Below are 140881 nucleotides of genomic sequence, written 5' to 3'. Positions count from 1 at the left end.
GCTTCCTCTGGGACACACCTGCCACCTGTAGCCAACACGTGGGGATGGCTGGTCTGGTGGGGCGGGGGGGTGGGGGGCCAGCGGCAGGTGGGCACCTGGCTCCGTTCGTGCCCGCTGCCACTGGACTGCCCTGTGCGTTGTCTCTCGGGAGGGCCGGGGGGCTGGAACAACTTGTATAGCAGGGGGGCTGAGAGCCATTGAACCAAACTGTAAACCCTGGACATAATGGAAACCACTTCAAGCCAGGGGGTGCTGCAGAACCCCCCGCACCCCTAGTTCCAGCACCTATGCTGTAGGGCCTGGCATGGTCGCAGACCTGGGGTAGGCTTCTTGGCTTCCCATTGATCAGGAGGGGATTGGCGTTCTTCCTCCTGGCCTGGGAGTGCCTGGAGCAGGCCCCTCCTTGCACCAGCAGTCAAAGGGGGGGCAGTCATCTGGGTGCCCCACGTAACGCCCTGACCTTGCCCGTAGCGCAGGGCTGGCTACATCTTGTGTGCTGTGCTCTGCGGTGTGTGCTCGTTGGAAGGGCCCAGCCTGGAGCCTGAGCTCGCGCTCTGTCGGACAGGTCCTGCAGGGGCAGCCGCAGTGCAAGCTCTCCCCAGCCAGCCTCCGCCTGGAGATCCCATCTCCCTAGCTGCGAGGGGAGCGCCGTCATTTCCCAGCTTTCGGCAGTGACCCAAACAGCGGGGTCTCTTGTCCCCAGCTAGGAACCAACATGAGAGCCACCGAGCTCATTTTCCTTGGACCCCAAGCAGCCAGCGGTGACCCCAAGTGAGAGGTGTTTCAGTCACGGCTGCCCTGAGCTGATCTGGGCCTGGTGAAAGCCCCTGTCTCCTACGAGCAACCCTCTGAGCCGTCAGGTCCGCCAGCATCTTCTGTGCCGATTGGGTCCCTGGAGAGGCGTGTGCCCATGCCCTTGTGTTTGATGACAGATGCTGGTCTGACTCAGGGATGGCCTGTCCCTGAGTTGCCCCTGCTAGGGGGCTATTCCCCTGCAGCAGGGAGATGTGCGGGCGAGCATGAGGTTGGAATCTTAGCTGCCCCACTAAGCAGCTTCTCCCAGCCCCTGAAATGCAACCCAGGGTTTGCAGAAAGTTGCTGAAAACCCTGGACGCACGTTACACAAGGGAGCTGCAAAGGCTCTTCCCTGCGTGATCCGTGTCACCCCAGCGCCACCCGCACGTTGAGATACCCGCCCGGACGCTGAGTTCATCCAACTGACAACATCTGTGGGCAGCAGGCAGCCCCGAGCCGCTCCCACAACACAAACACCAGCCAGCCATCCGACCTGGCACCCTCTCCGATGAAAAGTGCCAGGCTTTCATCCGCTTCCCTTCCCGGACTCCCTTTGCTGGGCTGCCCCAGCCAGCCTCCTGCCCCGCCAAGGGACCTAAGCGCCATCCAGCAGGGAAGGGCCAACGCCGCAAAGTCCAGTTTTGGATTTAGTCCCAGTGTTTCAGGGAAGTTTGTTTGGGCCAATCAGGGTCAAGATGGAGACTGTGGTGTATGTAGCCACTATTCTCTGTTCTCTACGCCTTGACATTTCTAAGAACTCTGCAGAGTTCATTTGCCATTTTCTCGGCAGAGTTGCTGCAGTGTGTTACAAAGCAGACCGCTGCCTTGGGCTCTGCGCTTCCAGCTAGTTGCCCGGCCGAGGACCAGGTGCGTTTCACTGTCAGGCGCTGAGAGGCAAGGGGGGAGCTGAGATCTTTTATTGGACCCACTGCTGTTGGTGAGAGAGACAAGTTTTCGAGCTACACCAAGCTTGACCTGAAGAAGAGCTCTGTGTCCCCTCGAAAACTTATTTCTCTCACCAACAGAAGCGGGTCCAATAAGAGATGTTACCTCCCCCACCTTGTCTCTCTAAAATCCTGGGATTGACATGCCTGCATTTTCAATCACTAGCCCAGGGGAGAAGAGAAAGGTGAGTGCAGGGAGCTGGGGACAGGAGCTGTTTGAGAGGGCGAGTGCATTTCCAACCTCAGCTGGGGTGCAAATATTGTTTCTCAATGCCACGGACGGGCTGGGCTGGGTTCTAAAGTACCAGGGTGCTCGGGTGCACACAGGCATGGCTCAGGTTTTGGCTGCAGATTTTGCACATGCCAGCTGCCCGCTGGGGAAGGGACACTCTCTGCTGCTGTTGAACAAGACTTAAATCCCCTGCCCTGGCACAGAGGACCGAGGAGTGCCTGGATGGGAGACAAAAAGCCAGGTTTATTGGGATGGAGGAGAGACAATTTGCACTTCCCCTATTAAGTGGCTGTTGGCACTGATTCAGACCCCGGCACATACCAGCTGTGCCCCGTTTCAATAGCCCCTGGGGGCTTTGCATGGACACAGAGGGTGAAGGTCCACCCCAGGTATGTCCTGTCTCTACTGGTGCGGCTGTGCCCCCTCTCTGCCCCATGCCTGTCCAAGACCATTCCCGACTCCCGGGTTCTTGTGGAAGTGGTGCAGGACTGGAGGATCCTGTGCCGGGGGTATTCCCGAGGGCCCTTATGCCTGCTCAGCAGCCCCTTTGCACCAGCCTCGCTGGCATAAAGGGGCCACGGGGCAAGGGTGAACGTAGCCCAACGCAGAGGAAGGCCTTGGGAAAGTGGGGCTGATGGTGGAGCTAAACCCCTGGCAATCAGGCCTGCCTCTTTATGGACTGCTTATGGCTTTCGTTTGCTTCCTTTTTAGGAACAGGGTCCCATTCCTGGAGGAAAAACCCTGCAGTATTTGTTCTGTATTCCTGCGCCGGGCTCTGAAAATCTAGCAGTTCCTGGCTGAGAAGTTCCACCCGGTGCTGTCGGACTCGCTGATGCCCACGATGGGCCTGGAACAAAGCCCTGGACCTGCCCCCCTCTGGACTTGGGGAAAGTTTGGACCCAAGTCTGAACTCTGCAGCCCAGCTAGGTAACTGCTCTCTGCAGGTTCTTCAGCCTCCGGCAGTGAAGAGCTCACTGTGTTCCAGGCTATTTCTGCCCCGCGGTTTGCAGCCTAGCAAACACCTCAATTTACTCTCAGGGTTGCTTCCTCCCAATCAGCCCCTTCATGCAGCAAATAGACGTGTTTGCAAAGTGTGGGTTTTCTGAGCGGGATGGAACTTAGCGAAAAATAGAAACCCCCCAAACCACCCCCGCATCTCAAATGAGAGGAAGAAAATGCACCATACAGAAAATGAAGGGCAAAAACACCCCTCCAGGCAACGTGCATATTCCTGTGTCCCAGCAGCAGCAATCAAATCCCAGCCACTCGGCCAGGCCTCGTTCCATCCAGCCTGCGCGTCAGTCCCTGAGGGACTGATCCTGTTACCACGCAGGGTCCGGACCACACACAGCGCCTTCGGCATAACACACGCGGAACCATCAGGCTTTCTCCAGTTACACACGCAGCTTGCTGCAGAGCCTCCCTCTGCCCCCGGGATCCCCAGATCGGGGCGCGCGATGGGGCGCGGGGGAAGGAGGGCTACGCTGGGGCCGAGCAGGAGTATTTGAAATGGCTTTGTTTGCTTTACTGAAATGAAAGCGACCGGTGCCGTGCTAAAGCTGCCTGTGTCCCCAGCTCCAGCCAAAGCGCCCAACCCGGGAATCTCATCGGCGTGTCCCCCTGGCTGTGGGTCATTCAAATGTTCCCCCGGGATTGCCCTGTCCTGTGGAACTACCTGTCACTGTCTCCGAGCAGCAGACAGGACCGTCCACGGGGCTGGGGGGCGTCCACTGAGGGCCAGCTTGGCAGCATAGGCAGGTGAAAGCGGAGACCCCTGATTAATCTGGCTCCGTGGACTGATTGTATTTCCATCTGCCTTCCCTGCTGTGCTGTCGCCAGCCTGGCTGGGTGGTGTTCGTGCGCTCAAAGCAGCCAGGGGCACAGCCAAGCAGAGGAGCTGCTACCCTGAGAGTGGAGCCTGCAGATCCCCTCCTGTGCCCTGTCAGAATCGGAGGCAAAGGCCTCCAGTGGCTGGGCGCAGTGGGGTGTGTGGCTGGCTGTGCGGGGAGGTTGTGGGCTGGCTGTGCCGGGGAGCTGGCTGTGGGCTGGCTGTGAGTGGAAGGGGGGTTGTGTGTTGGCTGTGTGTGTTGGGGGGTGGTGTGCTGGCTGTGCACAGTGGAGTGTGTGGCTGGCTGTGCCGGGGGGCTGGCTGTGGGCTGGCTGTGTGTGTTGGGGGGTGGTGTGTTGGCTCTGCGCAGTGGGGTGCGTGGCTGGCTGTGCGGGGAGGTTGTGGGCTGGCTGTGTGGGGGGGTGGTGTGTTGGCTGGCTGTGTTGGGGGGTTGTGTGTTGGCTGTGTGTGTTGGGGGGTTGTGTGTTGGCTCTGCGCAGTGGAGTGTGTGGCTGGCTGTGCGGGGGGGTTGTGTACTGGCTGGCTGTGCGGGGGGGCTGGCTGTGGGCTGGCTGTGTGGGGGGGGTGGTGGTGTGTTGGCTGTGTGTGTTGGGGGGTGGTGTGTTGGCTGTGCACAGTGGAGTGTGTGGCTGGCTGTGCGGGGGGGTTGTGGGCTGGCTGTGAGTGGGAGGGTAGTGTGTTGGCTGAGTGTGTTGGGGGGTTGTGTGTTGGTTGTGCACAGTGGGGTGCGTGGCTGGCTGTGCGGGGGGCTTGTGTACTGGCTGGCTGTGAGTGGGGGGGTTGTGGGCTGGCTGTGAGTGGGGTGGTGGTGTGTTGGCTGTGTGTGTTGGGGCGTGGTGTGTTGGCTGTGCGCAGTGGGGTGCGTGGCTGGCTGTGTGGGGGGGTTGTGTGTTGGCTGTGCACAGTGGGGTGCGTGGCTGGCTGTGCGGGGGGGTTGTGTACTGGCTGTGCGGGGGCGGGGGTGCGTGTGTGCACGCTGGGGGAGGGAGGGCATCAGCTGACTGGATGTTACTCTTCGTTTTTCCAACCCCGAGTAAATAGACGGGCTGGTTTCTAACGAGACGTCGCCTCGTGGGCTTGCAACTGACCCTTACAAACAAATGGGGGACGCCTGGTGCCAGAGCCCTGCTGTGCGGCTGCCTGGCGCTGGGATCCCCCCGCCCCTCCGAGTCCCAGCGACCCTGGGTGCCCTGTGGAGGGCGGCCCCGGGCCCCACCCCTCCCAGAGGCTCGGGCAGAGGGCGAGGCTCACTGACCCCGCTTCAGGCTCCGGGAGCCGAGGGAGAAGCAGGCTCGGGAAGTGAGGGGAAGGGGAAGGACTGGCAAGACTATAGGTGAGCACAGCTGGTAAATATTGCCCCAGTAGCCAAGCCCTCACACCGCTCTAGCTTATCCCCTTCCCAGGCGGTTCAGCTAGACCCACATAAAGCACCATTGTACCAGCCGGAGTGTGTCCACCCCAGGGTGCTGTCACCGCCCAGACACAGTTACAGAGCTGCAGCTTTCTAGTGGAGACAAGGCCTAACATTTACATGTGGGTGGGGTCAGGGGAAGCAGGTTTAAATGACCTCAGCTTAGATGCCCTTAGGACCTACTCGGGCCTGGTCGAGGGACAGCTTTGGTACCAGTTTCATTATTTTGGATATGGGGGTGATTTGTTTGCCCCACAATAATTCAATAATTCAACAACCCCTAGTGAGGACACTGTTTTACCCGCACAAATGTGCCTTGTGCCAGTAGAGCGAATTTAGGTAGCCCAGTGACAACCGATCTAATGGGCTCAAACGTACATAGCTAAAGCCGTCCCAAAGCAGGGTGTAGACCAGCCCTTAGCCTCCTGCCCGCTGATTTTGGCCTGTTGTCTGTTACTCAGGTCAGAGCAAAGCCGTTTGTTGCTTTAAAACCCGCCAAGGACATGAACTCGCTGCTGAAGCTAGCAGGAAGCCGGTGGTGTTGCCAGAGGATTCGCTGTCCTGCCCTCATTCAGAGGCATTGCTGTCTGGACGGTGTCTTCACACGCTTCATTTCATGCTCCCATTTATTGGTTAGGGGAAAAACACTGCAGCCTTTTCCTTGTTTAAAATACGCTATTTTTAGTGGGAATAAAATCCCCCTGTAATTATGTAAATGTCAACCTGGGAAAATGTTTCACTGTTTTATTCTTTCTGGAAGGAACAGCTTGTTCCAAAGCAGCAAAGAGCCGGGAGGGCTCCTCACTGGATGACACAGGCGCTGCGTGTGTGACGGCTCATCAGCAGGCTCCGGCCCAGCCCTGTGTGTTTGGAGAGACGCAGAGCGTTTCCTGCATGCTCCCCACTCACTTGGCAGCTGCACGCCCACCCTTCCCACCTCAGAGAGCCGGGGCCCACATGGCGCGTGAGCTCATGGATCAGCTCAAGGATCGGCTCCCTCAGTGGGGCCGAGTGAGGCGCAGTTTAAGGCCGCGCTCTTCTGGGAAAACCATCTGGCTGCCCCACCGGCGGAGAGCAGAATCGTTGGTCTTTGAGAGGACTCCAGCATGCAGCAGGAAATACATCCCTACGCCCAGCCGGGACAGAGCTGCGTCCCCGGTGCGCCTGCCTTCTCCACCACGTTGTGGCAAGGTGAGCTTAGTAGAGCCCCATTGCGGCCTGCCGTGGCACTATCCGTCCTTCTGGGAGCTCTCCCAGGCAAGTCTCCATCAGAGCCGCCCAAACTTAGACAAAAGCCCCATGTGCAATGTTAACAAACGGATCTTCCACCCCTCCTGGGCTCAGCTCTCGGTTCTTCTCTGCTCTCCTACAGAGCACCGGCTCTGAGGCACAGAGAACAAGAACCAGCGGCTGGAAGCTGCAGCCAGACAAGTTCCAATGAGAAATAAGGCCCAGGTTTTTAACAGCGTGCGTGATTAACCGCTGGAACAAACTCCCAGGGAAGGGGTACATGCTCTGTCTCTTGATGTCTTCAGATCGAGGCCAGGTCTACACTACACACCTGTGTGAAAAATCCAGCCCCCGAGCGATGAGTTATACCGACCTAGCCCCCAGTGTAGACAGCGCTACGTCGACGGGAGAGCTTCTCCCGCCAACTCAGCTACCGCCTCTCGGGGAGACGGGTTAACTACGCCGACAGGAGACACTCTTCTGTCAGTGTAGTAGCGTCTTCACTAAAACGCTCCAGCAGCACGGCTGTGCCGCTCCAGCCCTGTACATGAGGACAAGCCCAAGACTGGAGCCTTTCTGGAGGTTGGTTTAGCAAGCGTTAAGGCTGTACTTGGATTGTGGCTTTCTGCTACCATGTTGGCCCAGCCCCTCTTTACCACTCTCCCACTCACGGACCACCCTCTTTGTAGGAGCTGGATTATTATAAAATGACTCACACTGGCTGCTTTTTACATTTGTCATCCTGATTTATTAGCAGGTTTTGTTTGCGAAGGAGTAACTGCAGCAGACACATAGTGCTTTAGCTAGGGATAAGTGTCGGTATCCCTCCAATCAGGTCTTCAATTTGGGGCTAACAATATTTTAAACATCCCTGCCTATTATCAGAGAACCTGTTAATTCTCCAAATTCTCCAGCATTAGTGTATGCTTCCAGCTCTGCCACATCCTGTCCTCAACCTTGTCTACACTAGCATGTTTCTTCGCCTGTCCTACCACTGCCCAGGTGGTCGTGCCAATATAGACCATTCCCTGGTTCCCTGCAGACTGCTGGAGTTTTACCCATCGTGCTCTCGAGGTGCAGAGCCAGCACCCTGGTTCAAAGACTCCTCTTTGTGAGCGCTACCCAATGTGGGGCTGCCCCAGTAGGAAATGTTAAGACAAATGTTAGTACAGACAGCACCTTGCTGCTTAACTAGCTATTGGACACAATTGAGAATTGATGCATTCATACGTCAGTACAAATTGACATGATTCACACCGAATGCAGGACACACAGTCACACAGTGGGTTAGGTCTAAGCTTTCCCCCTTGCCTTACAGACGTAACACGTGGCCTCAGCTGGCTGTTCCTGAGGTTTCTCCTTGCAAGACCTTTTGTCCTTCCCTAAAGCTCTGTCTTGCCCTAGGGACTTGCGTGGCCAGATATTCAGAACAGCTCAGCACAGCAGTGCACCCAGGAAGCTGAGGTCTTCTGAATACCTGGCGCTTAGTCTTTCATGCTCCTGAGTTGGAGCTAATGAGACCCACATACTCTGTCTGTCCGGGTGAGTCAGCAGAATAACTCTGCTCTGCCACCAAACCCAGTTACAGTGATACTCTCTCCCGAGGCAAAGAGTCAGACTCCTTTGAACATCCAGATTATTCCCATGAAATTCACCTGAACGATGTGGGCCTAGATTCAGTTTGAAGCATCGACACCCCGTGAGAAAATGGTTTCTCGCCGGTGGGAGGTGATGCTTTCAGTTTCAAACTCTTTGGAAAGGCAAGGGGTTTGTTTTCCGCCTTGGGGAAAACACTTGGGTTCTGGCAATGGGGACGTGTAATCCCAGATTCCTACCGAAACCCTTCCTACCTCAGATCCTGATGCCTTGGGGAAGTTTGGTCAGGTGCAGTCCACGTGGTCAGCCTTTTTAGCCTGCCCCCTCTAATCCCACCAGCCTGGTTGCATTCGAGACCGACATCCAGCGCCTTTGACGTCTCTCTCCCCGAAAGTGATAGAGATAGAGTGGGGCTGGAGCCAGCACCCCTCAATGTGTCCGCCCCATCTCCCCTCCCCACTTTGATGTGGTTCCTTGGACAGCTGGGGGAAAGTGTGAAGCCCAGCCTACCCGCTGGCTTGTAAGGACAACATGTGGCTGCAGCTGAGACTTTAACTCCCCCTGTGTAATGGGAATACCAGCCTGGTCTAGCTCTGACATGGCTCTAATGATATACAATGGGGCCTCCTGGGTTTTCTTCATACTCGGAGACGCTCTGTTACCCCACAGCTAGCTGCAAAAAGAGAGCAAGGCCAAGCCAAGTCGTGCCGGCTCTGAATCAGTTCGCAGCTTATAAGGAAAGATAATTAATTCCGATGGGAAGATCCTTCCTTTGATCAGCGGGGCTGTACTGTGAGATTAACGCTCTCTTTGCAGCCTGCTGGGAGCGGAGCGAGGGCGAAGTGCAGCCACGAGGGATGGGAACTGGCAACCTAAGGAATGAACCCAGGCTGCATCAATGACTTCCCCAGCTGTCGGAGGGGGGCCGAGGCTGTATTAACTAGAGCAGTGACCGAGATGTCTGTTCTCTTCCCTGGGGTAGAGAGATGAGAATGGCACTGCTGACCTGAGGAAGGCACCTTGTTTTTCCAATTCGAAAAATCCACTCAGAGTCATCAGCTCTGGGAAATTACCTCCCTCCCACCCATAAAAGGCTTGTAAATATCATAGCAGATGCAGGCATCCAAATATAGCAGTGCCTCTAGCTGATAGGCAGTACACAAGGACCATATCTCCCCTCTGCTGACATGCAGCCACTTCTAGGGTGGAGCACAGCAGCTCTTCAACAGCTCACAGCAACCCTACACCACCGGTTAAGAGGGGAAGAGTTATGTTACGGCCAGTTGAAACAGCAGAGGGATTTAAGGGCAAAATGTAATTCCCAGCCAGGATGCTGTGGTGAACGTTCCTTGTATGAAAATTGCTGTGGGATAATTAATATTAGGGCCTTGGTTTTACAGCTCATCCACAGAGACGAAAGCAGCGTTCTCTGCCTTTGTGCTTCACGGTTACTGGATGAGCAAACAGCAGGGTTTAGAGAGATCAAAGATGCACAATGGGAATTACCACGTGTAGTAAAATTCTAGTCACTAGCAATGTGGTTCTCTCGAGCTTGGGGATTCTGCAACTGTAACTAATCTGCCTCCTGGATGCCGAACCATCCAGCGGCCTCCCCCTCCTTCCCAAGAGCCCCTTCCCTAGTGCCAAAACTCAGCCTCACCTGACAAGCCCGAGGATCAAAATCTGAGGCAGGGGAAAGTCACTGGAATTTGATCCAATCCAAACGGTTTGTGTAAGGATTCCCTCTTCTTGGGGCTGGGAGGGGTGGAAGGTTCTTGCCAGTGGAGCTGGATGAAATTTTTGAACCAAATTTGTTTCAGCAGAAAATGCAGATTTGGTGACACCAAAATGTTGCTGGCACTGGCGTCAGTTTGGCTGAATTGTTCTCGTTAAAAAAACAATCCAGAAAAAGCGAAACCGGTTTGAGTTTTCGAATCAAAATGATGTTTTGTTTCACTTTTTTTCAGATTTATTTTGAAAGAATTAACCACATGAAAACCCCGCTCGGCATCAACACGGAATATTTCATTCCACCCGGAACAACTTTTGTTCCAATTTTTCGGACTGGCCAGCAAAGCAAAAAAACCCACGATTCACCCAGCCAGTGTTAGCTCCTACGCTGGCGACAAGAAGGAGTTCATTGTAAGGGGCCACATCCTGCTCACCTTGTAGATAGACGTCAATGGGGCTGCCAACACAAGGCAGGAGAACAAGGAGTGACATCACTGCACTCACCCGGTGGTGAATTCACTGCCTGGACTCCAGGAGACAAACGTGCCCTACACATCTGCCTTACAGGGTGGGTCAGCGCCTGTCCCACCGCAGCTCTGCCCTGGCCACCCGGTGACGATTTCAGATGCTTTGCTGGTGGCGTGGTCTCTGGTGTGGCAGGTCCCCATGCCAGCAGGGGCAGGGATGGGGAGTGCATTATGGGTTCAGGGGCTGTCCCCCCCAAAAAGAAGAGCTCTGATTTGAAGCACCTGGAACAATTTCCCTGAGCCGTCTGCAAGGGATTGTCACATGTCAGTAACTGGTGTTGTTATCCCCGCCTGCTGGGGTCACTGTGGGACTCCAGACTGTCTCACATACGAGTGCAGAGGCCAGGGCTGCAGGCCCTTTGGACACTGGCCCCAAGCACCCCGTGAATGCGCAAATGAAAGGATCCTGTCCTGTGGCTGGCAGGATGCAAAGGGGCAAATTCCCTCAGCCCAGCAGGTCCCAACACAGCCCCTCAGGGACAGACCAGCAGAGGGGTGACTAGGGTATCCAGCCCTAGGCAGCTCCTCCAGCCTAGTTCCTGGGCTGCCCCTTCTAGTCTTTCTTCCCCTTGGGCCATACCTCCCACTGGCCTGAGCTCAGCCCCGGTGTCAGCGCTCTCTCTGCGCTGCCGTCCAGCCTCCCGCCCCTGCTGGTCAGACACAACTTACTTGGCAATCTTAAGAAACAAACGCTCCACTCCAAACTCTGGCGCATAGGTAATGCCATGGCTGGGATGGCGCCTAGGCTGAAACCCGGGATTGTGAGCAGAGGACATCGGTGTCTCGGCGTGGGCAGAGCCAGGCACGTGTCTGAGGCAGCTCAGCAGAGCTTGGCGTCACAGCCAGGGCTCATTACCAGCGTCAGGAGAGGGCACGTTCGTGACTGTGGCAGAGGCTGTTAAACGGGGAGGAACTGCACATGTATTGACCCTGGCCCAGCACTGGTACCTGCTGCAGCAGACTGCTGCCCTGGGGGGAGAGACAGACAAGGAGAGGGCAGCTCCAGCTGGGGCAGGGGGCCCGGGATCTGCCCAAAGGTGGTCAGAGAAGAAGGAGGTGAAAAGAGACGGCACTGGGGTGAAAAGGGGATTTGGAGAGGAAACTGGACCGTGAAGGGCTGTGTGCACAGCCCCCGGGCACGAGGGGCACAGAGCTGGTGAGGTTGGCTGTTGGGAACCTGCCAGAGTGATACAGTTCGGGCATCTGGGGAATGCGTGTGGCCCTCCACGGGAGGAGCGAGGAGCTGTCGTTTGTGGGAGGGCCTGCTGGAAGGAAGCGAGGTCACGGCACCGTTGAAGCAAAGGAGGGAATGGCAGGACAGCGGGGGTGACACTGGACTGTGCAGTCCGGGAAAATCAAGGAAAGTGTGGGCCCCTTACTGAATGCGGGAGACAACCTAGTGACAGAGGATGTGGAAAAAGCTAATGTACTCAATGCTTTTTTTGCCTCTGTCTTCACGAATAAGGTCAGCTCACAGACTACTGCACTGGGCAGCACAGCATGGGGAGGAGGTGACCAGCCCTCTGTGGAGAAAGAAGTGGTTTGGGACTATTTAGAAAAGCTGGACGAGCACAAGTCCATGGGGCCGGACGCGTTGCATCCGAGAGTGCTAAAGGAGTTGGTGGATGTGATTGCAGAGCCATTGGCCATTATCTTTGAAAACTCATGGTGATCGGGGGAGGTCTCGGATGCCTGGAAAAAGGCTAATGTAGGGCCCATCTTTAAAAAAGGGAAGGAGGAGAATCTGGGGAACTACAGGCCTTCAGCCTCACTTCAGTCCCTGGAAAAATCATGGAGCATGTCCTCAAGGAATCAGTTCTGAAGCACTTAGAGGAGAGGAAACAAGGACAGAACAAGGAGTAATGGTCTCAAGTTGCAAGGGGGGAGGTTTAGGTTGGATATTAGGAAAAACTTTTTCACTAGGAGGGTGGTGAAACACTGGAATGCGTTACCTAGGGAGGTGGTAGAACCTCCTTCCTTAGAAGTTTTTAAGGTCAGGCTTGACAAAGCCCTGGCTGGGATGATTTAGTTGGGGTTGGTCCTGCTTTGAGCAGGAGGTTGGACTAGATGACCTCCCGAGGTCTCTTCCAACCCTGATATTCTATGATTCTATGAAATGCTTTTAAATCCCTCGGCTGGGAAGCGCTCCCTGCAATGCCGAACGCCACTCATTGCGCTACAGTGTATTTGGCGGGTGGGATTAGCGCTGTAGTTCCTTCCTGTCCCCTTACGCCCTGAAGCATGAGTTTTGGTGGCCCTTGGAGCGCCATCACCCAGAGCCCAAGAGCTGCTTTTCCCTGACTGAGTCCCCAGAGGCCTTTGGGGAGTTGGCAGCCACACAGCCAAGCTGAGAACAGGTGAGAGGCACCATGTAAAATACATGACACTGATCAGTTTGTGAGTGGCAAAGTCTGGGCCTGGACAGGGATTTCAGTGGGATGCAGGCACCCAACTCCCTGGGGCTCCTTTGAAACCCCCAGCTGAAAGCATCAGCTCCTGCTGCCAGCGGGGGGGAGGGGTGTCACACAGCGGCTCTGGGTGGGGAAAGCTTCAGCTCTTTCATTCTCCACCTTGCCGGCTGCTGGCTTGCATTCAAGGAGGGCCTTTGTGCACTGCTGGGTTTGATATTTCATCCCTTAGTCTCCCCTTAGCCCAGGGCCATTAAATATACATGGGTGTTTGTAATGTAACCGCAGTGCCATTGCGCAGGAGCCAGGGCAGCTGTAAAGTTAGAGGGGCTGGATGAGCCTCAGTGTTGCCACTGGGTATCATTGACATGTGGGGGGATGGGCAAAGAGCTCACCCTGTGGGGGGCGGGGGGAAGCGGCTCGCTCAGACAAAATAAACAGGGTGCACAATGAATCATAGAATCATAGAATCATAGAATATCAGGGTCGGAAGGGACCCCAGAAGGTCATCTAGTCCAACCCCCTGCTTGAAGCAGGACCAATTCCCAGTTAAATCATCCCAGCCAGGGCTTTGTCAAGCCTGACCTTAAAAACCTCTAAGGAAGGAGATTCTACCACCTCCCTAGGTAACGCATTCCAGTGTTTCACCACCCTCTTAGTGAAAAAGTTTTTCCTAATATCCAATCTAAACCTCCCCCATTGCAACTTGAGACCATTACTCCTCGTTCTGTCATCTGCTACCATTGAGAACAGTCTAGAGCCATCCTCTTTGGAACCCCCTTTCAGGTAGTTGAAAGCAGCTATCAAATCCCCCCTCATTCTTCTCTTCTGCAGACTAAACAATCCCAGCTCCCTCAGCCTCTCCTCATAAGTCATGTGCTCTAGACCCCTAATCATTTTTGTTGCCCTTCGCTGGACTCTCTCCAATTTATCCACATCCTTCTTGTAGTGTGGGGCCCAAAACTGGACACAGTACTCCAGATGAGGCCTCACCAGTGTCGAATAGAGGGGAACGATCACGTCCCTCGATCTGCTCGCTATGCCCCTACTTATACATCCCAAAATGCCATTGGCCTTCTTGGCAACAAGGGCACACTGTTGACTCATATCCAGCTTCTCGTCCACTGTCACCCCTAGGTCCTTTTCCGCAGAACTGCTGCCTAGCCATTCGGTCCCTAGTCTGTAGCGGTGCATTGGATTCTTCCATCCTAAGTGCAGGACCCTGCACTTATCCTTATTGAACCTCATCAGATTTCTTTTGGCCCAATCCTCCAATTTGTCTAGGTCCTTCTGTATCCTATCCCTCCCCTCCAGCGTATCTACCACTCCTCCCAGTTTAGTATCATCTGCAAATTTGCTGAGAGTGCAATCCACACCATCCTCCAGATCATTTATGAAGATATTGAACAAAACCGGCCCCAGGACCGACCCCTGGGGCACTCCACTTGACACCGGCTGCCAACTAGACATGGAGCCATTGATCACTACCCGTTGAGCCCGACAATCTAGCCAGCTTTCTACCCACCTTATAGTGCATTCATCCAGCCCATACTTCCTTAACTTGCTGACAAGAATACTGTGGGAGACCGTGTCAAAAGCTTTGCTAAAGTCAAGAAACAATACATCCACTGCTTTCCCTTCATCCACAGAACCAGTAATCTCATCATAAAAGGCAATTAGATTAGTCAGGCATGACCTTCCCTTGGTGAATCCATGCTGACTGTTCCTGATCACTTTCCTCTCATGTAAGTGCTTCAGGATTGATTCTTTGAGGACCTGCTCCATGATTTTTCCAGGGACTGAGGTGAGGCTGACTGGCCTGTAGTTCCCAGGATCCTCCTGGGAATGAACAGTGAAATGGGAGCAGCCAGCGGCTGGAGCTGAGAATTTCCCTGTCTGCTTCTGGCATGCAGCTTCTCTTGCTTGGCATGGCTGCCCCAGATGCCCGGGCACTCTGCTGCCCCTCAATACACGGGTGTGATGAGTCATATTTTACTTGCACGATTGCACCACATCAGGGCTTCATGACGGCCAGGAAGACAGCTCTCCGTGTCCATAAGTCACCCTGGGACGCAGGAGGAAAGCAGGCCCCTGCAGATCCAGCATGTCCTCTGGGGGACCTGGGCCTAGGACCCTGGACTGTCAACACCAAAACCACCAAAGCCTGGAGCCAAAGGAGCCCTGCAGTGGCAGAGGCTAGTAACAAGTCCCTTAGTCTCACCGTCAGCTCACACAAAGCCAGTTCTTCCAGCACCCCCAGAAAGACGTCCCAGGACACCTCCTGAGAGACCGGCTAGCAGCCCCACGCTGGGCGGGTGGGACCCCAAGTCCAGGCTGTTAGGCACAGTGCCAGCGCCCCACACCCATGGCAGCCCTGGAGCTTGCGACTAACCCTCCCTGCAAGGAGCAAACCGTCCACAGCCGCTTTCCGGGGAAAACCAGAATGAGCAAAAGGGAAGTCTCCGGGAGAGAGCACGGGATGTACGCGTCAGGTCTGCAACATGTGGTGCCAATGCTGCCCCACAGCAGAGCAGCTCCCTCTGCGGGCAGGGCACAAAGCGAAACCAGCTGCCTCCACCACAGCCCCCCCGGTCAGGGCTTTGAGAAAGACCCCGGGGAAAAGAGAGGAAAAGGACCCTCACAGCTACGAGGGATGCTCCAAGTCCCATGGGAGGAGCCAGCAGAAGAGCTGGTTCCCACCTTCAGGGGCGCTCTTGTCCCTCATGTTCTGGGCCGTCTCGATCGCTGCTGGAACCCCCTAAGTGGGCCTGGGAGTGGCTTACAGCCCCACTAAGTGCCCCAGGGTGGCAGCACTGCAGTGTCCATTACATTTATGTTGGTCATGAGCAACGTCCGGGCCTCTGGTTTTCTACGGCCTCGCTTGCAAGCACTGAGCTGCTGGTACTGATTACAGACTAGCTCTGCTGATTGGTGCTATGCTCCAGAGCCTCTCCCCTTGACCTTAGGTTCCTGGTTCAAATCCAGCCCCAGCTGCTAATGACTGAAATATACCAGCTAGCTAGCTGAGGACTGACTGCACATGGTCTCACCTATGCGAGGTCAAGAGCATTTCCATCTGGTGTCTGCCACCAGCCCCTAATTCACTTAATATATTGAAATGAAGGGCGGGGGGGGGGGGGGTTGGAGAAATCACACACCTTAGTGTTACCTGGTCTTTGCAAATTGTTCTGCAGGGGGAGGGAGTAAATCAAGATTTTGGGCTGTGGCTCCTTTGTTATAAAAGCAATACTTCAAAGCCCAACAAACTGCATCCTGACCAATGTGCTGGCCCTGCAATATGACTCCATGCAGGCAACGTACAATTTTGTGAGATCGGTTGCAGGGTTTATCTCAAATGCCGTCACCATCAGGATGAATATGTACAGGCTGGGTGCCTGTTTCTCTCTGTCATGTCTCATGTTACCTTAGAATTTGCTTTGCTGAATCACTAGCCGCTGGGACAGGGAAGCATGGGAACAGGACAGGGCCCCTTGCACTGGTTTCTAAGCAACCAGTGAGGGCAGAGGCCTCATTGGACATGCTGCAATCTTAAGAAGGTGGTCTTAAAAGAGGCAAACATCTTGGGTCCAGTCAACGTAATCTCCCCGCTCTTAAACGCCCCAGAGAGGCTACGTCAAATGGAATGACTCAGAAGAAAGGGACTGAAACAACAGACAAAGCAGCTGATTTAGGGGGCAGAAATGTAGCAGGAGGTTTATATAGTCCACAAGGAGCAATGAGGGGCAGGAACAGTTACAGAAAGTAAAAAACCGTAGATCCAATGTTACATTCTCAGCATTCACACAGAGAAGTTAGATAAAGACACAAATACTCTTGCTGGAAGGCGGCAGCATAAAACTGCTTTATTTGTCAGAATCGGAATGATCACACCCAAGAACCTAAAAACAGAGAGAGACAAAGCAGGCTGCTCCCTAAGGCAGCGAGGCACAAGTCACCCCATCTTATTCTAGGCCAGCTTACTCCTGCACACTTCCCTACAGAGCCCCCTAACCAGCAAGCAGGGCTAGGAAATGCCCCTGCTCCCCGAAATTTTAAGTGACAGCCTACAACTTAAAAAACAGTTTTCAGTGGACCCTTCCACCCACCCCCATACTGACCCCCAGCAACTTTACAGTCAAAGACCTGGCTGAGGTGTGAGTGAGAGCAGAGTTCCGTCCTGTGTGTCTCACTAGCTCATTTCTCTGCCATGGTGGGGAGCAGATGTGGGAGAGGGGTTTTCCAAAGGAAATGGAAGAAGAGACACAGGCTAGGAAGTTGTGGGTGCTCAGCTGTTCCAGGATCAGGCCCTACAGGATGCTATTCCCCTTTAAGTAAAAGGGAGCTGTGCCTAGGAAGAACTGAGCTCCCAGGAAAATGGGGTAGGGGTCAAGACAGAGAGGGGAGTTCGTAGCCGGACACTTCCAGTCACTGGCTGGAGTCTGGCCCATCTCATCTCTGTCTGATGTTGCTGCAGTGACTATATGAACCCAGCACAGGTCACAATGAACTGGCACCTTGCAGTGGTCCCACCAAATCGGAAGGGGTCGTGCAGAATCTCACCCCAGAGGTGGGGTCCTCCAGGTCAAGACTAATGTGTGTTGGCTGTGGAAGCCTTGCCCTGCTGCCCACGCTGCCCCAGTCTGCAGGGAGCTGAGGGGGTGTCAGGCTGCATGGCTCGTGATGGCCATTTGCGGCTGAAATGAGAGAAGGAATGAGAAGCAAACCCAGCTCTAGCCAACGAGAGCCCTGCACTGGCTGAGCAGCTGTTCGACAGCATGGAATGGTCTTGCCACGCCCAAGCATCTGGGGTAGAGAGTCTGAACCAGGGACCAAAAGCTCAGGTCATTTCCTTCCCTCCAGTGATGTTCTAGCACCATTCGTTCTCCAGTTGCCCCGACTCTCCCAGGAAATAGAAGGGAAGTGAAAGCCGAATTCCTCAGGAGAAAAGCTGAAATAAACAGTCTTTTCCGGTCTTCTTTGTCTGTCAGATAGAGGCGAAAAAAGGAGCCACCCCCTTTATTTTTCCTTGGCAGGTCACCTCTGGATGGGAACTGAGCAGCCAGCAAGTGGGCCACGGACAATGCTCGTAGAGGGAGTGTTTGATTGCAGATGAGTGCAGAGAATGACTTTTGCATGTGCCTTTCCGGCAGCCATTTGTCCAAATCAGGGATCAGGTTTCTGGAGACAGCAGATGAGGAATTAGGAAATGTGCAGATAACACAGGAAACAGTGATTCAAAGGTCAGAGGCTCTTAAAACTGACATGGCACCAGGGCCAGGAACATATATTCAATTGCACACAAGAAGAATAGGGTGGAAACTGGAGAGGTTTGCCAAGGTCTGGCTTCATTATGGAGAAATCCCTGAGGATAGAGGAGTAGTGAACTCAACTCTTTTACTGTATAAAACGATGTCTGGGGATGTGGGAGGAAATTGCTAACCAGTTGGTTTGACAGGGGCTGTGGAAAGACCGTAGGAGTTATTTTAATGTACAGAGTGGGGAAACACTTGGGAAAACCCAGCAGGATTTCGGGAAGGGGAGACTGCATTTAAGGAGTGGATTAGATACCTAGTGTCTCTAATTGCCCTAAGTCCTCACGGAGGGTGTGCAAGGCATTCTGACAGCCCACGGCCTAGCTGGGCATGTTCAAGCTTTAATCCAGTTTGTGGAGAAGCTCTGCCGTCGGTGTGTCCAGAGGTTAGGCTAGATGGTCTTGGTGATCCTTGGACTCTTAGATTCCCCTGTTCATCTTCCTTCATGGGCCTTGGGGAGTTCCGGGTAGCCCAACATGCGCATAACAGCTGGAACTCTGTATTTGATAGTGATTATAATCTACTGTCATGCTTCAGGGCTTCAGTCAGTCACCTGCAAGGTCAGGAAGGACATTTTCCGCCCATGCCCAGTTGTAATCTGGGTTTGCCTTGAAGCATCAAAGTTCTGCCCCAGCTAGAGACAGAAGGACACTGTTTGGATGGACCAGTGCTCTGAGCTCGTACAGAAAATCCTGTCAGATGACTGGTTCGTGTCTTGTTCACATGCTCTGGGCATTGTTCCCGGCCTGGGGCACACACCTGTGTAGTGTCCGAAGGACGGAAATCCTTTGGTTTAACTGAAGGTGTTGGACTTGGAGTAGGGGTGTTTGGAGGGAAGGTGATGGCCTGCGATGTGCAGGAGGAGGCCAGAGCCCACGGATCCCTCTATGACACTATAAGAGGTTAGTTATGGCGGCTGTGCAGAGCTGGGAAGCTGGAGTGTGGGACAGGCGGTAAGGAGAACCACACAAATGGGATGTTTGGAGGTGGAAAGCAGTAGCTGGTGGTTGGCCAATGAGCAGCTCCACTCTGCCTGCTGCCACCCCAGAGCTTCGTCATTGTGTGTACCTGACATGCTCACCAGGACAGACAGCACAAGTGTGGGGCGACATCATCTCACCCCACGCTCCAGCTGCTGAGACCCACAGACCAGCAAGAACAGCCCTGAGGCCTTAGGGCTTTGTAGAAGGGTGGATCCCACTGAAGGACACCAAGTTTCTGCTGCTCTGGAGGGATTCTGAGGGCCTAGGACTGGAGAGCAGCTTTCCATTAGCAAGTTAGTGCTCAGCACATTGTGGGTGCTCCATCAGCAAATCAATAACCATTTGTGGGGCATGGCTGGTCACCGCATGGCTCTGTTTCTGTTCTCTGACTGGAGGAGTGACACTTTGTAAACAGGAGAATGGGAAATTCATGATTCTGGCACCAGTTCTCATTCGAGCGAAACTTCATGGGCTAGATGAATGGCCATGATTACTGGCCAATGTCCAAACCCTCCTGAAGGTCTGACAGTTATAGCCCAGGAATGCAGTGCTTCTATACAAACATTCCCAGTGAGCTCCCATCGACTTACAACCCCGACTGTGCTCGAAATGTTTCATCACTTGTGTTTCCAATAACACCTTTGATTATGAACCCTACACCCCCCCTCCCCAGTGTCATTTCTTGTGTAAACTATTCACTTACTTTTTGCCTTTCATTCACCTTGGACTGTGCGTCGTGGGGTGGATACACCCCATCAAGGGGTGTCCGTCCCATACGGTCAGTGGGAAGCTTATGCCCCGATTGCTAGAGCCTCCCTGACAGCCTAACCCACAAAACAGGAGAGTGTGATCTAGCAGTCAGAGTCCTTTGGCCTACCCTTACTCTCAGGGCAGTGTAACCTAGTAGTCAGAGTAGACTGGGCCACCACCCAGGGTCCCAGGACCTCAAGTAGGGTCGAGCATCAAATCAACACTCTGGGTTGCTAAGACCCTCAGATTGGCCAGAGCTGCAAACACAGAGTCTCAATAGTCTAGCATTCTGACTCGGGCGCACGGTAGACAACTGCAAGCCTCTAGGCCTAAGGTGGGGGAGTAGCTGCTACCCTGAGTGTGGGGTTGGCAGCAGGTGGTAGGGCGACCCAGGCCCACCCACTCCACTAGGTCCCAGCCCAGGGCCCTAACAGTGTCGGTGGGTGTGTTCCCACCACTGGGTCAACAGGGATCCTACCAAAACACGCTGATGAGTCTCTTGGTCCTACAACTGGACTAGTATCTATTTTCCCTGGGCTACTTCCTACCTGGTCTCCCAGTAGAGCAGTCCATGGGTCCTCTGGGGTCATCTGCCAGTGAAGTCTGCGGTGACTCAGTCCCTTCCCAAGTCTCTTAGTGATGCAGGCTGGGCAGAAATGCTGTCCCACCATGAGTGTTTTCAGCTCTAGTGAGCACTTAACGTAAAAAAGACACCTCATGGAGCTCTATCTTTGAACAGTAGGAAGGAACAGGTTAAACCAGATCCTTAGGGAGAGTCCACACCTCCTGACTAGGACACCCTATCCCCTCCCCTCTTACTTTCACAGGGCTCTGGCAATTGAGCCCCTGGCTTAAAGAGGTCCTTTCAGCTGAAGGTGACCCCCTCATTCGGGACAGGCTAAGCACAGTTCTGATCCCCTTTACTCATACAATAAAGACAACAACATTGATAACAACATATCGTTACCCCTGCATTCAGTACTAAAGTGATTTGTAACCCAACACCAGCCAAAGTTGATCACTTTGAGCAACACCGCTCTATCTGCTGAATATCTAGGCAGAGTAGGTGTGTTCCTGTAAATACAGTTTGCTCCTGAAGTCTCTCCCACTCCCAGCTAGGGAAGAACTCATTCAGACCCTGCTTACACTGCCCCTGCCGGAGACCCACTGCCTTGACTCTCCCACCCTGCTGGAAGGTAAGACCAGCAAATTCAGACCTCCAGGAGTTGCCCAGAGAGGCATCCCCTTAACAGTTTCAAGCAGAACCAGCAAGAGTTAGTCCTCCAGCACCTAGAAGGGCTGGGAGCAGGCAGAGGCCAATCAGAGCCCAGCAGGCCACATAAAAAGGGCTGGCCGCTTACTAGGGGTCACTTCCAGTTCTGGGTGGAGGCAGGACAGGGAGGCAGGTTGTCCTTGCTGTAATCAGAGTAACCTGACCCAGTCGGGGTCTAACCTTGACAACTCTGGCTTCTGTGAAGGACCAGTCTTTATATCATGGACTTTAATACCCAGGTAGCTATTCTGAGTTAAGATTCAATTTGTTTTCTGTTAACCCTAGAAGGGCCTGGTTCTGGACCCAGTCAGAGGGGACTGGGCGGAGAGCTGGTGGGCGAGGTCTTGGAGGCAGCAGACCATTGTGGAACCAGGATGCAAAAGGGGGTGCGACAGCAACAGAAGCTCTGCAGCATCACATCCTGACAGCAGGGGATGCTCGGGGGGGGAGCGCACAGCGAAACAGTAACTGATAAAGTGGAAACAAAGCACCTGGACGTTAGTGAAACAAAACAACTGGAATGCTTTGATAATTTTCCATTGAAAATGCCAAAAAATTGATATGTTCCTGCAAAATGTCCCTATTCTGTTGAATCAGCATTTTGCAATGGGAAAACCTTCCATCCAACTTGCCACCCCATTCCGCTCATCGGGACAGACGCCGAGCACTCTTTGTGCTCAGAGCCCTGTACAAACATCAGAGGCAGGCCCAGTATGCAGGCCACCAGGTGGGAGCTCCAGCAGGTAACAGGCTCACAAGATCGGGCCCTACGGGCCAGCATCTCCCCTGTCCTGCCCTGTGTCACCATTTACACCAGTGCACAGTAGCTGTGACACAGCTAGATTGGACACCCCATGTCTGGGAGCAAGAAGCCCCAGGTCAGTTCCTTGCCCCCGCAGCTCCCACACATGAAAGCACCTGCTGGATCAGGGCCCAGCCCTGCTGACTGACCTGGGATCCGAGGGAGAGCAGGAAAAGATCCCTACGCTGAGATCTATGCGGCTGTAAAATAGTCTCCCAAGGGATCAATGGAAACCATGTTGCTTGAGCCATTTACAATTGGGTTGGACAAAGCCCTGGAGCATGTTCTACCCTGGCCCGATGAGCTTGGGGAGGAGATGATCCAATCTGTGGGTCTCTTTTCCAGCTCTCTATTCCATGGAGCTAGCAGTAATTTATTCCGAGCAAGCTCCTGTCTTGGGCATCAGCAGTTCTGCTTCCCTGCTCCTGCGGCAGGCTGGCTGGCAAGTTGCACTTGCTTTTCTGATGTACGTTAAAAGGTGTCCTGGGAATGGCAATCCCACAAAGAGCTGCCCTCCCCGACAGTCCTTCCCACGCACTCCACCTGGGGCTTGCTTGGTTTCCCTTCCTCTCCAGGCCCTATATTTCAGAAGTGGCCACTGGGGCCCAGATCCTGCAGTAAGCATGTGTGGACAGATCCCTGCAGCTGCACAGAGCCCCGGTGACATCAGCAGAGCTTCACACGAGTGCAGGGGGCTGCCCACATGCAGCCTCGTGGTGGGATCGGGGCCTGATGTTGAGTGTCCAAACTGAGCCAGCCAGGACTGATTCCCAGAGGTGCTACGTGCTCCCAGAGCCCTTTGGCTCCAAGTGTGGGTGCTCAGCACCCCTGCGCTCAGGCCCTATATCAGTGGTCCTGCGGTCCGCAGCACTTTCGAAGCTATGATTGTTTTTTTCTTGGCTCGTAATGTTTCCATGGACTCTCTCAGAGCAGCTCAGCCCAGCACGGGGCCATGAAAGGGCTTTAACCCCACATGCTCTTTGTGTGCTTCCAGGGGTTTGCTCTCGGAGTCACTAGCGGGTTTTGCAGAGGGGTTCCGGAGTCTCCTAGGAGGAAAATCCGAGAAAGCAGCGTGGACTCTGAGTCCTAGCAGCCCCTGGGCTAGTCGCTTAGCTCCTCTGGGACTCTGTTTCCCCATGGGAATAATGATACTCATTGCACTGATACTCGCTGAATGCTTTGGAGATGCAAGGACCATAATTTACAAGTGTCAAGTTTCATTGTTACTGAGCCAAACCCTGAGTTCCATCCTCAGACAAAACCCCTGTTGACGTCATTGTGATTCAGCCTGGTTAAAACTGGTTAAAACTTCTGTCTAGCTCTGGGTCATTCCTAGAGCGTCGTTGACTCGGGGATCTAAGCCATGGCAGGCAGTGGCTAGGACATATCTCTGCATGTTCACGAAGGTCCCTTCTGACCTTAAAGTCAATGAGTCTGTCAGACCAGCCAAGCCTGCTCCATGGGCTAGCACCAGACTTTGTATTACTTTTCTCCTGCCTATTGTTCTAGCAGGCTCCCAGACCGGCAAATTTGAGAGTCAAGAGGGAGACTGAAGCCCTGGATGGATTCAAGGCTGCTGTCTGGTTTTATTGCAGAGGCTTTGTATTGCTTGGCAGGACTGCACCTTACAGTGGGGGGGAAGGATGCCTTGCTTACAGTTCAGACACAAGTCAGCCGTGGTTCCATGTATCTCGCTGGACAGCAAGGCTGATCTATGTGCATGCTCCACTCTGATTGCCTTCCTTGATTACTGGTTGAGGAAACACAGGGATGGCCCGGAGCACTCCAGCCTGTATTTCCTGGAATATTTTCTCAGAGCCTTGCCTGTGACCTTGTCTTGCTGTATGTATTTGACTTGGCGAGATTGAAATAATAATGTTCTCCAGCCCTGAAACTCTCCATGTGTTACATTCCACGCATCCGCCCTTCTCCTAGGTATTTCTTCTGCCTTTCTTGCTTGTCTCCCTAATGGCCTATTTGTACTAGAGATGGGCCTGAGATGTAACATTCGGCTCTGCTTTCAACCCCACCAGAGTTCAGGGTTGTTTGAGTCCAGGGATAGGAGTGTTTTTAGCTGGATACGCAGCGTCTGGATTCACTGTGATCCCCAGCTCCATGGTTCTCATTTATTTCTTGTCAGGATGTTAATCTTATGGGGCCACGGAATACACACCACATTCCCGATCCTCTCACTCCCCATCTTGCCCCCTCTATCCCCTTCCCCCATCTCTCCCTCTATCCTATTCCCCGATGCTCCATGCCCCATGAGCCTCACCCACCCCCCTTCCAATCTCCCCACCTCAAACCTCTCCTGAAAACACACTTCTTCCAGGAGGTGACTGCAGGCAACTCTCTAGAGGTGTATCGCTAACCAAAGCACCCACCTGGTTGTATTTTGTCACCTGTACCCCCTTCCTCTCTTCCCCTGTGTGTGTCTCCCCACCCCTGCTCCTTACTGTCTGAACTCAGGCCCTTGGCGCTTCAGGGCAAGACTGGAAACCACAGGCTCCCAGCTCAGGTTCACTAAGGTTCAAGGACATTCCTTCCTTATTCAGACATGTTGAGACAAATTACCTGGGGTTATTGTAACTCCCCAGAGTGCCCGGGAAGAGTCACAAGTCAAGACGGGACAGTTTGTTGCAATTGGTCACAGGCCTCACCTGGTATTCTTTCTGTCCTCTCATTGGATAAGTACACCACTATTTATGATTATTACTTGTACCCCAGTAGCATCCAGTCCCCCACTGCAGCGATCACACTCCCATTGTGCTAGAAGGTGCTGTACAAACACAGCAGGAGACAGCCCCTGCCTTGGAGAGCTTGCGATCCAAACAGACATCAAACGGGCTAAAGGAAGGAAGCGTTATCATAGTCGTCTCCATTTCTGCAGCGTCCCAGAGAGATCAAGTGACATGCCTGGGGGTCATACAGTGGGTCTGGGGCAGAGCTGGGAGTTGAATTCCACTCTCCTGAGTCCCCATCCAGTGTGAACATGCCTGTGTGAGCACAGCCAAAGGGGATCCCTGCAGCGAGTAGCATGGATGCTTGTGGGAAACGCTTGATGGGATCCCACCAGTTCCTGGACCAGAAGATTATCACAGGCACCTGAGCCATCAGAACGTGTTGCCCCATCATGTTCTGAGCACATGGGAAGTCACTTGGTTAAAGTCAGCCAGGCGTCCCTGACGTGCTGAGCACCAGAACAAATGGGGCCGAAGAGCAGCCTTAGAAGATAGGGAAGAAAGTTCTTATCCAGCCCCATTGTTGAGAATGTACCTGCCTCACAAACACGAATCAGGTTAGCCTCAGAACACTTCTGGGCAGCACAGAGGTATTATCCCTATTTTACAGACAGATTGAGGGACTTGCTCGGGGTCATTGTCGGAGTCTGTGTCCAAGCTGGGAACGGAAGGCAAAATAATTGAGCCCCAGCTTGTTTCATGGGGCTGGAAGATTTAGGCTACAAGCCCCAAGCCTCATACATATGTCACCCCTACTGCTTGCAATGGGGAATTTACATGAGTGAGGGCTGCAGGAAGGGGCCCTAAACTGGAGCCCCAGAGGTGCGCTGGCTGGAAATCCAGCGCCAGGAAGGCGTTCGTGGAAGGTAGGTGCGGGGACTAGGAAATACGGACAATGTTACAACCCAGATGTTTTTTAATATACAGTGAATAAAAAATCTTAATTGGTACTAAAGGAGCAGGCTCCAATTATAATCCTCCTGGGTTCTTTTCCATGTCTGGTGGCATTTTAACGAATGTCGTCACTTTTTCCTTTGGCTCTTTTGTGAGTCGTTTTCAAGGTCCGCGTGCAGCCTTTGTGAGTTCTTTGGGGTGCAGGGTGCTTACCCCCTGTGACACCATTCGGCCAGGGCTGAGGATCAGAGGATTACGTCTGTTTTCCGTTTCAATTCCTTGTTGTTCTTTACAAGCTGAATTTTCCCCCCTCGCAGGGAAGTGCTAACAGCCTCCAGCATTCGATTTCGTTTTATAACATGCTCCCCTCTCCTGAGTGCATCGTGCAACGGCAGCTTCGCGCCTGCAGGGGAGGAATGAGGATTAGAAACGGGCTGGAGGTGCAGCAAGGTCTGGATCCAGGTTTGGGTTCCAAACACTCCCGCCTTTGGGGGTGCCTGGGTAACGATAATCGCCCTGAGTGCTTATACAGCATTGTCCTCTGTGTACCTCAAAGGACTTGCTCAGGTCAGTCTCTGAGCCCCATGTCACAGAGGGGAGCCTAAAGCACTGTGGGGTTCAGGCCAACACTTTCCAGTGATTTAGGGTGCCTCACTTGAGCTACCTAATCAGTCTCCAACTGGGCACCCAAAATTCACTTTGGTTTAAGGGATTTATCCAAGGTCCCAGAGAAGGCCCAGACCCCATAGCTCTGCTACCACATTTGCCTCCCACCCACTGCCCCATACATATTCCTAGGGCCTCTTTCTTTTGGCTGTCACTAGTTCTGGTGCATTAATTCATGCACACAAGGGAGAGGAACAAATAGCCCATGGAACACCTCCCCCACCTGCGCCTATCCCTTATGCAGGGGCCAGCAAGGCAGCTACAAAGAAGAGTCCTGGTTCTATGCTGGGCCCGCTTCCCAGCCACACCTGCTAAAAGGGTGCTGGAAATGCCACTGTGGTGCATGCCCAGGTGCGATTCCTCCTGCAACTCAGCCACATGGGCCCTGGACCCTTATTTCCTGCCCTTTTCACTGTCTCCAACAACGCCCCTCCAGCCAGAACCTCCCCAGGCCCAAGGGGAATTTCCAGAGGGTTTGTTCTTTTAAAAAATTATTGCATGGGGCTTTTTGCAGCCAGATACATAGGTTTCTTTCCACCTCTTTGAGCTCCACCATGTCACACCCACTGGGTTTGTAACAGGTGCCATTCAACTACGGAGACAGACAGCTAACACCCCGCCTTCACCGCCAGGCGGGAACGTTCTGTGGTTGTGTCATTTAATGGTACATTAAGGTCTCCTTTCTATGCAGGGACCCAAATGCAGCCCTGGTGTGGGCAGGTGCAGCACCTTTGACTGCAACTTGCACCTGCTTACACCAGGGCTGGCTTTGGCTCCTCTGTCCAGGTTCCAGCTCCAGGCCCATATTCCCATAGGGGGAGCATTTGCGTAGCTACCGCATGACCCCACCCCCCCTCCAGTTGTACAGACCAGACCCAGATGTAGGGCCTTGTTCTCAGTGACACAAAGACCCTTGGTACCCCTTTGGCAGCAAATATGGGGCCTCAAAGTGAGCAGAAGCTGTCCCCCATGAATTCCCCATGCTTAGGGGGCCCTCCCTGGCTAGTTCAGGGCTGGCCGGAGGGTGCTGCGCTGGCCCTGCCACCAGCCTCTGGCACATGTCAGAGTTGTGGCTGGCCTGCATTACACTACAGATCGTCCTGCCTGCCACAGGGGGAGACGGGAGCAAAGTGTAAGTCAGAGCAGCCACGAAGCATTAACTCAAGCAAGCCCAGGCTATGGGAGTGCAGCCTGCCCCAATGCAGACCCGGGGAGCAGGCCCACGGAGACAGTCCTGCCCCCCATGGTGCGAGTGATGAGACTCCCACTGGCACGCGGCCAGGGTTTCAGAACGAGAATGTAGCTATCATTGGACCCCCAAGGGGGATGCTGGCCTCCTAGTGGATGGGGGTCTCAGCAGGCTGCCCCCGCCCCATGGGGCTGACTGCCCGGGACACGGAGATAGCAGTGAAAGACGTTCTTCTCATGGGAGCATATCAGAGGTAGATGCAACACTGCTGGGGGAGGCCGGGGAAATGGTTCCATGGCTGAAGGCAGATCTCCCACATACACAGCCAGGGGGTTGTGTCCAGGGGCTGGGCTGGGTTACATGGTGAGCCCCGGAGTTGCTGTTGAAGGCCACCCATCCCCCTAAGGCTGGTGGGAGCCTTGGCAGGTTTGCGTTTATGATGGGAGCAGCAGCTCAGAAGATGAAAATGGTCTGGAAAAGAGACTTTGACCCAGATGCAGAACTCACATGAGCCTGGCCCACTCCATGGACATCGGCATCACTTACACGTGCAGCAGATTTGCCTCGAGATGTACAGAAATCCATGTCTAACACCTCACTCTGACATGGGATGGACTCCCAGCCATGCCAAGGGCTTTTCTTGCCATGGCAGACAAAAGCTGGTAGGGCAGAACAGCCCCTTGATGCAACATGCGTGGGCCTGGGCAGTGAGAACCAGGTCAGCCCCCTGGTCCAATAAGCAGTGTATAGGCTTGGGCAGTGAGAACCAGCCTAGCCCCTTGGTCCAATATACAGTGTATCAGTGTGGACAGCAAAACCCAGACCAATGCATTAGTGCAATGTACAATGTACAGTGTACAGGTCTGGACAGCTTGAGGCTTTCAAGCGATCACAGTTCTCCAGCAACCTGACGAACCCAGCTCTGTTGGTGACAGGTTATCGGCATGCCAGGAGGCATACTCCATGAGCCCCATTCCCAGGGATTCCACGTTCCTTCAGACACTGCATCATGAGCCACGCATGCCGCATTCATCTCCCGGTGCCCACATCCCCACCGTAAAGCGGCAAACAAAATGCCAAAGCGCGCTGGCCGGCACCTGCACGCCACCACGGCTGGTTCAGTGAGCTGCTTCACACGGGGGACCAGAGGTCTGGCGCTTCCACGCACCACTCGGGCCTGAGGGTAGGTGACCTCGTCCCCGGGAAGGGCAGCGTGGCCGTTCCCAGTAAGTGGAGAACCACGGGTTCCCTTGGCAGGGCGAGGGGGAAGTAGACAGGCTTTTACAAAGTGCCTTGTCTGAGCTTGTACTGGGAGACTTGGCAACTGGAAAGGATCTGCAATAACCATGGCAACAAATGACTAAATAATGACAATTAGTTGGAATAGCACTGGGAGCCGGGCCAAGGCAAACAGCATAAAATTACCTGCAATTTCTCATCGCCAGAGCATCAGCTCTCTCCAAACAGCCCATATTTTAATTAGAATTAATTGCTCATTACCAAAAAATTACACCATTAATACTAAACATGAGACTACCTGCGAGGAACCCCTTCCAGAGGGAGCCAGAGCCAAGCTAAACATCCCTCTCTCCTGTGTCTTCAGATTTGACCCAATTTGCCTCGTAACCTGCAGGCCCCGAGGGGCTTGCGTGTGCTGAGAGCTGCTGTCATCACTCCCTGGGGGCCTTGCAGCAGGTGGGAGTGCGGGGAGAGCTGCTTCCTGGCATGAAATGAAGCCCCCATGGCGTTGGGTTTGCTCAGCAGAGCGCTCTCAGCTGACGGAGACAGCTCCTACCCCCGCCGCTCCTAGGGTCTGCTGGGGTCAGAATGGTTGCAGACAGGGGGTATTGTAGGGGGGCAGACTGGGGTGTGTGTGTGTGAGGCCAAAGGATGCTCGCTCCATGGTAGGGTGAAGAATTCCTCCTCCCTGTGCAAGATGGGTGCTGGCATGAGGACTGGAGGTTGTTTCACTGTAACGGGAGGACCTGTCTGGTCCCAGGTCCCCTCCTCTCTGTAGGGCACGCTGGCAGCTGTGGATTTCCCAGTGGGATCCCAGGCCTTTTATCCACCATGTCTTCCAGGCCAGCCCTGAGCAGGGTTAGATGATGCAGTGGGTACAACACTGGTACTTTGTCTACACTAGGGCTCCCACCGCTACCACCAGGGCTGGTGCAGGGATAGCCCAGGGGGAAATGATCATGAGCAAAAGGCTAGGTTAGACACAGCCTGAAAGAAGAGTGAGGGAGTCAGTTTCCCTTGCCCCTCCCTCCGCAGAGGAGTGGAACTTCCCCCGTCCTTCTCCAACCTGCAAGATCAGAAGAGGAGGGTGTGGTGACAGCTGATCATGGCCGCAGCGCCAGGGGATTAGCACAGCAGAACCCAATGGGTGTAATTAGGGAAATTAACGTCCTTGTGGGATCCAAGCTCCTTACTTGTCCAGGCAGTTTCCTGGGCAGACTTGACCCTGTTTGGTCACAGTGTGTCCACAGGCCAGGGTGCAATGGGAAGGCCGCGTTCTCCAACAGCGATGGATTGTGACAGTGCTGAATGGAACCGGCTTGAGCCCTCACCCAGTAACCTGGGGAGACTGAACACCACCCAGGATGCCTCTAAGAGTCAATGCTTTTCCTCTCACAAGCACTGAGTCTGTGTGCAACAGAATAACATGCTTATTAAACAGGAGAGGCAATCACGATTCACAAGTGTGTGACCACAGACAAATCCCCAGCCCGCAGAGCGCTGGGCAGTGCCCTTTGCCTCAGTTTCCCAGCTTGCGGTGTGAAAGTTTGACCAACGAATGGCCCTTTAACACACCACTGCCCTCTCCCCGCACTGCTCTTGGAGAGGCACCAGCAGATGCATTGCCTGACACCCCCCTCAGGGGTGGGAGGTGACCCCCAGTGAATGCCCCTCGCAACGCTGGGTCTTTGCTAAGCAAGGAAGCAGCTGTGAGGGAGTGCAGCGGGGGTGGGGGGTTGCCTATGGTCACATGCTCCTGCATCGTGGTTGCAGTGTTTTCCCAAATTAACGCTCGGTTCCCGCTCCCTTCTAATGACAGTTCTCTTTTGTGGTGATGGGCAGGGTTGCCTCCTAGAGCTCCCCAAGGATGGTGGTTCTTTTTCCCAGGTTACTGGGTGGGGGCTCGAGCTGGCTCTGTGTTGTATTGTTAAGAGGAACCCCTGGCTACTGAACCCGGCCCCTGTTGCTGCCGACTCCACCTGGCAGAAGGGCTATCCCCCCGCTGCACCCCACTCACAGCTGGGTGTCCTTTGTCAGCAAAGACCCAAAATTCAGAGGTGTGTTCGCATGGGTCCACCTCCCACCCCAGTTCTACAGATAATAGTTCTTTACACACACATGAAGCCTGTAGAGCACCAGTGAATGCAGCCACATCTGGGGTGGAGAGCAACAGAAAACTGGCACACACAACAACACTGGGGAAGGGGAAACTCAGATGCTCATGAAGCGTTGCAGGTTTTTTAATCCCCAAAAAGAATAGGCAGCACCTTGGTTTATAAGGTCTCCCTGAAAGACCAGCACCCAGCAAGTTGATCTGAACTGGATGTATCCAAATGACAAAGGCCAGTTGAGTTACTGGCATAAATGAGGGGAAACATTTGACTCGGGGATGTAAACGGGATACTTAAGTGAGCTGTAGCTACGAAAGCTTATGCTCAAATAAACGTTAGTCTCTAAGGTGCCACAAGTCCTCCTCCTCTTAATGTTGTTATTGTTATTATTCATTAAGCAATGGAAATAGGCACAAGCTTGTGCAAGGTCTAGTGAAGAAAGCTGTTGACCCAAGAGCTAATAAAGCGCAAATATTCAACAGTGAGGGTGATTAAGCATTAGAACACCTTGCCGACCGCTAGTGTGGAGTCTTCCTCGCTGGCAAGATCAAGATAGGATTTTTTTTCTGGAAGCTCTACTCTAGTTCAAACAGAAATTCATTCAGAGACATTCTCTGACCTGTGTTATGCAAGTCAGACCAGAGGATCACAGCAGTCCCTTCTGGCCTTGGAATCTAGCTAGGAAGGTTTACAGGACAAAATGGTTCTGGTCACTGTAAAGCAATGACATTCTGGATCTAAGGATATGGTACTGGTGCATCTCTACCCATTAAACTGAATCGTTATGTCTATGGTACAGGGTTATACCATGCACAGAGAGGCCTAGTGGGACTAGCTGCTTTACAAGAACTGGACAGATCGTTCATTGTATCTTTCTGTCTCCAGACACGACTCAGATTTGTCCAGACACAATCATGGTCTCATTCAGATTTCGAAATTCAGTCTGGGTGGATCAATACCCGTGGAATTAATTAAGCAGTACGGAAACAAGCTGTCTGTTTGCCCTGCTGAGGTGTGTCTGCTTCCCTAAAGGCGCCTCTGTCAGTGTTTGGAGACAGCTCTCTATTTTGTCTGCAATCAATATGGGAGTGCGATTGCACAGATAGGATCATGTCATAAAGGCTAGTGCCAAGGCAATTTGATAATTATGAAAATTCTTTCGGTCCTCAGTGTTAGCTTTAATAACACCTAGGAACTTGAAACTGAAATCTTTCTGTCCCCTCACTCTTCTCTTTTCCTGTGCTAACTGGTTTGCTGTTCTTGGTCTGCCCATGAGGCTGGGCACTGGTTGTTGCTGCAGGGTCACTGACGAGTGCTGGACTGTGCATGCTCCCTTGTTAGGGTAGGGGGGATGCTCACTAGGGCCTGGAGTACGCGTGTGCTCCCAGCCCCTGCTCTAAACATGAGTCTATGTGGCTCCCACACCGTGTTGCAATGGAAAGCAGATTTATTGCCTGACACTGACATGAAGGCAGCCAAGCCAGCAAGTCAAGAGAATTCCCTCCCCCGCCAAACTTGGGGAGCACAGAAAACATTACAAGCAGCGTCCCCTGCAGAGTTAACTGCTTTCTCCCCCTCGCCTGCGCCGGTATGAGGGCGGCCCACGGTGATCGTTTCTATCCCCTGTGACTCTGAGGGAGGCCGGGCGGTTTGGTGCCCTGAGCAGAGCGCTGGCCTGAGTTCTAACCCTGGCTTTGCTGTGTGATCTTGGAAGAGTCACTTCATTTCTCCCCTTTCCAATTGCTCCCTCTGCAAAGAAGGAATAACAACACTATTATTTGTAGTGCCTAGGACAGTTGGCAACTTTTGAGAAGTGGCGTGCCAAGTCTTCATTAATTTAAGGTTTTGCATGGCAGTAATAAATTTTACATTTACAGGGGCCCCCCCGATGGAACCCCAGACTGGCAGCGGGCTGAGCAGTGCCAGTGGCTGGGACCCTGGCTAGCAGGGGCCAGCGGCTGGAACCCCAGACCGGCAGCACGGGGGGCAGACGGAATCCCAGACCGGCACCGCGCTGAGCCGCTCAGCCCACTGCCAGTCTGGGGTTCCATCTGCCGCCCGCGCTGCCGGTCTCGGGTCCCTCCTGCCAGCCCCACTCATCCCGCTGCCAGCCTGGATGGACAGAATCCCGGGCTGGCAGCGGGCTGAGAGGGACTGGCAGCCGGGACCCCAGACCGGCAGCACGGGGGGCAAACGGAACCCCAGACCAGCAGCGCGTGGAGCCGCTCAGCCCACTGCCAGTCTGGGGTTCCGTCCACCGGCCCCTGCCAGCCGGGGTCCTGGCCACCGGCCCTGCTCAGCCCACTGCTGGCCCGGGGTTCCGTCCATCAGCAGCAGGCTGAGCAGGGCCGGTGGCCGGGACCCTGGCTGGCAGCAGTGTGCCACTAAAAATCAGCTGGCAGGTTGCCCACCCCCGGCCTAGGAGCCCGAGTTGGGGGCCAGGACCAGTGTTCCCTCTAATTTTTCCCATGCATGTGTGGAATGAATTTTGTTATGTGCACCAATATGCAGGTGGTGTGTGACATATCACCTTCATATTGGTGCACATAACAAAATTCATTTGGTGGGGCTGGGGCCGAGGGGTTCGGAGTGTGGGAGGGGGCTCAGGGCTGGGGCAGAGGGTTGAGGGCTCCGGCTGGGGGTGCGGGCTCTGCGGTGGGGTCAGGGATGAGGAGCTCAGGGCTGTGGTGGAGGGATAAGATGCCGGGGGGGGGGGGAGAGTGAGGGCTCTGCGGTGGGGCCAGGGTTGAGGAGCTCAGGGCTGTGGAGGGGAGGGGGTAAGATGCGGGGGGCGGGGGGTACGGGCTCTGGGGTAGGGGCGAGGATGAGGGAGGGGGCTCAGGGCTGGGGCAGAGGGTTGGGGTGTATGGGGGTGTGAGGGCTCTGGCTGGGGGTCTGGGCTCTGGGGTGTGGCTGGGGATGAGGGGTTTGGGGTGCAGACTGCCACGGGGCTACAGTGGAGAGAAAGGACTCCCCCCAGCCCTCTCTTCCCACAGCAGCACCTGGGCTGGGCGGGTGGGGGAGAGGCACTTCTCCCCGCCTCAGCGAGGCTGGGGCCGTGGGATAGGTGCCTCTCCCCCGACCATGGCACATCGGGGCGGGGGTTGGGCTGGGGCTGGGGGAGAGACCTCTCTCTCCTCCGCAGCCCTAAGTGCCTGTGCGACGCTTAATAGGTTGCTGCAAGATCACGCAGCTTAGAGGGAACTTAGGCCAGGACCCCACTGTGCTAGGCACTGTACAAAGACAGAACAAAGAGAGTCCCTGCCGCCTAGAGTTTACAATCTAACTTGATGCTTACCTATTCCCCACTTGCAAAGGGCCGGATTCTCCTCTGACACACTGCAAATCCATTGACTTGAGTGGAGCGACTCCTGGTATCCCCGAGCTAAGCGACGAATCAAGCTTAGTGCCTGATGGTAAGCCTGTTTCCACAAAGCCGACACAGCCAGGGCCTGCAATGCTGAGAAGCGGCAGCTGTGCCTGTGCTCTCTGAAATGTGCTTTTAAAACTATAGAATCAAAGAACGCTATGGCTGGAAGGGACCTGAGTAGTCACCAGGTCCAGCCCCCCGCACTGAGGCAGGACCAAGTATAACAAGACCATCTCTGACGGGTGTTTGTGCAACCTGTTCCTAAAGCCTCTAATGATGGGGATTCCACAATCTCCCTTGGAAGCCTGTGTCACGGAGTGTGGGGGAGTCCAGGCCCTGCACCCCTCTTCCTGGGATTCACTGAGACTCTCAGCCAGCCAGTAAAACAGAAGGTTTATTGGACAACAGGAACCTCTCCTGGCAGCCTCTCCTCATGGTCCGTCCCTCACTGAGGTCGGCCAGGTTCCTGAGCTTCTGCAAGGAGGGATCTTTCCTCAACTTGGCCTGGAACTCAGCGGCTGGGGAAGGGATGGGGCCCGGTTCCCCCTCCGTGGCCAGGTCTGAGGCCGCAGCCTCTCTGAGCCGTGCCCCTCGGCGCTCCCTCCCCACCCGAGTAGGGTCTCGCGCCTCCAGTGTGGTACCCTCCCCAGGGTCAGGTCGCAGTGCCCCTCGCCGGCTCTGGCTACGGGTCACAACCAGGGCGGTCTGGGGGTCGCTTGGCCAGTCCTCTAGGTCTCCCCCCATCAAAACTTCAGTGGGCAAATGGTGGTGTACCCCCACATCCTTGGGGCCCTCCTTGGTCCCCCATTTCAGGTGTACCCTTGCCACGGGCACCTTAAATGGGGTCCCGCCCACCCCCGTCAGGGTCAGGTAGGTGTTGGGCACCACCCGATCTGGGGCCACCACCTCGGGCCGGGCCAGCGTCACCTCCGCGCCCGTATCCCAGTATCCATTGACCTTCCTCCCATCCACCTCCAGGGGAACAAGGCACTCTCTCCGGAGGGACAGCCCCGCACCCACCCTGTAAACCGAGCACCCTGAGTCCAGAGCCTCCAGCCCTCTGGCGGGGCTGGCTGGGGGTACTCTTCCCTCCTGAGCAGGTGGCAAACTGGTAGCCCCCCTTTCCTGGGTCGCCTGCCCCTCGTCCAGCTGAGTCCCTACCCAGTTAACCCTGGGTAGGTTGGGTCTGCTCAGTTTGTCCCTGAGCCCGGGGCACTGGGCCCGTACGTGGCCTCTCTGGCCACAGTGATAGCAGCTCAGGTCACGTTGGTCCCCTCGAACGGGTCGGAGGGGCCCGACACCAGGCGTTCCCCTTTGGAGGGGGTTCTCCCTATTTCCCCGCTGGGAGGCCCCATGGTGACTCTCTCTCTGCATCGGGGGGGGCCTGTTCTTTTGGGACTCCTCCCGGCTACCCCCTGACCGACTGTTCACAAACTCGTCGGCCAGCTGCCCTGCATGCTGGGGGTTCGCGAGCTTTTTGTCCACCAGCCACAGCCTCAGGTCGGAAGGGCACTGTTCATACAGGTGCTCCAGTACAAACAGGTCAAGCAGGTCCTCTTTAGTTTGGGCCCCCGCTGTCCACTTGCGGGCATATCCCTGCATCCTGTTGACCAGTTGTAGGTAGGTGACCTCAGGCGTTTTACGCTGACTCCGGAACCTTCTCCGGTACATCTCGGGGGTCAGCCCAAACTCACGGAGCAGGGCCTGTTTGAACAGTTCATAGTCCCCTGCCTCTGCCCCTGTCATCCGGCTGGAGACCTCCACGGCTTTGGGGTCCAGTAAGGGGGTGAGGAACTGGAGCCTGTCTGCAGGGTCAACCCTGTGCAGCTCGCAGGCATTCTCAAAGGCCGTCAGGAAGCTATCTATGTCCTCCCCCTCCTTCCGCTGGGCCAGGAAGCACTTATCAAAGCTCCTTGCAGTCTTGGGTCCCCCCTCACTCACCGCAGCCGGGGCCCCACTGCTCCTCAGCCTGGCCAGCTCCAGTTCATGCTGTCTTTGTTTCTCCTTCTCCTGCTGCTCATGTTGACGCTCCCTCTCCTTCTCCTGACGCTCCCTCTCCTTCTCCTCCTGCTCATGTTGACGTTGTTTCTCCCTCTCCTCCTGCTCATGTTGACGTTGTTTCTCCTCATGTTGACGTTGTTTTTCATGATCCTCCAGCTCCCTCATTTTCCTCTCCCTCTCCCATTCCAGCCGCATCCGCTCCAGGGATGGGGAGCTCCGCTGGGAGGATCCCCTGCTGGCTGCTGGGGTCAGGGGGCCCTCGGTATTCGCTGGGCTTCCCACAACCCCTCCCCCAGGCATAGGTAGGAAGGGTCTCGGGGTGTCCTGGGCAGCAGTCTGACCCCTCCCAGCCTGGTCAGGCCCCAGGGCCCACGCTGCGTCCGCCGGGCAGCTTCCCTCAGGGACAGGGATCGGGTCATCCAAGCGATCCCTCTCCTCCAGCTGGGCAATCAGCTGTTCCTTGGTGGACCTCCCGACGCGCAGCCCCCTCTGCCTGCACAGCTCCACCAGGTCGCTCTTAAGGCGTTTAGCGTACATCTCCCGGCTGGCCACTCGCAGGCCGGCAGCTGTCCACGGTTTCCAGGAAAAGCCCCTAGTGTGCCAGTCCTTCTTGAGGTCACCACCTCTTTGCCAGGGTCGAGCTGCAGACTCCTCCGCCCCTGGGACCGCTCGCTGCAATCCCCTGGGGGACCCTGTTACTGCAAAAGTCCTTCTCTCTGGTCACACACTCCCAGGGGTTAACCGCCCCCTGAAACCGTCTCTCTCTGAATCTTCAGCACGCCTGGTCCCCGTCAATCCCCCTTCGTTTTACTGTTCCCCAGTCACTTACTGCAGGAAGCGCCGTTCACGGGGTGCAGTAGATCCCACCGCTGCCACCAGTTGTCACGGAGTGTGGGGGAGTCCAGGCCCTGCACCCCTCTTCCTGGGATTCACTGAGACTCTCAGCCAGCCAGTAAAACAGAAGGTTTATTGGACAACAGGAACACAGTCCAAAACAGAGCTTGTGGGTACACCCAGGACCCCTCAGTGAAGTCCTTCTGGGGGAGCAGGGAGCTTAGACCCCAGCCCTGGGGTTCCCTGTGTTCCTCCACCCAGCCCCAAACTGAAACTAAACCCACCGAGCAGGTTCCCTGCTGCAGCCTCCCTCCACATTCCTGGGCAGAGGTGTTACCTCCCCCTCCCCCTCCTGGCTCAGGTGACAGGCTCTCAGGTCTCCCGTCCCCAGGGCACATTCCCAGGTCAACACTCCCCCCTCCCTGCTGCGTCACATCGTCACAGCCTGCTCCAGATCTACCCTTGTAGATGGAAAGTTTTACCTAATATCTAACTGAAATCTCCCTTGCTGCAGACTAAGCCCATTGCTTCTTGTCCTCCCTCCAGTGGTCATGGAGAACAATTGATCCCCGTCCTCTTTATAACAGCCTTAACGGATCTGAAGACTGTTATCCAGTTCCCCTTCCGTCTTCTTTTCTCAAGACTAAACACACCCAGTTTTTTTAACCTTTCCTCCTAGGTCAGGTTTTTTAAACCTTTGATCAGTTTTGTTGCTCTCCTCCAGACTCTTTCCAGTTTGTCCACATCTTTCCTAACGTGTGGTGCCCAGAACTGGATCCAATATTCCAGCTGAGGCCTCACCAGTGCTGAGTAACGTGGGACAGTTACCTCCAGTGTTTTACATGCAATACTCCTGTTAATACACACCACAAAATTAGCCTTTTTCACAGCTGCATCACATTGTTGACTCATATTTAGGGCCCTACCAAATTCACGACCATGAAAACACGTCACAGAGCGTGAAATCTGGTCATTGGTGTGTTTTTACCCTGAACTATACAGATTTCACAGGGGAGAGCAGCGTTTCTCAAACTGGGGGTCCTGACCCAAAAGGGAGTTCCGGGGGTGGTGGTGGTATCACAAGGTTATTTTAGGGTGGTCACGGTATTGCCACCCTTACTTCTCTGCTGCCTTCACAGCTGGGTGGCCTGCGAGCAGCGGCTGTTGGCCACGCGCCCAGCTCTGAAGGCAGCGCCCCGCCAGCAGCCGCACAGAAGTAAGGGTGGCAATACCATACCAGGCCATCCTTACTACTGCACTGCTGCTCGTGGTGGCTCTGCCTTCAGAGCTGAGCTCCCAGCCATCAGCTGCTGCTCTCCGGCTGCCCAGCTCTGAAGGCAGCGCCGCCGCCAGAAGTGGCACAGAAGTAAGGGTACCAGCACCGCAACCCCCCTGCAATAACCTTGCAACCCTCCCACAAATCCTTTTTGGATCAGGACCCCTACCGCGAAATTTCAGATTTAAATAGCCGAAATCATGAAACTTACTATTTTAAAAATTTGATGACTGTGAAATTGACAAAAATGGACTGTGAATTTGGTAGGGCCCTACTCATATTCATTCTGTGATCACTATAACCCCCAGATCCTTTCCGGCAGTATTACCACCTAGTCAGTTATTCCTCATTATGTACCTGTGCATTTGACTTTTTCTTCCTAAGTGAAGTACTTTGCACTTCTCTTTATTGAATTTCATCCTATTGAATTCAGACCTATTCTCCAGTTGGTCAAGGTCACTTTGAATTCTAATCCTGTCCTCCAAAGTGCTTCTAACCCCTCCCAGCCCGGTGTGATCTGCAAATTTTACAAGCACACTCTCCACTCCATTATCCAAGTCATTAGTGAAAATATTGAATAGTACTGGACCCAGGACTGACCCCTGTGGGACTCCACTAGATCCACCCTCCCAGCTGGACAGCAAACCATTGATTATTACTCTTTGAGTACAAACTTTCAGTTGTGCACCCACCTTAACGTAATTTTATCTGTGCATCAGTGCGTCTTACTAGATACAGGGCCTGACGCTGCTCTTGTTTATACTGAGTTAAATCTGGGGTGAGTAACTCATTGATGTCAATGGAACAGCACAAGAACAAGCTGCACAAGAGACAGCGAATCGGGGCCATGACGTGTAACAGTTTGCATGTGACAGAGACAGTACATAATGTCCCTATGATGTCAAGGGAGCCGTGGGTGGTAAGGCTCATAAAGCACTTAGCCAGTGGTGCAGAGGAGAGGGCTCAAGAGTCTTAGCATTAACCTTGGTTCCTTCTCAGTAAAGTCTCCTTTTACATGTTATTAACCTGCAAATATTTTGTGCAGCCTCTATCTATGGCCTGTGACTATTTGATACCTTAGTTATTAATCAGGCTTAGGTCTGTACACACAGTCCCTGCCCTAACATACCAACTCTAACTACACTGCACTGGCTGCAGAGGGATACATGCTGTGACTCCGTGACCCCCTACCACTGAATCACTGTTTTCAAGAAGCCTCTGGAGCATGTGACAGCAGTGAGGCCTAGAGGTTTGTGCTAGCACGGGAGAGAAATGCCGGGGCTGTGACAGCCGAAGAAGAAAAGAATCCTCGTCCTTCCCATTTGGACCTGGCCAGGTTACTAGTGAGCGCCAGGCTGTTGCTCTCTAACCTGGGCAAGGCAGCAAGGAAGCTGATAGGCCTAGCTCCAACCAACGTCTAGAACAGGCTTGGGGTGGGCACTGAAGTTGTGGAGATTGGAGGTGACCTGCCATCACCGCCCCGCCCCCGCCTTGCTGGGGTAAGAACCACTGACATCAGAGAGGAACCATTTACATCTCTTGTCTAGTCCATCACCGCCAAACTACCCCAGATCACTCCCTCTCATCCACATCCTAGTGTTTTACCCAATCTAGCTTTAATTGTCTCAAGCAATGTCTTCCAGCACTTCCTGGGGGCAGATTATCCCATGGTCCTGCAGCTCTCACCATCAGGAAATGGATCCATATGGTCAGTTTAAATTAACTTTGCCCTCAGTTCATCCCATGGGCAGAGGACACTTCCTGCCAGAGATGGACAACTCCCAAGGAAAGAGCAAGATACCAGTGCCAATCACACCGGTTTTACTTCCATCTGCCCACCCCTCCGCAAGCATAAGCAGAGCTGCTCTGAGCCTCAGTCACTGTATGCGAACTCCTGTTGTGGTTCCAGAACTACTATGATCAAATAAACTGCCATGGACACCGCCCGCAGAGAGGCTTTCCAAGGTCCCTGCAGCTTGGAGATGTCTCCTTGGTGTGTAACTAGCTACCCTGGGGTTGACAGCAATTCATCAATACAATTGACCATAACTATACCCAGTGTATTTTTTATGGCAGTGGGTTTATTAAGCCAAGCCACTGAGGCTTCAACTTACTTAAGTGGCTTAGTAGTAGTGACAACGCTACAGTGCAAAGCTACTGTTCAGTTCATTTGTTCACTGCCTCGTTGGACTTGCCAATTCTACGCTATTTTAATGGAGTCGGCCACAGTGCACAAACACCAGGTCATCAGCAGGGCTGTTACTCTTCAAGTGAATCAGTAAGGAGTCAAAAAGAAAAGGAGTACTTGTGGCACCTTAGAGACTAACCAATTTATTTGAGCATAAGCTTTCGTGAGCTACAGCTCACTTCATGGGATGCATCCGATGAAGTGAACTGTAGCTTACGAAAGCTTATGCTCAAATAAATTGGTTAGTCTCTAAGGTGCCACAAGTCCTCCTTTTCTTTTTGCAAATACAGACTAACACGGCTGCTACTCTGAAACCTGTCAGTAAGGAGTCAATTATCTGGGGTGAGCAGCAGCTTTGCTACGTTATCCCCAGGTTTATTATATAGACCCATGGCTAAATTCACATTGCAGCTCTACTGCTGGTGTTAATCTGGAGCGACTCCACCAGTCTTTTGGGGTTCTCTGGATTTGCATTGCTATTAATTGTATTACAGTTGCACCTACAGTCCCACTGCACTGGACACTGGACAGACACAGTGAGAAACAGCCTCTGCCCCAAATGCTTTACACTCCAAATAGACGACGGAGACACAGACAGTGGTGGTAACTGGCACCCAGCAGCACAGCAGAGAATAGAATGGTGGTCTCCTGCCTCCTATCCCTATGCTGTATCGACTAGCCCACATTGCCTGCTACTTACTTAAGCACAGACACACCATCACCCTTTCTATAGGGAAGTCCCTCTTGAAGGCCCAGTTCTGCTGTGATGCCTGTTGGCTGTGTGAACACGTAAGAAATCGGTTTACAGTATTATCAAATGCAGATCAGATTGTAGATGTTACATGGATCAAGGGGGCAAATCCTCAGCTAGCATAAATTTGTAAATGCTGCGTTGACTTCCATGGGCTCTACTGATTCAATCCAGCTCTAGAGGTTTAAGACTGAGGGCCCACACCAGCCACTAACTGGTTGGTGTTCAAGCTATTCCATAACTGCAGGTTTTCATGCACATTGATCTTGAACAGCTGGCACTGGCCCCTGTCAGAGACCAGGTTAGAGGGCTCTCAGTCTACTGCCATCTTAAGGGACTGTTGTAACAAGGGCCAGAAAAATTGCTTAAAGTAGCCATCTCAAGCAGTACAGAACATGCCCCCGGAAAGGCATAAACGATATGAAGGCTTTGTGTGCATGCATGCATGTATACACCCACTCACCTACAACTGGTTAAACTAAAGGGCTGTTTTAAGACAGATTTAGGCCATGTCTACATTACCACTTATGTCAGCAAAACTTTTGTCGCTCAGGGGTGTGAAAAAGCACCTTCCTGAGCAACATACGTTTTGCTGGCAGAAGCGCCCGTGTGCACAGCACTATGTCTGCAGGAGACACTCTCCCACCAACAAATCATGGCTGTATCGGTACAGCTTTGCTGTTGTGAGCTTGTAAGTGTGGACATGGCCTTAGTTAAAATGCTGCAAGCCCAGTGTAGATGCTCTTCTTTGGGATTAAAAGCAGTTTATATTGTATTGGTTTCTTACTGGCTTAAGCTAAACTGAAGCAAACCATTCTTAAACCTGACCAACAGTGGCTATACAGAGGTTTGCAACAGTTTAACGAAATTGATTTTTAAACGGGTTTAGCTTTCCCATGTAGACAAGCCCTAATAAGTCAATACAGAAGCAGGAGGGAAAACCTTACAGAACTGGCTATCCCAACCAGCCCTTCTCATGCACCCAGCCTGGAGGAGATGATGAGGATACTCAAACAATCTGTTAACTCTCCACCACCACCACCAACCCCTCACCCCAACTCTTGGCCCTTCTCCCCAACCTAGCAGAGCTGCTCCTGCCTCCCCAGTCCTCCTGCAGAGCTCCAGCTGGACAGCCCCTCCCACCAGGCCAGCTCCAGAACACTTCTTCCCATGACCTCATCCAGCCTGCAGTGGTGACACTTAGCAAGGGAAGGGGTCTATGGCAAATGCATGCAGGGAAGTAGTGACAGCTGCTGGGAGCTCCTGCAGCCAGGTCTCACTCCACAGCTGAGTCTACCGGGAGCACATGAACTGTAGCCCAGAGCAGGTACAGGGTTAGATGACATAGGGCTAGTGCTCAGCTTACTCCACAGTTCCCAAGTTGCACTCATCTACCTTATACAGTATTTTGCAGGCCCCAGTGGAGCTAGGCAGGGGCAGAGTAATGGGAAAACTTCCAGAAGGCCACATTGCAGACAAGATGCCACTGAGGGCAGAGTTCCAGCTTTCAGTGCAGCTTCTTTGTGCCTGTGGTTTAGATTAAGTGATATTATGGATATGGGGGAAGCAAGCAGAGCGGCAGATCCAGGGCCAGGCAAGCCAGGGGATGCTGGTTTTATTCCTGGTTCTGGCTCCCCACTCTAGCCAGTTCCTGCCTCTGGGCCTCAATTCCCCGCCCCCGCTCAAAGGTGGGTAATGCAGACCCACCTCACATGGGGTCTGTGGTGGCCAGTGAATAGTACAAAAGGACTCAAAAGCAATGGGTTTAACTCAAGGCTCTGTGACCCTGGACAAGTCACTTCATCTACCCTCCCTACCTCACAGGGATGTTGTGAGGATAAAATACCTTAATAGTCATGAGATCAGACCTGATGGTGAGCAGGGCCAGATAAATACCTAGGCCATCATTTGTACAGCAACACGAGAGGCTCTGGCTCAAAGGGTAAGTTTGTTACCATGGAATTAAATTATATCAATTGCTCACTTAGCTCACCAAGGGGCGGCGAATGGGACAGCTACTCTGACATGAAGTCAGCCTACCTCGAGTGGTTAGGGCCGTCAGCGCTTTAAATAGGTTTCACCAAGCCAGAGGCACCCCATTTTATTAGCTTTTCTTTTTCATTCAAGCACAGCATCTGGAGACGTTTAGTGCCAATTTTCAGAGGAATTCTTACAGAAATGCTCAATACAACTGTTCTTGGACAGATCAAGGAGTGGAACAATTTACCGCTGCAGCTTATCCATGAGGAACTCCAGGCCATTTGGATTATGCTGTCCAAAGCACTGGGCTCTGCCAAGAGGAGCTCAGAGATACATCAGCTACCCCGGCCTTGCTCAGAGAACAGCTCTTGTGCTCACGGCGCAGCCCCAGAGCTGTTTCCAATGTTCTGCACTAATTTTATTCAAATAAAAACTGGTTTATCACCCCCGCCTCACCACCCTCCTATGGATTAGCTACATGGCTATCACCGCAACGTAGGGAGAAGGGGGTGAAGGCAGGGCTGTGCCTGCTCTGAGCGAGGCAGAGAGCAGAACTGTGGTGCGAGACTGGGCTGGCCCAGGGCATTTGCTGGAGCAGAGGAGAGGATGGGACAGCAGCAGTCCTTGCCCCTTGCAGCAATCAGAGGCAAAGTGCTGGGAGCTGGGTTTAGGGCCTGTACGTGGAACACAGGCACAGCCTTTCCTAACCAAAGTTCATTGGCCATGAGCCAGTTCTCAGGTGTAGTAAGGAAGCCAGTTGGCACCATCTGCTATTTACTTTCGTCTGTGACCTACTGGACCAAATGCATCACTGTTCTGGGCCTCCTAGAGGCTAACACCCTCAGGTCTGTCCACATCAGCTCTCAGAATCTCAGCCAAAAATCTCTTTTAAACACAGCACAACATAGCTCCTGCCCTCACCAAGCTCAGCCTTAATTCTGGTACAAAACTAGAGTTAGAGCCCCTCTACACTGTAACTCTGAACTGTGGTATAACCAATGGGTACAAGGATGGTTTCGGCAGGCCCCTGTACTGAATCTGACAGGCCTTTATCATCAGAAGAGCAGAGCTTTCTACATGTCTTCTGAAGAAGCCGTGACTTACGCCCATCCACAATATAGGAATAATCAGATCTGGAAATGAGAGCTGGTCCCCCATTTTAGAACCACCTTGGCTGTACCACTGTCCCCTACAGCATTTTAGTGTGAGGTCCACCATGGCTTTTCCATCCTGCAGCAGCGTGGAGACCTGCATGCCCAAACCACGCTGGTCTGCACAATTAGAGAATGTGCTTTGGTGCCTTCTACAATGAAGACAGACTGTGCTTTAACAGGGCCGGGGAACTACTGTGTTCCAGGAGTTGGGAACCAGGTCAGCTGACAGATGCCTAGTGTATCTACAGCTCCCTTGGAAAAGCCTAGAGTATTGCTTTGGACGGAATGGACCTTGAGAGGTCACAGAGTTCAACTCCACCCACCCACAACTAGGGCAGAACCAACTAACCCCAGACCATCCAACAGGTGTTTGTTTGTCCAACCTGTTCTCAAAAACCTCCAGTGATGGGATTCCACAGCCACCCTTGGAAGCCTGTTCCAGAACTTAACTACTCTTACAGCTGGAGTCCAGGCTCTAGGATCCTGCAGAGTGGGAGGGTCCCAGAGCCTGGAAGTCTACACAACAATGAAACCATCCTGGAGCCTGAGGTCCAAAAGCCCAAGTCAGCTGGCATGGGCCAGACCCGGGTTTTTCTTTGTGTGCAGATGTACCTTCAGGCACTGAATGTGTACGAACCATATGCAACACTCAGCTCTACCTCAGTGATTTATTCACATGAACAGTGAAACTGTTGACTGTGTCAGGGGTATGTCACAAAGGTCACAGAAGGGAATGGAATCTCTCAGTAGCTAGAGTCAGCTGCATGGACAGCTTTTACTATCAGGCCAGTGACCTTGAATTGGAGTCTGTACTCAATGGGAGAAACTGAGTGCAGAGCACAGCATCAGATGCACACAGCTTACTGCCTTTTGTACCAGTTTGAGCAGCAAACAAGCCATCTATAAACTAATCAAGCAATTCCTCCAACAGGCTGGGAAGGAAGGATTATTGCTAATTATTTTCAAATCAGCGGAGGCACTCATATTACTGTGATGAGCATCAAAGAAATTACTGCAGTTACTATATTTGCCTTAAGAATTATCCATTTAAAGGTGAGACATAGCAGGCATTGTTTACCTTGGATATTACAACTGTTTTACCTCCTTCCTCTTATTTGAAGTATACACAACAGGGAAGGACTGCATGTTATTTCTCTGCTTCCCCCCTTTTCACATTAGTATGTGCAAGCAGCAGTAACTTGCAAATAATAAGTTCTTGCTCCACCAAGCAATAATGCAATGAGTTCTGGTAAGAACCTGAAATTAGCAATGGCACATTTGGGTCATCTGTTATGAGACACTCCATAAGCATAATTTTCAAATTAACATTTTATGCCAAGCTTGGGTAGCAAACACAAAAGCCTATTTGACGTGGGTTAGAGTCTTAGTTGTTCTGCTGATTCGCTCCCTTTTTTACTTAAAACTATGTCTCAGCTGAAAGAGATAAAGTAAGTCGACCTTCTCAGCGTAAGTGATGGAGACATGAAAATTGCAGCCTGTTCTTTGGGGATCTGAGCACAGTGGTGCAGCGCCAGTTTCATTTTGACAACAGACTGAGATCATTTACACAGTTGTTTTAGTGAGCTCAGTCACTGTAGAGCTTCCCTGGGCTTTGGAAACATGAACATAAATCTCCCCAGATTCATTCCGCGTTGATACAGTGCCAGACACCTCCAGTCTAGATGTCTGCCTGTACAGGTCAGATTTTTGAGGGGGGAACCAAAGTAGGGGGTGTTGGCAGATCCAGCGAATGACAACATTGTCAACACTTTGACATAATAAAAATACTTCAGCCTGAAAGTAAAATAGTAAATTATACATTTTAAGGAACTATTTGGCAGCAGGGTAGCAGAAGCACAACTCCCTGGTAATTATTTTTAATTCTACTTTATTACTGCTTTTGTCTGAAGATAGTGGAGGGATGAAACATGTCAAATGGGCTGAAACCAAGGTTGGCATGCACTTCCTACAGTGGGCTATAGAAAAGGGATAGCCTGTCTGGTCATTTAAATAAAGGTAACATCTATACTTCTCCTCAGCAGGTGGTTGATACCTTCCATAGGAAATTTAGCTTCTAAGTACCAGCAAATTCTTGAAAGTGGAAGACAGACATGCAGACACCAACATTTTCAGGCAACTCAAACACCAACACAGATATATCAAATGATCCCAATAGCTAGGGGATAGGTATTCAATATCTCCTCCCTACACCCTCTGTTTTTCCTCTATAAACTTTTGCATTGAGGTTTTTCAAAGAAACATTCACCAGAGACCTAAGAGGCTAGTTACAGGCTGCTCCCCGTAAACCTGCTCTGCACCCCTGTGATCAGCACCTGTTCACCACCACTGCTGACAGTCACCATGCACAGTCACTGGTCAACCTAATATTGGACAAGGCACCTGAGCCTCGCTGCTGTCACTGAGACTTGGCTAGCTGACTTCAACAATATACCTGCAGGCTCCCTAATACAACAAAAGGGAAGAGGAAGTACATAAAGTATTTGCACTCCAACCTGTGAAGCCAAGACCTGCTTTGAAATCGATCAGCAGCAACAATAGCAGCGTATGCAAGCAGGCATCGACCAGAGCCCATAAAGAACCGTACTTGCTTAACTCCCCGAAATCGCAATCAGCTAGAGTACCCTACAAAAAAAGTGAGCCAGTCAATCCATACTTCCTTCACCTCTTCCAATCCCTGAGCACGCCAGCTGCAAAAAATCAACTTCCTACAGCACCGAAAAAATGACAAAATGTGCCATGTTCCAACTACACCCAAAGTCAGAGTAATAAGAAAATACTCACAGGCTTCTGCACTTTAATTTTATGCACTGCTCAGAGACGCAGGCAATAAGCACTATTAAAAGCCTAAACTCAACAGCTGACACTAGGAGATCAAGGCAGAGACAGTGAAGAGCATGTGGAGATCCATGCTCTCTTTAAAAGGGCAAACTTTCAGCCACTTTCAAGTATCCTACCAACCTTCAGTACAACAGGACTCAGTTACCTCACCTACTACTGTCCGCCTCCACAGTGCCATTCGTTGGCACTATCAGAGAAGGTAGTGAATAGTTCACTACAGCAATGCCAGGCCTCAGCCAACATCCTAGACCTCACAAGCAAGATTTCGGCTACGATACAGCACAAAGAAAGCTTTGACAGTAGTAGTGGATGGCCTTGGAGAGAGAAATATCCATGCTTAAATCTCACAGCTGCTTTCAACACTAATCACAAAATGCTGCCTTCCTACACAGACTTAGGAGTGACGAAAGCAGCACACAGCTGGCTTTGCTACTTCATCTCAGACATGTCCCAATAATTCAGTGGACAGTTGTGCTCCTCTCCCTATAGCTCTCGTGTGAAGGGCCACAAAGTTCAAACCAAGCTCCTTTAGTTTAGCAAATATTCCAATGTCAGCAATGCACCGACGACACTTAGTTGTACATTCCTTCAGCAGATGCTACATCAGGTCCCAATGCCAGAGATGAAAAGTGGCTGGCTAGGACACTAACCTCACTCTTCTACTGACAGGTGTCTGCCCTCATATCATAGTACACAGTCTTGGGGTCTTTTAGCCTAACAAAAGAATGGCTATGGGGGGGATCTGGTTGCTCTCGGTAAAATACAGGAAGCTATTGAAGCTCAAGGAAAATGTTGGCACAAAACCAAATGGGCATGAACTCGCCATGATTTAACTTAGGCTAGAAATCAGAAGGGTTTTGGAGTGAGGTTCTGGAACAGCCTCCCAGTAGGAGCAGTGGGGGCAAAAAACCTATCTAGTTTTAAGATGGTGTTTGATGAATTTATGAAGGGGATTATATGACAGGGTTTCCTGAGATAGTAGGGGACTGGGCTCAGTAACCCAGGAGGACCCTACCGGTGCTAGATCCTATGTACGCCCATCAGAAATACTACACACACTGTTACAATGGCAAGGAACGCCTCCTTCTCTTGTCTATTAGCCTAGCGTCTGCACTATTTCCTGTTGAACAGGGACCTACCCGCTGCAAGTTGCACATTTCTCATCTCCACGAAGGATGATAGCAACACACTTTGCCTGAGGATGAAAGTAAAGGTCTTTTAGAAGCTAATTAGTGCTGTGTGCTGCAGACAGAATGAAGAGAGTGAGGGACCAGAGCTCTGTGCTCACTATACAGCTCCCTATTTGATTGCAAATTCAGTGTAAGATTCGGATAGTTTACAAGCAGTCTTTCCCACACCAGTTATGCTGTACAGAGTTGCTATGGATGACAAACACAGAAGTTCTGGGATCAGGGACAGGCCATTTTCAGCAGAGGGTCTGCGACTGTGGAACTCCTTATTCAGATAAACCTGACATCCTTTTAGGCATTGCACTTTTTCACAATCACCTCTCTCTATGATGCAGCAGAGAAGAACGGACAGGTGACCTCTCCCAGAAATAACTGCCACAGCTCTCCCACTAACAGATTCAACAGCAGCCAGACCACAGAAGAGCAGAGCTTGCATCTTTGTAGACAATTTAGGCCACATATCATGGGGATGGGCATATTAGAAACACACAAAGAGGTGCTGCAGGTCAAGATTCAGGTGCACTGAATAGAGCTGTGCAAGCTCTCCATACACAGCAACTGCTTGCATGATGTCTGGCTCTAGAGTAACCAGTTCCTCAACTCCATTCTCTCTCTCAGGTACTTCTATAGAGCCCATTACTGTAGTATCTGAGCACATCACACCACCACAATTACTGTCACTTTAAAATTGAGAATCGGAGGCACAGAGAGGCTATGTGGTTTGCCCAAGGTTTCACAGATGTCTGTGGTGGAGCAGGGAATTGAACTCACATCTTGAGTCCCAAGCTACTTCCCAACCACTGGGATCATCCCTTGGACGGAGTTCTCTCCCGTATTACTGATTTGAGAATAAATAAATACAAAGAAAGAAGTTGACTTTGAGGAACAAATGAGCCATTTAATACAACTACTTTCCATTGTTAGGTACACCGACAAGGAGCAGAACAGGTAAAGCAGTGGATAAATATTTCAGTAACACAGTTAATAGAGAGAATAGTTCTAAAAACCTACTGTATTGTTCAAATATCTTTGAAAGATACTGTTTAAGTGAAACATTCAAAAAGTTCTAAAGATGATTTGATCTGTCCAGAGTCTTTAAGAGGTAGGTCAGTTGAGAGATTTCTGTGGCTCAGGTAAGTTTGACTTCTCTCTGTCCTGAGGTAATTTTGGATCAGCTAAAAAGATTTTAACTTCAGGCTCAAAAGAGTATTTCTGAACTAAAGGAAACGTCGTTTCCCAAGTTAAACGCGAAGCCTGGGATGCTCAGGGCTACGGGGCAGGGTGTGTTTATGGAGTAATGCTGCCATCTAGTGGAAAGAAAGTTAACAAGCACACGTATTATTTTAATTCTTGATATAACGTAGGAGAGCCTGGTGACTAAAATGGGAAGTGTTGTTTCTTTATTATTCCTCGGCAGGAAAGCCAGTGTTGCCTCATCCATGAGTGCGAAAGCAACCCTTGCCATCCAGTGGCTAGGAATATTCATGATTTGTGTTAATCATCATATGGATGTCAGTTTTATGTTGGCAGTTTAATTCATCTGAACAACTTGCTTCACTAAGTCACTACTTTCGATGGAGATGTACCCTGGGAATGATGTGGGAAAGGAAAACTTGGTCAGATGAGAGAATATCCTCCTGTGCTTTTTATTAAGCCTGCCAATATCTTGGTAATGAGACACACAGGAGTCCATGAGAAGGGAAAGATAGGAAACATTCTGAAGCCATGAGAATAAGTTTCTTTTTCTTTTCCTAAATTCTTTATGATAAACATACAATATCCTCTGGCAGACTATCACCATTTCCAAACATGGCAATACGTTTCACTTAAACTATTTCAATGTTTTAAACAGAAAAAATATTGAAGCCTAAGGCTAAAGAAAAATCTCCCTTTGATTCCGAATACCTCTGGTTTATTTAATATTCAATCTTCTCAATCTCATCCATGTCATCTGGGTCCAACTGCTTAATCTTGGTCTCTAAGGAAAAAAATGAGACCAAGTAAAGAGTTACATTCTGGTCTGCAAACAGCACTCAACTAGCACACCCTCTGCTTCAGCAGCAGAGCACACATTTAGTAGGGCCACTCACAGTGGGGACACAGGAGTTGGTTAGATTTTTAAGCTGTTTTACAGAGAGTGGTAGATTTAGAAAGATCTTTAGAACCTGAAGGATATTTCACAAAAAAGTGAGACAAATATGGCACAACATAGTTGGTAGTGTCTGTCAAATGTTCTAAATTAGTTAATATTACAATTTAGATGTTGACGTTCACTATTTGTAATAATTTCTGTAGAATCCACTTAATAGTGCCCCTGAAACAATACTTCTGCTTAGTTACAGCAACTGCCATTGAACAGACTCTATGAAATGACTGAATAATGAATGGCCCAGATTCCAGGTAAGTGGCATGGCTATGCCAGCTGTAGCAGACTCAGTGGTTCATAGCTGTGAATCTGGTGTCTGCTGTGCAGCAACTTGGTCACTTTAGGTGCTTCCTGGTTCCTATGACTGCTAAAAAAAAAGTCACACACCTTAATGTGTTTGGTTTTTGCTCTGCTTATTTTAACTCAACTCACGTATTTAAATGGAGACCCTCAATATATTTCACCGAGGCACTGATAACTCAAGCATATTTCTAATCACATCAGGGTCTGCACCAACTATACATTCTTCTGTATTAGATTTATGCATGTGTATGTAAGTAACCAAGTCAATAACATTAATGCAAACACCAACATAACCACTGGAACTGCTGGCAGTCTAGGTAGAACTTCCTGTGGAGATCACTCCTCTAGGCTGGGACATGGCACAGCGGCAGAAGTGCATGAGGGAGCTGTGCTGTTGCTGTCCATGCTACAATTGTCTTGCGGACAGAAGAGCTCAGTCTTTAGGGATGTCAGCCACCACCATCTACCAAACTGAGATACTGCTATAATAATTGGAATGAGAAATGATGTTTGTATTCTCAAAAGGGGTACGGACCAATTCTGGTTAGAAGCCATTCTGCAGAACATTACAGTACATTTTGTTGCACACACGTGCCCCTGTTTTTGGAAGGAAATATCCGATTAAGTGTTCAGTATAGTATTTCCAGTCAAAGTGCTTCAAGCGATAGTCAAATAAACTTTGAGAAGCACAATGTAAACGGGATTAAGGCAGCTGCCAACATTAGGCTACTATACAAGCATGATGCACATTGGGAGCTTCTCATAAATTAAAAACAGCAGATGGGGTTAGATTGAAAGATCCAATCACATCCCAGGTTACCTTAACTCAACAACCCTGCCCACTCTGATAGGCTGTTGTGGAGATTAGGGAATGTTTGGAAACACCTAGAAAATAATGAGTTCCACATACTAAGCATTATTCTTGTTAAATAATTGACTGTTTTCTCAGTCTCATAGTTACGCCCAGGTTTACAGCATTAAAGCGGCTAAAAAGAAGAAAAGTCAGATTACCCTACATTAATTCCACTCAGCTTTTAATGCCACAGAAATCAACAGCAAGGCTCATTTTGCTAACTTCACACATGACTAGACTTGGATATACAAGCACTTCCTGAAAACTCAATGCCTTTTTACAAGGCAGGGATAATTTGGACCATTTTCTTGCTTCCTGTCTCACAAAAATATACATTAGAATCATAGAATCATAGAATATCAGGGTTGGAAGGGACCTCAGGAGGTCATCTAGTCCAACCCCCTGCTCAAAGCAGGACCAATCCCCAATTAAATCATCCCAGCCAGGGCTTTGTCAAGCCGGACCTTAAAAATATCTAAGGAAGGAGATTCCACCACCTCCCTAGGTAACGCATTCCAGTGTTTCACCACTCTCCTAGTGAAAAAGTTTTTCCTAATATCCAACCTAAATCTTCCCCACTGTAACTTGAGACCATTACTCCTTGTTCTGTCCATCAGCTACCATTGAGAACAGTCTAGATCCATCCTCTTTGGAACCCCCTTTCAGGTAGTTGAAAGCAGCTATCAGATCCCCCCTCATTCTTCTCTTCCGTAGACTAAACAATCCCAGTTCCCTCAGCCTCTCCTCGTAAGTCATGTGTTCCAGTCCTCTAATCATTTTTGTTGCCCTCCGCTGGACTCTTTCCAATTTTTCCACATCCTTCTTGTAGTGTGGGGCCCAAAACTGGACACAGTACTCCAGATGAGGCCTCACCAATGTCGAATAGAGGGGAACGATCACGTCCCTCGATCTGCTGGCAATGCCCCTACATATATATCCCAAAATGCCATTGGCCTTCTTGGCAACAAGGGCACACTGTTGACTCATATCCAGCTTCTCATCCACTGTAACCCCAGGTCCTTTTCTGCAGAACTGCTGCCTAGCCATTCGGTCCCTAGTCTGTAGCGGTGCATGGGATTCTTCCGTCCTAAGTGCAGGACTCTGCACTTGTCCTTGTTGAACCTCATCAGATTTCTTTTGGCCCAATCCTCTAATTTGTCTAGGGCTCTCTGTATCCTATCCCTACCCTCCAGCATATCTACCTCTCCTCCCAGTTTAGTGTCATCTGCAAACTTGCTGAGGGTGCAATCCACACCATCCTCCAGATCATTTATGAAGATATTGAACAAAACCGGCCCCAGGACTGACCCTTGGGGCACTCCACTTGATACCGGCTGCCAACTAGACATGGAGCCATTGATCGCTACCCGTTGAGCCCGACAACCTAGCCAACTTTCTATCCACCTTATAGTCCATTTATCCAGCCCATACTTCTTTAACTTGCTGGCAAAAATACTGTGGGAGACTGTGTCAAAAGCTTTGCTCAAGTCAAGGAACAACACGTCCACCGCTTTCCCCTCATCCACAGAGCCAGTTATCTCGTCATAGAAGGCAATTAGATTAGTCAGGCATGACTTGCCCTTGGTGAATCCATGCTGACTGTTCCTGATCACTTTCCTCTCCTCTAAGTGCTTCAGAATTGATTCCTTGAGGACCTGCTCCATGATTTTTCCAGGGACTGAGGTGAGGCTGATGGCCTGTAGTTCCCAGGATCCTCCTCCTTCCCTTTTTAAAAGATGGGCACTACATTAGCCTTTTCCAGTCGTCCGGGACTTCCCCGGATCGCCATGAGTTTTCAAAGATAATGGCCAATGGCTCTGCAATCACATCCGCAACTCCTTTAGCACTCTCGGATACAGCGCATCTGGCCCCATGGACTTGTGCTCGTCCAGCTTTTCTAAATAGTCCCAAACCACTTCTTGCTCCACAGAGGGCTGGTCACCTCCTCCCCATGCTGTGCTGCCCAGTGCAGTAGTCTGGGAGCTGACCTTGTTCGTGAAGACAGAGGCAAAAAAAGCATTGAGTACATTAGCTTTTTCCACATTCTCTGTCACTAGGTTGCCTCCCTCATTCAGTAAGGGGCCCACACTTTCCTTGACTTTCTTCTTGTTGCTAACATATCTGAAGAAACCCTTCTTGTTTCTCTGAACATCTCTTGCTAGCTGCAACTCCAGGTGGGATTTGGCCTTCCTGATTACACTCCTGCATCCCTGAGCAATATTTTTATACTCCTCCCTGGTCATTTGTCCAAACTTCCACTTCTTGTAAGCTTCTCTTTTGTGGTTAAGATCAGCAAGGATTTCACTGTTAAGCCAAGCTGGTCGCTGGCCCTATTTACTATTCTTTCTACACATCAGGATGGTTTGTCCCTGTAACCTCAATAAGGATTCTTTAAAATACAGCCAGCTCTCCTGGACTCCTTTCCCCCTCATGTTATTCTCCCAGGGGATCCTGCCCATCAGTTCCCTGAGGGAGTCAAAGTCTGCTTTTCTAAAGTCCAGGGTCCGAAAGTCCAGGGACTGAAACAATCCAAAACCAGTATGAAAATGTCAAATAGGTTAAATGAGCATTTGTTGAAATTGTCCTTTGCCATGTCATGAGTTCTAACCACAGTAACAGTTTCTAATCATTCACATTGAGAAGCTGTGCTAAGCAAGCAGGTGAGCAACAAAGCACAGTGAGAGAACATTCCTAGTGGGCAGTACACAGGCAGAAGACAGCTTCCCCCCTTACAGCAAACAGTCTCTTCCCTTTAACATGGATAAGGTTGGTCTCTCAAAGCTGGAAATGGCCCTTGTAGATTGTGGTGGAGATGCTGGATGACCCATTCTTGGGCTGGTTCTGCATAAGCATCTTAAGCATTCAGTCCAATTTTCCTTGTGAACACAGTGGCAGCACCTCAAATTGCCCAAATAGAGGATTCCCCTACCCAGCTGATTCTTTGGATATATTCTTCATATGAAAATTGGATTTCCTGAGACTTTTGTTCAGATTCTTGCCTCATTTGAGCCCCTGAAATAACTTCCCCCCATCCCTTTAGAATAAGAACTCCATTATCTTTACTCCTCTTCCAAACTGAACACACCTGGCTCCCTTAGGCATTCACAGGAACCCTTTAATGCTGCAGTTTGTTGCCCATCCCTGAATTTTCTACAGTTTATCAAACCCTTCTGGTTGAGGAGTCCAAAAACTGAACACAGAACTTTAGCTGGAGTGTTACAAAGCAGCACACTGAATAGCAGATGGCATAGGATGGTGGAGCCCTGACCCCTCCATCTCTTCAGTGAAGTCTCTTACTAGTAACACTCCCATCCGCTTTGCGCCTCCAGTTCATCCTGCACCTGCTGCCTCTCCCAGCTGTACCTGACTATTAGTGTTTACTGAAGCAATAGCTCATGCTGATAACATTCCATGTGGGTTCTGCTCTTTCTCCCCAATCCAACTTTACTCCCATCGCTTCCTGAGTCATCCTTACTTTGGCTTGGCATTTCTAGAGCCACTCTAGCTCCCCCCTTCCTTACTATAATTTCCCCCAAAACATCTTCAGTGAAGAGCCTCTCTTTCACCTGGAGAAGGCTATACACAGTTGTATGTTTCCCCCCCATTTCCATCCTCAGCAACACAGGATGACCCTCTGAGGTCCCTTCTAATTCATTACACTTCCTGCCCTACCTCCTCAGCACTTGGCTTGCTTTCTACTTCAGGTGAGGGAGCCAGAGTCTGCACAAGTGATTGAGATGCATAAATCTAATCTGGGAAAGTGTCCCCTAGAGGGGCACCTCTGTCCTGAGGGGAAGTAAGGTATGTTTAGTCCCTGTTTTTGTTCTAAACAATAAGTGTTCTCATTTACTATGGTATTGCTCACACTCTCCTCATACATTCTGAACAGTATGTATTAACAGAATTATAATAGGGGCTAGCAGTAACACCTATTAAGGTTGCACCACACTTCCCATTAAAAGACCCTGTTTCGGTTGCTTGTAACTTCGGTAGCCTAGCCACTTGGGATGAAGTTTTCCATGGCTGATGTCTGCCTCAGGCTGACTTTTTACTGTTATTGTTTTTTAAATGTCAGCCAAAAAAGTTCAGCTGTTTCCAGGAAAAAGTTAGGGAAAATACTTGTTACTCATGTTAAAAAATTCTGGTGCCCTTATCGTTGAACAGCTTTAACACCCCTATGCTTTGGCCCAGGGACTTGAAATCTGAAAGGGGATGGCCTTTGTGTTAGGGAATGTGCCTTTTGCCCTCTCCATGAAAATCCACCCAAATCTGGCTAAGTTTTACATCTCTGAAAAGTCACTTTGCAGAAGTCATAGAATCATAGACTATCAGGGTTGGAAGGGACCTCAGGAGGTCATCTAGTCCAAACCCCTGCTCAAAGCAGGACCAATCCCCAATTTTTGCCCCAGATCCCTAAATGGCCCCCTCAAGGATTGAACTTACAACACTGGGTTTAGCAGGCCAATGCTCAAACCACTGAGCTATCCCTCCTCCCATAAACAAAAGGCTCCTAATTAAGCCTATTTAGATCTATCTTTGAACAGTGGGGAGGAACAGGTTAAACCAGATCGGGGACCCTTAGGGAGAGTCCCCAACCCAAGTCTACTGAGCATGTGCAATTTTAATAACAAAATTCACCAAAGAATCTGTCCACGCTGGGCATGCTCCAGCTGAGGCTCAGCAGGACTTTCCCTTCAATTGCAGCTCTGAGCTGGGCACCTAATAGGATGACACCCTTCTAAAATCTCAATGACCCCCCCAGCTGGGCCCAGGCAGCACAGAGGAGGAAGCTGCTGGATTCCAACACAGAGGGGACAAGAGCCAGATCTGGGGGGCAAAAAGAATGGGAACGAATGGGGAGGACACAAATCTGAAGAGAAGACCAGCGTGCAAAAGCAGAACTGAGACTGGCTGGGCAAAGAGACTTGGGCAGGGAGTTTGGGGCTGGGGGAGACAGATTGGACAAGGAGTTCGGGGAGTGTGATCAGGACTGGGATCAAGCAAAGGAAGGGAATGGGGGAGCACTACTGGAAGGCAGGGTGGGGGAGAAAGATCACATGAAGATCTGGGAGGAAGTGGGACAGGCTGTGCAAGAGGACTGGGAATTGGGATGGGTGAGACTAGGACTTCTATGCAAGGGACCGGTACTGAGATGAGAAGCCCAAAGAATGAGACTAGGAGAAGAAACAGAACTTGGAAGGGAAAGGCTTGAAAGGATGGGGCAGACGGGGTCAAGCTTGGAGGAATAGGCAGAAGAGACTGTGCCCACTGGAGCACACAACGGAACCTAGAATGGACCCAAGATTCCACATGATGGAATTTGTTTTTGTTTCCTTTTTTAAAAACCCAGGAAATTACACAAAAACCTACATTAAAAAGGATATTAAGGCAGCAAAGTCAAGCACTGAAAAGTTAGGAAATGCCAAAATTAAGGTTGCCTGTGGTTTACACATACTCTGTATATTCCTCACTTTCTGGGTACCTGATCTGGGCCTCTAGGGCAGTGATACTCAGACCTCAGTGGTTCAGGAGCCAAATTAGCAATCAACATTATCAAAAAGAGCCACAGTAGTGTGAGTTCATTGTATCATTTACTGTAGTGTTATTCCTATTTAAACAGTATGAAATACAGGGGAAATAGTTATATATATTATTTTGACAGCAAATAAGTTAATAACTTAGTGCAAGTTCGTAAAAAGAAAAAAGAAAAGGAGTACTTGTGGCACCTTAGAGACTAACCAGTTTATTTGAGCATGAGCTTTCGTGAGCTACAGCTCACTTCATCGGATGCATAGCATATTGTGGAAACTGCAGAAGACATTATATACACACAGAGACCATGAAACAAAACTTCCTCCCACCCCACTGTCCTGCTCGTAACAGCTTATCTAAAGTGATCATCAAGGAGGGCCATTTCCAGCACAAATCCAGGTTCTCTCACCCTTCCCCCCCCCCCCCCACAGACACACATACAAAACCTGTCATTATGCAAGGCACTGCATTTAGCCGCATGGAGTGGAAATCTATCAACTGCATGAAAAAACTTGTACAGATACAGACAGACATCATCTTCCTTTCCAAATGCAAACAGATGGACATCGTACCAAAAGGACTGAAGGTAAAAAATCCATTACAATCTACATACCACACAGACTATGCTGACAGCTTGTGCCACACGCTCTCAAAGAAACTGCGGAATCACCTGATCAACCTCCTCTACAGCAAACAGGGAAAGATTAAGAATGAGCTCTCAAAAATGGATACTCTCATAAAAAACCAACCTTCCACACAAACTTCCTCGTGGCTGGATTTTACTAAAACTAGACAAGCCATTTACAACGCACACTTTACTTCTCTACAAAAGAAAAAGGACACTAAACTTTCTAAACTACTACAGGCTACAAGGGGCCACAGCAATGGTTCCCTCAACCCACCCAGCAATATTGTTAACCTATCCAACTATACTCTCAGCCCAGCAGAAGCAGCTGTCCTATCTCGGGGTCTCTCCTTCTGCCCCTCCACCCCCTCGAACATGATACAGTTCTGTGGTGACCTAGAATCCTATTTTCGACGTCTCCGACTCAAGGAATATTTCCAAAATACCTCTGAACAACATAATGATCCACAGAGGCCTGCCTACCAACATTACAAAAAGAAGGATTCTAGGTGGACTCCTCCTGAAGGTCGAAACAGCAGACTGGACTTCTACATAGAGTGCTTCCGCCGACGTGCACGGGCTGAAATTGTGGAAAAGCAGCATCACTTGCCCCATAACCTCAGCCGTGCAGAACACAATGCCATCCACAGCCTCAGAAACAACTCTGACATCATAATCAAAAAGGCTGACAAAGGAGGTGCTGTCGTCATCATGAATAGGTCGGAATATGAACAAGAGGCTGCTCGGCAGCTCTCCAACACCACTTTCTACAAGCCATTACCCTCTGATCCCACTGAGAGTTACCAAAAGCATCTACAGCATTTGCTCAAGAAACTTCCTGAAAAAGCACAAGATCAAATCTGCACAGACACACCCCTGGAACCCCGACCTGGGATATTCTATCTACTACCCAAGATCCATAAACCTGGAAATCCTGGGCGCCCCATCATCTCAGGCATTGGCACCCTGACAGCAGGATTGTCCGGCTATGTAGACTCACTCCTCAGGCCCTACGCTACCAGCACTCCCAGCTACCTTCGAGACACCACTGACTTCCTGAGGAAACTACAATCCATTGGTGATCTTCCTGATAACACCATCCTGGCCACTATGGATGTAGAAGCCCTCTACACCAACATTCCACACAAAGATGGACTACAAGCCATCAAGAACACTATCCCCGATAATGTCACGGCTAACCTGGTGGCTGAACTTTGTGACTTTGTCCTTACCCATAACTATTTTACATTTGGGGACAATGTATACCTTCAGATCAGCGGCACTGCTATGGGTACCCGCATGGCCCCACAGTATGCCAACATTTTTATGGCTGATTTAGAACAACGCTTCCTCAGCTCTCGTCCCCTAACGCCCCTACTTTACTTGCGCTATATTGATGACATCTTCATCATCTGGACCCATGGAAAAGAAGCCCTTGAGGAATTCCACCATGATTTCAACAATTTCCATCCCACCATCAACCTCAGCCTGGTCCAGTCCACACAAGAGATCCACTTCCTGGACACTACAGTGCTAATAAACGATGGTCACATCAACACCACCCTATACCGGAAACCTACTGACCACTATTCCTACCTACATGCCTCCAGCTTTCACCCTGACCACACCACACGATCCATCGTCTACAGCCAAGCTCTGCGATACAACCGCATTTGCTCCAACCCCTCAGACAGAGACAAACACCTACAAGATCTCTATCAAGCATTCTTACAACTACAATACCCACCTGCGGAAGTGAAGAAACAGATTGATAGAGCCAGAAGAGTTCCCAGAAGTCACCTACTACAGGACAGGCCTAACAAAGAAAATAACAGAACGCCACTAGCCGTCACCTTCAGCCCCCAACTAAAACCCCTCCAACGCATTATTAAGGATCTACAACCTATCCTGAAGGATGACCCAACACTCTCACAAATCTTGGGAGAAAGGCCAGTCCTTGCCTACAGACAGCCCCCCAACCTGAAGCGAATACTCACCAACAACCACATACCACACAACAGAACCACTAACCCAGGAACCTATCCTTGCAACAAAGCCCGTTGCCAACTGTGCCCACATATCTATTCAGGGAACACCATCACAGGGCCTAACAACATCAGCCACACTATCAGAGGCTCGTTCACCTGCACATCCACCAATGTGATATATGCCATCATGTGCCAGCAATGCCCCTCTGCCATGTACATTGGTCAAACTGGACAGTCTCTACGTAAAAGAATAAATGGACACAAATCAGATGTTAAGAATTATAACATTCATAAACCAGTCGGAGAACACTTCAATCTCTCTGGTCACGCAATCACAGACATGAGGGTCGCTATCTTAAAGCAAAAAAACTTCAAATCCAGACTCCAGCGAGAAACTGCTGAATTGGAATTCATTTGCAAATTGGATACTATTAATTTGGGCTTGAATAGAGACTGGGAGTGGCTAAGTCATTATGCAAGGTAGCCTATCTCCCCTTGTTTTTTTCCTACAAACCCCCCCCCCCCCCCAGACGTTCTGGTTAAACTTGGATTATTGCTGTGCACATTGTAAGATGAGCTATTGCCAGCAGGAGAGTGAGTTTGTGTGTGTGGTTTTTGGAGGGGGGTGTGGTGGTGAGAAAACCTGGATTAGTGCTGGAAACGACCCACCTTGATTATCATGCGCATTATAAAGAGAGGTTTCAAAGAGGGATGGGCTATTACCAGCAGGAGAGTGAGTTTGTATGTGTGTCTGTGGGGGGGGGGGAAATGGTGAGAAAACCTGGATTTGTGCTGGAAATGGCCCTCCTTGATGATCACTTTAGATAAGCTGTTACGAGCAGAACAGTGGGGTGGGAGGAAGTTTTGTTTCATGGTCTCTGTGTGTATATAATGTCTTCTGCAGTTTCCACAATATGCTATGCATCCGATGAAGTGAGCTGTAGCTCACGAAAGCTCATGCTCAAATAAACTGGTTAGTCTTTAAGGTGCCACAAGTACTCCTTTTCTTTTTTCTTTTTACGAATACAGACTAACACGGCTGTTACTCTGAAACCTGTCATTAGTGCAAGTTGATAACTTAATTGGTTAATAACCTAGTAAAAGCATCCTGATTGGTTAATAATTAAATCACAGTGTTTTAATGTTATGTGTTACAAAGAGCTACTTGCAGCTTGCGAGTCGTAGGCTGAGTTTCACTGCCCTGGGGTCTGATTACAGAAGGGTTGATCACTCACAGACGCAACTGAAGTCAAGGGGAGCTGGGCTTCGAACATATGAAGTGCTACATAATGTAAAGAATAGATACTTTGACCTTAATCTCTCTCGGTCTCAGTTCCCTACCTGTAAAATGGGGATAATACCCCATTCATCGCACAGGGCAGTCGTGAAATAAATAAATGTTTGTACAGCACACAGGTGCCATAGTGAGGAAATTCATAATTCCATCTTCAGAGCAAGCGTACAGTAAAGCCTGAGGCCACACACTGAACACTGAGAAAACACTGAACAGCTGCTCATTAAACGAATACCATCTAACCCGTGCACTAAATGAGGAAGGGCCCTGTGGTAAAAATGTATGTAATTGTGTAATTAAAAACTATCAATGCATATGCACAAAGAGTCCAAGGTTCCACAGGCAACCCTAATTTTGGCATTTCTTCGTTTTTGCGTGCTTGACTTTGCAACCTTCACTAATGTACTTTTAACACAGTTGTGTGCGTGTAATACAATACACAGTTCACTATGGTATCAGTGATTTGCCCTTTGCTACTACAGCCAACTTCTGCAAGCTTTATACATACAGCGCAGGTTTGATGGGAATACTGTACTCACTGAAGTGCTCTTCGATGCTTTGTAGCAGTGGTAAGTTGTGTCTTTCCACCATGTTGAAGGCTAGGCCCTTTTTCCCAAAACGACCTGTTCGCCCTATGCGGTGTAGGTAGGTCTCAAAGTCTGGACACCGCAACTGGTTTGTCGGGAGTTTAAAATTCACAACAATTGTGACCTGTTTCACATCAATACCTGAGAGAGAGAGAAACAAATTCACTGGTGAACTCCTAAGGCACCTGCCATTGCACCTGAAATAGGCCATGGCCATTAAAACCCATAAACAATAGGACCAATGTGTCCAGTTTCATTTCTGCCTAATGTAATTATCTCAGTACTTCACAGAGAACCAAGAATAGCTATTACAGTTGGCTAGGGACACTCAGCTGGGAGGGGGCTACCCAATTCATATGCTCACTTCAAACATGTTCTGAAAATCCGAAGCAAGTTACCTTGAAAAATGGGGTGAAGAGAAGTGGTAACCCCCAGAGTGTGAGCAGAACCTTTTGTATTTGAGAAGACATGGATCCTCAGGTTATGTCTACATTAACCCTTGCCTAAAATTTCCCACTGTTGCTACCACTGGTTCAGCTTAGCTGTTGACAGGCGACTGCTTCCAATGACTACCAGCATTTGTTAACCCTGCTCTGCACAGGTCTAAACAAGATAGTGGCTGGCCAAGATTATCTTGCCCATACTAGAGCTTCCACCATTACTATCACCAGGGAGCTGAACCACAAGTAGCTACAGTGGGAAATTTGGGGGGAGGCGGGGAGAAGGGTAGAGTAGACAAAGGTTTGAAAAAAAATATTGGCCAATACTCACGTACGTTTGGGGACCAGAAAAATTTATCAAACTGATATAGATTCATAGACACTAAGGTCAGAAGGGACCATTATGATCATCTAGTCTGACCTCCTGCACAAGCAGGCCACAGAATCTCACCCACCCACTCCTGCAAAAAACCTCTCACCTATGTCTGAGCTATTGAAGTCCTCAAATTGTGGTTTAAAGACTTCAAGGAGCAAAGAATCCTCCAGCAAGTGACCCGTGCTCCATGCTACAGAGGAAGGCGAAAAACCTCCAGGGCCTCTTCCAATCTGCCCTGGAGGAAAATTCCTTCCTGACCCCAAATATGGCGATCAGCTAAACCCTGAGCATGTGGGCAAGATTCACCAGCCAGATACTAGAGAAAATGTGATTTTCTTATTAATAAGCGGATATCACACAATGAAAGTAACCAGCTGGGTCTGGAGTCGAAGGTGATGCAATGCAAAGCACCAATTGAGGCTTTCCCACTTTACCCACCAGAGGCAATAGAGACTGCACAGACAGGGATACCCTTATGGAAAGAATGGCTCTGCACATGTGACTGGGATACGCTGAGCCGGTGGAGTGATCTTCCTGCTTGCTGTGGGACCAGGTAATATTTCCAGACTCTACCCTTAGTGCCAGGTTAGTGATGCTTTCTTTTCTGACCCCATAGTCAAAGTTTCAGAGGAGTAGCCGTATGAGTCTGCATCCACAGAAACAATGAGGAGTCCGGTGGCACCTTAAAGACTAACAGATTTAGTTGGGAATAAGCTTTTGTGGGTAAAAAACCCCACATCTGAAGAAGTGGGTTTTACCCACGAAAGCTTAGGCCCAATTAAATCTGTTAGTCTTTAAGGTGCCACCAGACTCCTCGTTTTTTTATAGTTAAAGTTGTAGGACAGTTCCCATTATAAGCCCCATATTGCACCTCCCCACTCTGTAATTTTTATTGAAACTGTCTGCGTGTCTCAGATTTTTTTAAAGTTTGAGTTAATCAGACATTTTGGGGATATGAAACAAACAAGTGAGCTTTTCATTCTTCAAGCAATCTAACTTTAAAGATGTGTATTTCACAAATCACTTGGTCTAGAAACAGCAAGTTTGGGGCTTTTTTCTTAGGATTTGTCCTCAATGTTCAAATAAGTTTTTCCTTCCCCTAATGAGGTGAATAATTTGAGTTGTATCTGAAAATTAACACCTCTGGGAGCTGTGCAAAATATGAGCAGAACTACAAAACTTCGCTTGCTTCAAGGATCTTAGAAACTTGGCTCATGAATTTGGCAAATCTTGTAAATCCCTGGAGGGAGGAAGCTGTTCAGGCATAGGAAAATCCATACAATTTTTAATGCAACAAATTATGCAGTGAAGTTCATAAGTTTAGAGTCTTCAGAGAAACAGTTATGCACCAGAAAGACTAGAGGAATATTTGAACTTCATAAAAACAAGCATCAACATGATATTTTAGATATATTACAATTGTGCTATTCATCAAAACTGAGAACCACCAAGGAAATCCCAAACAAAAATTAAGACAGCTAAGGTTGAAAACATCTTCCTTAAACAAAGAAAACCTCAGCCGAACACTGTAGTTTTAAGATGGTCAGGATATACAGAGCTAGGGTTCCACTAGCAATTAGTTCCATCCGCCACACATGTACCCAACTTCTCTCTGTGCCTCTGATTTCCTTACACCGCATATTGTATTTCTACATTCCTAAAAATGAACCACTTACTTCCATTACATCACCCTATACTCTAAATACTAATGGGCATACAACTCTTTACATAGGGTCATCTACACCAGTGCTACTCAAAGTGGGGTCCGCGAGCCATCGGCTGCTGGTCCGCGCGCACATTGGGAAAAAAAAAATTGCCAGTCCCCCACAGATAGCTTGAGAAGCACTGGTCTACACAACCAGAGCAGCTAGATCTTGCTCACTTGCCTTCCACATCTGGTTTGTCCATCCCAGAATTTAATCTTCCCTAGTTAAAACCATATCTATCTTACCTCTTTACAATTCTTTGGTAACAATGATGAGCATCCCTTCATACGTACTCCTCCATGGGTGCTCCAGCACTGGAGCACCCACAGAAAAAAATTAGTAGATACTTAGCACTCACTGGCAGCAAAGCTCCTCCCTCCCCCCAGCGCCTCCTGCCCTGAAGCCCTGCTGATCAACTCCTCCCCCCTCCCTCCCAGTACCTCCTGCACACTGCGATCAGCTGTTCTGCAGCATGCAGGTGGTGCTGGGAGGGAGGGGAGGAGCAGGGATGGGGCGCGCTCGGGGGACGACGCAGACCAGGGGTGGGAAGAGACAGAGCGGAGGTGGGGTCTTGGGGGGAAGTGGGAGCATGGGCCTGAAGTGGGGGTGGGGGAGCGGGGTTCAAGTACCCTCCAGGTAGAGAGGAAGTCAGAGCTTATCCGCTCTTCACATTTTACATGCCTACTCTGATATTTTCTTTACAAAACGTCCAGGTAACTTTTCCTTCAACCAACATCAGGCACTGTACTACCTTGAGGATTTCATACAGCACCATCATAACTGTAACTTTCACTCTTAATGGCCGGAACCTCCTCCCTAGTATAATCTGTTGCACCTTCTGAACTGGGAGTCTCACTATCCAGCACCACACATTGATTGGCACTTTGCCTTTGTTCTGCCATGAAAGTTCAGAGGGTGGTTTCCTGCTGCCTTCCCTCTGGTTTGTGGCTGCCATTGGTTAACTCCCTGATTTAACTCTTCCAACTTTTGATGGCATTTCCTCCATCAGGCTCCCAATGCAAGATAGATATATGTGGAGTCTCGGAGCTGTAGGGGAATACTAGGGGTCATTTCATGATGATGGATGAATGCACAGTATACTTACTATTCAGGATCTGAGAAAATAAGATAAATGTGACCCCATTTTTTTTTCCAATCTAAGGAGACATAAAAGTGTATTTGGAGATAACCCAATCAGTGACAGAATTATTACAATTCTTCCTTGAACCAACCCCTTCAACATGTTAATCACACAGGTTTGCACTCCTACAAAAGCAGCTAGTGACAATGTGATCAGTGAGTTCTATGAACAGCTTGAAAAGACATTAAAATACCAAGCAGAAGATATCTCCCTTATAGGGGGGGACCTGAATGCAAAAGTTGGAATTGTAAGATCTCAAAAAGAAGTAGTGGGAAACAATAGTCTGGGTTTACAAAAATTAGAGGAGAGGAAGGTATTTAATTGAATTCTGGTGCTCTAATCACCTGGTCATTACAAAACACCATCTACACCCAACATGCCAGATGCATATACAGATGGAGGTCATCTGATAGTATGACAAAGAACAAATAGACTATGTAATGATACAGCAATGCTGGAGCTCAAGTGTCCAATGAATAAAGACTTCTAATCAATCCTGAAATGGAATTGGTGAATATATAACGAAAATGAAGCCAGGGAAAGCACCAAGGGCACATGACATACCAGCAAGTCTGACTGGTGACTGCAGGATTGATCTCACGTGGAAAATTTGCAGCAATGTATGGATGACTAGAAATTGGCAGAAAGACTTCCATCGTCTAATCATTCTGCCCTTACCAAAGAAAGGAGATACAACAGAGTATAGTAACACTTATATCATCTCTTGGATTTTGCATGCGAGCAAAGTTTTGCTCTACATAATCCGGATTGCGTTAAGTGAATGATAGAAACAGAACTACCACCACAAGATGGATTCAGAGAGGGACAAGACACACGTGATCAAATTGTGAACACATCATCGAAAAAACACAGGGAATACATTCACCCACTGATCATGTGTTTCACTGACTACTCAAAAGTACCCAATACTGGCTCACAGGACTGTCTTTGGAAGATACTATAGAGTAATGTTGTAGTCCTGTCAGTCCCAGTATATTAGAGACAAGGCTGGTGAAATAATCTCTTATTAGACCAACTTCTATTGGTGAAAGAGACAAGCTTTTGAGCTACACAGAACTCTTCTTCAGGTCTGTGAAAGTACTAAGAGGATACTGACAGATACAGGGATTCCAAAGAACCTTACTGAACTCATCACAACTGCCTACTCTCAACAATAGACCACAGCATGAACAGCAACAGGTGACAGCGAGTGGTTTTCTACTGGGCAGGGAGTGAAACAAGATATATTCTGTCCCTAAGTCTTTTCAACACGTAACAGAATTTATTATGAGACAAACCCTGGAAGGTTTTGATAAAGCAGAAGGAGCTGGGATTTCCTCCTAACTGACCTTAGACACGCTGATGACATGACTGTAACACTGAGTCAGTGAGGGTTAAACAACCAGCAGGCTAAATGACCTAAAGATCAATCTTTAAGAACATAATAGGGAAGTATTGAAATGGTAAACTGGGCCATTTCTTATAGATGGTTATCAAAGCCACATTAAAGTAGACTAAATTCTTTGAAATGCAAACCTGTATTATCAGAGAATTAGAAGTAAATACTAATTGTATTTGTCTGTGTTTAACTATATCTTGTTAGATGTTAAAGTGATCTAATCAGCTTGTAGATGCTAAAACTTCCTTTTCCGTCTGTTACTATATTCTATTGATTCAGAGATCAAAAAATATTAACCACATTCAGGCCTTGTCTACACTACAGGGGAAATTCGATCTAAGCTGCGTAATTTAAGTTACCTGAATAGCATAACTCAAATTGATGCATCTTAGATCTACTAACCGCGGGGTCCACGCTACGCAATGTTGACAGGAGATGCTCTCCCGTCGACTCCCCCTACTCTTCTCGATCGACCGGAGAGCGATCTGCAGTTGATTTAGCGGGTCTTCACTAGACCCGCTAAATCAACCACCGATGCATCGATCACCACTCATCCATCCCCCAGTAAGTGTAGACAAGCCCTTAGATGTAACTTGGGCATAATATCATTGTCTTTATTTCTCTTTGAAGTTTGTAGTAAGCTGTCTGTGAACCTTTGAATAGTTAATTGCCTGTGCTAATCAATCCAACTAATTACTTGTGTGTACATAAGAAATAGGAACGGACTTCAAAGCAAAAATGTACATTATTCTTCACCTATTCTTCTGCAATTTCTCATGGAAAAATTTTAACAGACTCTGCACATGGACTGCCTATTGGACTATAACCTATGCAACTGATTCTGGAAAAACTTTTTACAACTCAGCAGCTCACCATCGCTGCTATGAAACTGACCTAAGAACTTCATTCATATCTGTATGTATAATGATCTTTTAACCACAAAAACTCTTTTTTGTTTTAATAAGTCTTAGATTAGTTAATAAGAATTGGCTGTAAGCATGCATTTGGGTAAAATGTGAAATAGTCATTGACCTTGTGGGTATTGTGTCCGATCTCTTGAGATTAGTAAACTTTATATATGATGAATAAGATTTGAAGTAATCCTCACCATATTTGACTTGGGTGTCTGGGTGGGAGCCCACGGCTGAATTGCTTTAGGGGAGCTGTGTTTTTGGCTTCTGGGTAACCAGTAAGGTGTTGTAGAAGCTGTTTTGCTGCTGGCTTGGTGAATGTAATTATTAGAATAAACCACCATTCTGGGGATCGTCTAGCCCATTCTTTGAAGTTTGTCCTGATTGAGCAATCTCAGTGAAGCCCCTCCAGAAACCACGGTCACAATGACGCTCTTTGGTACAACTATTGATGGAACGCAATGATTGTTGGCGTCTGCAAAGGACAGTTAGTGAGGAATAGGGACGATCCCTGAATACGCGAAACATGATTAACAAAACCAGGATACAAGCAGACACAACTGTCAGTCAAGTTGTAGAGGAAGTAGATGAATTCAATTATCTGGGATCATACATATCCAACCAGAGAAAGAATTCCAAAGAAATCAGAAGATTAGGAATGACTCGCTCAGCCAAGCCTCCCTCATGAATATGTGGAAAAACCATGGCATCATGAAATGTACAAAGGTTCAATTGGTGAAAAGCTTAATTTTCTCAGTGGCAAACTATGGAGGTGAATCATTAGAAATTAATACTGCTGACAAGAAGAAAATTGAAGCCTTAGAAATGTAGTGCTGCTGACAAAGACTCGAGTATCTCCTGGACAGAAAATTAGATGAATGCTTACATTAGCAGCATTACTGGGGAGAACAAGACCGTGTTGTAAGAAGTCAACAGGCACAAACTTATGTAATCTGGTCACTTCAGGCACAGAGATGGAAATAACCTTGAGCAAACTGTCATGGCAGGAATGGTGACAGGTCATTGTAGTAGAGGATGACAAGCGAGAAGATGGAAAGATGGAAGGTGGCAGATTACTGGAAAATCAGCTGCTGAGTGTTGACAGCTAGCAATGGATCAAGAAGGCTTCTGAAAATTATCCTACGAGGTCATCGATATTCAGACAAGAATAAATGAGTTTTACTTACTAAAAAACCACCACATTTTCACATTTTACTTCTAGCCTGAATTCACAAGCACCCTCCACCTCTGGTCACCATTCCATTACAGGCCAGAAATGGCAATTTAAGTTGGCCACTTCACTATACAGACAAGAACTACTATAATCAAGCATCTTTTTTATGCATGTTTGCAATCCTGGCACTCACGTAAAAGCTAAAGCTAAATACCTACCCTGACCCCATCCATTCCATAAACACTGTTTGCAGACCCTACTGACCCTTACCATTCCAGGGAGGACAAGGGCAGCTGACATACATACACATCGCATTACTTTTTTCATTGGTCATTTTAAAATGTTAAACTACTTTAAAACAAAACCAGGAAAACTTCTCTGTATTGCTATGAAGATTATACACAGAGGGGTGGAGTATGAAAACAGAGTTAAGATGTTTATGGAATTTCAACTTTGAACTCCCTGACTTTCAAATATTTATTTTTTTTTAACATTCTAATAAGGGCTTTTAGTTTAACAGGTGCATATTGTGTATTTTTATACACAACACCATCTCAATGGGTTTTTGTGGATGAAAAACTCTACCCAAAGGATCAGTTTACTGAAGGAAATCTGCCTTTACCTCGGAATACCATATTTGTTGTGACTGACTTTTCAGACGACCAATTGTAAAACATGCCGATTTTGACTGTCTACATTAGCAATTTCACAACTGTAATTCACCATTGGTGGAAGCTGTAGTGTAAACAGGACTCAGGTGTTTATACCACTGTGTGGTACCAGCTGTGAATTATGGCTATAAAGTGTTTGCTAGTGTAGATAAGGCTTCAAAGTCACTACAAGCAACACCATCCTGAGAAGCAGGCACTGAGCTATATACAAAGGGGTTATACACAGAATTACAATTCTTAATTTGAGCTGGCTGGAATAAGAAATCAGTCTGGTGTTATTTCTGCAAGCTATAGGAATCAGCATCGGCTCTGCCAAACACTCCTTGAATTTATATCTAGAAATCCACAAAACCCCACAAATTGACCACTGAACTCCAACACTGTGTGTGACAACAGTGTAGTAGAAAAGCTTATGAGGAGGTCTCGATATGTGAGAGATTACAGGATTCCAAGAAGCTATCATCTTCTGCACTCCACAGTGGGTTTTCGGTGTGTGTGGTGGAGGTGGAAAGCACGAAAGGATTACGTAATGCAGGAACAATAAGAAGCTTGCATGCCCTGTGCGCCCCCCCATCTGGAAAAACAAAGCTCTCAGTACTGTAATACATTGAGAAACAAATGGATTAGCTAAAGACGATACCTCTAGCACAGACATTAGTTGTGATAAGGACCTTCTCTTTTCCATCACGAAACCTTTGGATTACAGCTGCCCGTTGCTCAACTGTCAGCTCCCCACTCAGGACAGACACTTTGTGCCCATCCTGAGTCAGTTCCAGCGATAACCATTTGGCATTTCTACGAGTCTAAAAACAAATGCAGGAAGTAAGTACATGAGATAAAATCTCCTTGGGTGTGACCATATTCCCTCCCCTTTCAATCACTTGTAACCATCTTATGTATTCCCTAAAATACGTTATTCCTTTTCTTTATGGCATTTCAGAGGAGCGTCTGGCTGGCTCTTCACAGGCAGACCCTGCAGGCTCACAGTCCAAGTCCCACTAGCACACCATAAGTTTTTCTGGGAGCTCACTCAGGCCCCACTATTTGAGAAATACTGTATATAGGGAGATGTCCATGGATTTTGCTCTAAGGCTATTTCTGTTCCTAAAAGGAGCAAAAGTGGTTACTGAAACCAGCTGGAAAACAAAAAATTAGTTAAAGCTATGGACCACATCTATAGACCAAACGGAGACAAATGGAATTAGGATGGCTTCAGGAAAGATTTAGCTGAATACAAGGGAATGGTAGTGGCCTACTGTTTAGCCAAGACAGAACTAGCATGAATTCCACTTAAACAGGATGTATTCAGCTGGTGCTAAGTGTTTAATACGGTGAAATTCTGAACCCTCGCCTTTAAATACAGTAGATTAGAGAACTAAAGTTCCAATAAAGAAATTGTGTCTTGGATTCTTGTGTGCATGCATGTACACAGACACACACACGTCACTGCATTACATTTAAACAACCTGAAGTGTTTGCTCATCAAAATTGCCCTACACAGAGGTTGGTGTTTTTTTGTTTTTTTTTTTAAATACTACAACATTAAGTAGTTGAATTTAGAAAACACAAAGATTAAAAGCCTCATTTCTGTTTGTTTCCTTTAATTCTTTTATGCAGGTTTCCAGATGGTTTTCTAGTCTCTTCCCCTTTCACCAAAACCAGGGAGGGAAAGATTTTCTCTGGGATCTGCTGTGAGAGCTGGGTGCAGCCAGTCTTACACAGGAGCCTGGAGGAAGAAACTGGTTAGGAGCTGATGATAGGTTTCCTGACAACACAATATAGGTCAGGACTCCAAAAGGACAAAAATTGGGCCAACAACAGCAGGTGAAATAGACAAAGAGCAGTTGGTGTAACGGAATCCTGCTGGGGGGCTCTGACTTATCTGTAACCTCTCAGTATACCTATTGTAATAATGTGTGTGTTGGCAGAGAGCCAGGGTGGGAAAAGTCAATTGGCACCAAATGTAATAAGGGGCAGGAAACTAGAGAGGCTAATGACAATTCATCCAGCCCTTTCAGAACACAGGTTCGGACAGTGTAGTCTGACAGAGCGAGTGATTCAGCATTCCCAATGTTCATGAACACAAAGGGTGAAGTTCAGTTGATTGCTCTAAACCAGAGAACTTTAAGAGTAAGTGCACATGGCCTGTTGGATCCTGGAGTAAGAACACGAATAGGGCCCTACCAAATTCATGGCCCATTTTGGGCAATTTCATGGTCATAGGATTTTAAGAGTCATAAATTCCACTCTTTCAGCTATTTAAATCTGAAATTTCATGGTGTTGTAATTGTAGGGGCCCTAACCCAAAAAGGAGTTGTGTGTGTGTGTGGGGGGGGGAAGGGTTTGCAAGGTTATTGCGGGGGGGGGGGGGGTTGTGGTACTGCTACCCTTACTTCTGCGCTGCTGTTGGTGGTGGCACTGCCTTCAGAGCTGGGCAGCTGGAGAGCGGCAGCTGCTGGCTGGGAGCCCAGCTCTGAAGGCTGAGCCGCCACCAACAGCAGCAGCATGGAAGTAAGGAGGGCACGGTGTGGTATTGCCACCCTTACTTCTGGTCTGCTGCTGGCAGGGCGCTGCCTTCAGAGCTGGGCCACCCGGCCAACAGCCACCGCTCTCCAGCTGCTCAGCTCCAAAGGCAGCACAGAAGTAAGGGTGGCAATACCGCGATCCCCCTAAAATAACCTTGTGACACCCCCCCACAACTCCCTTTTGGGTCAGGGCCCCCAATATGAGAAACGCTAGTCTCCCCCGTGAAATCTGTATAGTTTAGGGCAAAAGCACACAAAAGGCCAGATTTCATGCTCCGTGATGCTTTTTTCATGGCCACGAATTTGGTAAGGCCCTAAACATGAAGTATAGTGAGAAACCATGTTTAGGATATGTATGCTCAGAATAAAGAACTGGGTACCAGTTCTTTAAAAACAGCTATATAATGTGGCTTAATTGTAAGCAGAAAAGGAGTACTTATGGCACCTTAGAGACTAACCAATTTATTTGAGCATAAGCTTTTGTGAGCTACAGCTCACTCCGATGAAGTGAGCTGTAGCTCACAAAAGCTTATGCTCAAATAAATTGGTTAGTCTCTAAGGTGCCACAAGTACTCCTTTTCTTTTTGCGAATACAGACTAACACAGCTGTTACTCTGAAACCTGTTAATTGTAAGTGTCTTTGTGGAATCCAGAGTAATATGCTTCATCTACTGCTGGGAGAGATGTAAAATAATACTATTTTTGAAAGATTACTACAGTCAGGAGTGAAACTGAACAAACATTCTATAAAAGGTCTGACCCAGGTCAGCCACCAAGCAAGCCTGAAGAGCCTGTGGTGGTTCTGGGCTCCGTTGCCTGCCACCGCTTCCCTCTCTTCAATTATAAGCTTAGGAGCCCAGCTGCCTCTGTGGTGAGCCCATGCACGGCACCTCTCAATTGAATTGTTTCATGTTCTAGCATGCAATGGGATCTTGGGCATTGCAAATCCCAGATACTCAAGAGTGAGATACGTGGTGCCAAAGAGTCCACTGCATACCGAAGCATGCAGGAAATTGATGTAGAAGTCACACAAGAACCCAGCAAAGATGCAACTGGGACTCTTGATAATCTTTTGAGTACAGAACACAGAAAAGCATCAGGGTACATCTACACTGCAGCTGGGCGATGTAAATCCCTGCTCGGGTAGACAGACCTGCGCAAGCTTTGATTCAGCTAGTGTGCTAAAAATAGCAGTGTGGCCACAGCAGCACAAATGGCGTTGGCTAGCTACCTGAGCATGTACCCAAGGTCTCAGATGGGATTGTACCTGGGCAGCTAGCCTGAGCTGCTGCGGCCACAGTGCTTTTAGTGTACAAGCTCAATCAAAGACTGTGCATTCTACCTGCAGCTGGAGGAGTAATTCCCAGCTTGGTGTAGACATCCCTCAAAGGTAAGAGGAGTCATGGTGGGCAGAGTTGTAGGAGTCTGGAGGAAGGGTGTGTGTAGTGTACAGGAACGCGTATTGAGAAGTATTCCTCAAATTATATCCCATTGATAAAAGCCCTCTTGCATTGCCCATAAGAAAACTCCTTATTCTGTTGATATCAGCATTGAAAGATGGGTCATTTTTTACTGTAATTTCTATGAAAACAGTAATCTGGCTCTTTTACTGCACGAGTAACAGCGACAGGAGAGCTTTACCTGACAGAAGATGATAGCCTGGCCAACAGTGATGCTCCCATAGATATTGCACAGGGCCTTGTATTTATCTTGTTTATTCTCACACAGAAAGTAGTACTGCCTGATATTGGTCAAGGTCATCTCCTCTCGGCGGAGTTTAATTATGTTGGGGTCAGGGATGATCTGCTCAGCAAACCGCAACACGGCATCCTCAAAGGTTGCTGAGAAGAGGAGCATCTGACAATCCTGTGATAATGTTCTAGAAGAGAAAGGCTAGTAAATTGTGCGGTGTTATCATCGGATAACAGCCTCAAGCCACAATACCTTCACATTCCTGTGCCAACACTCCTTTCCTTATGATTAAGAATTTTTTCCATCCATTCCAGGGATCGTCTAAGGTGACAAGTGGTTTATCACAGTGTGATATTTCCATGCAATCAAGTTACATGGAAGAAGCAGAGATCCATCAACAGAACAGATCATAAGAGCCCTGCTGTAATGTTAACAAGCTCTTAGGGTATGTCTACACTGCATGTGGCAGCAACCCTCCCAGCCTGGGTCCACTGACTTGTGTTAGCAGGGCTCACCTTAGCACACTAAAAATAATGGTGTGAACATTGCTTTGAAACTGTGGCATGGGTTGTAGCTCAAGCTCTCAAGTCTGAGGGAGATGGGGGGACTGATAATGCACATAAAGCAATGTTAATTTTAGATCAAGTTTATAAGAACAGCAGATAAAACAGTAGTGCTCACGTAGGCTTCCAAGTCAAAGGTTCATGAAATGGGAAATTTCCAGCACTCTTTCCTTTAACATTCAAAGGAATTCATCATCTCAACTGTAAGAGAATTTGGAGGGTTCCAGGCTGATTTTAAACACAACTTTAAACAAGTTTACTGAGAAGCCAATTTTTTTTCCAATTTCCTTTTGACCAAATGCTCTGAAAGTACCAAATCTGAAGCCACCTCCATAGGAAGCGCGCATAAATAAGGAAGGTAGACTCAACCACTTTTTAAGTCATGCTTTAAGGAGGCTTCTCTGTAGCTTCCCCTTCAAGTACATCTGATTAGGACAGTATTTTATGTAAAGTTTTTTCAGCGGTGGTTTAGCTAAAACTATTACTCAGAGATATAAACTGATTTGCAAGTTAGAACTGAGAATTTTGAAAACTAAACCATTATTTACTCTGCCTTCAGCATTCAGAATTACCTCTGAATGCGAACACTCTGGTCTAAGAAGCCCTGTGTGTCAATCATAACATCCGCTTCATCCAGCACAAACACCGAGATCTTCTTTACATCCAGCAGCCTCAATTTGAAACACCAGTCTAGGACAGTCCCTGGGGTTCCAATTATTATCTGTTCTTCAATCTTGGTACCTCTTGGAACTGAGAGACAGAAAAGTTAAATTAGCCTTTATCTCAAAAGTGGGGGGGCGGGGGGAGTCTGCAGGGTGATCTCCCATCTACATGCAGTCAGTGGCCTGTGCTGCCCACTGCTATGCTGGAACCTCCACATTTATTTATTGACAAATTAAATTTGTAGAATTTTAAAATACTGCGTGTAGAATTTTTATATTTCTGGCACAGAATTCCCTCAGGAGTAAAAATGGGATCCTCTGTCTTGACTGGGGCCTCTAGAATATAAATGTTACATGATACCAACACTAACATTGATTATTCCCACATCTACTGAGAAAAGTGAATCACACATACTTCTATTCCCTCGGACAGCATATGTAACTCTGATGTTGACACAAAGTTTTCCCATCTTCTCAACCACTTGTCCAGTCTGCACAGCCAGCTCATAGGTCGGAGCTAAACAGAGGCACTTTCAGATAGAGAAGTGAGAAAGACATTATACAGCAGCAGATATAGAAGCAATCTATAAGCTGCATTGTTTTAAATCAGATTAAGCGAATGAAATGGAAGGTGTTGTGCAACTGATGCAGCACTTAGTAAAAATCAGTGCAATAAAATAAATACATTAAACTACCATCCCATCCTATGGGAGTCTCACAGGTCGCACAAACATCAACCATTTTGGACTCAGCTGCACTGATGGTAGCAGCAGTGAGAAATTTTAGGGGGAAAGGAGACTAGAAACTAGAGAAGGAAATAATGAACATAATAAAAATTCTAGATATCATATCAGGAAGAAACAAACCAATGCAGCTGTCCTTGTGCAGAAAGAGACTCCCGGGATGAGGTCCACCAACACTTGGAACCTCTCCTGCGGCAAAAACGTACTGGCGCAGGTGGAGTCGAGTACCGCCCCGATGAATTCTATCCTCTGCATCGGAACTAACGTTAACTTATTGTCATTTACCAGCAGGCCCAAGGATTGGCTCGTGGCCTGCAGCACCGCAACATCCCTTTGGACTTGGGATGTGGAGCAGCCTTTGACGAGCCAGTCGTCGAGATATGGCTAGATCTGGATGCCCTGACGTCAGAGGTAAGCAGCTACTACTGACATGCACGTGGTAAACATCCTCGGTGCTGTTGCAAGGCCGAATGGGAGGACCGCAAACTGATAGTGGTCAGGTCCCACCGCGAATTGTAGGAAGCGTCTGTGACCTTGAAAGATCGTTATGTGGAAATATGCGTCCTTCAAGTTGAGAGCAGCACACCAGTCTCCCGGACCCAGGGAGGGGATGAGGCGAAGGAGACCATGCGGAACTTCAATTTCTTTAGGTATTTGGTGAGGTCTCGCAGGTTCAGAATGGGCCGTAGACTGCCCTTGACCTTTGGGATTAAAAAGTACCGGGAATAGAACCCCTTGTTCCTGTGCTCATGAGGAACCTCTTCCACCACAGCCAACTGCAGCAGTCCTTCTACCACCTGCATGAGGAGACTCATGAGAGGGGTCCCTGAAGAGGGACAGGGAAGCGGGTTGGGGGGGGGGAGAAAACTGGAGGGTATAACCCTGCGCCACTGTATTGAGGACCCAGCGAACCGAAGTTACGGTGGTCCATGCCAGGAGGAAGAATGAAAGGTGGTTTGAGAAAGGCGGGAAAGATGGATCCTGGGTATAGGCCGGTAGGTCACCCTCGGGCACACCCTCAAAATGCTCGCTTGCCCCCCTGCTTATTGCAGGTCGAGCCCGATTGGGCAGAGGGTGGTGGCGCAGGTGGTGATTGTAGCCCCTTGTCTTTTTGTGGGGCGGCTCGTGCCGGGGTTGCCTCCCTTGGCCCTGAGATGGCTGCAGTTTGAACCGTTTATGGGTTGGACTGGGGACGTACAGCCCTAGAGTTCTCAGGGTAGTGCAGGCGCCTTTTAGCCCATGCAGCTTACTGTTGGTCTGTTCTGCAAATAGGACCTGGACGTCAAAGGGGAGGTCCTACATTAACTGCTGAGCCTCAGTCAACAGGCCGGAGAGGAGCAGCCAGGATGCTCGCCGCATGGAGATGGCCGAGGCCATGGTGCGAGCCACAGAGTCCACCGTTTCTGAAGCTGCCTGGAAGGCTGCTCCTGCCATAGCCGTGCCCTCCTCGAGGATCACCCAGAATTCTTTCCTGGACACTTCGGGAAGTAAGGCCTCGAATTTGGCCATGATGTGCCACATGTTATAGTTGTAGCGTCCAAGTAGGTCTTGGTGGTTGGCCACTCTCAACTGAAGGCTGGAAGATGAATAAATTTTCCGCCCAAACAGATCCAGTCTCTGAGTCTTTATTTTTGGATGTAGCCTCCCTGCCTCTCCCTCCGATTAACCGCCTCAACTACGAGGGAGTTTGGGGCCGGGTGAGTGTAGCGATATCCATGGCCTTTAGCTGGCACAAAGTATTTGCACTCAGCCCTTTTAGAAATGGAGAGCAGGGAGGACGGGGTTTGCCATAAGGCATTAATAATTTTCGATACCCCCTCATATAGGGGTAAAGCCACCCTAGCGGGTGCCATGCAACAAAAGATGTCAAACAGGGAGTCCAATGGCTCCTCTAGTTCTTTTGTCTGGAGCCCCAGGTTAGAGACGACCCGCTTCAATAGCTCCTGAAGAGCCTTGGCGTCATCTTGTGGAACAGGGTGAGGGGGACCCATAATAGCTTTGTCCGGTGACGATGAGGACGAAGCTGGAGCCAAGGGATCTACCACATCCCCTGGTGGTCCGACCGGGTACTCCCCTGGGTCCTCATGGGCCTGGGGGGCGGGGGTGGGGCCTCCACCTCTGGAGGAGAATGGGATGCTGTGGCCAATGGCGTATCCGAGGCCCCCACAACCGACCGGGCAGCCTGTGAATGTTGGGTAAACCCACAAGGGTACCATGCCGCCAGCCACTGGCCTTGGGGTCGGTTGCAGGGCTGATAATGTAGACGATACTGCCGGTGCTGGGGCTTGTCCCGCTGTCAAGGACTCCTGCTCAGCACCGGAGTCGTAACCAGAGCGGTTGCTATGGAGTGACCACGATTGGGTGGACCGGCAGCCCTCCTCTGTGCGATGCCGGCCATTATATCTTGATGTAAACCTGTCCGATACAGACGAGTCCCTCACGCGGGACCTTGGGAGCGTTCAGCGGATTGGCATCGATAATCCAGCGATCTACGCCTCACGCTGCTCAACTGGTACCAGGACCTAGAGCAGGCCAATCGTCGGGAGGATCTCCCCAACCGTGGGGATCCGTGTCTCGGCGACAGGTGTCAGTGGGTTGGTGACTGGTGGCTCCGCTCAGTCATGTGATTGGTGCCAATGCATTGAAGACACGAAGGACCGGTCTCAATGCTCATGTCGAGGGAATCGTGCCTCCATAGGTCTGCGCCAGGTCACTGATGAGCCGCACCTTGAATCCCACTGTCGGTGCCCAGGGTCAGGAGACCAAAGAGGGCTTCGCTGAGCCTGCCTCCCTACTTCCGAGGCATGACAGCTCCATGCGGGCGAGCACTGGCGGGACGTCCCCCGTGATGGGGAGTGGTGCCACTGAGGCGGGGACACACGGGGAGGTCCCAAGGCAGGTTTACCCCTGGACCAGGGTACTGCTGGAGCTGGCAGCACCGGTGGCATCAGGATCTCCTGCGCTGCCTGCAGGGCCTTGGGTGTCGATAGGACCTCTAGTTGATGGAGGCTCTTGTCAATGTCCGGTGTGGCAGGCATGGTGCAGGAAGGGCTAGACCGCTCGACTCAAGCTGGGGCCCGACTCCCTGACAGAGGTGTTGAGCTGCCCAACATGGGTCTTGGCTCTCCTCCAGCCCTCTCCTTTCCCTTACGGGAAGTGGGAGATCTTTCCCTCACAGATCTCTTCGGCTTCTTGGCCGGAACCGAGAAGGGGGGGGGAGGGGAAAATCAGTGCCAGTTTGTAGATGGCGCCAGCGGGGCGCTCCGCACCAATGCTGCAGTGCTCGGAGCCAAGTCAGACCTCTGCTCCGGAGCTGGGGTCAGCACCGATTCCATCAGGAGTGCCCTGAGACATCTGTCTCTCTCCATTTTTGTTCGGGGTTTAAAGATTTACAGATGCGACACTTGTTGCTTATGTGTCCTTCGCCTAGACCAGGGGTTCCCACAACAAATTTTTTGGTGGCCTCAGAATGCGGCCACCAACTCTTGCTGGTGGCCACTCTGACAATTTTTCCTAAAATACTTAACTTTAGGAAAAACAAAAATATGCACACATACATGTCCAAATCATTGTAATTTATCTATTTAGGTTGTGGGTTTTTTTGCAGACTCAAAAATAAATGTACAGTTGTCTATTCTTTACTGGACCTTAACAGAATAGCAACACAAATAAGGTGCTTTGAACGTTCTTGTCTTTTTTCTTGTTGTTTCTTTTGCTTTTTTGGGTGTGTGTGTTTTTTAAGACTTGCTAGCTAGAAGTAAGTCTGCTTTGAAAAGTAATATTAACAAGCATACAAATATCACCTTTCACAGCAGACTTACGCAGCCCCAGTAAGCCTGGGGCCAAATTAAGCCCTGGATGGGGAGGTGGCTACAGAGGCAGTGAGAGCCAGGAGCAATGGGGGACTGGAGGAGGCAGCGGGGGCCAGAGGCAATGTGTGTGTGTGGGGGGGGGGGGTAGAGGTGAGCTCGAGGGCCAGAGCCCACCACCGTGCAGCCAGGAAACAGAGCCCAAAGCTCCACACCCAGGGGATAGGACCTGGGGACAGAGCCCGAAATCCCGTGGCTGGAACCTGCCGTCTGCCACCCCAGGACTGAAGCCCAACGGCACCACCCCCAGGAATGTGGAGAACTCAGCGACTGCCTGCTCCTCCAGCTTGTGTATCTCCAGAGAGGGGTAAGGCCCAACCACTGCTGGTGGCCCCTGGAGGGGCCACTGCTTTGCCCACCCACCTCCTCCAAATCACTGCCCAGGAAGCTGTGGCCGCAAGAAAAGCCCATGGTGGCCGCATTTGAGAAACGCTGGCCTAGACACCTTAAACAACTAACGTGTGGGTCGCTGATGGGCATAGGCTGCTTACAATGATCACATGACAAAGTCTGGGGACCAGAACATGCCCCGTCCCTAGGCTAAGACCTGTCCAAGACCAACTAACTAAAACTAAACACTAAGGGAACTATATACACAACTATTTTACAGGAAAACGTTCGGGAAAAACATTGAACAAAGCGAAATCTAGCTGAAGTGGCAGACGTTCCAGCACAGTCACTGGTGGCAAGAAGGAACTGAGGATGGGGGGGGGGGGGGTGCCGGCAGCGCCCCTCATACCACGGCATGTGTGCGCCTCTCTAGGGGGCACCAGAGCCGGTCCCCTATGGATACCACTGAGGGAAAAAACTTCCAGTACCGGTGCATGTAGTGAGCACACACACCTACTATGGAATGGACATGAGGAAGAACTCAATAACGACACTTGAGCCAGTAAGAATATTCGTGTGAACAAGAACTTTAATTGTAAAATAAGCGACAGAAAAGAACTATCATGAACTCACAGTAATTGCTCTTCAAATGTCTCTGATTTCTCAAAACTTAAATGCAAAGTATTCAAACCTGGTATAAAGCTACAATTAGTAAACGTGCATGCTATTTTTGTAAATTATACTTTTAGATGGAGCTTTCAAAATTAATCTGAAACCATTCAACAGGTTTCTGCTCTATAATGCAAACAACTTAAGATGTAAACACATTTAAATCTGTGACAAAGCGCATCCAGACCAACAGCCTATATATCAAGTTCCAAAGCGACTGCACAACCAAGATATCCAGCATAAAGGACAGGGGTGAGACTGGAAGTGCTGGCATAAAGCAAATATAGCAGCATCACAAAACGTAAAAAGAAAATAAAAAAAACACTCAACATGAAACCGAATTCATTTTTAAAAAATGGAGTTAAAAGTAATTTCAAGTACATAGGCTGCCCCGGGTCTCCCTCTACCATAGGGTTTTACAATCATTGTGACGTTGCACTCCATATGTTTGATGGAAATATGCTTAAGAGTGTGAATATGATGTAACTGGAACACGCTTTATGCAAAAGGTCTCTTGTAAGGTATCATAACAAAGGTGATAACCTACTGAATATATTCCTCCTATTTGTATGCATGTATCGTTTTTGTATCTGAGGCTAGAAATATGAAGTATAACTCTGAGGTCCTATTGTAATTATGCAAACTGTGGGCCATTAATGGTGGTTTAGAATCTTGATGGCTCCCATTGACTAAGACAATTGATTGTAAATGGCTCTGTTTATTTGTAAACCTTCCTGTGTACATGGGGGTCAGAAGGAGGGGTCGGGACCCAGAGAGACAAAAGATTCCCACCTTGTGCCAAAGCTCTACAAGGGGGTGGAGCAGGAGAAAGGAGGCTGCTAGTCACGAGAAAGCCCCTGCTTACCACCTAAGATGTCTGCTAGAACTAACAAGGACTGTACCAGGGGAAGGACTGGGCTCAACCAAGAAAGGAGTCTAGTCTGTGAAAGAAGCTTATTGGAACATCTCTGAGGGTGAGACATTACCTGTAATCAGATTCTTAATATATTAGGCTTAGACCTGCGTGTTTTTGCTTTATTTTGCTTGGTGACTTACTTTGTTCTGTCTGTTATTACTTTAAGCCACTTAAATCCTACTTTTTATACTTAATAAAATCACTTTTGTTTATTAATAAACCCAGAGTAAGTGATTAATACCTGGGGGAGCAAACAGCTGTGTATCTCTATCAGTGTTATAGAGGGCAGACAATTTATGAATTTACCCTGTATAAGCTTTACACAGAGTAAAATGGATTTATTTGGGGTTTGGATCCCATTGGGAGCTGGAGGCAGGCAACTTGCTGAGCCATTTTCAGTTAAATCTGCAGCTTTGGGGGCATGGACCAGACCCTGGGTCTGTGTTGCAGCAGGCTAGCATGTCTAGCTCAACAAGACAGGGTTCTGGAGACCCAAGCTGACAGGAAAAACGAGCTCAGAGGTAATTTCAGCACGTGAGGTGACAGTCCCAAGGGGATCTCTGTGACTAACCCATCACAATCATATCTTCCTGTTTTTAAGAAAAAGTTTGTCCCCTGTAATTGCATGACAGGCCCAAACAAACAAGGGAAACTGACTACATGGATGAAGCAGTGAAAAATAATATACACAAAGTGCGGTCACACAAAGAAAATGGAAAAGAAAAGTCATTTAACTTTCCCACTACAGTGACCATAGATGGTGCAAGTAACAGTAGCAACACATTCAAACTGTGACTTTAAGCGGTTTCCCTTTAAGAAAGACAATATATTGCTATTCCTCCCAGATAACCTTAACCTTCTACCAGTATTACCTGGGGGAATTTCTCAGCACCATTAACTCTGCTCAGCATGGCCAAGACAAAAGCTGCAGTTTTTCCTGTCCCTGACTGGCTCTGTGCTATAAGATTTTGGGGTCTGCAAAACAATAAGAATTTACTCAGTTGTGTGTAGGTTTTATAATTGCAAAAACATCTGTAGTGTTGTAAGTGTACACGGTGTTCTCCCAACAGAGCGGATGTGTGCACATGGGAGGTTATATTTAAAAAGGGATTGCCTCAAGAGGTAGATTATAAGAACAGAAAGAAGATGACAGGAAATGTGTCTGAGGTATACGCAGCACAACACAAAGCACAAAACAAAATGTGGGAGACAGAGGAATAAGTACAGGAGGAAGTCAGAACAGAGATGCAGGTGAATAGGAGATTATGCAGGATCTGAAAGAAAGGACGAGTATCTCAAACTGGATATTATAAGAGACAGGAAGCCAGTGGAAGGTTGATGACTACTCCTGGTGGAATTCTGTGCCACTGCGTGTTTGCTGAATTCATGTCCCCCGCCAATATCTTTGCTTTCCCGCAGAAAAATAACTTTCTGACAGGGAAGTCCCCTACAGTGCGAGTGCGTTGTTTCCGGCGCCCTGAGCAGCCAACAGAGAGGTAAATCACTGGGAGGGAGGGGCTGAGGATGGCTCGGCCAGTGGCTCTTACCCTGTGCCACGCTCAGCTACTAGTCCTGACTGGGCTGGGGAGGACGGGACTTCCTCTTCCCCCACAAGGAGTGGCCAGGGCTGGGTCAGACCCACCCCCAGAAATCACTCTGGCTGCAGGAAGCGCCGCACCTCCCCCCTGTTTCTTGCCCCCTTGCTCCTCAGCTGTGGGGGGGGGGGGGGGGGGAGGAGAGGTCATTGTATTGGGAACTGCTCTCCCATCAGCCCAACCCCCATGTATTCAGATCCACCTAATACCCAGATTGCCCTGCCAAGCCTCACCCCTGCACCCAGAACCTCCCGAGTGACTCCCCTGAACCCGAACCCACACCCGACAAGCCTCACCCTCTTCATCTGGAACCCCCCTGCACCCAGACTCCCTAGGTGTAGCTCCAGGTACAGGCAACGGGTAGGTAGGGGCTGTGTACCAGGAGGATTGTAGCACAGGCTGCAGGGAGGGGCTGTGTCCGAGGGGATATTGCTGCTGTGGGGCCAGGTTGTGCAGGCAGCCCACATAGGGAAGCTGACCTGGATGCATAGAGCGCCTGGTGTCACTGCTCCCCCATCCCCGCCCCCCTAGGGGGGTTTGGGCCTGTCGCACACAGCAGGGCTTGCCTGGGGAGGGAGCAGGGCCAAATGGAAGGCAAAAATCTGCCCCCGACATGTGGCGCCCAAGGCTTGCAATTTGCAGGATGGCAATGCCCCCCCCCCCTCCCCAAACTACGCCATGGGAAAAACTGAATGGAATCTAGTGTGACACCAAGACATAAGGAGTCATGGAAGGAGATTAAGCACTGCAGGTACGATCAGCCAGGGAGAAGGAGAACCAGGAGCATGGGAAGAGTCTGGAGAAGACATGAGGGGCTTGCCACCCCCCCAACTGCAATCCCATAAGTAAAGCAGGACAGTTCCACACACACCTCTCCGATGCTTCCCACCTCCAACCTGGAGTGGGGTTAGAGCCAGGCAGTGCAGGGTGGCTGCTGCTCTGGCTGGTGCCAGGGAAGCTCCCCCTTCCTCCTCCTCCTGCTGGTGCTCCTCAGCTCCCGGCCCCCTTTGACTCATACAGTTGGTAAAAGCTTAATGGGCAGGGGGACCCAGCTGCGGGGCTGGAAGAGCCCTCTGGGAACAGCGACCATGGGGTGGGGGGGCCCTTCTGGGCTATCCTCTGCCTGCTCCCTGCACCCTGAGCTGTTTGCAGACTTTTTGAGCTGCCTCCGCACTTTGAGTTATAATTTTTGATTGCACCCTACCCCTCCCTCAAACCCAGACAGGCTAGGTGGACTGCTGAGGTGAGTCGGGGGTGGAGGTGGCACTCTCTCTTTGGGCCCCTCCATGTGGAGCTGGCCCTGCTCTGCCAGGCCCTGCCCCCCCAAGTCAAACTACGCCTATGACCAGAATGGCAGAGATATGAAAATAATGAACAAATGCAAATAGCATGTTTTACACCTTGTTTTGAAAGTACTCACGGGTCAGCTAGCATCATAGGAAGCGCTGTCTCCTGTATCTTGGATGGTCTGTTGAAACCCATTGCATAAATCCCCTGTAATAACTCTTTCTTCCTGTCAAACCAGGAAAAAAATCAAACTATTTACAAGCAAGTGATGAGATGCCCTAGGACAGTACTTTTCAAAACTTTTTAGACTGCGTATGCCTTTCCAAATAATGCAGTCTACCGTGTACCCCCATCTGAGATATGGTCATAACATACCTAGGATTAGATTTCCAAATCCTACTAAATAAAATGTGTTACAGGATTTTTCTCATGTCCTTTTTCTCCAGTCCGGGAACTTGATTAGGACATTCAGGCATGTGAAATTACTGATACCAGAGTATTTGTAACAAAAACAAGATTTATTAAAAGCCAAGAGAAAATGGAGTTAAAACAAAAGCAATGGTTAGCTTAACCTATCTAGCTGAACTAGATATGACATTCTCAGTTGAGTCAGAGAAAAAAAAGATGTCTAAAAAGCATGACCTGTTCTGTCTGACAGTCTCTTATCAGAGTCAGCCCCTGCTGTCAAGTCCAGAGAGATAGATAGGGTACCCCAACCACAATCCAGGGTTGCCATCCTACCTTCCAAACCAGTTTTATCCAATTACTCACACACTCAGTAGGGTTTGGGGGACTCTCTGCATTCTTTAAGAGATGGGCCACTCAGGATACAAAAAGATGCTTTACCAGTGTTTAATATCTGTCTCTCACATGTTAACCATCTTAGCTCAGGTACTGCCCCACTTGCTGTATTCAACCAATCCTCAATTCTGCCGAGGAAAGCAATTAAGTGTGACCTTTTACAATTTATTTTATGTCCCTTATCATGAAACAAATTATTGCCCAATCCATCTTCTTTTAAGAAATATAAAATATTGACCAAACCCAAAGCTCTGTCACAGGTACCACACATACTCTTGGGAGAAGGTATCACCATAAGATCTTTTGCAGCATATTATCGGCATTTTTGGTTTTAAAGCTTATGAAGACATGTTCTAACTGTTCCTTGCTGTGGCTCTAACCCAGCAGACAGAAGGAAGATTCATCTGTTGACATACCATCATTTCCTATACACCTTCAGGTTTCCCTTGGAAATCTTGCATTCAGCTCTAATCCTAATCAGGGCCTGGGTACACCACAAAAATAACCATGTTTAAACGTGGTTAGGAAATATCAGTGAAAATCCATGTTGTAATATGGTCAGATCAGAGTTTGTGTAGAAAGACTGACATGTTGTCTTAAATCATGTTTAGGAACTATTTTAGCCTATATATTTTCCAACATTAAAAACAGTTTCCAGTGTAGTTGTAGATTTTTTTTCTTGCCAGTATGGAAAAGAAAAACAAGCAAAATCTCTTTAAGGTGTCTATAGCTATGGCATCTAAAAATCAGTGTTAAAATATGGGTGGATTACAATCGCGTTTCAATGTGTTTTTTGGATATGGTACCAGGACGTGTTAGTCTCACAAGATCACAGTACAATGGAAAGGATGGACCCTTCAATATATGTCTGCGTATCTTCCCCATTTTAGCTGTATTTGGTTTTTACTGTATCGTACTGTCACTTCCAAATTCAAAGGAGACTGTGTGATAGAACATGACTAAAACCCCATGTAGTTACTACTGGCCCATTTATCTGAGACTGCCCTTTTTTCAGTGTGTAGTTCTGTCCCAGGTACTCACAGCCGCAGTTCTTCAAAGGTTTTTACTGAGAAGAGAGGGGAGCTGGGATCTCGCTGCAGGACTTCAACATGATGACTGGATTCTACCAGAGACTTCCGGATAAGCTTGTTTAAAAGGGAATTTTCTGCTAAATCCACTATGTGAGCATGGAAAAAAAATAAAAAAAGAGAAAAGGGAACAGTTCACCACACCTGGCAGGTTGTATAAAGGTCACAGCTTACTTCTCGTAACTGCTAGAAATGGAGTGTTTTTAAAACAAAAAAGTAAATACAAGCCCCCAAAACGAAAAAAATGAAGTCAACACAAACTAGGTGGCAAAGTATGATGGCGCTCACATAGCTTTGTCTCAAACAATGGAATTATTGCAACCCTAGACATGCCCACTTTGAGGGGAAAAAACAACTGTGCCACCCTCTGTAGCCCTGCCAAATATTTAAGTCTACTCCATCTTAATTTGTAAACCTCTTGTGCTTCCCCAGGCTAACAGAGAGACTCCCTGACCCAATCTAGCTCACCTTGCAAACTCCATCTAACTCAATTAACTCTTACACCCCCCGAGATTCTTAACGCAACCTCAAAACCCTCCTCAAAAAGAAACCAATGTGCTCTTCCCTGACTCTTCCACCCCAGACACCTTGCACCGTCCCTGACATTCCTTTGTATATTCACTGGATCTTGCCCTTTCTTCTTTTTTATTGCAATGCTCTTTGATTTAATTTTGAAATGAAAAAAATGTAAACCACTTTCAATGTAATTCATTAAATGGTTTTATCCCCCCCCCCATTCTTAACATTAAGGACTTGAATAATGTTAGGGTTTGTCTACAAATGGAGCCATTACTGACTGACTATGTGTGGAGAGACCACTGCCTATCATGTTCACCAACATTGTCTCACTGTTTCCTTGTACTCTCCAGTTGACTCTTAGATTTTATAAGCTCCTCGGGGCATAGACAGTCTTTTTGTTCTGCGTTTGTACAGCATCAGCACAGTGAGGTCCTGGTCCATGCCCAGGGCTCCTACCTTTACAGTAATTCAAAAAACACATTAAAATAATTTTGCAGAATAAAAACATTCACACATGGAGTGATTCAGGAAGAGCTGTCCTGAATAGTTCCATGTGTAGACAAGCCCTTTAAGTCATTCTAGTTTCATGCTGTTCAGATCACTTGAGCGGTAATGAACCACAACCAAAAGTTAGAAAATGCCAGAATTAAGGTTGCCTGTGCAATGTGAATTTAGTCCCCTTGTGACAGATCTGATGCCGGGGGGGGAGAAGGAGAAGTGGGACTGACTGGACAAAAACTGGGGGCAAGCAGCTGGGGAATGGATGAATACTGAGGTTGCATGAGGAGCCGAGGGAGGGAGATTGTGGCCAGATACCACACCAGCCAAGTGCTCCTAGTGTGGATGCCGCTATAAGAGCGAAACTGTGCTTCTGCCAGTATAACTTTCTCTACACTAGGGGCTTTTTCCAGCACCTCCTCACACCCTGATGATGTAGCTAGGCTAGCACAAGTTTGTAGAGGAGCCATGGCCTTAGACTGGGAGTCACTGCGGGAGAAAGGGAGTAGGGCCCTGGCTGGGATGATTTAGTTGGGGATTGGTCCTGCTTTGAGCAGGGGGTTGGACTGGATGACCTCCTGAGGTCCCTTCCAACCCTGATATTCGATGATTCTATGGGACATGACTGGAGGCTGTAGGAAAGGGGAGACAGATTGGGTGAGGAGCCATGGGAGAGAATGGGACTGGTTGGGCAAGGAGACTGGTGACAAGGAGTGGGAGCGGGAAGAAGAAACTGAGGCTAAAATGGGAAGCCACAAAAGGGAGAATAGGACTGAGTGGGCATGGGGGGAGTCTGGGATGAGGAGCCGGGGTGAGGAAAAACAGAGCTAGGTCGAAGACATGTTGTAGGGAAACTGGCAAAAGGGATCAAAAGCTTGGGGAAAGAGGCAGAAGGGTGTGCGACCTTTAGAATCCAGAATAGAACCAAGTCTTTCCATTTCTCACACATTCCTGACACAAAGGCCATTCCCCTGCCAGATTTCAAGTCCCTGCTTTAAAGTAGAGGGCACTAAAGCTTCTCAGCAAAACAGCCGCAACAAACGGAATATAGCAAAATTATGTATTTTTCCATAGCCTTGTTCTCAGAAATGGCTAGATCAGTGTAGTTAAAACTTTCCAAAAATAACTCAGCCTGAAGCAGATACCCAACATGGAAAGTTTCAGCCCAAATAGTTAAAGTTTGGCAAAGGTATAACCATCTGAACACAGTGTCTTACAATGGGAAGTGTCAAGCAACCTTAATTATCACGTTTATTATCTGTATTGTCATAGTACTAAGGAGCCCTCGTCATGGACAAGGACCCCATTGTGCTAGGTGCCATACAAATACAGAACAAAAAGGCAGTTGGTAGCGCTGCAAGCTCCACCTGTAACAAACAGTTATGATGAAATAAACATATTTTCTAATTATAATATACCTCATCAACAAGTAGGCTATATACATTTGTAACCTAGAGAGTTGTGAAGGCAAATTGCCACATACAGCGCCATAGTGACTTCAACGGGGCTCAGAACACGCAGATCACAATGCACAACACAGACCTAAAGTGGCAATTACAGTATTAGGGGATTAGAGTTACAAAAAATATAATCAAGGAATTTCTCAAAAAGCCCTCTTTCTGATGCACAATAACATGGACACTAAAGAGTAACAAGACGAATTTCATCTTGCTTTAAGAATGTCATTTTCACTTTCCCTACTGATCTCAATGACAATTTCACTTTTATATAGCACCTTTCATCTAAATGAAACCCAAAACCCTTGATTGTACAAACTACACTTCACCCAGCACTAAACAGTAGTCACTTCGGAGGTGAAACAGCAGCTGCTAGAAAGTGTACAGCAGCAATATAAAAAGTTTAAGACCGGAAGTTAATAAGAATCTCATTGAATTTGAGAATACCTTTTCATAATTGGAGAGCAAAAGGAAGCAGAATCTATCTTTAACCAATGGTAATTAACCAGAATAAACCTTTAACTTTGGTTATAGAAACTTAGCCTATTCCATAAATAAGGACTGTAACAAAAGTACAATTTAAGTTGTTTTGTCTCATTTGCATTCCATGTCTTGTCTGTTAGATTGTAAGCTCTCTGGAGCAAGGACTATGCTTTTTCTATGCCTTTTACAGTACTGTGTACATTTATGGAGTGATAAGTATATAATAAATACCTTGTGACTGGGGTGTCAATTAATTGCTGTTAACGCAAGCAATTAATGCAAACCAAACTAACTAGATAAAGTTGCGTCTAATCACAGTTTTAATTGCACTGTTTAACAATAACAGAATACTAATTTAAATTTATAATAAATATTTGGATATTTTTCTAAATTTTCAAATATATTGATTTCAATTACAATACATACTACAAAGTGCACAGTGCTCACTTTTTTTTATTACAAATATTTGCACTGTAAAGGATAAACAAAAGAAATAGTACTCTTCTATTCACCTCATACAAGTACTGTAGTGCAGTCTCTACCATGAAAGTACAACTTACAAGTGTAGAATTTTTTTTTACATGACTGCACTTAAAAACAAAATGTAAAACTTTAGAGCCTACAAGTCCACTCAGTCCTACTTCTTGTTCAGCCAATCACTAAGACAAACAAGTTTGTTTACATTTATGGGAGAGAATAGTGCCCATTTCTAATTTACAATGTCACCTGAAAGTGAGAACAGAGGCTTGTATGGCACTGTTGTAGCCAGCATTGCAATGTATTTATGTGCCAGATATGCTAACATTCACATGCCCCTTCATGCTTCGACCACCATTCCAGAGGACATGCTTCCATGCTGAATTTAAATCGGTATCTTATTGTTTTACAGTGTGATTAAAATTGCAATTGCAACTATTTTTTAAATCTAGTGATTGTGATTTTTTTTAATCGTTTGACAGCCCTACTTGTGACTAATGTGGGTTTCTTTGTGAAGACATCCCACTATCCTCTCCACTCTTTCCAGATGTGCCACTAATGTGAGCAAACAGCAAATCAAAAAGGCAAGAACCCTGTCCTCTGAAGGACTGAGAAAGCAGAGCTCTTGTATGTTTTATTGACACTACCTGATCACTCAAAGGGAGCAGACAGGTGGAGTCATTGTACACACACCCCCACAAAACCAAAACATAGGCAGTAGATCCTAATTATAAGCTGAATAGACTTGGCAATGCTCCTTTAATCAAGCAGAGTTTGAAAAAGTTGTGTGATCCCACCTTTATCATCTTCCTTCTCCTCTTCTCCATAACTTGCATATTTTTCCCCTTAAGGAAAGAAAATCACAAAAAACGTATATTGAATGTGCAAGCATAGAACAGAATACTTTTATTTTAAACAACAGACAATATAAAAAGGGAAATAAGGACATCCCAGGGAGTTACAGACCAGTCAGCTTAACTTCTGTACCCAGAAAGATAATGGAGCAAATAATTAAGCAATCAATTTGCAAACATCTAGAAGATAATGAGGTGATAAGTAACAGTCAGCACGGATTTGTCAAGAACAAATCGTGCCAAACCAACCCAATAGCTTTCTTTGTCAGGGTAACAAGCATTTTGGATAGGAGGGAAGTGGTAGACGTGGTATATCTTGACTTTAGTAAAGCTTTTGACACTGTCTCGCATAACCTTCTCATAAACAAACTAGGGAAATACAACCTAGATGGAGCTGCTATAAGGTGGGTGTAAAACTGGTTGGAAAACTGTTCCCATAGCAGGGCTCTGGAGCTGTGCTCCGGCTCCGCTCCACTCCAGGCAAAAACCTGCAGCTCCACTGCTCCAGAGCTGCTCTGTGCTCCAGGCTCCGCTCCAAAGTCCTGTCCCAGAGAGTAGTTATCAGTGGTTCACAATCATGCTGGAAAGACATGACTGGGGTGCCACAGGGGTCAGTTCTCAGTCCACTTCTGTTCAATATATTCATCAATGATTTAAATAATAGCATAGAGAGTACACTTACAAAGTTTGCGGACGATACCAAGCTGGAAGGGGTTGCAAGTGTTTTGGAAGATAGGATTAAAATTCAAAATGATCTGCACAACCTGGAGAAATAGTCTAAAGCAAATAGGATGAAATTCAATAAGGACAAGTGCAAAGTACTCCATTTAGGAAGGAACAATCAGTTACACACATACAAAATAGGAAATGACGGCCTAGGAAGGAGTACTGTGGAAAGGGATCTGGGGATCATAGCGGACCAAAAGTTAAATATGAGTCAACAGTGCAACATTGTTGCAAAAACAGCTAACATCATTCTGGGATATATTAGCAGGAGTGTTGTAAGGAAGACATGAGAAGTAATTCTTCTGCTCTACTCTGCGCTGATTAGGCCTCAACTGGAGTATTGTGTCCAGTTCTGGGCACCACATTTCAGGAAAGATGTGGACATGCTGGAGAGAGTCCAGAGAAAAGCAACAAAAATGATTAAAGGACTAGAAAACATGACATATGAGGGAAGATTGAAAAAATTGGGTTTGTTTAGTCTTGAAAAGAGAAGACTAAGAGGGGATATAACAACAGTTTTCAAGTACGTAAAAGGTTGTTACAAGGAGGAGGGAGAAAAATTGTTTTTCTTAACCTCGGAGGATAGGACAAGCAGCAATGCTCTTAAATTGCAGCAAGGGAGGTTTAGGCTGGACATTAGGAAAAACTTCCTGTCAGGGTGGTTAAGCACTGGAATAAATTGCCTAGGGAAGTTGTGAAATCTCCATCATTGGGGATTTTTAAGAGCAGGTTAGACAAACACCTGTCAAGAATGGTCTAGATCATACTTAGTCCTGCCACGAGTGCAGGGGACTGGATTAGATGACCTCACAAGGTCCAAGCTGATTGTTGGATAGCCAACAATTATTCACAAGCCAAGATTTTAAAAGATACAGCTTGTCAGAAGACAGCACATTTAATACAAGACAAAGTATATTGTACTTTTAAAAATCAAAACTTTGGGGATCTTACAGATTTATACCCTGCAACTAAAGAGTCATGTCAAATTTAAAGTTTTTTTAGTTTAATATCTAAGAAGAATGGAAAGATTTCCATATGAGAGATTGAAATGATCATGACTACCTCATTTAGAAAAGAGACAAAGAAGAGGGGCAAGAATGATTGGCATAGAATACGTAAAAGCACTTCTATTTACCCCTTCTTACAATACAAAAACAAAAGGACATCCCATGAAATTGAAATAGAATAAATTTAAAATGCAATAAAGGAGATAATTTTTATGCAGTACATAATGTGTTGGAACTCACTGCCACAAGAGTCATTGCCATAGTCCAAGATCTTAGTGAGATTACTCAACAGTCCAAGAGTTTTGTGAGATTCATTAAAGGATTGCACAGTTATGCAGATACTGAAAACACCTACAATTACATGACACAGGATACAAAAATAAATATGGGGAAATCAAACTGAAAGCTAGGGAAACTTCAGAGTGGCTTGTATATGATCAGAATCCAAAGGGCAGGGCTTTTAGGCCTGATTCACAAGATGAAGGGTAAGAGGAAGCAGATCCCACTGAGAAGAAGCCGACATTACCACTGTGTGGTGCAAATTATCATGCCTCACAGGAAATAAGGAACTGAACAACAAAACCAAAAGGTCACCAGGTGGCATGTCTGAAGAATGCACAGTCCAAAGCACAAGGAGAATAGAGATGCTCCTAATGGATCCACAAGAGATGCTGTTACCACACAGAAGACTGAGCTTCTGAAAGTGCTGTCCATACCTCATGAATAACATCGACGATTTGGAAATCAGCTGAATATTTGGAGCCTGGGCCACCAATGACAGAGGAAACGTTATTTACACTGCCAAGAGGAAGCTAAAAGAAGTGAAAGTTGTACTGAGTGCCAAATCCAAAGGATTGTATCAGCTATTCCTGATTAACTCAACATACATGTGGGCACTGTTGGGGCAGCCTACACAGGGAGTTATTCCTTGTTAACGCCATATGTGGACAGGAGTATTCAGGAATAAGTGTGCTTTACTCCAAATGAGCTTAATTCATTTGGAACTTAATTAAATTAATTCAAAAAAAGGCACTATTATTCTGAATAAGAGCATGTACATGGGAAGGTATTCAGAAACAGCTATTCTTTAAATTCACACCCGGCTTTACTCTGCATGAACTTTCATGGGGTTTGTCTACACAAGTTGTCACCGTCCTGATGTGGAATGCAAAGGGGACAGCTAAGAAACACCCTTTCTTTTTACTACCCGCTGTGGAATAGGGTGGGGACCCGTTTTGAGTGCAACGGGGCAGCACCCCACTCATGGCGCCAGTGCTCTCTTAAGGGTGTGATTCGCAGCCGGGCCCTTACCTAGGGTGGGGAAGTTGGCATTCCTGATGCTCCTGAGGCTCTTCCGGGGGGTGCAGAGTCCAGAAAACTGGAAGGGAGAAGGGACATGAGCAGGGCAGGGGCAATGGGGATTAAGGGGGACAAGGACAACAGGGGGTGGGGATAAGCAGAGGGGAGATTGAGGGTAACAAACCAGGGGACTTAGGAGGTGGGGTGGTAATGGAGTAAAAGGGGAATGGGGGTAATGGTATGGGGGAGAGGTGATGGGGTAACTGGGAACAGGGTAACAGGAGGGGGAACAGGGCTGAAGAGGGGGTAATTATGGAAGAGAGGACGGGGGTAGCAGGGGCACAGGCAATAGCAGGGGGCCAGGAGGTAACAGGGATTGAGGGGGACAGTGGAGTAACAGGGGGATGGGGTAAGGGGGATTGAGGGGAACAGAGTTTAACGGGGCAAGGGGCAATGGAATTAAAGGGAGACAGGGTAACGGGGACTGAGGGGGAAAGACAATGGAGTAACAGGGGGATGGGGTAACGAGGATTAAGGAGGACAGAGTGTAACGGGGGAGGGGGAAATGGGATTGAAGGGAGATGGGGTAACGGGGATTGAGGGGGACAGAGTTTAAAAGGGGGAAGGGGCAATGGGATTGAAGGGAGACAGGGTAACAGGGATTGAGGGGGACAGACATTGGAGTAACAGGGGGAAGGGGTGAGGGGGATTGAGGGGGACAGACGGTGGAGTAACAGGGGGAAGGGGTGAGGGGGATTGAGGGGGACAGAATTTAACGGGGAAGGGGCAATGGGGTCGAAGGGGGACAGGGTAACAGGGATTGCGGGGGACAGACAGTGGAGGAACGGGGGGACGGGGTGAGGGGGATTGCGGGGGACAGACGGTGGAGGGATGGGGGGACGGAGTGAGGGGCATTGCGGGGGACAGACGGTGGAGGAACGAGGGGACGGGGTGAGGGGCATTGAAGGGGACAGACGGTGGAGGAACGGGGGGGACGGGGTGAGGGGCATTGAAGGGGACAGATGGTGGAGGAACGGGGTGAGGGGGATTGCGGGGAACAGAAAGTGGAGTAACGGGGTGAGGGGGATTGAGGGGGGATTGCGGGGGACAGACGGTGGAGGAATGGGGGGACGGGGTGAGGAGGGTTTAGGGGGTCAGACGGTGGAGGAACGGGGGGACGGGGTGGGGGCGTTGAAGAGGACAGATGGTGGAGTAACAGGGAGACGGGGTGAAGGGGACAGACGGTGGAGGAATGGGGGGAGGGGGATTGCAAGGGACAGACGGTGAGGGAGATTGCGGGGGACAGACGGTGGAGGGATGGGGGGATGGAGTGAGGGGGATTGAGTGGGACAGATGGTGGGGGGATGGGGTGAGGGGGATTGAGGGGGACAGACGGTGGAGGGATGGGGGGACGGGGTGAGGGGGATTGAGGGGGTCAGACGGTGGGGGGACGGGGGGACAGAGGGTAACGGGGAAGGGGCAATGGGGTTAAGGGGGCGGGGTGAGGGGGATTGAGGGGGTCAGACGGTGGAGGGACGGGGGGACAGAGGGTAACGGGGAAGGGGCAATGGGGTTGAAGGGGGACGGGGTGAGGGGCAGTGAGGGGGTCAGACGGTGGGGGGAGGGGGGGACAGAGGGTAACGGGGAAGGGGCAATGGGGCTGAAGGCGGACGGGGTGAGCGGCAGTGAGGGGGTCAGACGGTGGGGGGACAGAGGGTAACGGGGAAGGGGCAATGGGGTTGAAGGCGGAAGGGGTGAGGGGGATTGAGGGGGTCAGACAGTGGGGGGATGGGGGGACAGAGGGTAACGGGGAAGGGGCAATGGGGTTAAGGGGGCGGGGTGAGGGGCAGTGAGGGGGTCAGACGGTGGGGGGACGGGGGGACAGAGGGTAACGGGGAAGGGGCAATGGGGTTAAGGGGGACGGGCTGAGGGGCAGTGAGGGGGTCAGACGGTGGGGGGACGGGGGGACAGAGGGTAACGGGGAAGGGGCAATGGGGTTGAAGGCGGACGGGCTGAGGGGCAGTGAGGGGGACAGACGGTGGGGGGACGGGGGGACAGAGGGTAACAGGGAAGGGGCAATGGGGATGAAGGGGGACGGGGTGAGGGGGATTGAGGGGGTCAGACGGTGGGGGGACAGAGGGTAACGGGGAAGGGCCAACGGGGTTGAAGGCGGACGGGTTGAGGGGCAGTGAGGGGGTCAGACGGTGGGGGGACGGGGGGACAGAGGGTAACGGGGAAGGGGCAACGGGGTTGAAGGCGGACGGGCTGAGGGGCAGTGAGGGGGACAGACGGTGGGGGGACGGGGGGACAGAGGGTAACGGGGAAGGGGCAATGGGGTTAAGGGGGCGGGGTGAGGGGCAGTGAGGGGGACAGACGGTGGGGGGACGGGGGGACAGAGGGTAACGGGGAAGGGGCAATGGGGTGAAGGGGACGGGCTGAGGGGCAGTGAGGGGGACAGACGGTGGGGGGACGGGGGGACAGAGGGTAACGGGGAAGGGGCAATGGGGTTAAGGGGGCGGGGTGAGGGGCAGTGAAGGGGTCAGACGGTGGGGGGACGGGGGGACAGAGGGTAACGGGGAAGGGGCAATGGGGTTAAGGGGGCGGGGTGAGGGGCAGTGAAGGGGTCAGACGGTGGGGGGACGGGGGGACAGAGGGTAACAGGGAAGGGGCAATGGGGATGAAGGGGGACGGGGTGAGGGGGATTGAGGGGGACAGACGGTGGGGGGACAGAGGGTAACGGGGAAGGGCCAACGGGGTTGAAGGCGGACGGGCTAAGGGGCAGTGAGGGGGACAGACGGTGGGGGGACGGGGGGACAGAGGGTAACGGGGAAGGGGCAATGGGGTTAAGGGGGCGGGGTGAGGGGCAGTGAGGGGGACAGACGGTGGGGGGACGGGGGGACAGAGGGTAACGGGGAAGGGGCAATGGGGTTAAGGGGGCGGGGTGAGGGGCAGTGAGGGGGACAGACGGTGGGGGGACGGGGGGACAGAGGGTAACGGGGAAGGGGCAATGGGGTTAAGGGGGCGGGGTGAGGGGCAGTGAGGGGGACAGACGGTGGGGGAACGGGGGGACAGAGGGTAACGGGGAAGGGGCAATGGGGTTAAGGGGGCGGGGTGAGGGGCAGTGAGGGGGACAGACGGTGGGGGGACGGGGGGACAGAGGGTAACGGGGAAGGGGCAATGGGGTGAAGGGGACGGGCTGAGGGGCAGTGAGGGGGACAGGGCGGGTAACGGCGAAGGCGGCCCGGGCTGACGGTCGCGGAGGTCTCCGGCGGGGCCGGCCCGGCCCCACTCACGCTGTGCGCCAGGCAGGCGGCGTCCCGCTCGGAGCAGCCGCGCTCCGGCGAGCCCATGGCCGCCCCGCGCCGCGCCGCGCCCGGCCGTTAGAGGCGCCGAGAGCGGAACGGCCTTCGCGCCGGCGGGGGGGGGGGTCATGAATATTCATGAGGGCGGGGTGAAGGCGAGCACCAGCGAAGCGGGGAGGGAGGAGAGAAGCCCTCCGTGGGGGGGCGGGAGTGCCGTGCTGTTGGGCCCCCCCAGCACAGGAAGCGGGTCCCCTGTCCTGCCCCACCTTGACCTGTCCCAAGGGGCGGGGAGTCCCAGCCCCACCGCCACCCCCGGGTGTGAAGGGGGGGGTCCCAAGGTGTGAGGTGAGGAGTTCTCTGCCCCTCCCCACCCCACCCCCGGGCATGAGGGGGGGGTCCCCAGGTGTGAGGTGAGGAGTTCTCTGCCCCTCCCCACCCGACCCCACCCCCGGGTGTGAGGGGGGGTCCCAAGGTGTGAGGTGAGGAGTTCTCTGCCCTTCCCAACCCCACCCCCGGGTGTGAGGGGGGGCCCAAGGTGTGAGGTGAGGAGTTCTCTGCCCCTCCCCACCCCACCCCCGGGCATGAGGGGGGGGGTCCCAAGGTGTGAGGTGAGGAGTTCTCTGCCCCTCCCCACCCGACCCCACCCCCGGGTGTGAGGGGGGGCCCAAGGTGTGAGATGAGGAGTTCTCTGCCCTTCCCAACCCCACCTCCGGGCGTGAGGAGGGGGTCCCAAGGTGTGAGGTGAGGAGTTCTCTGCCCCTCCCCACCCCACCCCCGGGCATGAGGGGGGGGTCCCAAGGTGTGAGGTGAGGAGTTCTCTGCCCCTCCCCACCCGACCCCACCCCCGGGTGTGAGGGGGGGTCCCAAGGTGTGAGGTGAGGAGTTCTCTGCCCTTCCCAACCCCACCCCCGGGCGTGAGGGGGGGGTCCCAAGGTGTGAGGTGAGGAGTTCTCTGCCCCTCCCCACCCGACCCCACCCCCGGGTGTGAGGGGGGGTCCCAAGGTGTGAGGTGAGGAGTTCTCTGCCCCTCCCCACCCCACCCCCGGGTGTGAGGATGTTGCCTGCCCGCCCCCACCTCTCTTTCTCCCTGCCCCACTACAGCCATGGCCAGGGCTCTCTGGGCAAGGAAGCAATGGCCAAATGGACAGATCTGATGGGCGTGGCTTGCCCTCCCCCCGCTCTGAGAGCCACTGCCCATGTACCCCATTCTCACACCCACACAAAGTCCACAAACCCTCTGCACTTCATCCTCACCAGCTACGCTGGACTTGGTGGCTAAAATTTCAAAGGAAAAAGCAGCAGAGCGAAGACAGGAGAATGAGTTCCTGTAGCTTGAAGCTGAAGTTACCCGCACCTGCTCCTCCATTTCAAAAATGCTCTGGGCAAAGGCAGGATTCTTATGTTCCCCACAACTTGGTTGCACCATCAGTGATAAAATTGCTCTCCATCTGCACCGACATGGTAAAGATGATGAATGCTACAACCTGTGGAGTGATAGTTTAGGCCATGGGAGGCAGTTACTGCATAGAACCGGGAGTCATCACAGCTAGTTTCTAACCCCAGCTCTGCCATTGATTGCCTGTGTGGCCTTCCTTGGACAAGTCACTCGGGCCTGGTTTTCAGAGGCTCTCACTATCCCACGGGAGTCATCGGTACCCTGCTCGGTACCTCTGAAAATCAGGCCTGAAAGCTCCACACTTGCTTGGGAACTATGTGACTTTGCCGGCCTTCGTACAGTGCTCTTTTGTCTACGGCTGAAGAGCACAGTCAGTGCCAAGCGTGATGAATCATTACAAGTGTCTCTCCCCTTTACAGCAGTGGCTGGCTCCAGGGGCCCCTCTGAAGGAGGATTTCACACGGACACCATGGTGATTATTTGTAAACATCCCCCTGAGAAGAGCAAAGACGCCACCAACGCTTCCTGAAAGCAGCACAAAATTGCGGGAGTCTCCCTGCGGGTGAGGGAGAGTCTGCCTGTGCAGCGTTCACACCGCAGGCAGCCCCCGTGAGCCCCTCGCTGGACGGGGGGGGGCTGTGTGGGCCACGTGGTGCCGGAACTACATTTCCCATGACCCGCCTGCAGAGCATGGGGGAGTGGAAAGGTCATTTCCGGCGGGGAACGCAGACAGCAGCGCGCACGTGACGACCGCGTCCTGGCCCTTCCCGGGAGTGTCAGGCCGGTCTCCGGCCGGGCTGCTGTAGAGGTAGGCGCGCGGGACAGGTGCCACGTTGCAGGGCTCTCTCGCCTCTCGGGGACGTTGCTTTGCCTGGCACGGGGTCACTTGGTAATGCAGGATTCACCCTCTCCGATCCCGCCAGGGAGGGAATGGGGCAGGCTTCACTGAGCATGTGGGGCCAGGCTGGAAACCCTCGCTCTCCCCCTTGGGCCTCCCTGGAGTTCGGTCCAAGGCAGCATGAGACCGGTAACAATCGCCCCTCGGGAACTGCAGTGGCAGCAGTAGCGAGCGAACAGCCTCCAGCTGTAAAGGAGACGGGGGTGTGGGGGAAGAGGGTATTCTTAGCGAGCGATCTTCCACTACAAGGATCCCTTTATTGGTTGGGGGAAAAGTCAGGGCCTGGCAGGTCTAGAGGCCTTGTCTTTCACAGTAGGTGGCTGAGGGATGTGATATTTCTGCTGGGTTGGGAAGGGCTTTCTTGACTTTAGTACATTGGATGTGCATGTTGTTTGTCCTGAATCACACACAGATCTATGGCACTCTGTGATTGCTCAGCATTTTACAATGCAGTGTAAGACTCAGTATCCCTGTCTCACAGATGGGGAAACTGAGGCCCAAAGTTATACATCAAGTCAGTGGCAGAGCTAGGTACAGAACCTAGATTTCCTCACTTTGTTGTTCTATCCTATGAACCATGTAGTACTCCAGAACATTGGATAGATGCATTTTATACAATGAAATAAATATATTAAAATTCTAACCCCTTCCATCCCAGAGGATCCTAAAGAGCTTTATAGACAGACAAATTATTCTTGTATTGGGTTGGTCAAGGACACCGTGGCAAATGTTTCTATTTACAGAAAGTGCCTTGGCAACTTAAAGTGGCAGACAGCTCTCTCTAAAAAATACAATACAAAAACCTCATGGAGGCACTCCAGTGCCACGTTTGGTGACAAAACTCTGCAGTGTAGACAAGGCCTACGAATGTACACGCATACACAAATGCATGGAATAGTTTAACAGGTCTAGGGTACGTAAGTTCTATCTTAAGCTAATCAGAAGTGTTTCTAATTAATCCATGGAACTACAGCAGATCCTTTCATGCACTTTATTAAAAGAAATGCATAACCCAGAAGCCATAAATAAAACACCATCACAGCAATTCATCCACAGGAGCAAGAGCAAATAAAAAGGGAAAAAATAGAACTAGTGATATTGATTATTCCCCTGAGCTTAGATTCCTGTAGGTTGATTGTTTTCATTATATCTACTTTGAGCAGCTTCTGATACAGTAGTCTCCTCCAGGAGAAGCTCTGTGGGTCTTGCTAACAGGAAGGCAACTGGCATGCAACTGATTTGCTTCAATACAAATATTCAGGAAGCTGGGCAGATAAAGTTGTTTTCTACCACAAATCAACCACCTTTGTCTAGGAGCACAAATGGGATTTTAGAGTCAACTTGACTTATTCAGGGTCTCTAGGAGGAGGAACAAACGACTCAGAATAATGCAATGTGCCTGTGCAGAGCAGGTAGATCTTTGATTGGCACTAAGGGATGGATAGTCCTGTGGATGGGGGTTGAAGAGAGACTCTAGATAACTATGAAGGAAAGGAGCTCTTCCTGGGAATGAGGCCATTTGCCAGGTCACAGCGCACCCCCCAGCGCAGGGCAGATCTCTTCTTTTCTGTAGGCACCAGATAGTTGTTGGGGACATAGATGTGTTGAGACCTCGTTGGGAGGTCAGGCTTGTAGAGCATCTGTTCCCGGATGCCCCAGCGCAATTCCTTCCTGTGATCCTCCCCTGGTATCCGGAATGACTCCCAGTCCCGCTTGTACTCAAAGTACCGGGCTACCCGGTCAATCTTCCCACGATTACGGCCTTGCTGCTCTAATCTTGGAGGAATGAAGGATTTAGGTTGTCCAGCCATAATCAAGTCTTGTTCATAAACTGGAGAGCCCTGACCATGGCAATTCTTCAGAAGAAATGGGGGGTCTCCATGAGAGCTACTGCGATGAGGAAGATCCAAGTAAAACTTTCTATGGGAACTGTGGTTCGGCTCGCTTTCCACCTCTGATGCAGTGTCTTCCTGGTGGGGGTGTAGATGGAGCAGCCTGTGTCTCAGGTCTGAGGTCTCAGGGTCACTTTCAGCACTGGTTTCTGGTTCACTGGTGACAGACTCATCAGACACGTGTACCTCTCCATCAGGCATCCGCCTCAGAACTTTCCTCTTCATCACTGGCTTCCTGGGTCCTCTAAGTCCCTCCGAGAGGGTCTCTGGTTGCACGCTGTGTTCTGCCTGGTGGTGCCGCATCAACAGACGAAGAGATGGCCTGATCCCAGAAGTCACAGATGCTTTACTGTAGGGGTCATACTGAGTTGGAGCAAAGGTTCCTCTCAGGCTATCTCCATCTCCTTGCTCTGCGCAAAGTTGGGTAAAGGCCATAGCAGCTGCTGCCATCCGCTCTTTATGGTTCATAGTGGCCCATCTATACTGATCTGGTCCTATCAGTGCCTCCATGATTTCACCTGGGCTGGATTGATTGTCACTTATTCTGTAAGAGTAAATTGTAATTAAGTTCTGAACTGATAGATACAAAAGATACTTAGAACATTAAAATCAGACTCTAGACCACTTACCAGTGACCATCTGAAAGCTAAAAAGGAATTTAAACAAATGAGTAAGAGCTAGTGAAACTGAAAAGAGTAGAGCAATCAGAATCCTGTATGGATTCCCAAATTTACCCTTCACTTTGAACGATACTTCCCTACAGATGCTTTTATGTCAGATGCAGACAAATAGCACCTATAGTGTAGCGTCATGCCCCAGTGTCCCTTTTGAAGCAAATATTAGAATTGTGCCATATAAGAATTTTCAGTGATATTCAAACAGCAAAGGGGTAACTGCTATGGGTTAGTTGTCCTAGCACAAGGGACAGTTACAAAGGTAATAGCTAAGTATGAAGCAGAATAAGATTAACTCTTTGGTTTTGTCTAAAGTGGAGAGGGGTGGGGGTGGGTATTAGTAACTTTTTCTAGTGTGATTCTGCCTTGTGTGAGCAAGGACAGTTTAATAAACTATTTACTAGCTGTGCTGACTCCAATGGGGCACCCTAGAAACGTTTTACTAGCACAGATAATGGAAAGGCCCACCCGTGGGAGTTCACCTTGATACCAGATACCTAAGGCAAAGCTGGAGACTGCAGTTGAATTGAATACTATGAGACTTCAGTCCATAGTAGAAGCCAAGCTAGGGAACATTTAGGCTGAGATTTTCAAAGTCACCTCGGGGATTCACATTAATTCTATGAGCAACTGGGCACCGAATCCATCAGACAGCTTTGAAAACTTGAGCTTTAATAGTGTCAAAAGAAGCTATTTTGAAGGAAAGACGACATAACAGATGGTTCCATAAGACTAGCAGGCATTAACAAGTTGCCTCACATGCCGATGCTAGCAGAGCAGGGGCTGATGAAAATGAGGATTGTTGCTTGGCAGCTCTGTACAGGATCCCAAAAAGACTACGTGAAAGCTTGGTATAGATGTGACTGGGCCTACACAGTAGATCTGATATAACAGTAAATGGAATGAGAAGTGTTGAAAGGATTAATTACACTGAGTAAGGAAAAGCTGTCACAGCTAAGCCCAGCAAGCCATATGGTAGGTCAGAAAATGGGATATGCAAGGCACTGAGGAATGTTAGAAGGCCAAAGCCAGTACGTGAAGTAAATTCTCAGATGGGTAAACGCCAGAGGGAGATTTATACTAAATCTAATAGGAAGTAAAGAGACACTCAGACTTGCTAATCTCCTTACTCTTCTTCTCCAGACACTGAGGAGCTACCAACGCATCCCAACTGGGATAGTTCACCGGAATTCTCAGTATGGCAGACCGGGGTATGGAGAAAGATAAAGGAGAGGGACTACTGAAAAGGGTGCAGGAACTGGAGGAAGAAGTGAAGAGACTGCAAGAGAAACTCTTGGAGGGCAAGGAGGGCACTGACATAAAAAGGAACCCTTCAGCACTGGGGAAAACTAAGAAACGCCAGCAGCGGCCATTTGATTTTAGTGCCTATGGCCGGAGACACGTGGCACTAAAGATTGCCTACCTGGGCTGGGGATACCAGGGTTTTGCCAGCCAGGAGAACACCAACAACACCATTGAAGAAAAACTGTTTGAGGCACTAAGCAAGACCCGGCTGGTAGACAATAGGCAGACTTCCAATTATCATCGCTGTGGACGGACAGACAAGGGGGTCAGTGCATTTGGACAGGTCAGTACCCAAGGCTGCAAGTTCTCCCAGCTCTTGCAGCTATGAGAGATTCTGCCTTAATTATGCTGTGAAATCTAGGTGGAGGGCATATAGTCCTCTAGGATAATTCAACAGGCTTTATTCAACCCAGTGTTGAGCATGGAGGATAAGAACATTGTCCCAGTCTTTAAAAAGATACTAATTTTTCCCCTCTGATCTGAAAATGAACATGGTAAGAAGCATTTCTAGTATGTAAAAGGACACTCAGCAGAGAGAGCCCATAGTTAACTTTGTGCTCAGCAATGCATTTAGTCAGCAATTCACAGTGGACATGAATGATGGACGACACTTAGGGCTTGTCTACACGGTGAAGCTAATGTGAAATAAGTGAGGGTATGACTTCAAAATTCAGTGCTCTTCTGTACTAACTCGCCACATGGACATTCACTCAGCACATAGGCACGCTTATTGTGGAGTAAGAGCATCCATTCTGGAAGCAATGGCAGAATAGCTATTCTTGGCTATTTCCCCTTGTAGACAAGCCATTAGCGTGAAACTTAGAACAATGCTAAGCAAAATTACAACTGCACCAAGTGTCCCAAAGAGTCATTAAGACATGTTGTTGACTTGGTTAAATTCTTATTCCTTTAAAAACAAATGAAAAAACCCCTCTTGAAACTAATGAGAATGGTCTCCAGTTGACTTAGGTCTTGTCTGCATACTGCTTTTGTACTGGTTAACTATGGTTAGGAGTGTGGGGTTTTTAATTAACTAGTAAACTCAGTATAACCCCTAGCATGGAGGCAGTTTTACCAGTATAGCTATTCTGCTAGAGCAGGGGTGGGCAAACTTTTTGGCCCGAAGGCCACATCGGGGTTGCAAAACGGTATGGAGGGCCGGGTAGGGAAGGCTGTGCCTCCGCAAACAACCTGTCTCCTGCCCCCTCCCACTTCCTGTCCCCTGACCCATCTGTCCATCCCCCCGCCTTGTCCCCTGACTGCCCCCCTCCTGGGACCCCTGTCCCTAACTGCCCCCCCCCCCCCCGGACCCTACCCCCTATCCAACAACCACCACCACCCCCCCCATCCAACTGGCCCCTGTCCCTTGACTGCCCCCCAGGATCTCCTGCCCCTTATGCAAACCACCCCCACCCCTTACCCTTATTGGAAAGCCTGGGAGGTGAGCAGGCACAAGCCACGCAGTGGTGTGGCTGTGGGGGAGGGGCCAGGGGTAGCCTCCCCAGCCTGGAGCTCAGGGGCCAGGTAGGACAGTCCCACGGGCCAGATGTGGCCCACGGGCAGTATTTTGCCCACCTCTGTGCTAGAGAAGGCAAGTAAGCACTTTTATACCAATATGATTACATCAATGCTGGGCCAGCTGTACTGCTTTAACAATATTGGTAAAGTTAATAGTACAACTGTGTTTAGACAGGGCTTTAGTCTCACTGTACACTTCAGTCAGAACACAACAGGATACTATATCAGTGGGTAAAAGCCCCACTTCTGTCAGTGGTTTGAACTCAAACCGTCTCGATAAGGGCCAAAAGCAGTTTTTGTTTGCATGTAGACTAGCCACGATCTACCAATAAGTTGATCTGACGCCAGTGGACAATGGTCTGTATAAACGATCACAAATTGGCACCCTTGTTGAGGTTAAGCAGTGAGTTAGCCATGGAACTGAACTAAGTTGCCATCTGAGCTGTAGCTCACGAAAGCTTATGCTCAAATAAATTTGTTAGTCTCTAAGGTGCCACAAGTACTCCTTTTCTTTTTGTGAATACAGACTAACACGGCTGCTGCTCTGAAACCTGTCATCTGTGAGTGTGTTTCCTCCAGGTCAAGGTTGAAAGTATTCTAAGATACCTATATATTCCATGGATTACTAGGACTTTGAGAGCTGTTAGTCTATCACCAAATCAATAACAGTGCAGCAAACTGTTAGCTCACTCCAACCACCTCAAGCAGCTGTAATTATACCCTTCAATAGGAACTACTGGTAGGTCTAGTTATTAAAGCAAACCAGAAGATCAGTGTCTCTTCCAGAGGTCTTGAATTTGTTTGTTTTAAAACTGAGTGTAATTGGAAGCTTGCTTTGCCTATCTTGAGGGAGTCGGAGTGTAATCCCCTTTTTCCAATCCTACAGGTGATTTCCCTGGACCTTCGCTCAAGCCTTTCAGAGGGAAAGAAAGTGAATGGTCATGAGGGTGGCTTGGAAGACAAAACCAGTAGTCCTGCCAACGAAATCCGCTACACCCATATCCTAAATCGGGTGCTCCCTCCCGATATACGTGTGTTGGCCTGGGCCCCTGTAGAACCCAGCTTCAGTGCTAGATTCAGCTGCCTCAAGAGGACCTATCGCTATTTTTTCCCTCATGCAGATTTAGATGTGGCCCTCATGAATGCTGCAGCACAAAAATACGTGGGGGCCCATGACTTCCGGAACTTGTGCAAGATGGACGTAGCGAATGGCGTGACAAACTTCCAAAGGACTATTCTCACTGCACAGGTGCAGCGGGTGGATAGAGGAGGGGAAACTGGGCTACAGGACCCTTTCCAACTGTACCAGTTTGAAGTCACAGGCCAGGCATTCCTCTATCATCAAGTCCGTTGCATGATGGCAATCCTCTTACTAATTGGACAGAGGATGGAGAATCCGGAGATTATTGATGAGCTATTGGATGTAGAGAAGAACCCTCGAAAACCACAGTACAGGCAAGAATTACCATGATGAATCCTCAGAATTTCATCTCAAATTTATGCATCTTAGTCCCTGTTTCTGAATCTAGCGCCATAAGTGCCCCGCCACACTTCCTATCAGCATCCAAGCAGCCTGTCACTATCAGTCCTAGAGTGAGATGGAAGACAGTACTTCCAGTGTCAGCCTGTTACTTAACATACCCTCTTCATCTTCAAAGCATGCCCTTGAGAAACTACTTTTCCTGTTGCCTCAGTGTTTAAGCTTTGGCTCTTCAGGCAAGGAACATGAAATTCTTGATGTCTTGTTCCTTAGGACCTAGTAAAAATGTAAGGTTCAATGAGCTGCTGACTTGACAGCTCTTATACAAGATAGCAGTGAGCTAGTCATAGTCTTTTCCACTGAAATCAGTGCCATCACATTGGATCTGCAGTCTTGTATTCTAGGTTTTTCCCAAGTCACTGCATTTTGTTTTAACTTCCTGCTGACTGTGCCTGTGCACGGTTAAGTAATGTCTCCTCCTTTCCTCTCTGCAGCATGGCAGTGGAATTTCCTCTGGTTCTGTATGACTGCGAGTTTGAAAACATCCAGTGGATCTACGACCGAGAAGTTCAGGAGTTTAATGTTACTCACCTACAGCAACTCTGGGCCAATCATGCAGTCAAAACTCACATGTTATATAACATGTTACAGGGACTAGACTCTGCTGTCATACCCATAGGAACAGGTAGGAAAATTGTTCTGTGAGTATGCCTAACACATAGAAGTCATGTAGGGATAAAGGCTAATTCCTGAAATGAGTAGCCTGGGTTGTTTGAGAGATACCAGCATCTGACTTGTGTATGTTACAGGACCGGAGAAGAACAGAATGGTCCTCTGGAGAGAGGTGAAGCCCCCAGTCCATAACCAGGTCAGCAGTTTCATCGAGGGGGTGAAGGCCCGCACTTACAAACCTTTGCTAGCTCGTCCCAAGTGCGAAGGCTTGGAGTCCCGGATTAATCACTTTGTGCGCAGGGGACGTATTGAGCTGCCACACTGCAGGGAGAAAGAGACTGGAGCAGACAAAGAGGAGCACCTAGAAACAAAGAGAGGCCACGGTGACGCTGCAGAAAGAGATAGTGAGGCTCCAGGACAAGCTGCCAAGCGAGTCTGTGTGGACACAGAGTCCAAGAGCTCTAAATGAGAACTGGCCACGTGATAGCAGAAGCAGGACCATCTTTCAGTGATGGGCGGGGGAGTGGTCCCCTAGGATTTTAGGAAAGGAAACATTTGGGGGTGGGAGGAAGGGCACAGAGGAGAGGAATCCTTTTTAAAGGTGCAATTCTGCACCTACTTTTTAAAAATATTAACTTCCAGGGGGCTGTTGAAATACGGTAATATAGTGCAGAGGTTCTCAAACAGGTCCATGGAACATGCTGGGCATATGGTACTTGTTTTGCCTCCTTTTTACCAGCTGCTAAAATGCATTAAAAGTAGCTAACATTGCTTTTCCATGCAAGCAATGGCTGTATTTGCCACAGGAATATCATGTGATTGAATGGAAGAAGTGGTGCCCCGCGTAATTGAGGACAAGTGGTTGAAACAATATTAGTGTGATCCAGACTGGGAGAGTGAAAATTCCTACACCTAGGGGGTAAACTGCTAGCTTCCCTTCCGACTACACTGTTTAAGTGTGCAGGGCACTAGTGTGAGAACCACCATTATTTCCTTTCATTCCTCAATTTCTTCAGGCCTTTCATGCTGCACTTTCTGCTTAAGCACTTTGCACATAGAAGAGTTGCAGCGTGAAACAAACAGCTAGCACCCTGGCCAGGGTCCCTTTTCAGCCAGCTCCCTGGGTAAAGTGCTGTCTCAGGAACTGCTGCCAGGCTCCTGTTTGCTACACACAATGCATTCTGGTGGGTAGTACCCAAAAGTGGGAAGTATTGCAGGTGTCAAGATGCATAAGTACTTTGGAGGAACCCATGAATTTTGTAGGTTCCTTCCCCTTCATTCCTGCAGGCTTTATTTAGTTGAGGAAGGTAAGATACTTAGAGGCTACTAGGGTCACAGCTCTGTGGAAGTGTAAATGCTTTGGGTAACAGTGCTGATCATGGAGACTACCTCCAGGCACCTTAAAAGTGTCAGCATGAGACTAGGGAGCAAGGAAGTTTGAAAGAAAGTTAACTAAAAGAATCATGTCAGAAATAATCAGCTTTTTCTGGAAACAAATAGAATACGATTTCAGACGAAACACTTGTCTCAGTTACAAATAGTGTGGGATGGACAGCAGGAAAGACAGAGAAGGCTGGAGAAATTATTTTGGAAAGGAAGAGCCTGTACTGCAGGAGAAGAAATGAAAGGCAATAGTAGAATGGCCATGTCAGGATGTGACAATGTCTTATTTCTGAATCAGATCATTAAACACTTTTCAGTTTTAAACTAAGGACTAATTTGGCAATCCAATGAATTTTACTAGTTGTTTCAAATGCTTTATTTTTCCCTATGAAGGAAACAAGCACCTTCATGACATTGTAATTAAACTACAATTTTAGATGAGATGCACTGGAAGGAAATTGATGTGACTGTACAGAAAGTTCTGCCCACAATCCCAAAGGAGCGAGCCACACTAATAACTAGTGAAAGATATAATACCCAGTACTGGAGAAAGGTACCTACCACAGGCCCTCAACCCTGTCTTTAAAGGAATTTAGGCACCCATGCGCTAAGCACTCTTGCAACTGCTTCCCTTCTTACACGCTCACAGAAACTAACGTTGACATCAACAGGACTATGTTCATTTGAACTATGGCTTCTTCCTCAACTAGCTCAATCCTGTCCTAGGAGTACCAGCATCCTAGTATAGAGAGAGACACTTGATTTCTCGGTGTTGGACTTTACATTAGGCCACCTGTGGGGTAGTCCTACCCAGGAATGTGAATATGCCTTAAAACTACTCCAGCACTATGCTGGTTTGTTGAAAAGCTAAGTTTCATAACTCCTATAATTATAGGGCAACAGCCTGCTAGATTCAATCATAGCATTTGATACCATTTTAAGGAGTGGAATGTCAGGTATACAGGACAGTATAATTAAATATTTGTAGCAGTGGTTGAGTCTGGAACATCGGATGAAGTGAGCTGTAGCTCACGAAAGCTTGTGCTCAAATAAATTGGTTAGTCTCTAAGGTGCCACAAGTACTCCTGTTCTTTTTGTGGATACAGACTAACCCAGCAGCTACCCTGAAACCTGTTCAGCAATGTCTGTCTGTCAAGGAGACCAGTGCGTGTTCTACCCACAACCCCCCCCCTTCAGAGGGTTTATTTCAGTACTGTCAGTGCATAAAGTAATCTGTAGAGGACAAAATGGCTTATGCATGCTAAGCTTGTGCTGGACATTTTTCACTGTGAATAAATAGGCAGAGGAGGCCCTACATTTGGCCTCATCCCCACCCCTCTTTAAAAAAAATCTGCCCTTGATTTATGGGGACAAGTGGCTCTAACTCTGTGTCACTTCTGCCTCCCTGAGCTAGATAATGTCACTGCCATCAGTCGCCAAGACCCTCGGATTAGGCTTCATAAGACGGTGGGAGGACAGCCAGCACCCCGCCGGAGCTACGGCTCAGGAGCGGCGCCGGCCCCCTCTAAGCAGAGGGGCCCAGTCCCACCGCGCGACAGAGACCCCCGGACATTAGACCCTGGCGGGGGGGCGGCTCGGGGCTGGCCGGGCCGGCGGGCTGGCCAGGGCGGCGAGGCAGTGACGGGCCCCGGGGAGGCGAGGCGCGCCGGTGTCCTCTCGCTGAGGGTCGGGCCCGGGGCCTCGGCAACCCCAGCGAGGCGGCGGGGTTGCGGGCAGGGGCAGGGCGCAGAGGAGGCCGGGCTCAGCGGGCGCCGGCCCGGGGCCCGCAGCAGCCCCCCGAGCCCGGTTGTGGCAGGCGGGAATCCGGTTCTAGGCCGGCGCTGCCCGGGAGGGGCCCGGCGACCCGCCCCCCCATACCTGTGCCGCGCCCGAGAAACTCCAGGCCCTGTCCCCGCGCAACGACCGTTACCGGCTCCTGCCAACGGCCGGCTGCTGCCACCGTTTAAATCGCAGGGCGGGCCTTCCTTGAGGCCGCAAAATCCACCGTTCTCATTGGACCGCCCTCTGTTAAAGTCCGCCTCCCGTCGCCGCATGCTTCGCTTTCATTGGGCGCTTTGCCTCAAAACATCATCCCCGGCTTTTCTCCTCCCATTGGGTGCCGTGCTGGCGGCCCCGCCTCCTCCGCGCTGCCTCGAATTCTGATTGGGGGCGATCGGTGTCACCTCGCCCTGTCGCTACCCATTGGGTGAGTTCTCTGTAACCCCGCCCGTCGACTCGTCCCATTGGGCCTGCTCCCTGAAGGCTCCCGCCGTACCCAGCGCCAGATCAGCGCGCTAGAAGCGGGGGGAGGCGGGGCACTTCAAGGTCTCCCCTCGGCCACGTCCCCTTCTGACAACTCCGGAAAGATGGCGGCGTTGGGGAGCGTCGGGCTGTGCCCCTGGGCCCCTGCGCCCGCCCTGAGTCAGGGCCTCCGGGCCTTCTGCACCACCCGCGGGGCAGCCGCCGCGGTGAGAGCGGAGCAGCTGGCGGAGAAGCTGAGGGCCCAGAAGCGTGAGGAACAGAAACGGGAGGCGAGTGTTCCCGGCCGGCTGGGAGGGGTCGGGGACTACAGCTCCCGGCATGCGCGACGGGGTACTGGGGACTACAGCTCCCGGCATGCACTGCCGGTTGTGCTCGTTTCTGACTCCAGCTCCCGGCATACACTGCGGGGTCTGCGCGTGCTCGTCTCTGGCTACAGCTCCCTCCAGGCTGGGCAGGTGTTGCCGGGTGCCGGTTTCCGCCGGAGCACCCGGGAGAAGAGGGACCCTGGCGGCTCCGGTCAGCATCGCCGACCGGGCCGTTAAGAGTCCGGTCAGCGCTGCTGCAGCCGGCCTGTCCCTACCTGTCCTGGCTGCCCCTGGAAGCCGCCAGCGGGTCCGGGTCCCAGGCCGAGGGCCACGTGGCTCCGCGCGCTGCCCCCACCCTGAGCACGGGCTCGGGGCTGGGGGGCAATGACCGCGGGCAGGGGCGGCGCGTGCCTGGAGCCTCCTGCCCCAGCCCGGAGCCTTTCCTGCACCCCATACTCTTCCTCCCCCATCCTACCCCAGAGCCTGCACCCCTAGCCCGTACCCCCCTCCCGCACCCCCAGCCCCCTCCCAGACTCCGAACCCCTCGGCCCCACCTGAAACCTCCTCCTGCACCCCCAGCCGGAGCCCTCACCCCAGCCCAGAGCCCCCTCCCACACTCTGAACCTCTCATTTCTGGCCCCACCTCAGAACCTGCACCCCACCCCAGAGTCTGTACCACCTACCGCATCCCAACTCTCTGCCCCGCACCCTGCTCCTGCATCCCTAACGCCCTCACATAACCCCAGCCCCAAGCACCCTCCTGCTCTTCCTAATAGCTATCCCCGCTAAGTGGCCCTGGTTCCCACAAGCGGCTGGTGGCTGCTTGGGGAGAAGGGATCAGTTGGAGATGCTCCAAATTTGCGTCTCCTTTTCCCAGGAGTCCCTATCCGGGAGCCTCTACTTCAGCCTGTCTGAGCTATCTGGGGTATGTCTACGCTGCAATTAAACAACCTCCTGACCTGGCTCAGTGGACTGGGGCCAGAACATTACTGTGTAGACATTTGGGCTCTCTGAGACCCTCCCACCTTGTGGGTCTCCAAGCTTGGGGTTCAGCTAGCCCAAACACAGCCCCACAGCGAACCCCAATCAGGGGGCAGCCAGCTTTAATTGCTGCATGGCCACACCCACCCACACTCCCTCCCAGCAAGTGGGACACAGCAGCTACCAGCCTAGGTGGCTGTGCAGGCCAGTCCCTCCCTGCAGGAGGTGAAGGTAGGTTAGTGTTTGGGACGTGTCTCTGTCAGTGCATCCAGGGGCAGTGTACTGGGGCTGGTTCAGCTTCTGCCACTGGGGTGGCCACTGCAACCCACCCAGTCAGCACAGTACATCAGGAGCCACACCAGCAGCCAGACATCACTGTGTGCAAAGTGGTGGGTGCCTGCCAGAGACTGTAAAAAGTAAGTGGGTCATATGGTCTGATGGTGCCAACAGCACAAAAGGGGCCTGGCAACAGGGAATGCACAGCTTCACTAGGGTGTTCTTGAAACAGAAGAGCTAGTCCCTGGCTATGGTAATCTCCCTCACGCCCATATACAGACCCTTTATGTTTCAAATAAAGGACAACTTGGAAATTTATGAGCGTTAATATACAAATAACACATATTACCGTGTACAGTCTTTTGCATGATTATTGGTGTACATAAGACGATATTTATTGATTTGATGTGGAATGTTGGGCACAAGGACAGGTGGTTATGTTGGGTGTGACTTTCTAATATATTTCCTCTCAACCTGCTTTGGGACGCAGGACAGGTGAAAAAACTTGAAACGAAGAACACTAGAAAACCTGTTGGTTAGCAGGATGGTAAAATAGGGAGGGGTTGGTTTCTGCAGCATGAATTACATTTTATGCAGCCTCACCTTAACATTAAAGAGCTATAATGAATTTATAAAATAACATCAATGCAATACTAAGGTTATATATTTAAACAAGTGTCAGGAAACGTTAACATTAATTTGTCCACATAGCGTATTTTGCCTGCGAAAGCATACATTTAAACAATTGAACTAGTCATTAAACACGGAACAGCATAACTCCCCCCCCCCCCCCCCCCCCCCCCCCCCCCGCTATATAGTTCATTGTCGGGTAGGGAAAGAGTCAGTCAGTGGCTGCAGGATTACTGGATTCCCTACCAGGACAGTTGGGTGAAGGCAAGAAAAATCAAGCTCCTGCAATAGCCTCTTTAGTCTCACTCATTGCGAGTGACTGGGACTCTTTTGGAGGGGGCAATTAATTTTACAGTAGTATTTAAAATACCTCCCTGGAGAGGTGAAGGGTATTTGAATCGCGCGTTCCGTCTCCCGCATTCAAACTGTTGCAGCTCCTGGCCTTCTCCTAGTGCCTGCTTGGGCCTTGCAGTGAAAATGAATGAGGGAGGAAGAGAGCGAGTGATGGAGGGAGGGGGGATGGAGTGGGCGGGTCCACGGGGCAGGGGCGGGGCAAGGGCATTTGGTTTTCTGCAATTAGAAAGTTGGCAACCCTACTCTCAGGATTAGACCCTGTTCTCTTTGCTGCCTTTACCAGGTGCTTGTAAATAGGCTTCAAATGGCCCAGCAGTAAACATTACAATCGAAGTGAAGAAACCACCCAAGTAGTGTGCAACCACCCTGATGCTGAGTCCACATCCGTCCCTCAGACTGAACCAGGCAAGAGAGATCTAGTAAAGACAGAACAGGGATATAAAGGGAGAGTAACAACAAAACGGAAAGGGAGGGAAACCCCATGTTGGCGGAGGGTAAGCTTGCCAGCAGGGCAGTACATATTAGGAAAGTATTGTGTGTTTAGCTGGTTTTTTTTAAAATGTGATTTAATAGTTGGAAATTATGAGAGCCAACGTGTGAGCAGCCGGTGCTCCAAGCACCAACAGCTTGCAAACCTTTGTGTTAAAGGAAGATGCTTCTTAATTATTTGCATTTAACATGCAAACATAATGCTGCCATCTTGAATCTGGTGCCATGTGACACAAGAAATGCCAGTTCCCTTTGAATGCACAGGGAACTGGAGATCTTCGAAAGCTGTTTTCCTTGCCTGCACTCTCAGGGCTTGTCTACACCTACAGCGCTGCAGTGACACAGCTGCACTGCTGTTGCGCTTTAGTGAAGGCGCCACTGTGCCGACAGGAGAGCCGCTCCCATTGGCGTAGTTATTCCACCCCTGTGAGAGACGGTAGCTATGTTGACAGAAGAAGCTCTCCCATCGCCACAGCGCTGGCTGTACCTGGGCTAGGTTGGTTTAACTAAATCGCTCGGCGGTGTGGATTTTTCACACCCTGAGCAACATAATTCTGCTGATGTAAGTTTGTAGTGTTGACCTGGCAGTGCGTAGTGTGTAGCCAGTAGTGTGTAGCCAGTAGAGGTGTGGTGTTACAGGATGTTAGTTGACTTGTTCTAACTAAAACATTCTAAAACTCTAGTGTAGACAAGGCAGTGTAAACTTTAAGGTGCACTAAATGGGTCAAGTTAAAGCCTAAGGGTTAGCCTAGCTTTGTATGAGTTAAAGTTTACACTCCCTGTCTGCACTGGCCCCCTAGAACGTGTTAAGTAACAAAACACCTTTAAATCCTGGTTCAGACAAAGCCCCAATGTGATCTCAGTTCTCATTCTGAGGGGTTTGTTCTCACAACTTGAAAAGCCTTGCGTGGCTCAGAGGCCAGCATGGGGTCCATCTGACCCTTTGCATTACCTAACGTATTCGAATTAATCAGTGCCCTTCTTCAGAATCAGTGAGTGTAATAAAAACTGCCACCTTTGGAGGGTGAGCAGCCCCGGTGGGCCAGCCTGTATTCCACCTTGGTCCCGAGGCCCGTTGGGGACATCAGTTGGCAGCTCCTTCATGGAGCTGTGAGCACGGGTGTGTTTTTGACACGGTTTCACCCCCATCCCAGATACTTGCCCTTTTTGCAATGTGAGGGAAACCCTGGCACACGTATATTTAGAGTGTGCCAGGCTGCAGCCCCTTTTCCGGCTCCTCACGAATATTTTATTACGCTTTTAGCTGCACTTTTCCCCTCACCTTTTTATTTACACGCTCCCCATCCGTGGCCCCACAAAGTTGCAGGATCTCCTGGTTAACCTCCTCCTAGCCCTAGCTAAAACAGCCATCTATAAAACCAGAGAGAGGAGGTTGGCCGATGAAACTTCCTGCGACTGTAGGGCCGTTTTTCGATCCTCAGTACATTCACGTATCCAGGCGGAGTTCCTCTGGGCGGCGTCCACCGACTCCCTTGACGCCTTCGAGGAGCAGTGGGTGCTGTCCGAGGTTCTCTGCTCAGTGACCCCGTCTGGTTCCCTCCATCTGACCCTTTGATTGAGGGGAAGAGCGAGAGGCCCCAGCCATTGCCGCTGTGGATACCATCATCACCACCACCTAGGAGGGGTCCTTTCACACGTGGGTGCACGTCCCTCCCCCCCCCCCAAACTGCCCACCCTGCAGCCTTGCTCATCTTGTTGGGCACTCTCAGAAGAGGAATAGTTGGTGACACTGGGCGTGGCACTAGGTAACTCGAGGGGGGTGGAACCCCCCCCGCTCTATTCCACCAGGTAACTCAGGAGGGTGGAAGACCATGAGTGTCGAGGAAGCCCCCCCGCTCTGGGCCCAGGCAAGCCTGAACACTTCTCTCCCCTGAAGGCTGCTGTGTTATACATTGCGTTTGCTTTTATTTTGTTGCATAGTTTTGTGTTATCTTTTTTTGGTGGTTTTTTGTAAGTGTGTTATGCAAATAGAATTTTCTCCTGCTTCAAAAAAAAAAAAGTCATTTGTCTGCTCATACCCTTACTTTAAAATCTTGGCCTTACTTCCTTGAATGCTGTCAGTGGGGGTCAAATGTCAGCCTGACATCAGAGCTCCTAGGCCTGCATCCAGTGGGTGATGAAACCGACATAAAGTGGCGAGGCACTGAGAGCACCCTGGAGTTGAATCATTTGGGGATAAATCTTGCCCAGCCAGGTGAGATTCCAGTGGGATGGCTGCTGTGATAGGACCATTGGGCAGTCCCTGCGGCCCTGTCACTGTAGTAACTGTGCCTCGCGCAGGTTTGAGAGATCCTCAAAACACCATTGTGAGGTAAGGAGATGCCAAGGCAGAGACATTACGTGAACTGCCCAGTGTCTCACAGGAGGTTTGCGGCAGAGTTGGGAATTGCATGCTGGTCTCCTAAATCCCTGTTACTTAACCTGAGACCATCCTTTCTCCACTTAGAGCATTTTCTCTCTTCACAGGAGCCTAAAAACCCAGTATTGAGGCGGGTCCGAGAACTGGCCCAGCTCAGCAAGCAGCTGCAGCGGGTTCACCCCAACGTGCTGGCCAAGGCACTGAAGCACAGGATCCTGTACCAGAATCAGGAGTTTGTAGTGATTGACAAACCCTACGGCCTCCCTGTGCACGGTGAGAGAGAGACAAGGGAGGCCGCTCTGTGCTGGGCAGTGCCTAGGCTAATGCTGGGGTGCGTGTCAGCCAATGCTAGTTACTGTGAGAGCAGCTTCACCAACCCCGGAAGGTGCCTTCTCTTGGTTAGTAGTGTCTGGGCTCATGTTATATTAAACAACGCTAATTGATTTCAGATCCAAATGCATCTAAATGCCACTCGGATCTCTGCTGCCATGCCAACATGCTCATCGCTGTATAGAACTCAACTGAACCTGGGTCATGCTGAGCTCATGAACAGAGACCTGAAGTGGTGCAGTACCCCAGACAGCCTCCCGCGGGAGCTGCACAGGAGTGTAGGGGGATGGGGTAAAGTGAGCCAATAGGGTAATCTGTCTCTAGCTTCTCTGATTATCCTGGGGATTTTCTTCCTACATCTGGTCCCAAGAGAGAGCAGCATGTATCTTCTTAGGGTCACATCTCAGTTTGAGGAAAGGAGAATGTTCCACCCACAATGCTGATTGTCATAGAATCATAGAATATTAGGGTTGGAAGAGACCTCAGGAGGTCATCTAGTCCAACCCCCTGCTCAAAGCAGGACCAACCCCAACTAAATCATCCCAGCCAGGGCTTTGTCAAGCTGGGCTTTAAAAACCTCTAAGGATGGAGATTCTACCCTCTCCCTAGGTAACCCATTCAGGTGCTTCACCACCCTCCTAGTGAAATAGTGTTTCCTAATATCCAACCTCCCCCACTGCAACTTGAGACCATTGCTTCTTGTTCTGTCATCTGCCACCACTGAGAACAGCTGAGTTCCATCCTCTTTGGAACCCCCCTTCAGGTAGTTGAAGGCTGCTATCAAATCCCCCTCACTCCTCTCTTTTGCGGACTAAATAACCCCAGTTCCCTCAGCCTTTCCTCATAAGTCATGTGTCCCAACCTCATAATCAATTTGTTGCCCTCCACTGGACACTCTCCAATTTGTTCACATCCCTTCTGTAGTGGGAGGCCAAAACTGGCCGCAATACTCCAGGTGCGGCCTCATCAGTGCCGAATAGAGGGGAATAATCACTTCCTTCGATCTGCTGGCAATGCTTCTACTAATACAGCCCAATATGCCATTGGCCTTCTTGGCAACAAAGGCACACTGCTGACTCTCATCCAGCTTCTCATCCACTGTAATCCCCAGGTCCTTTTTGCAGAACTGCTGCTTAGCCAGTCGGTCCCCAGCCTGTAGCGGTGTATGGGATTCTTCCTTCCTAAGTGCAGAACTCTGCACTTGTCCTTGTTGAACCTCATCAGATTTCTTTTGGCCCAGTCCTCCAATTTGTCAAGGTCACTTGGACCCTGTCCCTACCCTCCATCATATCTATCTCTCCCCCAAGTTTATTGTCATCCGCAAACTTGCTGAGGGTGCAATTAATCCCATCATCCAGATCATTAATAAAGATGTTGAACAAAACTGGCCCCAGGACCACTGTTCTGTCTAAGCTGTACATGTGTGCATGCGCACACAGATTCTAAACCCCGTGCGCACAAAAATTTGCACAGAAGAAATTTTTTGAGCACACGGCCTGTCAAAAATTAGAGGGAACATTGCCCAGGACCAACCCCTGGGGCACTCCGCTTGATACCGGCTGCCAGTTAGACGTTGAACCGTTGATCGCTACCCGTTGAGCCCAACAATCTAGCCAGCTTTCTATCCACTTTATAGTCCATTCATCCAGCCCATACTTCTTTAACTTGCTGGCAAGGATACTGTGGGAGACCGTATCTAAAGCTTTGCTAAAGTCAAGATAGATCACATATTCCGCTTTCCCCATATCCACAGAGCCAGTTATCTCATCATAGAAGGCAATCAGGTTGGTGAGGTATGACTTGCCCTTATTAAATCCATGTTGACTGTTCCTGATCACCTTCCTCTCCTCCAAGTGCTTCAAAATGGATTCCTTGAGGACCTGCTCCATGATTTTGCTGGGGACTGAAGTGAGGCTGACTGGTCTGTAGTTCCCTGGATCCCCAAATTCTCTTTCTTCCCTTTTTTAAAGATGGGCACTATATTTGCCTTTTTCCAGGCGTCCAGGACCACTCCCAATTGCCACGAATTTTCAGAGATAATGGCCAATGGCTCTGCAATTGCATCAGCCAACTCCCTCAGCACCCTTGGATGCATGTCCATCTTTTCTAAATAGTCTTTAACCTGTTCTTTCACCACTGAGGGCTGCTCACCTACTCCCCGTGCTGTGTTGCCCCGTGCAGCAGTCTGGGAGCTGCCTATTCAGACAGACCCAGCAGGCTGTGCTATGGGGAATGATGTAGGAGACCTAGCATTAGAGAGCACTCAGCTGCTCCAGCCTCTCCTAGCAGGAGATGCACTTATATGGGGAATACAGCAAATGGAAAAGTGGAAGTTTGTTTTGTTGTGGTAGTGCCTGAAGGACCCTAATCAGGACCATGGCACGAGGTGCCATACCCACAGATAGGCACGATCCCTGCCCCGAAGAACTTACTGTCTAACTTGGAATGTGCTTGTGAGACTCTTCTGATGATGGGCAGAGAAGCCAGTCAGCAAGTGAACTTGCCTGGCATTGCTCCGCTTTGAGTGGGCACCTGGAGTAAATCCAGGGTTCCTCTGGGACTCTGAGGGCCCGGCCCCAAGGGTTAAAGTTCTGAAGGTTCCCGGTGTTGTCTGGCAGAGTGAGAACTGGAGGCATCTCCCAGGGAATATGTGCAGGCTCACAAGTGTCTTTGTGGCTCCTGAGTCTCCAAAAGGACCATTTTGGAATATCAAGCTCTTTCAATGGGGCCCTGATAGAGCCTGTCCTTGCTGGCTCTGCACTCAGGGGAAACCGCTTCCAAGGGGAGTTCTCTCAGGTGCTCAGTCACTAATCTAGTTCTTTGGTCTTGTTTCTCTTCCAATCGCCCAGGTGGCCCTGGGATCCAGAATTGCATCACCGATGTGCTGCCAATTTTGGCCAAGATGCTGGATGGCATGAAAGCTGAACCCCTGCACCTCTGTCACCGGCTGGACAAGGAGACGACGGGCGTGATGGTGCTAGCATGGGACAAGGACACAGCACATCGGATCCAGTGCCTCTTCAAGATGCGACAGGTGGAGAAGAAATACTGGTACGAGAGGTTTGCTGGGAGCAGGAGCACAGGCTCCCAAGTGGTTTGGAGCAAGGTGTAGAGGGGCATCTGCCCTCTTAAAGCTGAACTGAGCTCGGTACTGACGGAGCTGATTGAGGCCTTAGAATGGGCAGCAGTAATGCAGATTTCCTACAGTGCCTGAAAGGGCCCCTTTTAAGGAGAGGGGGGCGCTCAGTCCCCACAGCCCAGTCAGCCCTTTGTCTTTCCCTAGAGACAACGTGGGGGCGGAATTCCTGCCAGCGGTGGTTCTGCGCTGCAGTGCATCTGTCCACTGAGAACAAGCTGGATACTTACCAGCTCATTCATGTATGCCACAAACAGCCCGCACAGTGCTGCTCACTACCCACTTGGGCTGTGTTTGAACTTGTGACCTAGAGGGGGAAGGCCCCCTGTTAAACATGCTGATATGCTCTCACCTGGGAGTGATAGAAGCGCCATCTGCTCTGGATTGGTTGTGCCATGCTTGGGAATCAGATGATAAGCAGTTAGTTGCTAGGCCCGGTAGCTTGCTGTGTTCCAGCCTGGAGAGCCACCTTCCATCTCTTGCTCCCCAGGACTAGGTCTCCTCTCCCCTCCTGTGCACAGTTAGGAGAAGAGTTGAGTGGGAAGGGCATCTTACTCCATACAGCCGGCGGTGAGTCTGGGGCTCAGCCTGAGAAAGGGCAACGGGGGGCACTCCTTGGGGCTCCGAATCTGGTGCTCAGACCTCCATGTGTAATTGCTGGCACCCCAGAGCCTTGTTAGCTCTTTCAGGGGACTTGGAGCTAGCTGTACTCTATAGCTTTTTGGAAGGGCTGATCATGCTTTTCACTCGGAAGAGCCTCCCACTGCAGGGTCAAAACCTCTGCAGTATTGCTAATGGAATAAAGAAGAATGACCTCTCCCTGCCCTGTAGAGAGCTGACTGCTGTGTGCAGAGACCTGGGGTGGGGCCCTGTTGATCCGTGTGTTCTCTTCCCAGGACGATCAGTGTGGGGCTCCCAGTCCCCTCGGAGGGGCTGGTGGATATTCCCATTGTGGAGAAGGAAGTGCAGAGCCACCAGTCGCACTATAAGGTGAGGGAGCTGCCTCCCAGCCGGGCCCTGGTACTGCCGGCCAGGGCTTAGCACTGTGAATCTCTAGCCAGGCCATCAGCACTGTTACCCTGGCCTCACAGTGCTCAAGGTGTGTTTCTTGTGTCCCTCTCTTCCTTGTGCTGGCTTCCCGGTGCTTCAGATGACGCTGGCACCAAACTACCGCATGTCTCCCGAGAGTGGGAAGATGGTGAAAGTGCGACCGAACCGAGATGCCCAAAGCGCGGTGACCCGGTACCGCGTTCTGGCTAGCTCTCCCTCTTGTTCCCTCCTGGAGCTCCAGCCAATCACCGGTAAGGTTTGCTCGGACCCCAGTTTGTTCGGATATGCTAGCGAGCAGAGCCCCTGACGTGCTTTCTGTGCTGCCTCTGTAGGGGTCCCTATAGTGACAGCAGGTGCTTGATGGGAACCGGTTCAGGCGGAGCCCATGGGTCTCTGGGAGTTCAGGGCTTTGCATTCGAGTCTGGCTATTGGATAAGATTGCAGTTCAGCCAATCAGGAGCACTCCTAGTGCAGTGGGGACCGAACAGTTTGCTCCAGCTGTCAGTCGGAGTGCTTGTTTGCATCCAGGCCGCTCTGGCTGCCATCTCCAGTCCATGCCCACTCTTCCTGTGGCAGTCAGTTTGGGCGAGCAGCAGGCACGTGCTCAGGCAGGTGGCACCAGGCTGTGTTCTAACGCCTGGTTCTTCTCTCTCCTCTTGTGTGCTCAGGAGTGAAGCACCAGCTCCGGGTCCACCTGGCCTATGGATTGGGGTGTCCAATCCTCGGGGACCACAAATATGCACACTGGAACAAGTTGGCACCCCAGGTAAGAGGTGATATGGCTTGGGGAGGGAGTGGGAGCTGCTGGCCCTCAGAAGGGGAACAATGGCAGAGTTATGGGGCCTTTGTCCCTGCTGCAGCCCAGGCCCTGGGAAAGGCTTCACTTCTTGGTGTGAGGCCTGTTGCTGACCTTTCCCTGTCAGCACTTCCTTACACATCCCCAGCCTGCTGAGACTGGCTTCTCCAGGTCAGGGAGTTCAGAGCAGTTTGGTGGGATCTCCAGCACCCGCTTCGGGCAGGTGAGGCCTGTTCTTCTCAGAGCCTCAAACCCAGAGGAGAATCTAGGAACCAGGCACCTAGTCTGCCAGCTGGAAACTCTGGAGGAGTCCTTATGGCATGTGCTGGGGCTTCTCCCTGCCCCTGAGGAGATGGTTTCCCCTCCTACAACAAGACAGATCCTGGGGGGGCATCACCTCCGCCACCACAAAGATCCCAAGGCACCTCTCCCCAGGGAAGAGGTGGGGAAATGTGCGGTAGGCAGGTCCCATCATCTCTAGGGGAGGAGGGGGTGGTCGACTTTGCAACATCCAGCTCCTGGGGCATCTCTCTTTGGGAGCTTGGGGGTGTCAGCATGAAGATCCCAAGGCATCTTTTCCCCAGGCAAGAAGGAGATGGAGGGAGGGATAGCTCAGTGATTTGAGCATTGGCCTGCTAAACTCAGGGTTGTGAGTTCAGTCCTTGAGGGGGCCATTTAGGGATCTGGGGCAAAAATTGGGGTTTGGACTAGATGACCTCCTGAGGTCCCTTCCAACCCTGATATTCTATGATTCTATGTTATGATACAGGCAGGTCCCGTGGCCTCTGCACTAGCCAGATCCTACAGCACCTCACCCTAGGTGAGATGGGAGGGAGCAATCTCGCCCTAAAGCAGATCCTAGGTCCTGTTTCCTCTCGGATAGTGTCTGGTCAGCTTAAGTCTTAAGCCCAGTGCTCTTTGACTGAATCGGGGGTAACCCTGAAGGCTCCTGTGATGCTCCCTCCCCCAGGCAGGTACCTGGAACACTGCGTTGGTGTCTGGCTGCGACTGGCTGTGGGTGTTTCTAATGCTTCTGCAGCTTGCTGTACCCACAGAGACCTCGTTCTCTCGGCCCTCCCTGGCAGTAGGGGCTGGGATACTGCCTTGCTTTTGCAGATGGTGTGCTGGCTTTGAGCACCGGCTCTCACCCATCTTGCTTGCTCTCTCTCTCCCTCTCTCTCCTTGGAGCAGAAGCTTCCCGAGAACACTCTGAAGAGACTGGGGTTGGAACAGGCCAAGGTGCGACACCTCCCCCTCCACCTGCACGCCCACCAGCTCACCCTGCCCACGGGGACCAGCGGGGACAAGCAGCTGCACCTGGTCTGCAGGCCGCCCCGTTTCTTCACAAACACTTTAAAGCGGCTCAAGCTGGAGATTCCAGAGTCGCTGGAAAAGTGAGAGGAGAGCGGAGCTGCCTGTCTCCGCAGCTGCCATTGCTCCAGTGACATCTGACTCTGGTCCCAGCTGCTGTGCGGTGCTGTCTGCCTCATGGGAGAATGGGGTGATGAGTTCAGTGATCTCAGCTGCTCCAGGAAAACCACAGCCACTGGGGACAATGGCTGTGCATTGACTGTTTGATTGATCTTGGGCCGTTCAGCCGCTTGAGGGAGGTTCTGACTCAGACCCAAGGTCTGGTTCTGTGCAGAAATAGGACTGGATTCAGTGAAGAGCCAGCAGGTTCAGCCAGTTGTGGTTTGGCAGAGGCAGAGCAGGGCTTTGGATTCCAGGCAAACTCAAGCCGTGAACATCTCTAAACAATAAATGGTGTGATCTCATTCTACGCAGTAATGCTGTTAGGAGTTGTGTAATCTGGGAGAAAGCCAGGTTGTCTCTGCCATGGGGCTTCCCACCACTGAGATGTCAGCTGCCATCAGCAAGAGGCACCAGAATGACCCATTTCGCTGTGCACTGTGCTGCAAAACCCTGCTGGGGGATGACTGACTGACTGCTGGGCTGAGCTGGTGGGGCCAGTTTCCCCTCTAAGGCCCTGGGCTGGAGGTATTGATGGGCTGGGTGAGTGACCCAGGGAGATGAGGGAAGTGCAAGGCTGGAATCCTGCCTCACAAATGAGGTGGGTTTCCCCAAGCTCCGCGAATGTTGAAGGGATCCTGCGGGGCCACGGGTGTGCTCGGTGACCCTGGTGTTCACCAAGTCTTGCAGCCTCTCCCCTCCTCTCATTTAATTCCATCTGGGGCTGCATTCTGGTGCTAGCCCCATTCATACTCTGTACTGCTGGCAGCCTGGCCAGGGCCCACGGTGCATGGAGTGGGGCAGCATAGCCCTTCCCTACTGGCTGGAGATCTGTGAATTGCTCTGTCTGAGCTGCCGTTCTGGTGGGAATGTGTATTAAGACAGTTGGCCATGGGGCAGGTCCCTGCCTGGGATCTGAGTTCTTCACCACCACAGGCGTTTGTAACATGTTCATTTGTAAACCACACAGTGTAAATACAGCCGTGGCTTTGCCTTGGCCAAGGGACTGCACAGAATGCATGCAGTTTTGTGCTGGAGCCTTCCCTCCCCACTGCCCACAGCACCCTTGGCAACGTAACTTGCATTCCCGCTGAGATTCCCTCAGCTCTGCAGCTTGCCTCCAGCCTTGTAGAAGCAGGTTTTCCTAGCGGCCCGGCAGGAACCCTGGGTGCTGTGCTGTGAGACCCGGTTCTTCGATCGCACAACAGCAGATTAATTCTAAGGCAAACTGCCAAATGCTAGACCAACATGAAACCCCCTCAGCTGAGCTCAGCAAGGGGCAGGGGATGGAGATTCTCCCCACGCAGCCCTGCCCTGTCTGTGTGTCACAACAGTTCTAGTGCTTGCTCTCCATAAAAAGGGGTTAACACTCCTGGGGTGTGTGTTATACAGTCAGACTATGATCTCTGACTCGGAATCAATGAATCCTCCCCTCCAGCCCCGGCCCTGGCTACAGCAGAGGCCCTGGCCCATTGTGCGGCAGAGACAGCTGAGCCCATGTAAAGTGACCTTTGCCAAGTCTGAGATGTCAGTGTGCAGGCCAGATGGGAGAGTTCATTAGCTCATGCTGGCCTAGGGCTTTCTTCTGTAGAGGTGTTTGAGTGGGGGCATGGCTTCCTCACTAGAGGGCTCTTATCTCTACAGTTTATCCTGTCCCCAGCCCACACACACATTCCTTTGATCCAGTGGGGCACAGGTTTGCTGACCATGAGGCAAAGGGGGCAAGGCCCCAAGTCCTTGTTGAGGGGTGGCTGGGAGGAGGGAGGTTAATTGGTGGTTCTCTAGGGTTTGAAGGGTCTCTGGTTTTGCAGGGTGGGGAGGGATTGTGTTAAATACTGGATTGTCCATGTGGCTGGAATCTTAAGGGGATCTCCAGGTGTGTCCCATTTGGCTCACAGCTGGAGAGAGAGCACCTCACTGACCCCTCATCCCGCTCCATTCTTACAATGCTTGTCCATGGCCGTAGAGTGAGATGCGCTGATGTGCAGTAAGTAAATCAAAGTGGGATCTAAGCTTCCGGCCAGAGGGGCTTTAACATGGTCCTGCCTCTGCTAATTCAGTGGGGACCCCTGGCAAAGAGATGATGGACAGACAGCTGCATAATGAAGGGATAGTCTCTTGGGACTCATCCAGGCTAGACCCCCTCTCTCTTCCAGGGTTAGTCTGGCCCGAAAGGTGGTATGGACCCATCAGGAGAAGGCCTGTACCTGGCCCAGGCTCTGGATGGGGAGAGGTGAGGATGGCTGGGCAAGATGCCGCTGCAGCCAGAGCGAGAGGCTAGAGTGGCCAAGCAACCAGAGAGGCCCACTAAGTGAGCCCAAGGGCACGAGCATGGCAACCTTTTACACTCAGAAGTGCCTCTGACAAGCCTGCATGGGGGAGGCTCAGCAGGGTTTGGCCAGGGAGGAGAGGCAAAATCCTGAGCAAGCAGGTCAATTTAGGGATAGCTACCAATTTAGGGAGGGATAGCTCAGTGGTTTGAGCATTGACCGCCTAAACCCAGGGTTGTGAGTTCAATCCTTGAGGGGGCCATTTAGAGATCGGGGCAAAAATTGGGGATTAGCCCTGCTTTGAGCAGGGGGTTGGACTAGATGACTTCTTGAGGTCCCGTCCAACCCTGATATTCTATGATCAAGGGGTGGAGGTCTTCACAGGATGAGGGTGGGGAGCCAGGGATCTGCCACTGAGCTTAACTAGGAAGAGTGCTGCGCCAGGTTGGGTCAGGCATGGGCCCCCTGAGCAGCGGGAACGGGCAGCGGGATTTCTAACGTGGCTGTCGTCCCTGAAAGAGTACAACTTCCCATCCAACAAGCAGGAGAAAATGGTGTGCGAGAGACCCCACTGGGACCTCCAGAGGCACAGGCCAAAGGCTTGAGAAGAGGGTGGACCTGGAGGGGCATCGGCAGGCACACCAAGGCCCAGATTTTTAAACATCTTTAAAAATCTGTGAGAGTGAGGTACCTCGATACCTTTGAAAATCTGCCCTTGCCTGCTCCTCTCTGCCCGCCCTGAGGGGCCGTCAGCCCTTGTGCTCAGCAGTGTCTCCTCTGAACAGCACAGCTGTGTCCCTTCCCTCTGGTAGGCACACGTGAGTGTCTACTGGAGTCTGGGGCTTGGCCTGGTCAAACACCTACCATGCTCGCCTTGCAGCCCTGCAGTGCCTCGGGCGGTGTCAGGCCGCAGAGAGAGGCCTCTCTGTATCGTGCCACTAATGGCTGCCCGCAGGGCTGGGGATCTGCCTGGCAGAGAATCACTCACCTCGCAGCGAGTGTCAGCAGTTATTACAGCTGACACTTGCGTGCATCCCCCAGCCCCCCCAGGCATGGGAGCTGGGGCTGGGATTGTGCCTCCCTGCCAACCCTCCTGCTCATTACTGGATGTGAAAATAGCCCAGCAGCCCCACGCCCCTTAAAATAGCTGCTAGAAATAAATCCGTTCATGAGAGAGGGCTGTAAAACCACAAGGACGCAGCCTTTCGTGGGGTTGCCTGTGGCTGGGTGAGGCACGCCAGGGCCCAGCAATCAGTGCGGCCCTCCTGCTGCGACTCTGGCCCCTCTATTTGAGGGAAAGCTATTTGTAACTTTCCTAGAAAAAAGGCTTCCCTTGTAATTAGCAATGCACTGCCTGGGCTGTCATTTACCACTGCCCGGTACATAATGCTGGGCAAATGCAGCTTTCAACCCCACAAGTGCTCGTGCCCTGCTAGCTACTGCTCGGCCGGGATCAAACCGTAAACAACACCAGCAGCTGCATCGTCTCTGCTCCTGGAGTCATGTCTATCGCACGCACGGCCGCCGAGTACATGCTCTCTGATGCTTTGCTCCCGGACCCTAACGGCTCCCGAGCCAAAGGCCTTCGCCTGGAGTTACCGAGCGACCGCGTTGTGAAGTTCGTCACGGTGGGCCTGCCCCTGTTCCTGGTGTCCCTGGCGTTCGCGCGGGAGTTTTCCATGGGTGAGTTGCAGGGTGGTGTGTTGTCAGGACTGGTTTTAGATCAGCATTAAGGGGAAGACGTTCTAGGGCAGGAGCAGGGCATGCAGCACGGACCCCATTGGCTTCCTCGGGCTCTGGTTCTGCTGGTGCATCACGGGTACATGGAGGGCTCAAGGAGCGAGGGGGTGTTTATGGTCAGAGTTCTGGGGGTATGGAAGAGTTTCAGAAGGACGATAAAACCTTGTGCTATTTCATGTAGTACTTGCTCCAGCCTCTAATTACTAGGGGTTAGGGTGAGACCTTAATGGGGAGGTGACTGTCCCACATCTGCCACTGCAAGGTTCTTCCATCTGAAGCATCTGGTTCTGGTCGCTGTCAGAGCCAGGCCACTCAGCTAGATGGACCTCGGTCTGATCCAGGCTGGCAGTTCCTACGTTCCTGTAAACACTCTGCGCTCCCCTGGAGAGTCTGTGGTGTTTATCCACTGTGTTGCAATAGTGCCTTGGAGCCCCAGTCATGGCCTAGGGCCCCATGGTGCAAGGCACTGTACAAAGAGAATAGAAAGCCCCGAAGAGCTTCCCATCTAAGCAGGGTTCTGCTGCGGCTGGGGGGACCATTCCGTAGCCAGCATCTAACCTTGGACATAACTTGCCACAATTCTGACAAAAACAACAGCTGCTTCCCTCTCCTTGGGGTTCCCAGTTCCTGTGCTGATGTGGCTCTGTGTTATGTGTGGTCTCGCTCCTCTCTCTCTCCTGCCCCTGGATGTTCTTGGAGGCTGTGGTTTTCTCTGTCCCTGCAGCCCCTCGGGGAGCCAGCCCAGCCAGCGCTGGGATGCTGACAGTGCTTGAATTGACTCTTCTTTTCCCGGTTTATAGGACTTGGCCTAGGATCCTATTACACAAAGGTTCATTGATAACACAATTGGATGCATCTTAACCTCAGGCTAAACATGGACTTGGAGGATGATCTGCTTCTGCCTCCAGAGGCTTTGGTCTCGCTTCCTTGCTCTCTACCTCTTTCTGTCCATCCCACGGCTACATGCCCTGTGTTCTTGCTGAGAGAGAGGTGTGTGTGTACGGGGGGCGGGAGCTGAGGGGGTTATGTCACAATCTCTTAAGTCTCCTTTGTTGGTTCAGTTGCTGCTCCTGGAAGAGAGAGAGCATCTATTAAAATCAAAAGGGAGATGCCTATTTACGCAATGTGTGTTTAGCCTGTGGAACTCCCCTCCACATGATGTTAGAGAGGGAAAAAGCTTAGCAGGTTTCAAAACAGGGTTAGACATTTCCATGAATATTAAGAATATCATTGGCAATTAGACCTGCTGGGAGAGACATTTATGAGGGATACTCCCGTCTTGACAGAAGCCAACCACTGCTTAGCCAATGCTAAGGACGATGAAGACATATTTCCAAATGCATATTACTGTGTAATTAACTATCAGGATGATTTTTCACTAACTTCTACAAGTTATGGCTCTGGTCAGAGAAGGAATACAAGGCTGGCTGGACCAGGGGAGCAACCCCTGGATCAACCTTACTGTAATGTGTGGGCAGAAAAGTTGTGGTCTTAAGAGAAACTTCAGTTTGGGAGACATCTGCTGGAGGTCTCGCTGAGCCAGTAGTAAAATATCATTAGCTTCTTTTATGGGTGATGATGGTCTAACACAAAGGGTGTTGCATTTAACATGAGGTAACTGTATTTGGACTCATTCTAATGACTAAAGATGAATTACCACTGGACTGAAGTTGGTGGTTGTCTAGGGGGCAGTGATCAGGAACTGATTAAATTTAATATGGGCAAGTAGAGGCTAGTCCCAACCAGTAATAGAAGCACTTGGTGTTTCAAAAGGGTTCATTTCCCTAAGCTGAGGAAAATTATCAGTGACATTGGAAAGAAAAACGTAGAAAACTGTGAATGAAAACTGGGAGTTCTTTAAAAAGAATGTATTAGTTGGCCAAAAAGCCATGATTCCACAATTGAGAGAGAGAGCAGCTTTGGCTAACAGTCCTCCTGGTTCAATGGCAAAATAACGCAGCAATTAGCAATAAGAAAGCACTACGTAACAAATGGAAAAAAGAAAATACACAGCAATTGATAGAAATTAGAAGTTATGAAATGTGGAAAATCTAGTGATAAAATATTTAAAATCAGCAGGCCTGGATAACTTGTAACCAAGAGTCCTAAAAGAGCTGGCTGAGGAACTCTCTGGCCAGCTGATATTAATTTTTTTATAAATCTCAGAATCTTGGCGGAATTCAAGAAGACTGGAAGAGTGCTAATGTGATGATGATAAAAAAGAGCAGGCAGGATGGCCCAATGAAGTATGTAAGTTATAATAAACTTTTGTAAGGTGTTTGACTTAGCACCACACAACATTCTAATTTTAAAAATTTAGCCCCCCACAATATCAATAGACCACACATTAACTGGATTAGAAACAAACTGACAGATCTCAAAAAGTAGCTGTCAGTGGGGAACCTTCATTGAATGGGGGTATTCCGCTGGAGTTCTGTAGGGATCGGTACGAGGCCTGATGCTATTCAGCCACTGGAACAAACTACCAAGGGAAGTGGTGGATTCTCCAGTCGTCAAATCAAGACTGGATAGCTTTCTGGAAGATGCTTTAGCCAAACACAAGTCATCGGGCTCAAGAGAGGGGTAACAAGCCTGTGTTATTCAGGAGAGATCCCTTCCGGCCTGAAAATCTGTGAATCTAAGCTCCTGTGTTGCCAGTGATGTAACATTTCTGCCAGGAAAGCTTTGGTCTCTAGTCCCGGTAGTGGAGGACACTTGTGTTTGTGGGGTTATTTGTGTATGTCTGACCAGAGAGTGTGAGGTTTGTGGATATAATTTCCATCCTGCCTCAGAAATTTGTTCTTGGACTTAATGTTAGGAGGCTGGGTGGAGCCAGAGAGAATAAAGTCGAGGTGTTTTTGCTGGGTTGTTCCTTGATTATAACATAGATTGAGGGGCCACCCGGTTATTAGTCTCCTGAATGGACGTTGAAATAGTCTGGCTGATGGGCTCTCTGTAGGCTATTCACAGCTCTAAAGCTGTGGCTAGCTCTGTGTGTATGGAAAGCACCAGAACATGGTGTTACAGGAATGAACTTGTTGCCTTCAGGGACAGGATCATCTCATAGACTATCAGGGTTGGGGACCTCAGGAGATCATCTAGTCCCACCCCCTACTCAAAGCAGGAGCAATCCCCAATTTTTTTTGCCCCAGATCCCTAAATGGCCTGCTCAAGGATTGAACTCACAACCCTGGGTTTAGCAGGCCAATGCTCAAACCACTGAGCTATCCCTCCCCACAATCTCAAATGCCTTCATTAGCAAAGCTGGTTCCTTGATAGCCCCGTCCAAACTTAAATCATGATCTGGGCAAGACAGCAGCTCAATGCACCCTAGCTGGCCTGGCCTGAGCCAACAAGTGCGCTTGTGTTTACCAGCAGCAAAGTCTAGCCTGGTGAGCTGCCTGGGGTTTGGCAGATCCGGTATCTCAGCTTGTGACCCGCCTGTGGGCTGGGGCTGCTGCATTAGGAGCATAGCTGGGAGTTTCACTGCCCCAGTTCCTCCAGCCCCCTCCAAAACTAACAGGCCTGGAGCAGGGATGGGGAGCTGGGGGCTGCAGGGCTGTCGGGTAGCTGCATTCCTGCTGCATCAGCCCCACCAGCAAGCTTGCGGCTAGGTCTGAGCACATAGCGTGACATGCCAGCTGGAGTCAGAAGACTTAGTGGAGTCCCTGGGGGCATAGCCTGGGGGGTGTAGGGGGGAGCAGAGAGGGATCCCCCAGTCAGTGGTCTATAGGAGCTCCCCAGACCACCCCTGCAGTGGGCAGTGGTTTGTGGGGTAAGTACCCTGAGTGCCTTGCACCTGAACGGGTATAGGGGGGCATTGGTGTGGCTGCAGGAAGGACGCCAGTATCCAAGCTCAGCGAGGCTGCACTGAACCGCTCCTATCGTACTGCTCAATTCTCAGTGCTGGCTGGAGCCAGACTTTCCTGCCAAGCCTGGCTTTGCCACTGAGGCTGTTCCTGGGCTGGCAGGAGCCTTTGCCACAGGGACTCTCACCTTTTCGGGCCAGGGCAAGACGAGTTGTGCCCAGCCGACGGTGTTACATGAGCTGTTGGGGAGACAGGGCAGGAGGGGATACCCCAGGGGCTGTAGTCCCAAGGCAGCTGCGAGGAGTGTGGACAACACAGCCCGGGTCCAATGTGTTTTACAGACCCTGGCCCAGTCTGATCCCTGCCCAGCTCCGGCCTGCAGGGAATCGGGCAGCCTGGCAGCAGTCAGCATGACCCCAGCCAGCAGAGATGTTGCTGTGCTGTCACTGAGTTTAACTTAGTCGCTGGCTGCTGCCTGCTCCATGCCCACAAGGGGGTGCTATCCGCAGTGCATAGCAGAAGGGGCAGTGCAGAAGGGCGGGCTGCAGGCTGGGAGGGGAGTGGGTAGGAACGGGGGCTGCTGGACGCACATTCACCGCAGAGATTCCAGAGCAGCAGGGTTCTGGGTTAGTGGGGACGGGGGCAGGTGGAATCCCCTCCTGCGGGTCCACCAGCTCCTCCCTCTTGCTCTAACCACTTGCGCTCTGTTCCAGGGACCCAGATCAGCTGTTTCTCACCCGCCAACTTCACAGGGAAGCAGTCTGCATACGTTGATACGTCTTGCTGGGATTCCTTGATCCACTATGAATTTGATGCTGCTGGAAACACGACAGCCAAATCCCTCTGGACTCTCAAGGTAGTGGGGCTGATGGGTTGGGGGAGCTCTGCATTTCAAGGGGCTGAAAATCAGCCCCCGATGCAGTGTCTCCAGGGCCAGTGGCATTTGGGTGGGCAAGGGACCCAGGTGAAGAACACAACTCATCAGGATAAAGTGCTTACTGCCCCCCTGTCAGCCAAAGGCGAGAGGGACAGGCTGGCCTTTGCAGTGCACCCTAAGGGGCTCTGTTGGACCAATTTGCCCCAAAGCAGGAAGCCCTGCCCCCAGCCCCAGCTGGTGGAATCCTTGCTGATCTCCATCATGGCCGTGGCATGCGGCAGAGAGATTTATACCTGACAGGCAGGCTCCAGCCACCTGGGGCTTGTGGGATCTAGGCCAAATGGCTCCAGAAGTGACTAGGGGTCAGTGTGATTATGGTTCTGCTGTAGCATGCTCCTTGCGGTGAGCTCTGCCCATCGGCCGGGCGGCTCCACTCTGCAGCAGCTGAAACTGCCGAGTGGTCTCCGGGGGCAGCCCCATGCAGAGTCCATGGCAGGGACCCGGCCTGGGTGTTACAAGGCAGCGACTCTTGGCGCAAGGTCCAGATCTCAAAGAAGCGATCATGGTCACGTCAGTGGGCAGAGAGGCCTCAGTGCCACTTCTGTGTGTTTGGGAGCAGCCCCCACAGAGCTTCTGAACAAACCACCTCCGTGTAGAAGCAAGAACCACCTCTGCCATCTCCAAGAATCCCCCACTCAGGATCTCCTCTATTTACCCTGCAAACCCTGCATCAGCTCCCAGGGGCCAAGTGGAGTGTCCTGATCTGCGAGGCTCATCTGGAGAGCAATGTTGTTTGGGGTTCGAGTTCCCCCGGGTCTGTCCAGCTTTCCCTCCCCCCCCCCCCCTTCAAGGAGGCCTCATGGATAGGGCACTGGGCTGGGATTCAGGAGAACTGGATTCAATCCCTAGCTCTGCCACTGACTCCCTGTGGGACCTTGACCAAGTCTCTACCCTGCCCCGTGCCTCGGTTTCACCATCTGTAAGATGGGGAGGATGAGCCATTGTAAAGCACTTGGAGATGGTCAGGTGGGAAGTGCTGTGTAATCGCTCGGTATCATTATATCTGGGGTTAGACCTCAGGGCTGCCGCTCCTGATCCGCTGTTCAGCCTTAGCCTGGCCATTCCCTGCCTCCTGAGTGTTACTCCAGGGGGGATTTTGCGCCACTGCGCATGCGCAGAATGTATGTCCCCCGCAGGTTTCTTTGCTTCCCCACAGAGCAGTCATGCGACCCTCCCCAGCAGTAAGTTTCGGGTGCCCAGGGCAGCTGGCAGACAAGTAAATCACTGTGGGGCAGTGGGCGGTACTGGGGAAGACCTGGCTCATGGCTCCTACCTTGTGCTGGGCTCAGCTGCTAGTCCCAGCTGAGCTAGGGAGGACGGGACTTCCTCTTCCTCTTCACGACATCTGGGACTGGGTCAGACCCACCCCGAGATTTCTCCCCCAGCTGCAGGAAGCTCTGCAAACTCCCCATGACCCCCACTTCCTGCACCCATTACTCCTCAGCTGCAGGGGGAGGGATCTCTGCACCGGGAGCTGCTCCCCCATCCGCCCAATCCCCATGCATCCAGATCCCCTCATACCCAGACCCTCCCGGAAAGCCTCACTCCCCCCACCCCCCGCACTCAGAACTCCTCGTGATGAGTCCTACTCCCCCTGCACCTGGACACCCCAATGAGCCACCCAGATCCCCACCACACTGAGCCCCAAACAGCTGTACGTGGATCCCCACCCCACTGAGCCCCACTCCCCTAGCATCTGGACCCCCCGGTGAGCTCCCCACACCAAGACCCCTCTGCCAAGCTCTATCCCCCCCACACCCAGACCCCCTCCTGCTGAGCCCCAACCACCTTCATCTGGACCCCCCTGCAGAGTCCCATTACTGTTGCACCCAGAAACCCCCAACAAGCCCCTGTGAATGCAGATTCCCCCTGTGCCCGGATCCCGCACTGAGCCATCTGCATCCACCTGGTTTCCCCCCCCACACTAAGCCCCTTCACGCTTGGATCCTGCCTTGCTGAGCCTGCCTGCCCACACCTGGTGCACCTGGCACGGAGGGGCAGGGCCCTGAGGTGTTTCTGGGGCAGGCCCGGTCCTTGCGCTTTGTCAGGGTCGGGTGCAGCCTCACCGCTGAGTCCATGTTCCGGGGGGGAAGCTGCACAGTGATCTCGCACAGTGATCTCGCCAGTGGCTGCTGCTCCCCAGTGCCATCGCTGGACCCTCCACATGTGTTTGACAAATAACATTTGCAGAATTTTAAAATATTGTGCGCAGAATTTTTAATTTTTTGGCGCAGAATGCCCTCAGGAGTAGAATGTGCAGCCCTGAATGGCCCTGACTTGCTGCCTGGCTTGTCCTTTATGCTCCTGTTATAGTCTGTCCTGACCGCTGCTCTGCTGGCCATTGCGCTTGTGCTCTCGCTCTTGCTGGTCGAGGTGGCCTCAGTCATTGCATTGTCCTTTGCCCAGGCCTTCCCCTACTCCCTGCTGCTCATCGCGGTGGCCATGTACCTGCCCTCCCTGCTGTGGAGATACACAGCTGCGCCCACGCTGAACAGCGACCTGCTCTTCATCATCGATGAGCTGGACAAGTCCTACAACCGCTCCATCCGCTTGGTGCAGCACATGGTGAAGGTCCGCCAGGCCAGCACAGACGCCCGGCTCTTCTGGGAGGAGTTTGAGAAGTGAGTCAGTGGCTTGAGGGGACTGACCCTTTGGGTTCCTCCTCCCGTTCCCAGCGTGCGCAGTCCCGCAGCCACCGTCTCGCCGGAGGGGGTCCAGGGGTCTGACTGAGCCCTTTTCCTTGGAGATCTGGGCAGACCCATGGCAAGAGAGCTCTGCAGTGGGGCAGGCCGGAGGGATCTCCTTGGAGAATGTCCTTAGGACTGGTCCAGCCAGGAGGGACCCTCCAATGCCCAGGCCGGGTCTCTGCCCCCCGAACCTGTTGGCATGGGGGTTCCCGCCCAGCCCCAGCTCCCCCAAGACCATGCTACCAGGACCTTCCCTCACTGAGGCTGCCCTCAGGCCCACCCTGTTGTGGGGAGGAGGTTCCTCAGCAGGCAGGGGCTCTGAGGGGAAGGTAACACAGACTGGACCTGGGTGGTGGATCCCAGTAACCCAGGCCCCCACTCCCTCCCCTGTGGAGAGCCCTCTGTGGGGGCCGGGGATGGGCTGCAGGATTTGCTCTCCACATGCTCCCGCAGGGAGATCTGTTCCTGGAAGCCCCCTCCCCACGTGGGGCTGTGGTCCAATCTGGTCCGGCATGTGTGTGTCTGATCCCATCCACAGCACGGGCTGCCCTCCACCTGGGGTGGAGCCTGAGTTGCCCCAGGGCTGGAGGTGGGCCTGTGAAAAGGGTACAGGGTGCTCAGGGCTGGGCTTTGGGCCAGCAGACCCCCGGGGAGGTAACAGTGCAAGGCCCCAGCTGACGGCCACTGCCCCTTCCCCCACCTCGCATGTGATTCCTCCCATCCCCCGCTGCCTCCTGCCCCCTTCTCACCCCCGCAGCCAGGACTCTAGCTTCTTCTGCAGGAAGCAGCTGTGGATAAGCTGCATGCACCATGTGGATCCTGCTGATAGTGGAGGGCCAGAGGGCTGCAGATACCGTGGTGGGCGGGGATGTGTGTATGGGGGGACTCCTGTAATGAAGGACCCTATGCTGGGTGCACTGCAAAGCTCGGCTCTCTGGTTTCCTTAGGGTCCCACTGGCTGTATGCAGGCAAAACTCCCATTGACGGGGTGGGGGGATTGGCTTGTGGACAGGATCAGGCCCTTTCTGTAGCTCTTCTGCATTTAATCTCATGAAAGAGGGGGAGGGGAGGGGGGGTTGATTTAAATCATGATGGAAATCAGCAAGCAGGAAACCTTGATTTAAAGCATCGATTTTAATCCTGTTTTGCATTTGTACTTTTGAGTTATTTTCCTACAGAAAGGTTGATGCTTATTGGAGGGTTGCCATTCACACGTGGATTGACATAACAGCCTTTGCCCTCAATCCCGTGTTACTTTTTGCTTTCCAGGAGGTTACGTTTTATCCAGACACGTTTTTTCAGCTTCTTAATTTCTGCATTTTGATTACGCTAGAAAAGGGGGAATGCTGCAATTTTTAGTGACTAGAGGAGGATTTAATTTTTTCCTTGTGATTTGCGTCATGCTCCATTTGGGTGGAAATTAAAATTCAATTACATGCACAGAACCAGCATTTAAAAACTGATCTTTTTATTAAACAAAATTACTCAAAATGTGTTGGCTACGGACGAGAAAAAAGTTGATCAAAACATGTTCTGAGTATAAACAAACTGACTCATTAACAACCAGCCTCCCAGTGTCCCATCCCTGAGCACCCCCATCGCTGCTTGGTGCTCAGTGCCAGGGTCACACTGGGGGCTAGACTAGATGACCCTTGAGGTCCCTTCTAACCTCTGGTTCGATGATGCTGGTTAATGCACGGGCAGAGTTCTGATCCATCCAGCACTACATCCCCTTGGCATCAGGGGCCGGGGATTTAACCCTAGAGGTGGAATTTACAGGCCAGGTTCTCAGCTGGTGTAAGCTGACTTCAGTGAAGTGACCTGATTTTACTCTTGCTGAGGAACCGGCCCCAACTACCCCTCTGTCTCTCCCCCAGGGCTCGCAGGGAGCGGTACTTTGAGTTCCCTCTGCTGGAGCGGTACCTGGCCTGCAAGCAGCGCTCGCACTCCCTGGTGGGCGCCTACCTGCTGCGGAACCTGCTGCTGCTGCTCCTCATCGCTGCTACCTGTCTCTACCTGGGATTTCTCCACCTCCGCGTCTTTTTCCAAGATGAATTCAGCTGCTCCATCAAGACAGGGCTCCTGCGGGATGAGCCCCAAGTCCCGGACGTGATTCCCTGCAAGCTGGTTTTCTTCTCCGTCTTCCAGCTGATCAGCCTCTCCAACGGGGGGGTCTATGTCCTACTGGCGCCTGTGGTCATCTACAACATGCTGCAGCTCCTCCAGTGGGACAAGCGCCTCCTGTCCATCTATGAGATGCTGCCCGCCTTTGACCTCCTCAGCAGGAAGATGCTGACCTGCCCCATGAACGACCTGAACATCATCCTCCTGTTCCTGCAGGCCAATATCTCCGAGCTTAAGTCTTTTAGCAGGCTGAATGCGGTGTGCGCCCTGAGGGAGGTCACCTCCAGCCCCCAGAACATCGACACCGTGGTGGATTTCATGACCCTCCTCGCCGGCCTGGAGACGTCCAAACCGAAACACCAGGCCTGCACTGCAGGGGCCGAAGGAAACCCTCCTGCTCCGAGCAGCGAGATCCTGGGTAAGAGACGAATGGAACCTTCCTCCCTCCCTCCCTCCCTCTGGGTTAGTTTGAATTGAAGCACGGAAATCTCGGTGGGAAGTCGATGAAAAATCGACATGGTGCTGGCAAAGCACCTCCATTCCCCCTGCTAGACGTCAGATCTTACCTGGTCACCTAGCCTGTAGCCAGCCTGCCATGACAGGAGTGCTTCCTACTGGGTGATTCTCCGTGCCCTGTGCAGCCTAGTTCTAAGTATCTTGGGCAAGGAGGCTCCCGTCACTTCCTTTGGGGGAATATTCCAGAGTTCACAGGCGCTGATCTTTTCTTGACTGTCATCCTCAATTCTCCTTACTTGCATCTCATTACTTCTCCTCTCCCGCCTGCACCACCCCAATTATCCCTCTGGTGCTTCTAGCCTTGCTGGCAGTGCCAGGTGAGTGGTGAATATCCCGTCTGCCGGAAACCTGCAAAGCTCTCGAGCGTATTTGGTGATATCCCAATTTTCTTTCTTTGCTTGGACGAGCTGGGGGGGGGCAGGGCGTTGTGTGGGGCACGCGTTCTGCTCGGTGCCTCTGGGCACTCCCCCAGGAACCGTGTTTATTACTTGATTGCAGGGCGTTCCGCAGCAGCTCATTATGAATAATAGAATCATAGACTATCAGGGTTGGAAGGGACCTCAGGGGGTCATCTAGTCCAAACCCCAATTTTTGCCCCAGATCCCTAAATGGCCCCCTCAAGGATTGAACTCACAACCCTGGGTTTAGCAGGCCAAAGCTCAAACCACTGAGCTACCTCTCCCTCAAAATTCAAACTTACGTAAGTCACATGGTCGTCTTTCTGGTCCCCGATTGGACGGCTTCTGTGACGAGCCATGTCGGAGCATGAGCTGCTCTTCCGTTGTGGAACTTGCTCCTGGTGCTTGGGGTATTTGTGGAACACAGATGTGCCGGGGACACGAGTGTAGGTGCAGAAAACTCCCCGGGAATAGCCCCAGGATCTGCCCAGCTCTGTGCAGAGGGGAGACCTGTCTGCCCCCCGCCCCCCAACCCTCAGCCCTTCTCACGTTCCCCAGTTTTTCTTTTGCAATAGTAATGAACCTAGAAGATCACCGTGTGCCACAGACCAACCCTGAACCACAAGAGGGCAACCGGCCCCTGCAGGGCACAACGGGAGCCCTCTTGGGTGGGTGCAGGGGCAGAAGTTCCAAACCGGACCTTTCTAGGTCACAGATGCTTCATGGCAGCCGGGATTTTGTGGCTGTCGGGATTTTGCATGTGGGTGGGTGGCTGCCATAGTAACAGTTGAACCAGTTTCACTGGAGAGCTGGCAGCTTAAAAGCCAGGCTGCCTGCAAGGCTCAGAGGGAGCTGAAGCTCTGCCCATTGGGGGCCACTGCTGGGGGGCAGGCCCCACAGGCCATGGGGCAGCAGCTTGGAGCCCTGTGCCCCTTCTTCTCCTGGGTCACCGAAGGGCAGATGGAGGCACAGAGAGGGGAGGCGTCTCAGGTGCGGCACGAAGTGAAGCATCCTGGTGGTTAGTTGTTTGGCTGTAAACTCGGGGTTCCTGCCTGTCTCCTGCGCCCTGAGCGAACGGGGCCGAGGTGGGAAGGTGGGAGCAGAGGCACCGCATGGGGCCTGGGAAGGGAACGCTGCACCGTTCAGCACGTCTCCCAGGCACGTCGGTGTCTCTCTGCTGGGCCAGCGAAAGGCACCCGCAGCCTCTGATGCACCTCTCGTCTCGTTCCCACCGCGCTCCCCCGGGGCAGCTGCTGTCTGGCCTGAGCTCTTTGCTTTCCAGGCCCGCTTCGCGCCCAGTTCTCTCCCCAGCCCCCGTTCCGCTCGCTGGCTCCTGCGCCGTGTGTGGGGTGAGCTACTGGGCAACGCCTGGCTGGCCGCTCCCGCTCTGGGGCAGGGAACGGAGCGTGGCCGTAAACCTACCTCCTGCTCTAGCCCAGCTTGAATTGATTTCCTTTGGCCTGTCTGGGCCCCTGGCGGGGTACAGCGCGGGCAGCTGGTCGGGAGCTGTCGGACGGGAGCTGTCCTGTGTGCCATCCCCCTCACTCTGACAATGCCGTCTTGGGTTAGAACATGGGCCTAGGAACTCCTGGGTTCTCTTCCTTGTTCTGCCATTAATTGGCTGTATGCCCCCCCACCCCCATCTGTGCCTCAGTCTCCCCTTCGGTAAAGTGGGGAGCATGATCCTTATCCCTCTTTGGGCAGTGCCCTGAGCTCCCTGGCTGAAAAACACCAGGGTCATGCTGAGTATTATCAGCCCTGTCAGCACGGTAACAGCTGCTTCGGCTCCTGGATGGCCAGCGAGCAACAAACCTGCCTCCCTTCCTTTCAAGAGCAGCACAGCATGGCAGGGGGAGCCTGGGGGCTCAGAGGAATCACCTGTCCGTGGTGTAGCTATCAGCCATGCTCGTGGCTAGAAACATCCTGGAGGGGCAGCCCCACCCTTACCTGCGGCCATGCCTCCCTTATAGGCCACGCCCCTGGGATGTGGGGGACCCAGGTTCAAATCCCATCCCATCCCTGCCAGATGCTTTGTTCTTGCTCTTTCCTTGGTTCAGTGACTATCCACAGGCAGTAGGAATGACTATAAGTTATGGCTAAGGGAGCTTCCCTGTGTCCTTACAGCAGTGCCATAGTATAGAGTGACTCTTGGAGGCCATGTAACAGCTGTGAGGGTGGCTCAGGAGAACAGCCACTCTTCAAACTGTGACCAAGGGGCTGGATCCCATCAGTGGGGAGAGCCAGACTGCAGAGAAGGGAGTTGGAGCTGAGTGGAAGGGGACAGGAGCACTAAAAACCTGGGGCTGCTTTGCTAGAAAGAGATCCCCTGATACCTTTAGCTGCATGAAATATTGAGGGTGGGGAGAGGGTGCCCCATTTCCCCTCCCAGCATCCCGTAAGAGAGCAAAGGGCACACAGTGGCAAAAAGCAAGAAATGGAGAATGGATAAAAGGAAACTGAGTACAATGTATAATTAAATGGTGGACCTCACTGCCACTGGATTTGCTAGAAATGTAATCTATCGTTGATGCCTGCTATGATCAAATGACAAGAGCCAGCCGTCTTTGCGCTTCAGTATGGGTGCTCATTAGTGTCCAGCTGGAGCTGAGGAAAATTCCCTCCCTTGTTACACAAAGAACTGACTGAATGAGGGAAATGGGGGGGTGTTATGCCTCTTCCTGGAGCCCCCAAAAGTGGCCACGCTTGGACAAAAGGTATCAACCTAGCTGGACCCTTCTGCTATGGCAGTCCCTGCAGGAAAGAGTGTACCCTGACTGTCTGAGACAGGGCGATGGGAGGGCGAGGCTGGTGGGGAGCAGGTGCCAAAGCTCCTGCTCCAGTGAGGCTGGTCACATCCCTTAAAAATAAAGGGGAAGGGGAGAGCCCTATCACCCACATATGCTGGTGACTTTCTCTTCTCCCCCATTATCTAGAAATGAAACCCACAGGAGAAGCTAAAAGAAACGCTGGTCCCAAGCCCGGCCTGCCTGGCTCTGCCTGAGTGATGGACCCTGACGGATTGCTGAGCCAGGACGGGAAGATCACAGCTCCCCTGCCGAACGATGACAAGATGTCAGAGGACAACTAAGAAACGTAACATAACGAAATCCATGGGGTGAATCCAGGCCACTGGCCTACACCCAGCTACTGCTCTAGGATTGGCTCTGCATTCATCCCACCCATGTCGTCATGGCTGAAACCGTTCATGGCCCTAGTTATATGTCAGATCCCTTCATCAGCGCCCATCAAACTTGTTTTTATCTGGACCAGGGTAATCATCCCCTGCCATTCTCTTGGGTCCAGCTGCTCCAGTGCAGCTGTGGGGCCTGATTCTGGTTTTATAGCAATTATACCCCAGTGTAACTGTGGATGCCGGCGGAGATACTCCTACTGTGCTCTAGCAAAACTGATCTCAGTGGAGTTACTTGCCCCACAGGAAGTGAGAGTACCAGTGGGCCCAGGTGCCTGAGGAAGGCATATTAAAAATTAAGCAGAGGAAAGGGAAAATGGTTCATAATTAAAAAGTGAACGCTGTGTATTGCTCTTGCTTTAAAGGTATTTGGATTCTGCGGAAGCAGGCTGCTCTGAAGGACAGTAAGGTGCTAGACTAGAACCCACGAGCCCTGCAGGGGAGGGACAGCTCAGTGGTTTGAGCATTGGCCTGCTAAAAACCCAGGGTTGTGAGTTCAATCCTTGAGGGGGCCGTTTAGGGATCTGGGGCAAAAATTGGGGATTGGTCCTGCTTTGAGCAGGGGGTTGGACTAGATGACTTCCTGAGGTCCCTTCCAACCCATGGGGACTACAACCCAGCTGGCCAGTCATATGGTCCCGGCTCACTCCCTTGCCAGCTGTAGGTGTCAGGCTTTAAAAGCAGCTGGAAACAAGAAGCAGGGGTCAGCACAACTGCCTCCATGAAGAGCTACTGCCAT

At 50.6% G+C, this 140881-nt stretch overlaps 5 protein-coding genes across 14 annotated transcripts; 3 read left to right on the top strand and 2 right to left on the bottom strand.

Annotated features, from left to right (window-relative positions):
• Nucleotides 1–25595: 25595 nt before the first annotated feature.
• On the bottom strand, nt 25596–96857 carry DDX25 (DEAD-box helicase 25). Of its 2 annotated transcripts, XM_074936508.1 has the most exons (12): nt 96786–96857; nt 93505–93571; nt 90404–90451; nt 86126–86261; nt 84417–84509; nt 82274–82376; nt 75290–75404; nt 74785–74962; nt 73599–73836; nt 70073–70235; nt 61567–61755; nt 49351–50264 (listed from the first exon to the last, which is right to left on the bottom strand). In XM_074936508.1, the coding sequence occupies exons 1-12, from the start codon at nt 96840–96842 to the stop codon at nt 50203–50205; spliced, it is 1449 nt and encodes a 482-aa protein (XP_074792609.1). In that variant the 5' UTR covers nt 96843–96857; the 3' UTR covers nt 49351–50202. The 2 variants fall into 2 exon arrangements, with proteins under 2 accessions (XP_074792611.1, XP_074792609.1); XM_074936510.1 differs by lacking the exons at nt 49351–50264; nt 82274–82376; nt 86126–86261; ... (1 more) ...; nt 93505–93571; nt 96786–96857 and adding an exon at nt 25596–25881.
• A 1873-nt stretch (nt 96858–98730) lies between these two features.
• Nucleotides 98731–109081, top strand: PUS3 (pseudouridine synthase 3). 3 transcript variants are annotated; one of them, XM_074936657.1, is made up of 5 exons: nt 98731–99079; nt 102798–103242; nt 105364–105932; nt 106452–106642; nt 106767–109081. In XM_074936657.1, exons 2-5 carry the CDS (start codon nt 102853–102855, stop codon nt 107096–107098), a joined length of 1482 nt encoding a protein of 493 aa, XP_074792758.1. In that variant the 5' UTR covers nt 98731–99079; nt 102798–102852; the 3' UTR covers nt 107099–109081. The 3 variants fall into 3 exon arrangements, with proteins under 3 accessions (XP_074792758.1, XP_074792755.1, XP_074792757.1); XM_074936654.1 differs by having other exon boundaries at nt 98733–98998; XM_074936656.1 differs by lacking the exon at nt 98731–99079 and adding an exon at nt 99088–99217.
• On the bottom strand, nt 100072–110015 carry HYLS1 (HYLS1 centriolar and ciliogenesis associated). Of its 7 annotated transcripts, none has more exons than XM_074936662.1 (4): nt 109891–110015; nt 106119–106990; nt 101610–101626; nt 100072–101524 (listed from the first exon to the last, which is right to left on the bottom strand). In XM_074936662.1, the coding sequence occupies exon 4, from the start codon at nt 101488–101490 to the stop codon at nt 100570–100572; it is 921 nt and encodes a 306-aa protein (XP_074792763.1). In that variant the 5' UTR covers nt 101491–101524; nt 101610–101626; nt 106119–106990; nt 109891–110015; the 3' UTR covers nt 100072–100569. The 7 variants fall into 7 exon arrangements, with proteins under 7 accessions (XP_074792763.1, XP_074792760.1, XP_074792762.1 ...); XM_074936659.1 differs by having other exon boundaries at nt 106869–106990; XM_074936661.1 differs by lacking the exon at nt 101610–101626.
• A 248-nt stretch (nt 110016–110263) lies between these two features.
• On the top strand, nt 110264–123314 carry RPUSD4 (RNA pseudouridine synthase D4). The gene is made up of 7 exons (XM_074936754.1): nt 110264–110543; nt 115797–115962; nt 118869–119070; nt 120052–120145; nt 120306–120456; nt 120874–120971; nt 122193–123314. Exons 1-7 carry the CDS (start codon nt 110379–110381, stop codon nt 122397–122399), a joined length of 1083 nt encoding a protein of 360 aa, XP_074792855.1. The 5' UTR covers nt 110264–110378; the 3' UTR covers nt 122400–123314.
• A 2881-nt stretch (nt 123315–126195) lies between these two features.
• PANX3 (pannexin 3) lies at nt 126196–140447 on the top strand. The gene is made up of 5 exons (XM_074936753.1): nt 126196–126424; nt 131004–131146; nt 133634–133848; nt 135792–136456; nt 139886–140447. The coding sequence occupies exons 1-5, from the start codon at nt 126244–126246 to the stop codon at nt 139951–139953; spliced, it is 1272 nt and encodes a 423-aa protein (XP_074792854.1). The 5' UTR covers nt 126196–126243; the 3' UTR covers nt 139954–140447.
• Nucleotides 140448–140881: the final 434 nt, after the last annotated feature.

Source organism: Natator depressus, chromosome 22 (genome assembly GCF_965152275.1).
Source record: "Natator depressus isolate rNatDep1 chromosome 22, rNatDep2.hap1, whole genome shotgun sequence".
Lineage (NCBI taxonomy): Eukaryota > Metazoa > Chordata > Testudines > Cheloniidae > Natator > Natator depressus.
This window is presented reverse-complemented; position numbering and strand designations above follow the sequence as displayed.

Bases quoted from the DNA above. Each gene is read 5' to 3' on its own strand.
- DDX25 (XM_074936508.1), bottom strand. From the start codon at position 96,842: ATGGGCTCGCCGGAGCGCGGCTGCTCCGAGCGGGACGCCGCCTGCCTG. The intron at 90,452-93,504 runs GTAAGGGCCCGG...TCTTTCCTTAAG, and splicing joins TGCCAACTTCCCCACCCTAG to GGGAAAAATATGCAAGTTAT. The intron at 70,236-73,598 runs GTAAAGCTCTCC...ATTTGTTTTTAG, and splicing joins AGGCTATCATCTTCTGTCAG to ACTCGTAGAAATGCCAAATG.
- HYLS1 (XM_074936662.1), bottom strand. From the start codon at position 101,490: ATGGAGGCACTGATAGGACCAGATCAGTATAGATGGGCCACTATGAAC.
- PUS3 (XM_074936657.1), top strand. From the start codon at position 102,853: ATGGCAGACCGGGGTATGGAGAAAGATAAAGGAGAGGGACTACTGAAA. The intron at 103,243-105,363 runs GTCAGTACCCAA...CCAATCCTACAG, and splicing joins GGGTCAGTGCATTTGGACAG to GTGATTTCCCTGGACCTTCG. The intron at 105,933-106,451 runs GCAAGAATTACC...TCCTCTCTGCAG, and splicing joins CCTCGAAAACCACAGTACAG to CATGGCAGTGGAATTTCCTC.
- RPUSD4 (XM_074936754.1), top strand. From the start codon at position 110,379: ATGGCGGCGTTGGGGAGCGTCGGGCTGTGCCCCTGGGCCCCTGCGCCC. The intron at 115,963-118,868 runs GTGAGAGAGAGA...CCAATCGCCCAG, and splicing joins CTACGGCCTCCCTGTGCACG to GTGGCCCTGGGATCCAGAAT. The intron at 120,972-122,192 runs GTAAGAGGTGAT...TCCTTGGAGCAG, and splicing joins GGAACAAGTTGGCACCCCAG to AAGCTTCCCGAGAACACTCT.
- PANX3 (XM_074936753.1), top strand. From the start codon at position 126,244: ATGTCTATCGCACGCACGGCCGCCGAGTACATGCTCTCTGATGCTTTG. The intron at 131,147-133,633 runs GTAGTGGGGCTG...TCCTTTGCCCAG, and splicing joins AATCCCTCTGGACTCTCAAG to GCCTTCCCCTACTCCCTGCT. The intron at 136,457-139,885 runs GTAAGAGACGAA...CCCATTATCTAG, and splicing joins TCCGAGCAGCGAGATCCTGG to AAATGAAACCCACAGGAGAA.